The sequence below is a fragment of the Liolophura sinensis genome, chromosome 9 (assembly GCF_032854445.1).
Source record: "Liolophura sinensis isolate JHLJ2023 chromosome 9, CUHK_Ljap_v2, whole genome shotgun sequence".
In the NCBI taxonomy this organism is placed as follows: Eukaryota; Metazoa; Mollusca; class Polyplacophora; order Chitonida; family Chitonidae; genus Liolophura; species Liolophura sinensis.
Genome location: NC_088303.1, coordinates 25,144,801 through 25,284,202, shown reverse-complemented (window position 1 = coordinate 25,284,202; position 139,402 = coordinate 25,144,801). Strand labels below are relative to the sequence as shown.

Genomic DNA, 139,402 nt, shown 5'->3' with positions numbered 1-139,402 from the left:
TGAAAGAGAGAAATGGCCTACATGTAATATATGTATAAACAGGCCAACTTCAGGTGAAATAGCTGCTTTTAATACCTTATCCCTTTCACAAATTATGCGGCATCTATAGAGAAGCAAATTACACAGCTTTTTAATTGGCAAAAACATGCCCTCACAATACACATGTTCAAGCAGATTACATGGTTAGTAGTTCAGCATGGCATATATGTTCAACATGGCAAACTAAGTGGTAAATAACAATAAAATCTTTTAATACACCAGTGTACAGTACTTACACACTCTAATGCAGAGAAGACCATAGCACTGTGTACCAGGCCTGTGACAAAGCAGACGCCACCAAACACATGGAAGGCTATTTTTACTTCTCTTGGGACAGGGTCCATTAAGGTCAACAGAAATGTAAAACCTGAAAAATTACACAAAGTCTTCATTTACAATGTTCCACTACTGTTTCATTTCTTACAAAATCTGTTTCCACTTTTGTGGGGCTGGTGCATCCCATTCCCATTTCAAATATATGCAAAGACAGGAAGCCATGTACTGGCAAAAAATCATGTACTGGCAAAAGAAAAGATGTGACAATAAACGGATGAATGAAGCCAGAATGTCTCAGAAAAAGCTCTAGGTATTATTTATAAATATAAATATCAATACATGTAATGAATTATTTTCAAGTTCAAAAATCTACAAATAACTGTTACTTTCTAAGATAAAACTTTTCCAATCAATCATATATTAATATACATACTACTTTTAACTTCTTGATCTGAAGAGTTCAGAAATTATTATAGCTTGGGCCCATTTCACAAAAAAGTTAAAGGCTATAAATAGTCTAAGCCATAACACCGCGAAAACATTTCGCTTTTGCCTAAAGCTTTGAACTAACTGAACTTAAACAGCTATGAGAGTTTTTTGAAACAGGCCCCTGGTGGCCATACTTGACACTGTAAGGAACACCAAATAAAGTTATAAGTAAAAGAAAATGTTCCTTTTACAGAATTTAAACTTACCACACATTACAAAGGTAAGCACTATAGACACAACCAACATTTCATAAAGTGGCTGATCACAGTATCTGGTTGACTCTGGCTTAGCGAAGGCATAGAACTGGGGTACAAGAAGAAGTGCCGTTGTGATCCACACCAGAATCCGTCTGAAAGTTGAATAATAATACCATTTTATCTCAGACAGTCTTCACAATTGTATTCAATATGAACATCAGCATGCATGCATAGAAACAAGGCGATGTGTCTAATATGTCATCAGTAGACTTTATATGCACCATGCAAATGTAAGTATGCTTGGGGTTTAACATCGTACTTAACAATTTTTCAGTCATATAACGATGAGGAGTTATTAGGTGTGTGTACACATATCGTATCTTCTTGTGGCAGGGGGAGTTCTGGCCGCCAAAGCGCTGTCACCAATAAAATACCATGCTGAAGATACCAGACATGACACCCCAACCCTTCATTTTATACTGACACTGAGCCAACCATACATGTTTCCTTGCTCTAACTGCTCAGTGCTGAGCGCTAAGCAATACAGCAGCAAATAAAAAGTCTATGGTATGACTCAACTCGGGTTTGATCCCGGTGTGTCTGGGCTTCAAGGTGGACGCTCTCACCATTGGTCCACAGAAGTGGTACCATGCAAACGTAAAATAAGAGGAAAAAAAATATGCAATTATCATACCTCAGGTCAGCAATTTTGCTGATCTCTTGTCAATTTTAAAGTCTAGCTCTTTCGTCCCTTCTACCCCTTCCCTAAGCAGAAGATGTCTGTTAAAACTGTTAAAACTGAAGCAGTCTGTTAATCAAAATAACTGACCAATTAGTCACTGCAGTGTCTAAATACAGTTTTTATATGACCAAAAAATACAAAAAAGGTGTTCAGATTTCCCAATGTCTAGGAAGTATAGACCCTATGATTAATATGGATTTTATTTATTTATTTATTTGATTCGTGTTTTATGCCGTAATCAAGAATATTTCACTTATACGACGGCGACAAGCATTATGGTGGGAGGAAGCCGGGCAGTGCCCGGGGAAAACCCACGACCATCTGTAGGTTGCTGGCAAACCGATTAATATTGGAAAAAGACCAGCATATACATATAGCCACATGGTCTTAATTCATACAATTTTGCATGTGCGGTGCAACTAATTTTACTTTTTTTTTAGCAGCGTGTAGGGAAGGGTCAGAATTTTTCACAGATGAGGGCTAATTCGCAATCATTCATTTTGGACAAGGTTTCAAAAATGACAAGTGTGCCACATTATTGTTACACTAAAATTAACTCGTTTCTAGATGTCGTATGGTTTGATTTTTAAACTTACATAAAACCCAAATTTTTATTTGTTCCTTACATTTGTCGACTTAACCCGGGAAATACATCGATCGAGAAAGACTTGCGATTGGTCACGAAAATTGAGCTTCCGGTAAGCCTTACAGTGCTATCTCACAGAAAGAAAAAGGGATAAAACTTACATTATCTTCCTGTTATCTGGATGGAACCATTTAATAAGATGGTACACAATGTGGGTCCAGAAGTAGTAAAACATTTTCTTCCCAAAATTGTTTAATTCTTTGTACCAAACGGCTCTTAACAACACTTTCTGTATGAAGCTAGAGACCACGTGATCTCCTTAGTAACAAACGGCGTAGGTGGAGAAAGCTGTCCTCTCAACGTTATTGCATAGCAAAATGCCTTTGTTTGAATCACTGTCGGCGATCTTGTTTGCGTTGAAATGGTATAATTTCCAGATAGCCTGAGTATTTCTGCAGAGGTTTCGGGACGTTATTTTGTACAACTAGGCCTTACTGGTCACTAGCGAAGTGGCAAAAAATGACCTTTCCCCGAAGCATTAACATTGGTCGGCCATTTCGTTCATGTCCATTCAAAAGATCGACCTACATGTATCAACACGCACCTGACCCACACGGGCTTTGTGTTGCGACGGCTAGGTCTAGACAGGTACCAGTTGTTACAGACAACCTGAATGTTTCAAATTTGTCTGTCCGTAGTCACAGTCGTGTCAACTATCAATTCCAAGTAGGTGATCCATGCATGTGTCATTAGTTAGTAAATCCACACAAGCATGAAACTAAAGTGGAAAGTGAATGTATTCCAACTCCAACCACCATGTTTGAAACCATCTTATATGATGTGTGATGTTTACAATATATCAAGAGTATATAATATATACACTTTCAAAATGTCTGAAATTTTGAAATTTAGTAAACATTATAGTTTACGATGACAAATTAAGCTCCCAATCCTTTGTATAATATATTCTCATTACTATTGTAAAATTATCCAAGCTGAAAACATGTCATGAACAATACACCTAAATATAGAGTAGACGTACAGCAAAACATAATGTTTTACGAATCTTTTAAACATCGGACGCAGATATTCTAATCTTGCTTATATCTGACTTCTTATTATAAAATTTAAACTCTTTCAGATTCACTGCATGTAGACCTACTAAAATGAACAGCAAAGACTTAAGTGGAAAGCTAATAAACCTTGAAACAGTCCTTCACTCTATCTTACATTAGTGCATGACAAGTTGCTTAACCACGGCATGCACACAAACACATTTTATTTAACAAAAATCAGTACGGATAAAAGAAAATGAAAGAAATGGGACCGACATAAGTATTTGCAATATCTTCATTTAACAATTATAGAGTTTATACTGATCTAGGGTACGGTATATTGCAACCTTTGACCTTGTTGACCACGTGGTTCTTGTATGACCCATTTACAGCTGCATGTGGGTATTTACACATATATACTTGTATCAACGTTTTTTATTTTAAAAATGTATGTATAGTTTATAAAACAAAAGAAAAAGAACCATGTAGGAAGGGACTCATTAGGTTATTGAGTATTAAAAATATACTTTTTCTGGAAAATTGTGTTTATAATGAAATGCACCTTAATTCTTATATGGCGTCATTTACATAATAATTGTATGCATAAATTCAACTGAAAAAAAAGTGCTTTAGTGTGGTTGAAAAGGTTGAATATTAACAGTATATGAATATTAGGGGACCGAAAATTATATTAAAATTCAATCAGGGGCTTAGTATATATTTTACTTTCATTTTACTTTACATGTATATTCAAAATTAAAGCAAAAGCAAAACAGCTCTTTCCTTATACGGTAAAATCGAATATGTTTTATAGCTAAAATTCATCAGCTAATGAAATGTGAAAAAAATGTTATTGAAAAAAATTGTACATGGAAGTGAATAAATTAGTATTTGTGCCTTTTGTGCAGCTATCTGTAGATCATTCGTGGCTATGAATATACACGATATGTGTCACAAATCGTTTGTTTGACTCATTAAAACAAAAAGAATAAAGAGCGTAATAACAGTGCAGTAAAATGTCTATAATGGGGCAAACGGACCCCTAGGTCTTTTCTCGGGCGGACGTTTTTTTTTAACCTGCTGGCGGAACTGTCGACATGTCCTATGGCTATGTTTATAATGAAAGTTTACCGGCTACTATAACATGATCATTTGCACACTATCCATGGAACTAATGAGATTCGCACCTGAGCCTCCAAAGTCAGCTAGTCCCTTATGCCCCACTCTCTCCCATACTCCTATATTACACGTAGTAACTTAAGGCACAGACACACCTTGACAATTTCGCTAGGAAATTTGCGAGAAAAAAATTGAAAAAATTGGCAAATACGCCGGTGCACGTTGAGTAATATAAGGGTAAGTTCTGAACAAGTTGAGAGCAAACTGAAGCACGCTGGTATGCGTCGTAGTACGGCGAGGTCGTCGACAAATTTTGTGCATGCACAAAATGTTCGATGTATGTCAGCGTATAGCTCGTATGGGCTTATACATCCCGCATATACTCGAGCTATATGTTGTACCTAGGGACCTAGAAGTTATGCGATCGCTGGCACATGTTACGTCTAAGTTACTCATAAGTCGAAATACATCGACATAATGTTTAGCTAGCCTACCAAAAACTTATTTCTAACCTGAGTAACGTGCTTTGAGCCTATGTGTAACTTGTAACTTACACCGGTATCTAACTTATCCAGTCTAACTCATATTGACTTAGGCCCTATAAATAGACGTATTTGACGTATTCCAGACGACCACAGAACTTAGTGAATGTGTTTCTAGCATTCGAAACGTTCTATGTGATGTGTTATACATCCTTGTTACAATGAATACGTCATGTAGGCCTATATGCCCAAAATTGAAAAAAAAAAATAAAAAAAAATAATACTAATAATTTGGTAATTCAGCGTATGTCAGCGTTTTGGAGAAATTTGACATACGATGCCAAAATCGTAAAGGTGTGGCAGGGCCTTTACGTACACTCAAAAAACAAATGTGTCAATTTTAATAGAAAGTCTGTTATCTGAGTGATGATAGAATGAACTCTGCTATTGCAACAGATTATTCTGTTAGGTACAATACACATATTCTACCAATTCAACATAAAGACTTCAATAGACTAACAGGATATTTTGTTGAATGAGTCACTGTAGTATGCTATAATAACAGAATATATTTTAACATCTCTCAAACAACAAACTTTATGTTAAAATGAACAGATTAATTGTTTGAGTGTATAACATGGTGTAACAGATAAGCCTCACTCTGAGACGCGTTTCAATTTCAGTATGATCTTAATAGGGCAACCAAGTCGCAAAGAGCTTTGCTTAATAAATATTTTAGAAGGAAAAAAAAGTCCACACTCAAATTCCAGCACTGTCGCCAATGCCCTTGCAATCATGATACTATCACAAAATTTTGACACGATTGCCCGCAACAAAAATTTTCCATTTCTGTAATATTTCTTGCTTAAACTATCGGTGAGACAATCAAAGCGTATAGACAAAAAAGCGTAACTTTTTAGTGAAAACACACACACACACACACACACACACACACACACACACACACACACGGGAAAATATGTACCAGATTTACATTTTAAAATGTAGACCCTATATCGGAATCCTCACACGTATATATAGGGCCTATGTATATAGAAGACAACCGATATGGAAGAAAAAAAGTTTCCATACAGGCCTTGATCATTCCACACGGTAACCCTCACATGTCTACTGCGTTTAGAGTGCTTTTTAAGTGGCTTAGAAAGCCTTACCAACAGGCCAAAGACAACAGTTACCGTTAAGGAATGATACTTGCAGCCAAACCTTCTCAGAAACCTATGGCGAGTCTTCAAAACAAACAAGCCAGATACTATACAGGCATGGAAGTCCCTTTAATGAGAAATAAATGGTCACTCTTTTCTCTCAGTTTGTTCGAACAATCAGTATGAAAAATCATGTTAAATTTTGAGTATATTTCATATCACCGTCACCATTATACAGTTAATAGAAAACACGAAATAAAATGCATTTCAAGTGTAACGTATGCTGTGGTTTTACTTCATCTCTGAATGGATTCCTGCTAGTATAATACTCTAATTTGACATATAACCACAGTCACGCTAGAAACGTAGGTACTTCAGTGTAAGATAGGTATCTTATTTAATCTGAAATGCATTTTGAATTTTTTGAGTTTATGAGATACATTTTCTTCGCCATACATGTTAGGGTGACAGTGACGTTTACCGTAAATACTTATCTGCTTCTACTTCTTTAATTTCAGATATACTTCAACTTCAGTGTGACCGGGCCTTATATTTTGAGTGCCTTCTAAACACCATGATTATTCCACGGGCAGCTAAACGCAATATACTGTTTCCATCCTAAACATTTGGATTTACAGTGTAATTTCAATGAAGTAGGGGCCTCCGTGGCTCAGTCGGTTAGCGCGCTAGCGCAGCGTAGTGACCCAGAAGCCTCTCACCAATGCGGTCGCTGTGAGTTCAAGACCAGCTCATGCTGGCTTCCTCTCCGGCCGTACGCGGGAAGGTCTGTCAGCAACCTGCGGATGGTCGTGGGTTTCCTCCGGGTTCTGCCCGGTTTCCACCCACCATAATGCTGACCGCCGTCGTATAAGTGAAATATTCTTGAGTACGGCGTAAAACAACAATCAAAAAAAAAAAAAAAAAAAAATCAATGAAGTATTTCCCTTCTGGTAATAGTTCATAGACATCATGCTCACGTGACCTTATGACAAATACCATACACAGCTTTAGTTTACTCCAATGAAATACTTAACTACCTTTTGTACAGTAGTACTGTAATCCCATCGCGGAATCCGTGTCCTGTGACCGACAGTCAAATAAACTAAAATTATAATACACACATGTTTATTACCCTTGGATGCCAGGTAACAAAACAGGAATAAAATTTATCTGACGGGCGCGTGTTCAAGAATATTTCAGTTATACAACGGCAGGCAGCATTATGGTGAGAGGAAATCGGTCAGAGCCCAGGGAAAATTCACGGCAGTCTGCAAGTTGCTGGTAGACCTCCCAACTGACGATCGGAGAGGAAGCCAGCATGAGTTGGACATCAACTCACCGTGACTGCCTCGGTTCATGCGTGTCTCGTGAGTTATTGCGCTGAACTATCACGCTAACCTCAAGGCCAGGGAGGCCGGAGGTGTAAAATCTAGGTATACCTCCAAGTTTAGGCTTACGTGTAAGATTTATTTCAGAATTAAAGATTTGTTGTATTTGTCTTCTTGTTTTTTTGTAATGCAATAAAATGTGCCGAAAAATGAACGTCCTCAATGTTGCAGGACGAGACAGCAGGTGCTACTCAGACTCAAATCTCTGGTTGACTCCTGCAAGGTAGTACTCCACATCAGTCTCTCATTCATTACCGCTAAGGTAGTTCTTAAGCTCACGTCCAATGTTGCTAAAACAGTGCTCACCCTTAGTCTCTGGCTCACTGTCACTAAGGCGGTGTTCTGCCTGTCTCTGGTTCTCTGTCACTATTAAGGTAGTGCTTAGTCTATGATTCAATGCCGTTAAGGTAGTGCTCAGCCCCAGTCTCTGGTTCCCTGTAACTAAAACAGTGCTCACCCTTAGTCTCTGGCTCACTGTCATGAAGGTAATGCTCAGCCTCAGTCTCTGGTTCCCTATCACTAAGGTAGTGCTTAGTCTCTAGTTCAGTAACTAAGATGGTGCTCAGCCTCTGGTTCACTGTCACTTGGATAGTGCTCAGCCCCAGTCTCTGGTTCACTGTTACTTGGAGGCTGCTGGTTCACTGTCACTAGGATAGTGCTCAGACTCAGTTTTTGATTCACTGTCACTAAGATAGTGCTCAGTCTCAGTCTCTGATTCACTGTCACTAGGATAGTGCTCAGCCTACGTTTTTGGTTCATTGTCACTAGGATAGTGCTCAGCCTACGTTTTTGGTTCACTGTCAGTAGGATAGTGCTCAGCCTACGTTTTTGGTTCATTGTCACTAGGATAGTACTCAGCCTGTTTTTGGTTCACTGTCAGTAGGATAGTGCCCAGTCTACGTTTTTGGTTCATTGTCACTAGGATAGTGCTCAGCCTATGTTTTTGGTTCACTGTCACTAGGATAGTGCTCAGCCTCAGTCTTTCGTTCACTGTCACTAGGATTGGGCTCAGCCCCAGTCTCTGGTTCACTGTCACTAGGATAGGGCTCAGCCTCAGTCTCTGGTTCACTGTCACTAGGATAGTGCTCAGCCTCAGTTTCTGGTTCACTGTCACTAGGATAGTGCTCAGCCTGAGTTTCTTGTTCACTGTCACTAGGATAGGGCTCAGCCTCAGTATCTGGTTCACTGTCACTAGGATAGTGCTCAGTCTACGTTTTTGGTTCACTGTCACAAGGATAGTGCTCAGCCTCAGTTTTTGGTTCACTGTCACTAGGATATTGCTCAGCCTCAGTTTTTGGTTCACTGTCACTAGGATAGGGCTCAGCCTCAGTCTCTGGTTCACTGTCACTAGGATAGTGCTCAGCCTCAGTTTCTGGTTCACTGTCACTAGGATAGTGCTCAGCCTACATTTTTGGTTCACTGTCACTAGAATATTGCTCAGCCTACGTTTTTGGTTCACTGTCACTAGGGTAGTGATCAGCCTACGTTTTTGGTTCACTGTCACTAGGATAGTGATCAGCCTCAGTTTTTGGTTCACTCTCACTAGGATAGTGCTCAGCCTACGTTTTTGGTTCACTGTCACTAGGATAGTGCTCAGCCTACGTTTTTTGTTCACTGTCACTAGGATAGTGATCAGCCTCAGTTTTTTTTCACTGTCACTAGGATAATACTCAGCCTCAGTTTTTGGTTCACTGTCACTAGGATAGGGCTCAGCCTCAGTCTCTGGTTCACTGTCACTAGGATAGTGCTCAGCCTCAGTTTCTGGTTCACTGTCACTAGGATAGTGCTCAGCCTACATTTTTGGTTCACTGTCACTAGAATATTGCTCAGCCTACGTTTTTGGTTCACTGTCACTAGGATAGTGATCAGCCTACGTTTTTGGTTCACTGTCACTAGGATAGTGATCAGCCTCAGTTTTTGGTTCACTGTCACTAGGATAGTGCTCAGCCTCAGTTTCTTGTTCACTGTCACTAGGATAGTGATCAGCCTACGTTTTTGGTTCACTGTCACTAGGATAGTGATCAGCCTCAGTTTTTGGTTCACTGTCACTAGGATAGTGCTCAGCCTCAGTTTTTGGTTCACTGTCAGTATTACATGTATTCCTGCATAAACCAGAAGTCTGCTGGTGCACTAAACATCTGCCCGGAGGCCAGCTCCCTTTGCATTGTTTTATGCGTTTGTATACTTAATGTGAGGACAACACAGCATTTTGAGTACTTCCAGACCAGTGATGTTTAATACATGTATATGACAAATTTCATCACAGCATATATTTTTCAACCTTATTCTGCTTAAGCCAAGCTGCTAGTGATTTGTGTAACTTGCTATCATTTGAGCAATTACATGAACAGTTAAAATAAAACCCTAATTGAGGTAAATTAACAAAAGGCCGTATTTCACCGATTAAATGTGACCATTTGCCAACTGCCATACTGCTCCGGTTATACCCTCTATGCTGTAGTTTTTTTTTATGTTACATCTCACTGAACTTTACAGAAGTTTACATTCACATTTAATCAAATTTCTCATAACTTGACAGGATATCAGACGATGTGACAAGACAAGCGGACTTTCAAGGAGGTTTATCAGCAAAAATAATGCGATTACCAGGGTATGACAGTTCCCTAATGGTGGTACTTCCCAGGGCTGTCTCCTGATTGGGTAGGGCTGCCATATCTTACACCATAGGCGTCATTGTTTACATCACAAGCCAATCTGATTACACAAAACATGAACACTACAGCCTATCAAACCTAGATATACATGTCGCAACAAACTAAAACAAAACACACAAAATACTTTTTAATATTATATTTGTAGTTTCTCCGCATATGGATAATACTTAAGAGCAATTTAAATCGAACACTTACATTTTTCATCACATCTGTAAACTGATGCTGGCTGCTATAGAATTAAGACGTATAACCACAATTTAAATGGGTGGTAAATTAATATGAAGCACCTTTCATTTCCCAACCAGACCTCCAGATAATAAAGACTAATGGAATTATATACAGAAATGGGATGGGTTTCATTTACACAAATGTTACTAAACATACCAAAAGCTCTTGGAACAAACTTTGTCTGAAACAACTGACTTGCGCAAAAGTTATTTATCTTAATTTTGTGGTTAGGATAAGGCTGTGTCAGAGTTCATGAATTGGTTATACCCACATATCCTTGATGTATCACAACCCAATCACATGTATGAGATCTATATTAAAACCAAGTTAATGCTGAGTAACAGAAATGGGGATACATTATGTCAATTGTGAACTTTGTGCCTGATTCGTAAAATGTTTTGTGAACTCTAGTGAAAATTTCAAACTATGTGACCATGACAACCAGTATTTACTCTGCGTGAAAGTACAAAGGGAACATGTTGTCTGCGTGTTAGCCGGATGACAACTGCAATTTTAATTCTAATCCAAACAAAAAGTTGTAAAATCATTTCATTATGACATTTTGACATTATAAGCAATAGTTAACTGTGTAGAGATAGACAACTTTTAAGTGCAAGCATGCCACATTTCAGCTTATAGGTTGGTAAACATGTTTTGTCAAACGTTTACGCAAGGTTTGGCAGCAACCTACGAATGGTCGTGGGTTTCCCCCGGGCTCTGCTGGGTTTTCTTCCACCATAATGCTGGCCGCCGTTGTATAAGTGAACTATTCTTGAGTACGGCGTAAAACACCAATCAAATAAATAAATAAATAAGTCAAACGTTTACACTAAGTTTAACAAGTTAAAAGGGCCTTTGGGAGCGCACCATAGACATGAAGCACTTATTTGGTGTTATACACTCACAATGACAAGGGTCCACTTGCACACTAAAGCCCTGTAAGCACTACACATGTACAAAGCACAATGACCAGGGCCCACTTGCACACTGAAGCCCTGTAAGCACTACACATGTACAAAGAACAATGACCAGGGCCCACTTGCACATTGAAGCCCTGTAAGAACTACACATGTACAAAGCACAATGACCAGGGCCCACTTGCACACTGAAGCCCTGTAGGCAATACCCATGTACAAGACACAATGATCAGGGCCCACTTGCACACTGAAGCCCTGTAAGCACTACACATGTACATGGCACAATGACCTGAAGCCCTGTAAGCACTACACATGTACATGGCACAATGAAAGGGGCCCACCTGCATACTGATGCCCTGAAAGCACTACACAGAACATCCACAGGACTACACATACACAATAATGACCACCCCTTACTCTCACAAAGACCAGGGCCCACTTACACACTGAAGCAATGTAAGGACTACACATACATAACAACAATGACCGCCCCTTACACTCCCAAACACCAGGGCCCACTTGCACCAAGCACTACAATTGTGAAAAGCCAATCTCATTCTTAACCCCGCATGGTCCATTTAAATCATGCAATGAACTCCTATGCACTTAATTGCATAATTTAATATATACATCGACATATTTTGTCTAAAATAATTGGATGCAATGAAATGACCAGTCCAGCTTATAACAATAATTAATCTTCGACTAATATCAATCCAATGAAATGAACTAAAAAATACAGTCACACTTAAAATAAACACTTTCTATGATACCGATCCAATGTATAATACTTGTCAACATTTTGTCTCTCACTCAAAAATTAAACTTGGAATTGTAACTTGTCCACAACACAATTCATGCTAGAAGTCCACAGCATGCACAGAATTGCAAGAACGTTCATCCAACATTCTACAAAAAATGACTGTAATGAACAGGGATATGTTTAAAAGTCTACATGATCAAATGAATATATACATATATGTATATACCTGTCACCTTGAGATTATATACACCTGTAAATTACAACAGATTGAATAGTTATATACAGGTATGTACATATTCCAAAATCAACAAACATGATTTCAACATATGAAGTGATATCACAGGATCTTATTATATTAGAAAGTTGCAAAGGTCCCACACTTACAAAAAACATTGAAACACAACCTCTGAAAATATATTTTCTTTGACATATAGCAATGTTCTTAATTCTTATGAGCATTTAGTGTCACTAATAAATGCAGGAATTCAATACCTACAGCAGTCGGTCAAAGGGAGAGAAAATGTAAGTTGTGAAATAAGAAAGCTTTCCCACCTAAAGCAATCTGGGGCTAAGATGTGAAGATTTATTGTTCATTCATGCCTTAAAATTGTGATGGCGTTTTGTGAGTAAACAGGTAATACAGTACCCATTCAACCATGATTAATGCGGTTTGGACTTGAGTTGCAGGAAAACATCCATCAGCCGAACACATGTAGAGTTGTAACCATCACAAGAGCATGCAGTTTGAATGCATCTGGCAAAAACCACGCTAAAGTGTTCTCCCTTTTCTCATATTTGTAGTAATCAATGTACATTCATAAGTTATATGAGTTCTGTCTCGTGATCAAAATGGATGAAAGCATTCCCCACGGTCGGGACATATGCATAGAAAATGTAGGATAACGTCTGCTATAACAATACATTAAATGTGACTACGTCTGAAATTTTTGAAATAAACAAATATCTGAATAAGTTATACCTATCTGATTGTAACCAACAAGTACGCAACACCATTTTACCACAATGCAGCCATGGTAACATCTGAAACCATTTTACATAATTAAATTTCACAAAAATACCATCTACTCCCATTTTTCAAAAACTGACCAGCTGGTCTTATGTTCACTTTGTATCTGTGATATGCTTTCTGATCTTAGTAAACATAAAATTGTTTAGTTTAAAAAGGCAATGTGATTAACAGAAAAAGAAAAATAATAATAATCATGAATAACTGATAAACACAGCCACAGGGTGTAATTCTCCAAAATTCTTGTAGTCTTACGAACAACCATAGCATTAGGTACACAAAAAACCTTACAATTACACATGTAATGTTCAGTACATGTAAAGTCACATTTGTAGCATTAGGTTAATGTACACTAATCTTGAACTGGTAATGTAGGGTTAATCTACACATAATATTACACTGGTAATCTTAAATTAATGTTCATATAATCTTACACTTTTAGCTTCGGATGAGGTACACATAATCTCACATCTTATAGCTTCGGTTAAGGTACACATAATCTCACACTTACGGCTTCACTTAGGGTACATACATCTTACACTTGTACCTTACATTCACGTAAACCTATTCCTATACGTGTACCACTATGAACACAAAACTACTCTGGCAACATTATGTCATCTGTGCTGGTCACTGTGTCAGCTTCGTGAACATAAGGGGTGCTTAAGAACTTGCAATGATTCATTACCTTTTTAACCTCAAACAAAATGTAACAATCATAACTTATTTTATCAAATCATTTCCCTGTTTACATGATTAATGTTAAGCACATTTATCAGTGTTCATCCATGTTTTGATTTTTTTTTTTCAAATAAAATTATAAATAAATAATCTTGTGAAAAAAAACAAACAATGCAAGCAACTGTAATATAACATTTCAAAAGTTAGCTTTTCTTGAAAATGTCAAATCTGTGTGTGCAAATTTCATGATCTATGATGACAATAACAAAGGTCATAACATCTGACAAACACTACATGTAGGTCAAGTAATAACTGAATATTCATGAAATAATTTCCACATTGTTTAAAAAAAAAAACAATCCTTTCCAGGCAAGTGATCTGTATTGAACTAGTTAATGTAGGTTATGTATATGCTGCAAAGAACTGAAAATGTCATAATTGTGATACTCAGGCTTCGGCTAATGTTGCTTTGGTGAGGCCTGACAGCCAGTTGCTCGGCAGTGAGGACGGTCAAGCCTTGCTGCAAAACAAATGAATAATGACCAACAGAATCACATTCATGGTTTAGCAAATAGAATAATAACACGTGTGATTGTTTTGAATACTTGCATCCCAGTTTTAATAGTATAATGTCAGAGGAGGACATGCACAAAGTGACAGGTACTGAATGCACATGTATGGTGAAAGACCATGTGGTTAATATGAGCCTATTACAGTATGGAAAAGTTGGAAAAGTGTTTTATACAAATATAAAGAGATCTGTTTGAGCACAACAAATACATGTAAGGTTTTGCACAATACATAAACAATTATGTGTTGCTAATAATGAAGATGAAGAAACCAAGATGAGTCCTTTCTTTCCCTGGTTACTTCCCCTGATGCTCGGTGCAAATCTACTTCTAACAGGCGGAGTAATTATGTTGCATTCTAAAATTTGACACCATGTTTGAGGCTCGGATCTATTGAGATTTTAAAGGCACCTTTTAACATTTGATGTTAATAAAATAATTCGGAATCACCACATGATTTGTCTCTAAAAACAGATCTGTACAGGGGAGATAACCACAACTCTGGGCAACAATAAAACAAGGGCGGGCTGTGGAACGGGGCATTTGATTTACTGCTGGTATAGAATGGCATACTAGGGCATCCAATTAATCAGGATGCTCTGACCAGAATTATTTCTCTTTCTGAACACAAATGCCAAGGAAAAATAAAACAAGCTTTATAACTAACCAGAAGCTATAAATACATTTGAAGATATAAATGTTGCTATGTCACAATTGGTTGTTTTATGATTTGGCAAACATAGAGTAATTTCATTATTTCACTACAGTATTTTTGCAAAAACTGGAATGGCCCTTTGCACTACATCATGAGTGAAGATGTATCTTCTAGCAATCGGAGGTAGATAATCTCACTTCCTACATATACAGCATTTACCATGGCCATTTTGGAAATTCACACTGAACACAAACAATATTGAAACAGCATATTTCAGCAAAGCACTCTTACCTTCAGTAAGACATGAATACATGATGGTAATACATAAACAAGAAACGTATCCCTCTGAACCAAATATACAAGACTGATCAACGTGTAAACTACGAGGTGAGATTGAACAGAGCTGTAAGTTTCTGATCCACACAAAGAAAGTTTGTACAACAATTGTCATAAAAATGAGCATTCAGATGCAACTAGACACAATATGAAAGATGAAACTGGTCAAAAAAATGTACAATGGCAAACTGCTGCTGGATTCTACTTTAAGGTGGTGCACAACAACTACTAAATCATTTAAGCCAACTTACAGGATGGTAAAATGCTATCCAATACATTGTTCATCATTTTAAATGATTTTAAAATTTCCAAATACATCTTAAAAAATGAAGCTCTCAAGCTTTTTCATGATTATTAAGAAAATAAAATAAAGAAGAACAGTACTCCCAGATACCTGCCTAATATCCTTTACCCACCATGGCTGCATGTTCAGCGTGTGGCAAGCTGTCCGTCGTAGCCTGTCATATTTTTCCCGCACATCATGTCCATATAATTCGATCAGGATGTGCGTATAATAGTACCATCCTGGGTGTATGATCCAATCAGGATGTGCACGTGATAGTACCATTATGGCCGTATAATCTGATCAGAATGTGCGTATAATAGTACCATCGTGGGCGTACAATCCGATCAGGATGTGCGTATAATAGTACCATCGTGGGCCTATGATCTGGTCAGGATGTGTGTATAATAGTACCATTAAGGCCGTATAATCCGATCTGGATGTGCGTATCATAGTACCATTATGGCCATATAATCTGGTCAGGATGTGTGTATAATAGTACCATTATGGCCGTATAATCCAATCAGGATGTACGTATAATAGTACCATCGTGGGCCTATGATCTGGTCAGGATGTGTGTATAATCCGGTCAGGATGTGTGTATAATAGTACCATTATGGCCGTATAATCCGATCAGGATGTACGTATAATAGTACCATCCTAAGCGTATGATCAGGTCAGGATGTGTGTATAATAGTACCATACTGGGCGTATGATCCCGTCAGGATGTGCGCATAATAGTACCATTATGGCCGTATGATCCCGTCAGGATGTGCATATAATAGTACCATTATGGCCGTATGATCCCGTCAGGATGTGCGTATAATAGTACCATTATGGCCGTATAATCCAATCAGGATGTGCGTATAATAGTACCACCCTAGGCGTATGATTCGGTCAGGATGTGTGTATAATAGTACCATCAAGGGTGGTATGATCTGTGTACAACAGTATCATCATGTACATGTACGTACAATCGCCGCATGATTTTACAACACTGAAGTACATTTATGTATCTCGTGCATTTTGCTAAATGAACACCACATTTAATATGTTTGTACTTATAGCATAGTTCTAAAGTTATGTCACCATTTTCGTGCTAATCAAATGTTATTGCGTTATAGTAAAGCCCATTAAAAGCCTTTATCTACAGATTCTATCCCTGAACACAGGTCCAGTTTCAAGCTCTGCCCATGTACCCCGTATATCGTCAACACAAAAGACTGGCAATAATTTTACTACCTAGATGCTGGCAGTTTCATCTACAGTATTTGTTCAGTATAATGATGATATCAAAGCTTCACTAGCCCGTATGTTTCCATTCTGTAATAAAGTAAGTTTAAATCTACACTGTACTATATATGCTCAACATATACATGTTTTTATGTAAAGTCCCAAGCAGTGATACAACAGGCTCTAATTCTGAGGGAAATTTTTCTGGAGGAAAATGTACCAGCCAATATCTGAAGACAATGGATTTGTCGTATTAAATATGTTTGTAACATATTGGGCGTACACATGTAGCATGTTGTCAGGATGGCAAGTAGGGTGTGGACCAGGGTCCCAGTATGATGGCCCAATCAACGGTACATGACACAGCGAAGAGTGATGATGGCCCAATCAAAGGTGCATGACACAGCCAAGACTGATGATGGCCCAATCAACAGCACATGACACAACCAAGACTGATGATGGCCCAATCAACGGTGCATGACACAGCCAAGACTGATGATGGACCAATCAACGGTGCATTACACCGCCAAGACTGATGATGGCCCAACCAACAGTGCATGACACAGCCAAGACTGATGATGGCCCAACCAACAGTGCATGACACAGCCAAGACTGATGATGGCCCAATCAACGGTGCATGACACAGCCAAGACTGATGATGGCCCAATCAACGGTGCATGACACAGCCAAGACTGATGATGGCCCAACCAATGGTGCATGACACAGCCAAGACTGATGATGGCCCAACCAACAGTGCATGACGCAGCCAAGACTGATGATGGCCCAACCAACAGTGCATGACGCAGCCAAGACTGATGATGGCCCAATCAACGGTGCATGACGCAGCCAAGACTGATGATGGCCCAATCAACGGTGCATGACACAGCCAAGACTGATGATGAACCAATCAACGGCGCATTACACCGCCAAGACTGATGATGGCCCAACCAACGGTGCATGATACAGCCAAGACTGATGATGGCCCAACCAACGGTGCATGACACAGCCAAGACTGATGATGGCCCAACCAACAGTGCATGACGCAGCCAAGACTGATGATGGCCCAACCAATGGTGCATGTCGCAGCCAACACAGATGATGGCCAACCAAAGGTGCATGACGCAGCCAAGACTGATGATGGCCTAATCAACGGTGCATGACGCAGCCAAGACTGATGATGGCCCAATCAACGGTTTATGACGCAGCCAAAACTGATGATGGCCCAATCAACAGTGCATGACGCAGCCAAGACTGCTTTAGGATATTCAGCTAGAATCTGGCTGTACAGTAGAAGATCTGGTGAAATTGTAGTAAATTCAGATTATATCATAGCTAACAATGTGTACCTTAGATAAAATAGGACGGCAATTTTAAGAGAGAACCACTTAGCATTCTTAGTTCAGTTACATCTCTACCACATGCATATATGCAAATGCATTGATAAGTACGCATCCTAACAGAGTTAAAGTAATATACTTCCATTGCACCATCAGAAAACCACCATTTTATCAAGCGATTTCTGACACTGAAAAGTATGCCATGAACAAAGTATGGGGGCACATTTTCAAAACTCTTGCATATCATGTGTATAAATACCTATGGCTGTCTGTCACTCTGAAATCTCTTAAAGCCTTTCTTAACACAATGTACTTCAGAAAAAAAGAAAACCACGAGGCAGGGAAAGGAGGTACAGGGTTATAGAATAAAGTACCATTATGCAAACTACATGAGTAAACTGAAATATAAAGAAAATTTGAAAACGAACGAAAATGTGACCAACAAAACTGAGCAGCACTTGTTAATCAGTGTCACGAGATCTTAGCTGTGTTGGAGTCTATGACCATGGATGTGTCTGTATGTCCATCCGTCGGTGTCACCACTTGTAACTGAGCGGGGTCATCCAGCTCTATTTCATCTTCATCCATATTCTTTCCACCTTTTTTAGAATTTTCCTGTTCCTCCAATCGTCCTTGGATAGCATGTCGCAACTTTGATAAAAAACAGCAGCAATTAATAACTTCCAGGTTGGTGTTTGACGCCTTAGTCTATAATATTTCACTGCTAAGACAGTAGCTAAATTCAATGTTGAAGCGAACAACTGTCTACATGCTTGATGAATCTCTTCATGGGCATCTTTACGTAATCCAACTATTGTAAATGGCCCAATATTTGGGCCGTAAAAGTTCATTCTTAAAGATAAGTTATTGTCATAAAGATTACTTTTGGAGCTGAAGCATACATTTTTCCAGTACAATATCATGCCTACCTTTTAAACAAAGCAATGCATGGTTTAACCATGTCCCAAGCCTTTCATCTGCATTTTTATACAGGATGCAGAAAACAATGGGAAGAGACTACTCAAAAGAAGTCATCTTTTAACCTTTGTAGACAATTCAGAACTATCTGTCAATGGCTCCTTCACTATATTTTTATTACACTGTGTCATGCTTAAATTACTACACTTACTTCTTTCAGGGCTACAACTCCCACCAGCTTGCCGGTGTTAGTCACATAGGCATGATTCAGTCCCAGCAGAGAAAACAATGAATGGACCTACCGGTACATAAAAGGGTGAAAATGTTTACCATCGTTTAGAAGATTAAAAATAGCGCTGGGCAAATAAATATCAGTTTTGTTGCTAGTGACTAAACTTGACTTGGTATACCACATACTTCATGACCCGAATTTTCACCCACAAAAGTGCAATTTTTGATATCATAAATATCATTTTTGGTGCTGAAATGTACATTTTTCCAGCAGAATATCATGATGCCTTCCAAATTAACCAGCCGTAAAATATTTTTTCAGAATCATTAGCATTCTCAGAATACAGTAAATTGAGCAAGTTAGTCATGGACAAAATTTCAGGCGATTTTGCTACAAAGTGAATTATGACCATAATTTGGTGAAAAGTCCCTTAAACATGTAGAATTTCCAGATGAAATCTTTTATACCTTATGTAGAGAAGTCCTCTCCACTAACTGGAATGGGGCTGGGTCAATCTGACAGCCATCAAAGTTAATCCTCTGTTTTAACTGCTCCTCTTCCCAGGCCTCTTGCTGAAAAAAATTTTGTTATCACATGAAAGACAACTTTGTTTTGACCAGGAAATCTAAAAATGACTGTCATCATTGGGTCTTTATGTTTTACAATGCAGGCTCCCAGTGTTTATTTATTTACTTCTTTATTTATTTGTTGTAAGGGTACCACTATCAGAGAGTAAAGAGGAGAAATAACTGGCTTGTTTCAGAAACATGAAGATGTTTGAATACATTTAATACATATACTTGAACAAACTAGACAAATAATACAACTGACAATAATATAACAAGATAACAATACAACAAGAAAATTACAAATTTTCCATCTGTATTTGGATGCTGTAAGATTATATATATATATATATATATATATATCTTTGGCTGTACATAACCTGTCCCCAAAATGGGAAGCATATTCTAGTAAGTTTCCTTCTGTTTCTTGGTCCAAGATACGCTCCTTCATCAAAGCTTAAGGACCTCTAACCTCATGACCATATACCAACTCTAATGGCCTAAACCCAGTGGACTCATTAGGAGTGTCCCTAGTGACAAACAACACAAATGGAACCCCTTTGTCCCAATCTTCAGGGTATTCCATGCAATATGGTCGTAGAGCACACTTCATGGTTTGGTGGTATCGTCCCAAAGCCCCATGGGATTGATAGTCATAAGCTGTGAATTTAAGCTGTTTACTCCCCAGCCCATACATAACTTTGTGAAATAAGTTTGACATCAAATTTGACCACTGGTCAGATTGTATCTGCTTAAATAAAGCCATACTTGGTGAAAAACTGTAACAGATTATTAAGTATCTGAGGAGTCGTTATCTGTTTCAGTGGGGTAGCTTCCGGAAATCTCGTAGCTGTATCCATAATAGTCAGAAGATACTTGTATCCTGACTTAGTTCTGGGTAATCAATGTGTACTTTGGTAAAAGGTTCACCAAAAGCAGGAATGGGAATTCTTACACTATGCTGGGGATTTCCTACCAGTTGACAGGTATAACATGTCTCAAAGAAATTAACCACATCCTTGTGAATCTTAGACCAGTAAAAACGACGAGTGATTTTACTCTCTGTCTTTCTAATGCCTAAATGTCCACCTATTGGAATCTCATGAGCCATCCTAAGTACTCCCTGTCTATAACTTGGAGGTAAGACAACTTGATTAAAAATTGCCCAATCATCGTTACCTGATACATGTACATGAGAAGTCTATACTTTCTTCTCACCAGCTCATCCTCAATGTAATAACCTACAGGTACATCAGCCATTTCCTCCAGAGATAAAGCAGACTTACTTAATTCCCTTAATTCGGAATCTGACTGTTGTTGCTTAACCACATCAGATCAAGAGAGCACAAGTCTCTCTAACTCCTGACCATCCTATACCATCAATATCATGAAAGAACATTTCAGCCAAATTAATATTACCTGCTGAATACCCAATGGTAATAAAAGAATTGTATTCCATCTCCCTACCTCTTTCCTATGATCTGGTAACCACACAAGAGAGAAATGGAAACTCCTCCTGCAGGTCTTCTGTATTTCCGTCCACAATCGGAAAACCACAGACATGAGGACACGCCTTAACTTTTTGTCCTGCTAAGTCATTACCCAGCAAAATGGAAAATACTTTCCACAGGCAAAGTATCAACAAGCCCTATCGTTACTAAGCCAGTAACTAAATTAGAAAGTAGGGTAACCTCCAGTAATGGAACAGACATAAAATTTCCATTAATACCCTGGATGAAAACATGACTATTGGCCTTATCAGAATTTACAGGAATCACATCTACTAACATCAAAGGCTGACTAGCCCCAGTATCCCTAAGTATACAAACAGGGGAGGAAACTCCATTATCAGTAACCACACCATCCAGCACGAATCCCCAGTTTGTCCATGAAGTCTGCCCTACTTCCTAAACTTGTGGTTTATGATAGGACCAACAGTACCTATCTGTACCTGTGGCCTCACTGGTATACAAGTAAAGTTAACAATAGCTACCGACTTTTTCTCCTTTTTCCTTTCCAAGACTGGATAATAGATGTCTTGTGGTTTTACAATAACCACAAGAAGGTGGACTTACATCTTGGGGTTTGGACTGGAAGATGTTCTTGTCAGGAGAAAAACACAGATTTGACTTATGCTTCTCACCCGTCCACTTTTCAGTACTAAAATTTGAAGTCTTCTTATCAGAATACCACTTCTTCTGAAATTAGGCTGAAATTTTTGTCCATTAGTGTTATGAATGACCCCATATTCAGCTGCAAAACTTGGAGCGATCTTAACGTCCTTGACCTTCTGTTCACCTAAATAAACCTTGACCTCATTAGAAACACTATTCTCCCTTCATTGTTCAAAAGAATGATCTAACTCCATAGCCCTGTACCAGCTATCAAACAGTGTTTCTTTGCCCCTGGTAAATGCCACATAAGTTTCACCCGACTGTTTCCTTATCTATCTGAACTTCTGTCTGTAGGCCTCTGGCACAAGCTCATAAGCAGATAAGACCACTGCCTTAACTGTGTTGTAACCTGAAGACTAATCTACCGACAAAGCATCATGCACCTCTGTAGCTTTACCTTAAACAGAATTCTGCAGTAACATTGTCCCATACCTTTCAGGCCAGCAAAGCGAACAGCCACTTTCTCAAAGGACAAAAAAACCTTTCTGCATCCTTATCATTAAATCTGGGCAGTAATCATGTGTTTTAAGCCAAATCAAATCCTTGGTGACTATGACTAACAGCTTTATTATCACTACTTTCACCCTGGAGTTCCTTCAGTTTGAACTGTTTCTCTCTCTCTCTTCCTTTTCTAATTTTAAGTTCTCCAACTCTTTTTCTTCTCTTTCCCTTTCCCCTTATCTTTCTTTTTCCCTTTCTCTTTCTTTTCTTTCTTTTTCTTCCTTTTCTAACTTAAACCTTTCCATCTCAAACTGAAGTTTAATCAACTCAATATCACCGCTTTGGCCCTAATAGGTAAAGTATTACCTAAATTCATGTGTTTGCTAATCGCATCCACCATTTCACTTTTTCTGCCTTAAGACTCTGGCTTAAGTCTAATTCAAATTTGTCAGATATTTTCTTAAATCTGCCTTTTCTTAACTCAGACATCTGACCAATCCTCAATATCAAGGAATGAATCTACATTAAATTCCTCAGCCATAATGACAAAATATAGTGTGCAAAGAAACTATACAAATAGTTGTACAAAATGTGAATCTGTTTGATCCAAAACAGGAGCCAAAACACCACTAAACAAGTTGACAATCAATGTGCTATTATCTAGCACAAGCAGGTTTTAGTTTAGACAAGCCCCAGATATGTAAGGTTACCACTATCAGATAGTAACGACGAGAAATAACTAGCTAGTTTCGCCCTCAGATAAGCGATAGGCCTTACACAAGATCAAACAAAGAAACACAAAGACGTTCGAATAAGTTTTGAACAAAGAAGACAAAAAATACAACCGACAATAAAATACAAAACAATACAAATAATTACAAATATATCTACATAGTATTTTACAGCGTCCAAATCCGGATTGAATATTCTGGCTTCCAAAGGCAATCCATGTAAATATAGAATCCACAGTTAAGATGAATTCCTCAATCCACGGATGACAGTTCGATAAGTGGTTTATTCCCCAACTGCTTGAGAATGTGTAACTTCTCAGGGTGGACGATTTAACAGTAGCATCCGTGATGCCAAGCTGTACATTTACCCGGAAATATACACAAAGTCACTTTCAGGGTAAACTGGCATGAAATGCACCTAATGGCACAAAGAGACAATGAGCGATACAAGCTCCCAAATAACATCTCCAAAAATAGCAAGTGGTGAAACACAGCCTGACAAAGTGCTGCGCACAGAAAATGGTGTACGAATGTTGAATGGCGTTCAAGCCGATATCTCCAAACCCAGCAAAATCCTTCAAAGTGAATGACAGTAAATATGACCGCTCTCAAATGGACTCAAGAACATGCTCACAAGTTGATTTGAATGAATGACTGCGAGCTTCACAACTCCGTTGCTGATATTTATAGACTAATGTAAAAAAAAAATTCTGGATGGTTTGATTGTAAACGTGCTTACAACACCGATACATATTTCCAGAATGTACACTCTATTTACACTGACATTAATCTCATAAACACCGACGAATCAAGAACGCTTGACTGAATTACAGTTCATCCTATAACATACACAAAGGGGAAAAAGACAAAAAAAAATAATATATAATACAATGTTTAAAGACGGGGTTCATAACATTGTACATTGCTAAAAACATCAAAAACAAGGTAATCAGAGATGTTACACATTGCAACACATGTCACTTGAAAGTCAAGCCATAAGCACAACAACCGGTGGGAAATCTGTGCCACAGACTGTAATGACAGTAATTAAGACAAGCAGCACAGATTTCACACCGCTTGTTGTGCTTATGGCTTGACTTTCGACTTGAAACTATTATTCATATACATTCATGCAATTCAATTTGTTAAGAAAACAAAACTATTTATATCTTTTAATATATGATGGGTGTTTAGCTAGCTCTATGGTGGAAGGAAACAGCGAAGAGACAACAAAACTATATCAGTATTGAAATGTGGTTAAGTCTTCTCCTCTTGGGTTAAACTCTGTGATGTACAAAAATTGGAGTGTTTGTTAACCAGTTTTATCCCATACACATGAATAAATACCTTACCTCATGAGGAAGAAGGGTTTTCACTTTAACAGTTTCTGGTGGCTGGAAAAACACAACATATACACACATGTAATACAAATCAATCAGTGATCACTGTTTATTGATAATTTGATATTTGGTTAATATTTAGCGAAAAAAAACATGTCTTAATATGATTTCACAAGGCTAACCTGAATCAAACGCTCAAGCAAAGTTTTGCTAATGAAAAAATGATGAAGGTGTTTGGAAATAATTCCTGATAGCTATCTCTCACTCTTCAGTTGAAACCTCATAGAACAGGAATGTACAATTTATCTTGTTTAAGTACAGTTTAATAACATAGATGATTTCAGTACACCAATATGAAATTCTTCATCACACAGATTAGTTTTTTATTTCATTTGTGTTTTATGCAGAATATTTCACTTGTATAACAGTCACCAGCATTATAGTGGGAGGACATCAGGCACATCATGGTTGAAACCCATGCCAATTCTCACATTGATGGCAGATCTTCCTACGTACATCTACTACCAGAGAGGAGGCCAACATGAGCTGGACAACAATCTCACAACAATGCTCTAGCATCCTAGCCACCAGTTCACGGAGGACCACAAACATAGACTACATGTAGTTCATACAGCTCACACAATACATAATCAAACTATTACTGTTGTCAATACACAACATAGATAAAACAAAACTTCGGTATACATACCAACTGGACATGCTTCTTACAAGCAGCATCATTATTGCTCTGGAAAAGAAGGAAGAACAAGCGAAAATGAAACTGAAAAATTTTGGCCTACTACTACTTCGTATACTGTATTTATACTCTCCATGTTTTCTTTATTGCATAATGAAACATAAGCTGCATGTTTTTTTGTTTGATTTTGGTTAATACCTTTTTATTAATCTGAAGTCAATAAAAACTAAACTGCGATTTGTCATAATCCCTCACAGATTTAAAACTTCTGGAAAATTTTTCTTTGTATTCTTTCTAATCTCTTTGTCAAAATTTTTTTGATATCGTGGCCACATTTCACAGCAATAGTCCAGTCCACTATTAACAAATGTGAAAAACAAAAATACAAAAAAAAAAAAAACACATTTTGTTAGCTAATCAATGTGTTCGTTAAAGGTACAGTTTGCTTGTAACATGATGCCAAGATCAAGATATGCATATATCACAAACCAAAGGTGTCAAACTTGTCTGAATACCTGGTAATAGTAAGGTACATCTTCAACAATACCGGGTCTGCTTTGGTCAGAGAAACTCTTGTACAAGTTGGCTAAATCTGAGAGAAAATACCACAAACAAGACATTAATGGAGCCAGTGATCAAAAACAGAGGTTAGAATAATTAGTGGACATGTGTGGACTATCGTATTAAAATCATCACAGTAAATGGATCAAATTCATTGTCTGTATAGCCAGCTTGGCCAAATGCTTACACCATTGCAGGACGGGGACGAGCAGTATCTCTAAAACATGACACCTGAGTCTGCGAACATCGCCCTGACCGAGCGCCAAACTATAAGAAACACTGGCCCTTTGAACACAGAAGAGAACTGATACTCTTTGGTTGGGTATCAGGCGTTTTTGTCATTGTCACATTATTTAATACCTATGGTACTGGAGAGGTCATAAGTTTTGTTACATCATTATACATAGCTATAACATGGCAAAATGGCATCATCAAATGAGTAGCCAGGTATTGACGATTGTTGGCTATTTATTTGGTTGATAAGTGGTGTAGAATTTTTAAGATGTTTTTAGCACATTTCTGGAATACTACTTTCTGGAAATAAATCGGCTTTAGTGGCTGACTTTATGTTCACTTTAACACTGATTCTATTACACAAAACATAATATGTCTTGAATCTTCTAATTTAGTAATATGGGCATCCTCCTCATGTCATTGTGCTTAACCTGAGTGCAGTACGTTTTCAGATACCGAACATTTACCTCAACAGTGAGGACAGAGCGTGAATTTTGTAATTTATGGTAATTAACATTGCTTTCACTGTTACAGGAGGCCCAAGCTTGTGGCATGACACTGATAGCTAAACATTTATCCCTATGGAGACAGTAATTATGACGGTCAGAACATGCCTACTGTAATTCTTCGAACTTTTCATATGTTTGCAAGATGTTTATTAAAGCATATTCTGAGAGCAGTATTCTGTGTAGATTGATAAAGTAATACTGCTTGAGAAGCCCTGAAATTGGCTTACCCAACCGATGTGGTTTTATGTCTAAAATCAAATTAAAAAGGTGCTTCAATTCCACGAAAAGTGGCTCTTTCACATGCAAAATGGTTGAGGAATTAGGGTATATGTACCTAGTGTTGATTTGTTAGCCTTAATATCTGCACAATTCCTATACTGTTACACTCAATGCTTAACACCTCTCTTTATTCACCTCTCCATGTTGCTAAGCTAGACATTTTTACACAAATGAGTGTGGAGTATAAGTCTCTGCAGTGTTTGAAAATTTGCTCAACCTTTTATTCTTCTGCTTAGCAAATATTCTGACACATACACAGACCAACATTCTTTACAGTTCTCATGCAAATGTGTCGTCCTGACAAGCATCATTATTCCATCTTATTGTTCTATTATGTCAATGGAAACTACAGTATATCTACAAGAACATTTCTATCCAAGGGAGATAACTTCAGTCTGACCTTTTCTGTCTGGCGTTGGAGAAGACCTTGGTGTAGATCTGGGGGATTTCTTTAGAATTGACTTTAGCTTTTTCTTTGGTAGCCTCAAACTGCCGCTGTATGTGCTTTCGTAGTCTGATATTTCATCTCCCGATGTCTGCAAGTTTTTGAAAAACAAAGTCATATATTTATTCCTTTACTTGTTTAACTGCCATTCCAAGATGAAATTCAATTCTACAATAACTTTAAGTTTACAGGTGGAAGAATTCAGCCAGAGGTAACCAGACACTCCTCAAACCCATGTGACAAACCTGTAAATGAGCCAGAGCTAAACTGAATCACTTATCCTAGTCCACAGTGTCTTCAGAGCCGAGCGTATATGCTCTGCTTTCAATCACTACCCTTTGCTGGTAATGGGTAAGAGAGATTAAAGTATCCAAGGAAGAAACAGTAATGATTACCACTAAGACATGGTTCTAAACACTGTACTATGGAATGAGGCCTCATGCATCTAGCTGATTCCAAATAAAGTAGGCTTATATTTATTTATTTATTTATTTGATTGGTGTTTTACGCCTTACTCAAGAATATTTCACTTATATGACGGCGGCTAGCATTATGGTGCAAGGAAACCGGGCTGGGCCTGGGTAAAACCCACCACCATCCACAGGTTGCTAGCAGACATTTCCACTTACGACTGGAGAGGAAGCCAGCATGAGCTGGACTTGAATTCACTGCGATGGCATTGGTGAGAGGCTCCTGGGTCATTACACTGCGCTAGCGCTCTAACCAACTGAGCCAGGGGGCCTAAAGTAGGTTTATAAGACATATATAAATATCTTTATTCATCGATGGTCACACCATCAGTTTATAGTGAAACTATTCATCCCCTACGCCTTCATACAAAACCTTGTATAGTAACCAAAATTAAATGTACTTTAGTATCATATCAAAATTATTTTTATTATTTGATTGGTGTTTTAGGCCGAACTCAATGCTTACCGTTTGGCCACTGAGGCCATTGAGGCCCTGGAAAAGTTTATACTCTGATATTTAAAGTAGTCTGACTTACCATAATTCCATTATCACTGGCTGACGGCTGCTTTGGTATGGGCATTACTTTGTCTTCGTCTACTTTTTGCACCTGGAACCTGGCTAAGGGTCTCTGTTCTATCTTTATCTCTGGCTTAGGAGTTGGAGATGAAGCTGACAGAGCCACAGTCACGTCTTCTGGGGTGCTGACATTTCTGGCTTCAGGAGTCGGTGACTGGTCATCCTCAGACTCGCTTATCTCCCTTGTCTCGTTGCTGCGATCAATCCCATCGTGATCGGGGTCTGGGCTGGGTTCCTCCACTATCACCTTCTGTTCATGACTCAGATGAAGCATAAGCTGTCTCTCCAACTCAAATCTCTGGATAGAACCCAGCAGTATCATGGAATCTGTCAATATATTTGATATATCAATACAATGCACATGTAGCTGATGGTAGAGTATAGTCAGAGAACGACCTCTAGTACAGTATGGTGTTAACCAAGAATAAAATAAATAAATAACCTAGAATCTGGATGTTCGAAATAACCCCATCCATCCCCCAACATTTCCAAAAATAAAAGACAGAAAGCTACGAAAATCTTGAAAGAAAAAAAAAATGACAGGATGTCTTGTTGCTTCGTTTGGCCTCACAGATTGTTTCACGGGCATTTCAGTGTACAGTGACTGCACTACTGGTACATCCAGTTTGAATGGAAAAATGTAGCAATCAGAAGAGAATACAGAAAAAATCCATTATTGCACTAAGTATCTGAATGGAAGTAATTATGAAAATAATAATTGTAATTAAACTTAAGCATGAACAGGAGGAATGCTAAGTTTCGTGGAAATAGGTTCACTGTTTCAGGAAGTGTTGCATAGACAAAATCTGATCGTGGAAAAGCACCATAAGGCAAAGTCCTAAATGGCTATAATTATGATGATAGAGTACAGTCTTATGAAAATAATGACCCAGCAGTACTTAATTTCAAGTATGCACAGGTTCAGGTGAAAGGCAAGATGTATGGTAAGTTTCATCGATATCGGTGCAGTAGTTGGGGAGGAGATACATGGACAAAATCGCACCTACAAACACACAGACAGACAGAGGGTGATTCCAGTATAACGCCTCCTCTCAAACTTGGTTGAGTGGAGAACAATAAATCGATTAAAGGATTGGTGGCCAGCTTTAGCTCTTTCTCCTAGTTATAAAGATTATAACCTGTTTAACAGTATGTTACCAAGAGGGCCTCTGAGAATCGTAATTATGACTTTAAACCCACCAAAAAATAGATTTACCACCCCAGCTGATCTCAAGCCGGCTGCCTGGTAAAGAACAACAGATGACATCATAGATGGCCAACCCAAGTCTAGCTGGCCTATATAACCTGTGAATTCGCATCAAAATGATGTAATTTTCAAGATGGATTCTAGCTACAAAGAAGCACATATACTGCCGTACCAATTTGAACCCACAGTGGACGACACAGAAGTTCCTATTTACGACACAGACATCTCTGGCCAAACTTCACATTTCGAGTTTTCAAACTTTGAATCTGATCCTTGTCCAGGCATTTCCAACAGCACTAGCAATACCTACTGGTAAGCTATAGCCTTACCCAGTACTATGCCGTAGGTCTACACTTCATGTGTATATCAAATTTAATATTTTCTATTCTTTCCTTCTGTGTACTTCACAATAAATATCATTATATTCCCCAAGTGGATCACTTGAAAACTTGGTTCGCGGGAATTAATTTTTGTGCATCTAATCAAGGTAATACCGCAAAAAATATACCTACAACTGTTTACTTTTCCTAGTTTTATTACGACCAGAACTCTTCAAGCACGTCAATAAGCGTAATCTGGACAAGAGATTAAAACAACAAGTGGACAGATAATCACTATGTAAGATTGCTTTCGCACCTACTCTGAGCAGTATTCAAAGAGATATCACTTGTTTTCGCATCTTTGAGTAATTTTAAGCAACAACCAGTATTTCAGCTAGTCATTAATTCTTGATTAACACAGTCAAGCAACACGATTAGTTTTGGATTGTTTTCAGTTTTAATCTCCTCTGTCGGAGGTCAGAAACCGCTAGCATTGCTGCAGCTGTCAATTGGCCCTTGTGTTGTTGCACACAGTTCACAAATTGTTAGAAGCTCACCCATTGGTCCAAAGGATATACACAGCAAATGGGATAGCGTATATCAAAGCGACAGTCATTGGAAACCATCACATGTTTGTATCGACATTTCTTTCACTTTACCGACATACCAAAGATTGATCAAAAGATGAATGAACTTCCGCTTTGTTTTACACCCACCACGACCTACCACCAGAGTTTATATACATACATTTAAAGCCTAATTTTTTTCTCCCTGCTATTAAAATTTAGCTGACCGCTGGGATTTCCTATGCCTATTTTCTACCCGCTTGGGAAACATTTGGCTCCTTGGTGGGTAGGCCGTATAAAGCCATTCTGTCTTGTACTGTGAATCCACACCTTCCTGAGGGCCAAATCATCTGGAAACTTGAAAAACCTAACTCCAGGGTTCTTCCATGACCTGTTTTCAAAACCTTATGCAGAACAGCAAATCCTTTTGTGTCAACACTTTTGTGGCCTTTTAACACTGAACTAAATGGTGAAGCTCTGACACCTCGTAAAGGTTGGACTTGTATAACATCATTCAGCGGAAACTACTGACTGTTGGCGAAAAAGAGGCATAAACCCAGGCTCAATATCTAGTGATTATAATGCCATATTACTCAGATTAATGTATTTTTTTCAATATTTTTAACACTCAATTTAACAATACATACAGGGGTTGCTAATTATGAATAAATAACCAACCTGAATATTTAACCTGTAATACATGTATTACCAGGCATCATAAAACATCCTGATTAATAAACTTTTTCCAGATGACAGTGATCGAGGCAGCTGCTTTCCCGCAGTAACGATGGAATGATTTTAGCTTGAGGCTCTAAGGGGCTACACAAAAGGTCTATATCAATGTAACACACATCATCTTCTGCTGAGGCGCTATAGTGCTTGTCAACTGATTACAGGTTTTTTGAGAACACATATACTGAAAAGCGTGACGTGCTACATAAATGAACCAAACTTTGCTAAAACAAAAATAATTTCACTCAATTTCAATAATTTCCAAAAACTGATCCTAAAATGTACTTATTTGATTGGTGTTAAACGCCATAATCGAGAATATTTGATTTATATGATGGCAGCCAAGATAGGACCTGACGCACACTCACCTATGGAGTCCAGCACACAGTAGCCCCTGGAGCATGCTTCACCAGAGGGTAGAACCTGAAGTGTACTCACCTGTAGAGTCTACCAGAGGTTAGGGTTTGAAGCGTACTCACCTGTGGAGTCCACCAGGGGATAGGACCTGAAGAAGGACGACATGAGAAGATCTTGGAGCTCTGCGTACGTCGACACAAAGCTGATAAACTTCAGGTCCTTGATCATAATGTCCTCCACATAAACATTCCAGGCTCTGAAAGCAAACAGAAAAACACGGTCACATGAAAATGTTCTCATCATTATTATAATACTGTAACTTAAGTCACTTTCTAAACAACATCAGATATGCTCACATAATACAGTCTTACTGAAGATGACACCATTGTCAGATACAAACTAGCCTGATGTTTGTAGTTACATCTGTTATATCTAGACATATATCAGACAGAGGATTTTCACCTCTTCAATGGGAACACATTCAGCTATCAACAGTAGCAAGATATCTGGGCATGAATTTCTCCTTACCAACCTAATACAGAGCTGTTAAATAACTCCACCAATTTTGTATTATTATTTATTAATTTACATCATTTAGTCTTTAATGATACTCAAAACTATTCAGTGATATGGCAGTAGTCAGTCTTTTGTAGATGAAGGAAACTGTGCAGAGCCTTGAAAAACCACCACACCAGTTGTGTGTGACATATATTAAATCGCTGACAAATAGCCACAGCCAACTAAGGAAAAGCTTGTTTTTAATGAGTGAGCCAAAGAAAAGTAAATAAACAACTCAGACAGAAAGGAGCCTCTTGTCATGTATCAAAGAAATCTGTGAATATTTAGTTGAGACATGCATGTAGTACAAAGGCAGCGGCGACAAAACCTCCTTGGTAAAGCTACACATACAAGAAACTAAGGAATCCTGATTTCACAAATATACATGTACATGTAAACTGCAGTATTTGCCCTATAAATCTGTCCAATAAAGTGTCATTTTAGAGATAAATAAAGGTCATAAACATCACTTTTGGTGCTGAAACTTGTTTTCACCATACTTTGAAAATAAACCTGAAAACACAATTCTGAGATCAACAGATCTCTTAGAATGGAGCAATATGAGTAAGTTTGTCATAGGTTCATGAAATTGAACTTTCCAGTACAAGGTCATGTTACCCTAAGGTTAGAAAATTGAGGGTATAATTACACTGTGGGACCGGAATTGAGACATAAGTGAATGTATGGTGATGACTTGATCCAGTATTGTCAAGTTCCAAGTGAACATCGGAGTGTAATCCAGATAACCTGGTTTCTTCCATCTATAAACAAGGCCACTGTCATGTAAGTGAACATGCACAACATTTGCAAACATCCTGCATTAAATCTATGTCGTCTTACATGCAGGCCCCTTGTTATGTGAATGGACCATGTCAAGTAATACAAATTAACACACAACATCCTAGAGACTTGACAGACAGGATACAAGACAGAGTGAAATATTGTCACAGATAAATAATTCTTGATCAGTTTTAACACCAAACCAGTAAATAAATGTATGCAGCTTGACCCACCTGGACTTTGCTGACACAATATCTGGCAGATAAGGTAAACGCTTCAATTTGATGATGCTATCGTAGAAAGATGGTTGTAACTGGTGTGCTATTCCATTAGCTATTAACACAGCTATCTGTAAGACAAATCGATGTACAGATTTTGGTGATGAACAACAAAAGCTGAAACTTAACGGAGAGTTTATGATTCAAGCCTTGCCATTTTAAAAATCTAATAATTATAGATCAAAACAGGAACAGATCAATGAGACAAAAGTCGCTTTAATTTTCCATTAAACTGCTTGCAAATAAAAGACAATGTGTCAAAATGACTACTCAGTTTTTTCTTGCTTTTTATTTTCACTAAAAGAGTATGTAATTTTGTATACAAGTTGGCACCTGTAAACCGTATTGGGTTGGTCTTTAGGAACAAATTTAGAGCAATTTCCTCTTGATGGAAAATATACATGTACATCTTATAAGAAACACAATGCAGCTATCCAATGAGAAGGCTCCTACCACAGCTGGGAGGACATGGCTGATCTGACCAGTCAGCTCAAACACGATGACCGATGTAGAGATGGTCCGAGTCACACTTCCTGACAAAGCAGCTGCCCCTGGAACAGAGACAGAATGAGAACCTCTCAGAAATCAGGTTTTTCTTAATGGACACAAGAATCAAATGTAAAAACATATACATATATATGTATAATCACCAATTGTTTAGATTAAATATCCAAGGATTTGAATTAGAAGCACATAAATAGCAGGAAAAGCATGTAATCCACCAATTCAGAATATAATATCTCACTTACTTCACATTTTTCAGAGTGTTTCTACTCTTAGATGAATGCCTCACAAGAGTATTCGGTAGAACAGTACAGGAAAATGACTGACTGTGGCTTGCAAATGAAAACTTGTTTCCCCAAATTCTGCAGTATTGATTATCAATTTTTCGTAGCATCGCACTGGTTGCTAATTAGGCATGTGGTCTTACGTGGGAATGTCTGTCAGCAACCTGCAGATGGTAGTGGGTATCCCCCGGTCTGGCCCGGTTTTCTCCCACCTGGCCACAGTCGTAAGAGTGAATTATTCTTGTGTTCGGCGTAAAACACCAATCAAATAAACAAATAAATAAATAAATTAGGCATGTGCACAACCATAAAAACATACAGACATACTTATCCCATGGTACTTGTGTTGGTATTTAATGCCATACTGAAGTACCATGTGCTCAGGGAAGTTACATGTTAAACAACACTTGCTTCGGGAAGCTAGGAATACATTTGTCCCAAGCTGATGTTGTCGAGTTCACGACTACATGTATTTACAAACTTGACAGAAAAATTTCTGCTAATTGAGTCAAAAATATATTTATCTGACTGGTGATTGGCACCACTGAAGTCAAACTTGAAGTCCTGAATTAACTTACCGACCACAGCATATCCACCCGGCATTATCTTATGAACAGCACCACTGCTGCTACGGATTCCCACAGGAAACCAGGCAGCCATACTCTCTCCAACAAGGCGGCCAAACGCTGCTCCTAAATGGGGGAGCAAACAAAAAAGGTGAGAGAATTCATTCAAACAAAATCCCCACAGTTTAGGCTGGTTAAAAAATGTGTTTGAATGCAATAAAAGGAACTTCATGATTCATGATAAACTGATTCACTTCTTTTCAATTTCAGTTCAATGTGGCTTGAAACATTGAACGCAAAATGAAAAATCCACAAGTGGTATTTTCATAGGCTCACATTAGGATTGAGCCCATGCTCGGAGTGATTCGCAAATGGCGATATGTGATGTTTAGATGATGTCAGGAAGAATGCAACAATACTTACAATTACGATGTCAATGGGATGCCTTAATTATTTTTGCATAATGTGGCAATATCAAGACTGGAAACCTGTTTTCATCACATACAGCTTTGACGACAGTCCAGGCAAAGACAGGAAACCTGTTTTCATCACATACAGCTTTGACGCTTTGAGGTCAGTCCAGGCAAAGACAGGAAACCTGTTTTCATCACATACAGCTTTGACACTTTGAGGACAGTCCAGGCAAAGACAGGAAACCTGTTTTCATCACAAACAGCAAGGACAGTCCAGGCAAAGACAGGAAACCTGTTTTCATCATATACAGCTTTGACACTTTAAGGACAGTCCAGGCAAAGACAGGAAACCTGTTTTCATCATATACAGCTTTGACACTTTGTGGACATCCCAGGAAACAGGACAAAGTACCCAGATTTGTGAATGTAATAATTCAGAGCGGTTTGTGTAGAAGATGACATCAGTACACGGCCAACTGATGTCAGAACTACATCTATATATGCTTCGTTCATCAACATCAGATCTTCCCAAATACAGAATATCATCAGGTAAAAGCAACACAAAGAACATAATTATTATACATGTGTATCGACAACAAAAATGTGACACAGGCCAAGGAATACAATAATTTTTATTATTGAAAGGTAACAAGAGTATTTGAATTACATTTTACAAAAAAGAAAATTTACATTACACATATCTACATATACAAAACTCAACCGGCATATTTAATAAATGTAGTCAGGCTGCATCAAGAGAGCCAGATCATCTAAGACTGACTGGAGTGATGACCTGTCCGGGTCAAGGTAGATTAAGTGAACAATACGAATGCTTACCAACGGTGAAGACAGGAACAAATATGCCAGCAGGAACAGGCAAAGTGTTGGACATAGCCCCCATCCAAAACTAAAAGTGAAAGTATATGCCCTGTACTTGAGAAATGGGTCAATAATGAAAATATGTTTGTGATCTTGGGGCTGAATGTCACTTTCAAAATTATTTCACCGTTTCCTTACTTGCAGGCTGGTTTTCAAGTTAAGTTCATCATGCTGAATACAGCAGACATAATGCCCTGCCCTATCACAATATGCTGACACCAGGACAATCAGTAATGTCCAGTCCCTGGAAGCTGGTTGACAAGTCATGAAAGTACATGTACCAAAAAAGCTGTTTTTAAGACAATCCAAATGCATGTATGACCTGATTTGTCTTATGCGTACAGGTATATGAAGTGATAATAAACAAAAGCATGTACAGAGAAATTAATTAATAGCTGTGAAATAATCAAAATTTGCAAAATCTGCATAAATAAAGAATATAAAAGAAAAAAAAAAAAAAAACATGGTGATATTTTGCCCAAAATGTTTGGAGATCTTTCTCTTTGCCTGAATTTGAGAAATGCTAAAAGGTGGGATGAGGTGGGAACTCACAGTCATGATGATGAAGATTACAAGGTTGACATAGATGTTGGTGGCGGGATGTCGCCAATGACTGATAATCTGTTCATCTGCCAGGTCTTCTGCTTGTCCCGTAGACCAGGTGATGTTACTGAACAGTTCGTTGATGGCCTGCCGATGGGTCAGCTGAAATATTCGCAATTATCATCATTAGTAAACAGTATTAATTGTTACCCAGGATGTGCCTGGTTTCCTCCCACCATAATGCTGGCAGCCATTGTATAAATGAAATATTCTGGAGTACAGTGTACAACACCAGTTTTATTTATTTATTTGACTGGTGTTATACGCCATACAAAGCTGTACTCAAAAATACTGCACTTGTACAAAGGCAGCCAGCATTATGTTGCAGAGCCCTGGGTAAAGCAAAGACCATCTGCAGGTTGCTGTCACACCTACAACGTACCACCTAAAACACCAATCCATAAATAAATGTTAAGCACACTGTGTCAAGTAGAATCCCATCAGACTATCAGACAGAGCCAGTTTATGAAATTTAAAACAAAGATACAACATGAGAATTTTATTACAAACAAGCATTTCAGTCCAAGTATTTAACTGGATTACGGACAAGTTTTAAAGTGAAAAATCTTGACTATATGTCATCAATACATGTTGATATAAACTTTTTTTTATTTAATAATACTGAGACTAGGCACTAGATAAAACCAGTATAAAACTGCTTTTCAGATGCCTAAATGTAGACACTAAATGTAGAAATCACAGGTACAAAAGCATGGGGGGAGATAATGTGGTGACATACCTCCCCTGAGAAGAACTGACCCAAGCCCGGTGGGAAAGTGAGAGAAGAGATGATCAGGGCCACTAACCCTGGATATATAAAACGACTGAAATGGAAAAACAGTATTAAGGATGAAACATCACGGCACCGATGAAGCTGTTCCCTTCCGAAAACGTTAATTTTCCTTTGTAGTAATTGTCCATGTACTCTGAAGTCTGTCATAAAATCCCATCAATGAAATCAACACCTCCATACTATAATTTTAATCTGTTCATTAATCAGTCACAACTGGCAACATTTGAAAATAGCATATACTGCATGAAGATATAAGGCACAGTACTGCAATTCCATCCTTTGATATGGAATAGTACAAGACAAGTTACGTTTTCACACAATTGGCTAGTATTAATTAATAATGTAGGCCATCAGTATATGACACGCTTATTAAATCACTTACTTTTTCTGAAGAAATGAGGACATTCTTTTTCTCCTTCTTGTGAAGATAATAATTTTTTGATGCAGAAGAATAAATAGTGGACCAGCAAACCCACAAACAATCCTGTAATGAAGTTAATTTGAAATTGCTAATCATGTACAGATTAGTAAATTAACTCATTCATTTACAAGTACTTGAGTGCCATTTATGGCATCATGCTAATTTTCAGTGGTCTAATTACTTCATCTCCTGCTCTACTATTATTTATTTATTTATTTGATGGGTGTTTTACGCCGTACTCAAGAATATTTCACTTATACGACGGCGGCCAGCATTATGGTGGGAGGAAACCGGGCAGAGCCCGGGGGAAACCCACGACCATCAGCAGGTTGCTGAGAGACCTTCCCACTTACAGCCGGAGAGGAACTCCTGCTCTACAAAATAGGTGACAGCTACTTTTAAACAAGGGACTTACTTAATGAATGAAGTCGGCAAATGTGCAATATAATTTTCCAGTATAATATGAAGGTCTCATAAACGCATTTCAGTTACCAGTTCATATCTTTACAAGCTTCCTAACAGATTTCAGGTGATACATAGTCAAATGATTTATGCAAACTATAGTCATTGGATAATATTAAATCCAACTACATCACAATGAATATTTTGTGTAATTAACTATACTTGAGTTTAGTGAGCAAAAAGTTACACAATGCTACTGTAGTAAACATACGGTAATATCCTGTTACATATATGTTAATGCATACCCAATAGCAGCGAACGCTATAAGTTCTAGAGCATCGAATGGAAACTCAGTTCTTAGGTTTGTCCGGAATACAGCTGTTATGGTTTCTGACAAAATAGAACAGTTTTCATTGATGAAAGCGAAAAATTAACACAAAGAAGTCAGCAGTAACTTTTAAACCTAGCTAGTAAGAGCCGAACACAACAGAAGAAAACAGGGGACTGTGAATGCCAAAAAGTCAAGGAAAACCTTAACATGTCTCCCTTGACCAAAAGGTCAGCTCACAGCCCGGTCAAGTAGCTCTTCAGAAGTACAATACACAGTAACAAGCAGGTGATTATTTCAGTGGATTCTCACTTGATTTACGCTACAACACTCTCTCTGGCTTCACACTACAAATTAACGCATCTGTAGAACTCAACCAGCTCATCAAAATTCAATTTGAAATTTATTTCCCATTTGACAAGGATAACCCATCATACCTTCATCCTTAAACCAGAAGGCCAGCAGCCTGAAGACTAACGCTCCACAGACAGCCGCAAAGAAACCTCGCCAGTAGTTTCGCACAGCGAAGTACGTGGCTGTTACCTCAATACTGAATAATACACCTGCAACAACAAATGTTAATTTAGTCAACTTGTAGACAACACAGGAAAATAAAAGCTGAATTAACAAATTCCTGGATGTCCTCAAACTCCAAGCACAAACTGCAGTGATCAAAAATGTCCACCTAAAGCACAAAAGCCAGTCAACTATGACAAAGGTACCACTATCCAATATAACCCTTCTGAAAATCTTCCTTTACACAAAAGATCGTAAAAAAAAATAGTTTCTGGAATCCCAAATTTCTGGTTTCCTATGCTTAACCTTCAACAAATTATTCTGAAAGATACTCTTCTCAACCAAAGACAGTATCCGCAATGACTGATCAAGGGAGGTCACTATATGTAACTGGTTACTCTTAACATGATTCTTTGAGAGTGATTTCCCCTTACCTCCAATTGGAGCTGCAAATGTACATGCTACACCAACTGCACATGCTGCAGCCAGCATTTCTGACTTCCTCGACTCATTCTGTGAAAAGAAAACACTTACTACCATTCGTAATATCAACGTTAATAGAGCATAACATCAGACGGTACTGAGTTTTCTCCCCATGGTGGTGGATATGTCAGCTACATGCGATAGTCTTCTGGTTTACGCGGATGCCAAGGTTGCATTGTCATAGACACGCATCAGATTCTGATGCTAAATGGCCATGTGTACATGTACCAGCACACACAAAATGTTATTTTTTGGAAAAAAAAAATACTGAAACTTCAAAAATGGTCATATAAAGATCCCGTTTCTGACAAGCAGCATACAAGAGATTACAAAATACTTCAGTAGAATTTTTCTTCAATACCTACGGATTGTCCGTACCTAATTTCGGTGTTGTGAGAGGCAACCTTTTTTTCATCCCAAAGGGCACTTTAGAAAGTTGAAATAGCAAATTAGGGTACATGTTTGTCTAGTTTTGCCAAACCTCAGCACCTTTTGTCAACATATTAGAAGGGGAACATCAGTATCAGAGTCTGCATTAACCTAGAACATTGTGATAATTTTCCCTGATTGTGACACTTTGCACTCACCTCAAATATTCCCCTGAATGAGGTTATAAATTTACTCAGCAATGTAGCTACAATACTGGCAACATGGACAAATGGACCCTGAAAAAACAAACAAATGTGAAATAAAAAATGTGAATAAACAGTGCATTAAACAGAATCTAACCCCTTTTTTTCAATCTTAAATCTGAATTCAGTTAAATATACTTCAATGTTCACTAGAACAGTGTAAACCATATTTACTATTAAGTATACCATCCTCAGGTACTGCATTGATGATCATAAAATCACTAATTTACTCACTTCTTTCCCAAAGGGTAACGTGCTCCCCAATGATGAACATAACCCCATTATTTTACTCACCTCTTTCCCAATGGGTTACGTGCTCCCCGATGATGAACGTAACCCCTCTATTTTACTCACCTCTTTCCCAATGGGTTACGTGCTCCCCAATGATGAACATAACCCCACTATTTTACCCACCTCTTTCCCAAAGGGTAACGTGTTCCCCAATGATGAACATAACCCCACTATTTAACCCACCTCTTTCCCAATGGGTTACGTGCTCCCCAATGATGAACGTAACCCCACTATTTTACTCACCTCTTTCCCAATGGGTAACGTGCTCCCCAATGATGAACATAACCCCACTATTTTGGCCACAAGTGTACGGAATGTCAAATACTCTTTGAGTACAACTCCTCGCAATATTGTTTTCATTTCTGGAATTCCTGAACCTAAAAAGAGACAAGAAGTTTTGACCTAAGCTTTAAGGCAAAAGCTTCTTCATGTGACACAAATTCAATATCCACTCTAACACATGTTTACGGTGAATGACCTAACATTTTGCCCATGACTAAAGTTGCGCATTTTGCATGATTCCAAAAGTTCTATAGACCTAAGAAAGGTTTTTTTAAAAGTTTGTTGGGAGAGTAGCATGATATCCTGTTGGAAAATTGTAAATTTGATGACAGTTTAATATTTTCCCCCTAAAAATGCATATTTTGGGGGTGAATATTTAGGTCATTTACATGTACTGTATGTATTGACTGGAGTAAGAAAAAATGTTCTCTTCACAAACTATGGATTTCTACAAGAGTAAACAATTTATGACAAGGACAAAAGTGTAATTACAACAGAACAACTTCATTTCAATATCTCTATATTTACCATAGATGAAATATGATGGAAACAATATCAAACAACATGAACTTTAACCCACTTTTTATTAATTACTGTTACGGTAAAACTGTAAATAAAAGCAATAAAAGAATAAACTATATTAACAACAAAATTTCCAACTGAATAATTAGTTTCTTACTTAGACTAATCCTCCATACCTGATTTATCATCTTACACTTTTAATTATAATAATTATTTCAATTATTAACCCACTATAACCAGCCCCACATCACAACAGTGGGGTAATCTATGCCTCATAGATCGTGTTGTATCTAGAGGCGCTTACCTATAGCCTGTGGGGAGACGATATGAGTAAACCCAGTAGCAAAGAGGATGAAAACAATGGAGTATGACACCCAGGCCACAAACTGCAGCGGTAAGGAGAAAGACAGCTCTTTGTATAACCAGATTTTAGCTGAAACAAACCAGAATTATTAATCAGGTAGAGGAGTACACACATGGTAGAGATTTTCACTAAAACAAACTATTATCTGCTGTTTTACAGGTCTGTGAGCACATGTTTACTTGATACCAAACTTCTGGTGAAATACGTTATGTGACACACATCCACAGATATAGTCAATTACTTGCGTCTGATGGACACCTCCTCAATCAGCCATATATTATATGCGTGACACTATAATTTATCTAGAAGACAGAGATGTTATGTTTGGAACAACACTGTATATCATGCAAAAATCATACCTTCCTGACATTTCTCTATAACAAAATCCATGCCGAAGCTGAGCAGAGCCATTATAATGCCCAGCACAGCCAGGAAAATCCAGTCTTCTCCAAGACGAAAAAATACCACATCCCGCAGAGCAGCACAGTGTACTGAAAGAAACCATAGAAAATATTTTATATTTCATCTTTGAAGTTTCCCTATTCCTTTCACTAAAAATGACATTATGTGCACGCACAGGAGTGTTCTATTTCGACACAACCCATGCCATACTACGAATTATTTCAACAGAATTTCATGAAAAAACATGTAGCTTGGTTAAGACTTTTAAGTAGGTTTAAGCTTTAGAAAAAGCACTACTGACAAGATGCAGGAATGATCGATCATATATCTGGCCACCAATGGTTTTACAAAAAGCCACAAAAAATTGTAATGCCCTGTATAAATGATTTAATACCATTAAACTTTACAGACTTCTTCTCATAGATGAACCTGCCAATCAACAGTTTCAACAGAATCTTGGTTCATAGCTACATGTACTCTAATGCCCCACCATCCACTTCCTTTTCTGTTCAACCAGAGCTGTTTGCACAGTCTTACACACTTGTTGAAGAACACTTGCTTTCCACCTATAATGGCATTAAGTCTATATGCAACATGTGAGAAAGTGTGACAGTAACTTGCCATAGGTCAGTGGTTTACCCTGGGCTTTCAGGTGAGTTTCACCTACAAAACTAGCTGTTTATATAACTTAAGAGAAAAATTTGTAAGTATGGCATTAAACAATGAAATTAAACAATAAATAAATCTTTTTGAAGTTCTGCCTAGATGTAAACTTCTTTACATGTAAATGATTTTTTTTTGTTTTGTTTTGGTTTTTTGTCCCTTTTGAATACATGTGGATCATATCCAGTATTATGAAAACTTGAACGTTTGTCCTCCATCAAAGTCAGTCTAAAGATTAGTTGCTATGTACCATATGCATGTACATTTATGTAACAGTGAGTTAGGAATTCCAGAAGGCTTCAAGATTTAAAAGTAAATCCCAAACGGTAAGAAGAGACTGCGCACATAAGTATGACACACATTTTCCCATATACCGAAAGTAGTCAATTTTCAAAAACCTGTTTCAGAAAAATGAAAGATTATGGCTTAGTGCCATGTTTCATACAATACAGGCCACAAAACTAGGGCTTAGGAATAAGTTTTTAGTGAAATTCCAAGTAAACCAGATTTGATGAGAGATATTCCCACTTCTCTCAGCTCAATCTAGCTGCATGCCTTTTGACTGAATATCTTATGTAAGCAAGCCTTACCACTGCATTTCATGTATGTCACAGTTTACCTTAAACAATGAAAATGAATTATTTAAATGATCTTTTTTTTTTGTTCCATATACACAAATTTCTATGAAACTCATTCAGAAGAAAATATGTTAATGTCAAAGTACATAAGGTATATATTTCCTCCATCTACAACAATACATGTGTAGTACTGTAGTATACATACTAGTGTATGATTTGGCAAGCTTGTGTTGTTGTTGCTTTGTATATCTGTCACATTGTACACACACAAATAATATGCATTACTTTCCACTGGAAAGCTTATGTAATTTTATACCAACAACATCATACAATTTAGACTGGTAGAAGTGAATACAAGCACATGTTCTGTTTATGGTCAAATGATAAGACTTTCAGCCTAGCCCTCAAAAAATTTATAGTAAAAATCATGGGGAAGTAATTTTCAATGACAGTTGCCTTCATGCCAACATGCAAATGCAATACATTCCGTTACACAATATACAAGTAAGCTCAGGTATATATAAATATAGAGCCATTTTAGTTTTGGAAAACACTTAGGTTCTGTTAGACACTTAAACTAACCAAGCTGTATTCAAAATGACAAATAAATTGAACAAAATATGATGATTAACCAATAGAAAGTTTAGTTTTCATACAAATTCTTTCATTCACAAAGTTCTCACAAAGCATCAACTTTGTGTTCTTTGAAAATTCTTTTATGCAAGAGTCTCAGTATAAGCTTTAAAGTTCAGGTTCTGAACCTTAAAGTTTTTCTCTACATAAGGCTCTGGAGCTTTTTAAAATTCACCAGTGGAAATAAATCCCCAATTATGACACAAAAGTTTCAATACACCACAGTTCAATACTTAAAGTGTGTTAATATTCCATATAAATATTTATGATTGCACTGAAAATGATGTGGACTCGAAATGAACCCAGGCAGAATGCAACAATATGGCCTGCATTGCTGTTTTATTTGGGTGTATCAATGATTACATAACTGCAAAGAGCTAAATCTCAACCCCTCCCAGTATTCAACACCTCACATCTAGCCCCCAGTCATACACACAACCCCTCCCAGTATTCAACACTTCACATCTCTCCCCCAGTCACACACAATCCCTACCAGTATTCAACACCTCACGTCTAGCCCCCCAGTCATACACACAACCCCTCCCAGTATTCAACACCTCACATCTAGTCCTCCAGTCATACACACAACCCCTCCCAGTATTCAACACCTCACATCTAGTCCTCCAGTCATACACACAACCCCTCCCAGTATTCAACACCTCACATCTAGCCCCCAGTCATACACACAACCCCTCCCAGTATTCAACACCTCACATCTAGCCCCCAGTCATACACACAACCCCTCCCAGTATTCAACACCTCACATCTAGTCCTCCAGTCATACACACAATCCATGTTGCCAAATTTGTTAACCTATAACACTACAACAATTGATTATACAGGCATTAAGAGAAACCAACAATGCCATCATCAACAGAATTGTTAATTGTCTAAAACACAGCCAATGGCTGTAACAAAACATTAAATGTACACATGTACATATCAAAGCTATTAAGGCAGAAAGGCAATTACAAAACTCAACATCTTGTTACTTTTTTTTTGATACATCAGGAAAATGCTCAGCAGTCAATATATTGATTTATTTATTTATTTGATTGGTGTTTTACGCCGTACTCAAGAATATTTCACTTATATGACGGCGGCCAGCATTATGGTGGGTGGAAACCGGGCACAGCCCGGGGGAAACCCACGACCATCCGCAGGTTGCTGGCAGACCTTCCCACTTACGGCCGGAGAGGAAGCCAGCATGAGCTGGACTTGAACTCACAGCGATCACATTGGTGAGAGGCTCCTGGGTCATTACGCTGCGCTAGTGCGCTAACCAAATGAGCCACGGAGGCCCCTCAATATATTGAGAATTTAGAAGTATCTGCATTTCAGACTTTGAAAATTTTTTCCAAAAAATAAACACATACAGGGTTTACATATACATATGTACCTATACTTTTAGTCTCAATTGTAATTTTTTCATCCTTCTGCCATTAATGCTTACCCCAAATATTTGCCATTAAATATGTGGCATGACTACTGTCTTGCTGAGCATGTCTGGCCAAGATTACATCAGCTAAAAACAGAACCAAATCTACTGCTTGGAACTTTCCATGTTCCACTTTGAATTTATTCAAATGGAAAATGTAAAACATCAGAGATTAATAAACAAACAAAAAATGAAAATTAATGACAGAAATATAGAAAATATACTCTCTATATGAAATGTGTATGTAATGCTAAGAAAAGAATCTGCATAAAGGCAATAATATCAAGGAGTAATTAATTAAGGGCAGATTTAAATTGCGGCTTGTCATTTTCCTATGTCTAGCAGCGTGTATCAGTAATCCTGTGGTTAAGCAGTGTAGTCTGTCCAGCTGGGACAGAGGATCAGATAGAAGATTAGCATGCACTGTGAAGTTTAATAACCCTACCCCCGACCACTTATCAGAACTGTTCCAGGTCAGTGAGATGACAACTATCCTCAGGCTGGGCTTAGCTTCCCCACTTCCCCATGCCCACCCACTCTGACTTTGCTCACCCACTCCCATCAGTTCATCTTACACCGGATCTGGCTTGTGGCCTCAAACCAGGAAATACATCATTGCGACCAAATACATGTATCAATGATAGAGACAATGGTTGTGAAGTACACGCACATTTAATGCAAAATGTGTACATGTACAAACACAAAGCTTTAATCCCGCAACATTTAAACTTGAAGATACTTAAGGGCTTCACCAATAAGTATAATTTTACGAGTTTACACAAAATAATGCCTTCAGAATATGCTTGAATAAACACCTAGCAAATATGCGAAAAGGTTTAAGAATTACAATGCCTATAAATTTATCAACAAACCTATACATGTAGGTATATAAAAGTAAATAAAGAAAGAAATAATATAAAAAATAAAAAGATGAACAAAAAAAAAAAGCTGAAGCAAAGAATTTCAAGCTCAAAAGACAAATTAAAAGCAATTAGAGATCTCATGCGTGAATGCAGTCAACAGTCTGAAAACATGGAAATATTCTGAAGTCAATGCATAAAGTAATCTCTCGTATATATTAAAAATACTTAACTGGTTGATTACACACCTATTACTGAATAAATGTAATTATTATGACTTATATTTCCACTGGCAAGCAAATTTTAATACAGTATTTCCATGTGGCAATCATGCTAACGGGCTGTCAGGGTCTGATGCTCCTGCTACAGCCATTAAACACTACACAGCCATTAAATACTACACAGCCACTAAACACTACACAGCCACTAAACAATAAGCAAAATACACATGTCACAAAAACTGTATGATCTACAATTATGGAAAGACAATAATATGACATCTGCTGTCTACATATTGTGAACATCCGGATGTACATCAGATGACATTTCAGTGTACAGTAATGCCTTTAACAATGATCTGGGGTTTGGCAGTAGATTCGGTAGTTATGTAAACCTGATTTTGACACAGAGATCAAAAGTGTTTGAGTTATTTTTTTAGGCAGAGCAGAAATTAATTCTGTCTGATTTTAATTGTGTAGCCCTGGGATATCATATAATTTGAAAATGACAGCATTAGCAAACAAACTAAGCAGAATTCAATACTTTTGATCATGTTCTGTATCTTCTAAATATGCCATAAATCAATTTCTACAAATACATTACAAACAGCAACTCAAATAAATTGTCAACAAGACCCTCAGATTGACAATAACAAATCCCTCATGTGCAACTTGGGCAACGTCTAGAGAGCAGAAAATAAGGTAGAAAAAAAATGCACTATGAAATTCTGTAGTGAGACGCATTGTAAATATCTCTGATTAACACGCTGATGTGGATGAATTTAGATTTGAATAGAGATTCCGGGCTAAGTCGTGACAGACCCCTCATGGCTGGCGGACACTCACAAGACTGAAAAATGACCTTAGGTCTATGGCATTCCCAAAGAACATGGACACCAAGGCCAAGACAAGTCACTTTTCTGCTTACCTACAGAGTTCTAACCTAGAAAGTATCCAGGGAGCAAGCATTGCTTTCTGAATCTGAAAGACGGGTGTAAATATCCAAAATTTGTACTAACAGAACAGCAACGAATAAGATACATGCACTAACCAAACTTAGAGATACTACAGATAATTAAACTGAGATACGGTACTCAGAAAACCAGACTGGAAGGAAGGTAAATATACTCCAACATGTAGAATCAAAATGAATGAGACACATATACACCTATACAATTTCAAGACACACCTACCCAAATTGGATAAAATACATGCACTCACGGAATGTTACTGGATGAGATATATTCACAGAACCAAACTGCAAGTGATATATTCGCAGAACCAAACTGGAAGTGAAACTCAAAGAAACAAACTGGAGGTTTACCCATACATGTAGCATCAAACTGAAAGTGACAAATCATAGAACCAAAGCGGAAGTGATATATTCATAGAACCAAACTGGAAGTAATATACTCATAGGACCAAACTGAAAGTGATATATTCATAGAACCAAACAGAAAGTGATATATTCATAGAACCAAACTGGAAGTGATACTCATAGAACTAAACTGGAAGTGATAGTCACAAAACCCAACTGGAAGTGATAGTCACAGAACTGAACTGGATGAGATACTCATAGAACCTTACCAAATGAGAAACTCATAGAACCAAACTGGACATGACTGTCATTAAACCAAACTGGAAGTGAACCTCATAGAACCAAACTGCATGAGATATACTGTACATGTATTCATAGAACCATACTGCATGAGATATACTGTACATGCATTCACAGAACCAAACTGCGTGGGATATACTCCACATGTACTCACAGAACTAATATGCATGAGCTACTCATAAAATCGAACTGGAAGTGATACTCAATGAATCAAACTGCATGAGATATATTCACAGAAATAAACCTCAAAGAGGTACTCTATCGACAATAATTGATGACTTCTACCACAAAATAACAAAATCTGAAGAAACCATTATCTCATTTTCCAGTGCAGCTCAGAAATTTCCCCAACTGATGAGAATTACAAGCAAATTAACGTCCACCATTCATCCGATGAATATCTCATAATACATGTTGATGCTCAGATAAAAAATTCAAAATTTTTTCCAAAACTGCACACTTTTCTTCAGCAATTCATAACTGGAGCATTTACATGTATCTATGACAATTATATTTTTCTCATGACTGGGGCATTCCTGATACAAATCACATACAAACTGGAAGTGATATATTCATAGAACCAAATTGGAAGTGATACTCATAGAATTATATTTTTCTCATGACTGTGGCATTCCTGATAGATATATTCATAGAACCAAACTGAAACTCTGGTTAATGGATATAATGTAGGCTACTAACAGCTTTGGGAAATTTTGCTGTAATTTTGCTGTAGAAATAATGAAAGCCAAATTTTGACCACAATCGTGTACCACACACATGTACCTCTACAACAAGAGCACAGTATATCAGTACATGATGCAATCAATTATGCACGTGTATTTTGTGAATACTTTAAAAGCATTTCATTTCAGTGATCTATTTTTGACACATTGCTAACATTTTATATGTTACAGAATACAACCTATAGACGCATGCTGCTTGGGTTGCACAGTATCAGACAAAGAATTACTTGATCTAAAAGAAAGTATCTGTCGTGCAGATTCATCAACTGAGCCAGCTTAATGTAAAGAAGAAACATTAAGAAAGTCTGGCCTAACGTTTAATCTCACACAGCCTGTTTTGTTTGTCATTTAAAGAGAACTCCGTGAAGAGAGCCTATTTATAATCCAGTGTTATACCATATTGGTTGGATAACCGCAGTGTTAAGTAAAGAGGTGAGCAGACAGCATGACAGGCCAGATCTGCTGATGTTATTTCCGAACACAGCAATGGCACAGTGAACATTTCAAACATCACTGGATCAAACACTGACCTGCAGGCTTTTTCTTACACGATGCTGCGGGATGTCTTTCCACAATAAAGCCTGCCCTAACGTTTAACACAAACATTCTAGGCTGCCTTGTTTCAATTCATCATTGTTTACTAAGCTAAGCTTTAAAAAAAATCTGATTTATTTCATTACTGTTAAACACCATTCTGAAGAATTTTATACTTAGCTTAAAAAAGAATATTACGTAATAAAATGTAATATTCCTGAAATTGTTCTTCATATTCTAAATCTACCAAATTTAGGAAATGAGATCTTTACATTCATAAAATGTAAGAAATCAAGCCAAAAAAAGTTCAGCTAAGATACTAAACTACCCAAAAATAGGAGAAAGGGCAATTTAGGTACATTTCTAGGCACACCTGAATTTACTTCACTAAAACCGGTATTCAATACGAAGAGGACTGAGGTACACCAAGACCAAACAGCTACATAGAATTGCACAATAGCTGTCACACTGACTGCTCAGCGTAGACAAGCTAGGTATGTCCTTATTGATGCAGACAATGTAACTGAAAGCCTGAACTTCACATAACCTCAACACTATCGGAGTACAAATGTAGACGTATGGTCTGAGAGTTAACACCTGTATTAATATCTAGAGAAGACATTAGCTGAAAAAAAAATCAGACTGTCGAATTCTGAACATATGGTAAAACTGTCATTATGACTTACTTCAAACTCTTCAAGGCACTATGTAAATATACATTTTCAGCACAGCAAATCATTCCTTGACTCAGGACAAATATTTCATGCTTTTCCACCTTGCCCTAAATCAAACATTTTTGATTTATCAGAGACAAATCAGTGAAATCACACCATTTTGTTACATTTTACCTGGGTGCCCCACCTTAACTAATAATATCATACTTTTTGTGTATTAAAAAAAAAAACAAAGAAAAGAAAAAATAATCTTGAAATGACAACAGAAACAAGGTTCAAGCATAACAACAGATTATTACAGAGTGAAATTAAAATTCTGTTTCAGTTGGATTGTGCACATTGTATATACATGTGTATGTATTTAAATATATACGCACATTTACAAGCCCTTTGTAATGTTTAACATTTCACAGAATATTATCTCACACTCCATCTTACTTAATTGTTTCTACCAAATACTGTAAATGACCTAAAATTTTCTCCATTATGCTACGTTACATATTTTGCCTGAATTTGAAAGATCTAGTCATCTTAAAAAAGGTGTTTTGAGATTTGTTTGGAAGGTAAAAATCACATCCTAGTGGAAAATGTAAGCTTCAGCATCAAAGTAACATCTTATGAAATTTATTTGCCTCTAAAAAGATGTAATTTTCAGCAAAATTTTAGGTAATTAACTACCTAAGTGATCCCCACATACACTTTGCTGGTTGCTGCTTTTTTACAGTATTTTAATCATTGTTTTTACGATTGGTTTTTCATTGGTGAAATACATAAAGTTGGTAGCACAAGACATTAGATTTATCATTTAAAAAAATAACTATGAACAAAGCTTGATTTGAACTGAACTGAATGTGTTCCTAAACCTAGTAAGGAGATAAAAATTATGATTTAGAATAGAATGTTCAGTTAACTTGAAGAGATTCAGATATGGCATGAATTTGGTTCTATGAATTATCACTTCCAGTTTGATGCTACTATCACTGGATAATCATGTAAATATACTGCATGTAATGTACTTATATAATTTACATTACTATTAACTTTTCTGCCATAAAAACTTTAAGTTTACACTGAAAACCCAAAAACTTATCTTTCACTCTATTACAGAATTGCTTTCTACAGTGTACATGTAGTTTTCCCTGAAAGCTGTAAATGTTCTCTTCAGAAAATTCAAGTTCAGTTTACTGTAAATTTAATGTTAAATTCCACGCCCAAAAGTGCATTTTCATACATGTAGACAAATGAATGTCATGTAAGATTACTTTTGGTGCCAAAACTTCCATATTCTAGTAGCATATCATTGTACCCTCCAAACAAACCTCAAATAATCTTTCATAGAATAGAACTTTCAGAAATCTAGCAAAACATGCAACTTACATGTACTCATTGACAAAATTTTAGGTCATTTACCATATTTCTCAGTTTTTTTCCTTTCTTTTTTTCTTTTCAGTGCTTTTCGCAGATCAATCAATTTATTATGCCTGAGACAACATTTACATGTACACCCAAACCATGAATCCCTACACTTTATACATCACTGGGAGTACACCTACATATACCTCCTATAATTCTCAATAACTGATCGATCAATATATATCATTACCATGATGTTATTCTTGAGTATGGCATTTTCCACTGATAACCCAATCACAATTCAAAGGCAAAGTAAAACAAAAAAATACTCACACAAAAACCCTTGACATTTTCCTGATTTTTCTATAAAGGGTTTAGATGCAGACTGCTTTCTTTCTCTCTTTAATCTTTTTGCTTGAAACTTGGCAAATGTTCCGAGTTCTCTTGTATAACGACCATATAACTGAAAAATGGTTCAAGACATTAGGTACATGTAAGTACTTAACTAGACAAACATTCACCTGGGAAGTGATATGATCATTAAATACATGGAGATTAATATAAACATGTATTATATGTCATGTTACTATTATGCTATTGCATGCCAGCACAGCACAATGACCCAGGAGCCTCTCACCAATGTGGCCGCTGTGAGTTCTAGTCCACCTCATGCTGGCTTCCTCTCCGGCCATATGAGGGAAGGTCTGCCTGCAATCTGTGGATGGCCGTGGGTTTCTCCAGGGCTCTACTCGGTTTCCTCCCTCCATGATGCTGGCCTCCATCATATATGTGAAATATTCATGAATTTAGAGTAAAACACCAATGAAATATGCTTTTACATTAAAACAAAATTTTCTAAAAGAGTTTACATTAGCAAGATTATAATTTATGTGTGTATTTTATTACACACAATATCACATCACAGAGACAAATGTTAGAATAAACCCACATTGGAAATAAGCCCAATCAGTGTTTCAGGGTCCTCAGGGTGCTATCGCAAACTATTGTAGCTAAAAGATGTAATTTTATGTTAGGTGGCAACGGCGCCATCAAGTCGACAGACAGATATTCAATCTAGCAGCTACAGCGAAATAACTTCAGTTATCTTTCGTTAGTTTGCAAGTGCCCACATCTGTCTCGCCGATATCTGCGTGAACTTGCGGGACCCCTGAAATGCCTACTGGTCTCATATCTGAAATGCCCACTGGTCAAGCATTCCAAACTCCAATGGTGAAAACAAATTGATACAAACTTATCAAGAGTTTCTATATTCCAGTATCCAACTTGCAGTTCATGGTGTTATCATTCAATCAATTTCTGTTTAAACTTAGATAAAAAGTAACTGTATTAAGAGAAATTGAGCAATATTGCAGTCATGTCATGGCAAAGGAGAGACCGAGAAATGTTTGCTTAAAATAAGAAACAAAGTCAGCTATTAAGATACTGAACGGCAGAAAGATATATGGAACAGGGAAGATGGATTGTTGATCCTAATGACTAAAATCTTTTGTCCTTTGTCAACTGACGTTTTCATTTCATTTAGAATATAGTTTAGACACAGTCATCCCATCCTCCACTTTAATACGCGAGTATGATACACCTGAAGTGAACAGTCTTACCGGATCCGATCAGAGAATGAAATTTAAAACTTAAAAGTCACGCCTGTTAACTTGTGTAAGTGTAAAAAATTACTCATCACGACTCAAATCATAAAAGCACACGTATTATTGGCATGCCACGAGTTGGGACACCGTTATTTGTTTTCTTAGCATTAACATTTAAGTTAAAATGATGGTGATGACAGACAAATGAAGTACAAACACACTGGATAAGGCCAGGTCGCCAAAAAAGAAATCAGCGAGGAGCTGAACTATTAAAGAGAGGCCTTAATCGCCGCATTGTAAACACTAGTGAGATGAAACAGCTGACAGCGTGACCTATTAACGTTTCTACTGACAAAACTACTCTGTTTTGGACGACATGGCAGGTACTAGCAGAGACACAAATACTATACCTATTACCAAAACATCTGACATTAACATTTGTGAATGACCACCTCGTAAAATCAAAGTGAAACAACACCTACCAGAGTTTGCTCATAACCAAACTTCTGTCTGTCCGCCATTTTGACCTGGCATTGTTTCTTGGGCTCTGATTGGTTGAGTTCGACCTCAGGAAGTATGAAGGTATTGGGCGAATTCGTGAAAACTAACCTCTGCATTGTGAGCTTTAGCTGTCACCTGAATGAATGAAACAAAAACAACATACTTGGAACAATGCAGTTTTATCTAATTGTTCTTTTAATGTGAGTCATTCTAGGGGAATTATGTGTCAACTGCACATTTCCTTTGAGAAAAAGCAGATTCTGCTATCACTCGCAGTGAACTAAATGAGCTGCTTTCCTTGCAACAATAAACACAAAATGTATTTCTTTTTTTCTGTGAAATGACAAATGCTTTTAAGCTAATCTACAACTAGCGTTTACTCATTCTCTGAATGCACACAGCCATTGAAATCTACTTAAGAAACCGTAAGTCATCGACAGATATCTGACATGATTTTTTATCCAGTTGTAATACGACATCATTAATTACGGATGAAATAATCCAAATATATGTCGACGGGAAGCCTGACGGAGATCTATGTAGGTTTCACTAAAATTTTCATTAAACAAAAACTTTGTCAATCATGATCAGGATTAAACTTACAACTGAAAACATCCATGGATTGAAAGACCATATGTAGGCCCATATGTCATCGCCAAATGAATAAGTCGCTTGCAGCCCGACATATATACAGACACAGAGTGGAAAGCAAGCACTGGATTCGAGAACGTCAACTCCTTGGCATAGTTCTGAAGTGCCACCTCTACAAATCAAATCCATCACGATAAACACCCTAGCCACAAACACAACTTGTTAGCTTCTCTTTCACTCTTACACAAATTTATTGCTCCGATAATCTATAGCAGTGTACCTTAACAAATATTCAAATATAAAGGTTTAAGATGCGGCACAAGTAATATCCAAAGACAGATATTATCCACACAAGGACAAAAACTAGAAGCATATACATGTATTTGTAACCGGAAGGCATATGTGTTCAATTACGTGATATAACCTACCCTAAATGACCTAAAATTTCTCCCACAAAAGTGCAAAATAATGTCACAAAATATTATTTTTGGTGCTGAAACTTTTCCTGCAGGATATTATCACAAGCGAATAATATAATGTTCCAAGCAAACCTCAAAACACCTTTCTGAAATCAATAGAACTCTCAGAATCAGGAAAAATGTGCAAGTTAGTCATGGACGAAATTTATGGTCATTTAAGGTATGCATGTTACATGCATAGGTATGAAACTATCTCAAGGCCCATATTTCATCGGTCTAGCTGAACTTTCAGACAATAAATCAGTCGTGTAGGCAAAAGTTCAGTACTGCATGGATATATAGAACAGAATAACTCTATTCATGCGGGTCTTTAGGCTGTGTGCTGTTAGAAAACATCATGGGTGTCTTCAACTTTCGGGAATGTCTAGACGTTATATTTAGCAAGTTGATTCATGGTGTTTGAACATGGTATTTTGATGGTAATCTTGACATACATATATATGAATAACCCTTTCAAGGTCAGATTTATACACCTTCCATGAAATTTGGTTTCAAATTAAATTACAAGTATATGTATGTGACTTCAAAAAGTACCTTTTGGATCCGGTAAATTTGCATAATGCATACATTAGTAAAGTTTTTAGCTTGTATTTGTCTTTATCTTTGATAAAGCAAATGTAGGACGTATATTTTGCATACAGGGCTTATGAATGTTATACAAACTTATACACATATCAAGATGGATTCAGGACATTTGTGCTTCAGGTATTAGGGCATTGTGCCCTTGTCAGGCCAGTGTTTCAAGATTGCGTCCACATGGGCCGCTACTTACATGCAATAGTGTACCGGTACGCTGGGGGGGGGGGGGGGGGGGGTAGGGGGGTAGGGGGAGGAGATTGCAGCTCTGTTTTATATTGAAAAGCTATGCACATGCACAGAGGAAACTTGAAACCTTACAGCAAATGGATAGTGTATAACCATTAGAGATCAATTTACAGCACATTAACCTGGGCACGCCTATTCACAAAAAGTATCGATTTATGAATTTATGACGATGAGAACAACATGGTATGACTTCTATAGACGACGTCTTGTCACATAGTCCTTTACATCGCGTCTTTGAAGAAGATATAATTTAACCATAATTATTTCGGAAGAGGGATGGAAACATACCTAAACAGCCACGGTCATTTTGTTTTGACGTAACATTATCAATTTATTTATTTATTTGACTGGTGTTTTGAGCCGCACTCAAGAATGTAACTCACTTACGCGACGGCGACCAGCATTATGGTGAGCGGAAACCGAGCAGAGCCCGGGGGAAGCCCACAACCGTTGACAGACCTTCAAACGAACGGTCGGATAGGAAACCATGCCGCAAGAGCTGGACTTGAACTCACAGCGACCACATCTTTGTGGGAGGCTCCTGGGTCATTGTGCCGTGCTGGCGTGCTTACCCCCTCGGCTGCGGAGGTCCCGATAACTTGATAAATCAACGTTCACTCTGGTCAGAGAAAACAGGCGCCTTCTCCGATTTTCTCAATGTCCGTGATTTTGCTTATTTTGAACTGCGATATGTCTGTTTTGCAACTTCACAAAAATAAAAAGTTGTACTATTTAAAAAGTTGTGCACACACCTTTGAAGTTTCTATATGTCGTAGTCTGCGGGACAGTCAGTACTCAGGATGAAGACCACAGCTCGCCGGCCTTTGGCATTACATATATATGACGCGCATTCGGCCCAGGGCAAATTTCTGCTTTGGTTGCTTGCATGTTCTGTTGTCAGTGGAAATTTATCAGTCGGCATTGCCATTCATAGGTCTCTTCAACTCTGTATCCACCAGTTTTCATATTCACGAAGCCTCACTCAATCAGTTTTCATATTCTAGTATCACTTCCAATCATCAATTCTCAATCCGTCAGGTTCCATATTTATATATACCATGCACTCTCCAACCGTCAAGTTCACTTCATCAGTAAAATTCGTATACCACTCTCCAATGTCAACTCGATCTCGATCCGCCATTTTCCATGCTGTATCTTAATACTATGCTATGAAGAACACAATTCCCGGGTTTCCCCTCGTCGTAATTTTGAAGCCGCCGTACACATGTACGCACATAAAACTATAGGCTTTTTTAATTAAAAGTCACCGCCTCACAGGCAATGTATTAAACCTCACGATTTTTTCGCCACAAAAATGTTTTATAATGTTGTTTGTTGTTTGCACCTCGCATAATGACAAAATGACGACGTGCATGCTCACAAGTAAAAGCTTCCAAAGTAGGGTTAAAAAAACACAAAATCTATTTTTTCTGTGGGATTCGCCCTCTGCACCTACTACCAGGAATTGTCCCTGGTCCCTGGTCCTTTTTCTTTTCCGCTACTTTGGCCCAGTCTCGGTTGACAGCTCTGAAAAGACCAATCAATAAATAAATAATCAATACCAAAAGTACATTGTGTTGGAATAACGTAAGGTAATAATCTAAGTCTTATCTATTCTGTCATCGCTCAGAAAACATGATACATATATTCTGTCAATTTAACAAGTTTTAGATTGTGCAAATATACAGTCGTATGTATAAGGGCTCCTCTCCACAACCCTTCAGTTGTAGATCTAGTACAGTTAATGTCATGCATGTTCATTTATACCATTCCCCAAACATCGACTCGATCTCAGCTCACAAAATAAAATTCCGAATAAAACATTTACAAAATATGACGTTGACAAAATTATATCATTATCGCTGGCTCTTTGTAATAATTCCTTATATCCGCATTACCATTTCATTCGTCAGATCTTTCATCTTCCTTGCAAATGGCGGTAATTCCCCCCAGTTTCTTTAACCGCTCATAAACTTATATAAATGACAAACAACTTGCAGCGTTAAATAACAGTCAAGTAAATAAATATAAAGGGGCTGGAAAACAACTCCATAAATTATGTCTATAAAAGCACTAATATATGTGCACAATATTTCCTGACATTGATAACGATATTATATTTAGCTAAAGTGAAGAATGCGTATAGGCCTATCAGTTCCACTGCAACCCCATTATCATATTTCGGTATTTACTTGGACATCATGCATACGCTGTGAAATTAAACGGATCGGGCCCCAAATCTTATAATAAATATATCAAACACTAACACTGTCACTTTTATTTCTTTATTAAGGCAAATAAGATATATATGTACTATAAAAGGAGTATGAGACGAATTGTTCTCGCTATCATACCTCATATCGTCCTAAACTTAAAGTTCCTTATACTGAAACTATTAACGGTAACAATATGATTTATTCATTCATTTATTTGATTGGTGTTTACGCCGAAGCCAAGAATATTACACTTGTACGACGACTGACAGCATTATGGTTGGATGAAACCAGGTAGAGTCTGAGGGAAACCCAAGGCACATACAACCGCTTGAGCTGCTGTAACAACATGCGTGCAATATATAAATATCACTATTTATTCATATTATTCTGTACTCTGGGACTTTTGCCAGAACTGATTTATTGGCATCAAATCAAATTTTATTTGGTTGCCGAGTGCGAACGGACTTCCTGTTTGTCTGTATAAAACCCCATTCAAAGTGCAATTTGTCGTACCCATACACGCAAGGCATGTAAAGTGTTAAACGAGAACAGAATAATTTCAATTTAACACCCGGGGTTCAGCCAGTGCGATTTGTCGTATCGATTCGTCGAAATACAAATGCGACACGCTCCATTTCATAAGCCACGTTCACACTGTGCGTTATTAAATAGCTTTTTTCATATTTTTATTCCACAAGTCGACACGAAAAAATCGACAAAAACGAAATAGACTGAAAGCGTTAACACAACGGCCAAATTGCTCAATTTTCATTGAGTCTAATTTTCCTGTATAGTCTTAATTCAAAATCTACATTCCAAATGAGTTCTATACAATCCGTCCTGTACAGTTGTCTCGTCACGATATGGTTAATTACATATATATATAACTCCATATTCCTTTGGACAATCGTAACTTCTTCCTTAAGATCGTCTAAACTATCCATTTTAATAGGATTTTTGTTAAGCTTTACTCTAAAATACTATAATTTTCTAAAAGTTAACATCTGTCAGATGACAAGGGTTATAGATAAACACACCAGGGACAATGAACTGGCAGGTCACGGTTAAATATCAGGTCAGTCAACTCCTATATTCATATACGAACAGCCATAGGTAAATTTCCATGGCCAGACCGAACTAAACGTTGCCAGAAATTACGAATTCAATCCATGAACAAACAGGGATCTGTGTCGCAAAGCTTTATGCAAAATTATGCATGATTTTAAACCGTTGATCGTATACAAAAAACGTGGTTTTGAGTTTCAAGGTTTGCATTCAACACCAACCCGGCCAGACCACGGCGCTGTCTCCTTTTACAGCAAACTGCTAGCAATTCCAACAAATCTGCAATGACGTGTCACTGGAACACAAAGCGGAGATGAAATTGGCTCCCCTGATTTAAATGGAGCTTCTGATGTATACTGCAAAGTCTGACATCTCCATTCAAACAGGAATCATCCCTGAAAGCAGGGTTGTCCCAACCACTAAGATCACTTTTCTACATCTGTTTTAAAACCTTCACGGGGTTTGTCCACTTTAGCAATTTCAATTTCCAGGCCCACAGTTTCCATAAACATTGCAATACAAGCTGGAAGGTACATAATATTAAGCATCATGTATAATTGCAGAGAATTTTTCAAGAGGATCTCTGTGCATGTACATGAATAAAAGTGACTCCAGTTGGTTCTGTGCTCTATCTATGTTTCTGTTCACAGTGTGTGTCAACTGAGATGACACTCGAGCCTTTTTCGGGTATAACTATAAAAAAAAAAAAGAACAAGGCTTTCCTGGGTCTGAAAATGTTTTTTTTTTAATGCAGGCTTTTCGAGGTTTTCACAGCCCGTCCCATTCCTGCTTTCACAGCACTGCATGCCTGATGTTTTCTGACAATTTGAGGGCCATGCATGTCATCACTTCATGTCCATACATGCGGGATAGAGCGCATGGAAATTTCTCATAGACGTGTATACAGGTGCATGGACGTAAATCCTCTGTCAATTTGGCGAAGGCACTCCAAGAGCCCAAACCCTAACGGTTAAATGAACAAGTTCTAGTCCTACAAAGTGAGAATTCTCTTCAGTTTCGTCCATCTCGTAACATATCGTTTAAAATAGCCTTAAGTCCAGTTCCAAACCACCACAGAAATTCAGTGGATTGGTGTTTGACCGAAGATCAACCCAATCTTTGCACAACATTTCATCCACATTGATCTTTAGAGAACTGCCGACAGACCACGGCCACTAGGCGCCGGCAAAAGTATTCTCTTTGGCAGAGGTATATTTATTTATTTCATTGGTGTTTTACGCCGTACTCAAGAATATTTCACTCATACGACGGCGGCCAGCATTATGGTGGGAGAAAACCGGCAGAACTATAACTCATGTCTCAGTCATTCAAGGCGTCCCTCTCAATGGAAACTGGAACCAATGACGGAGGTTAAAACCATCGTTTAACAAACTTTGCCGTCGTCGCAAGAACTGTTCTCGGTGGTCGGTGTAAAATCACGTCCAAATCAATATAGAAATCGCACAAGTTTCTTCTAAAAATGTTAAGATACATATATATATACTTTTACACGATTTCTTCAGCATAACACAAAAGATACACAAATTACTTTGAAAAACATTCACTTTTATTACTGCGCAACAAACACATGATACACATCGTAATCCTCTATATAATGCGCTATATAAATTGCAAAGCTGAACAACCGGTTATTGAAATGATCATTTTATCATTGATCCTTTATCTCAATTTCTAAGTGATGCATAAACTTAGCTTCCACTCAAGACAAATCTGGTAATTACCATTTACAAAGAAAAGCCAGAGGAACTGAAAGCTTGTGCTTCCATACATGCACATCTGGTCAGTTTGAGCACATATATTACATACATGTCGGGTACACCGTATACAATGAACACAGAGGGTGAAAAAGAAAACAGCCAAGAAATAAGCTGAAAGTGTAATTTTGTAATGTAGGTAAGTCTACTTACAAATTAACTGTTCTCAAAGGTGTTTTGACGCACAAGGCGAGTATGACGAGATACCTTGGCGGGGATGAACAGTCACCATGTGTGCCGAGTTCAAATGTGACACTGTCATTAGGGTTAGCCAGTCCCAAATTCCTGATACTTTTTTGCCGAGAATTTGCACCTAAAACGACTGGACCCACAGTATATAGACCTATATTAAGACAGAACTTGCAGAGAAATGTGCATGACTGGTCTTGATTCGACTGATTAGCGTTTAACGCTGTATCCAAGAGCGTTCGAACTCTTTAGTATATATACATAACTGGCATTGATAATGCCAAAAGACCCCTACATTACACATGTATTCAAATCTTCCAAAAATGTCAGTATGAATTGGTCATAGAGCAAAAATTTCATTTGCAGCAATTTACACTGTAATTCGTCAGTTTATGTAGAGCAATGCTTGTGACGAAACAGGCTTTTTCTAGGTACATGTAATGGACAGTTTTTTCACACTTTTTCAGGAAAGGCCATACAATTAAGAAAATTATCTTTCAAGAAACCTGCTGACATGTTTCCCCTTTACGTGCGAAGGTACTGCTACTCTCGAGGATTCCGCTGAATTTGTGGCGTGTCTCGTTCGGAACAGCATTATTGTTTGTGGACTGCACGAGGACGCATACTACAGTTATTTTAGCGTCACACCAATGCATTGGGGGGGACCAACGCTTGCTCCAGCTATGTCCTGAAACTTCATGTAGCACAAAAGCTCTAAACGTCAAGGCCATTACAAATAACTGCACACAGTTTTTCACTTCGTGAGCTTAAAATGGACTTTTTCAGAAGGTGAATATCTTGCTGTTAAGGGACACACCTCAATATCTTCATGTATAACATAACATTGAAGTGTAAAAAAAAAAAAAAAAAAAAAAAATTAAATGGTACATGGACGGAATCTTTGAGTAATAAACGCGATGGAATTGTGATTTGATTGCAGCACCTTGTCTCACGTGACCTTTATAATATTTGGTCGCCATTTTGAAAAAAAAGTCTCCAACGTTTGACCAATATACCTGCAGTATGTGAATTCGTATGTACATGTATGTACTCCGGATGTCGTGAGCCCAATGAATATGATGATCGGGTGTGCATGATATCGGCAGTGCATGATACCGTGTATTCCCCTCCCAAATAACACACTTGCAAATACAAATTCTTACGATCATAACAGAAATCCTCTGCTCCGGTTCCAACACAATAACTCTCCGTGACAGCATATACCAGTGCTTCACTATTTGATGCAGTATGCAAATCCCTACTTGAACTAAGCGGCATCCTCTCTATTATTGGAACAAACCTCTAACACATTGCTAACCACCATAATGGGGCCCTAACACAACTGTTTAAATCATTGGGATGTGGAGGGCATTGCATTCTAGGTATAAATACCCTTTTGAACATGAGGAAAGCACCTGTCACTGCTAATAAACATTTATTTAAATCTAAACATTCAGCCCATAAACTAGAAAGTTGCCAAATGTGTTTCTTGGTCCAACATACATCGTGTACCGTTGATTTCCCTGATATTCATACAAATTAATCCAAAAAAACAAAAAAAAACAAAAAACAAATACAGTACATAAGGTACATGTACTTAACAAAATAAGGTCATTTCATCTCTTGTAAGTTTTAAGTCAGCACAGTTTTAATTTACTTCATCTAACCATCTCTTTTGGCATGAACCATTTATGTGGTAAAAGCTATGAACATAACACCTCACAGTGCTCTAAGTTTTAAGATTTTGAAAAGTTTTACAAAGGTAACAAAACAAAAATGTTGACATGTTACTAAGACATGCTTCTAACATGTCCCTTTAAGGCCACAACAAAACTAAAAGCCAAAACAATAAAACTTTGCTGTGAATTCCAACTGGAAAATACTGGTTATTTCTGAAAACAGCAGTGTTTTCTATATCTTCCATAAAAAGTATGTAAAATACTCAATAAAGAAAAAAATAAGAAACAAAACCCATGAAGATACATTAGATTTGGTGGCATTTTTGTCAACTCTATTTTTTCAATATTTACAAGCTATGCGGAATGTACTTGGATTGTTATATACTATATTTATATGGTGATACAGTAGGAAAAGTTAACAAATTAAAAAAAACAATGAAGATACACAGGAACAAATAAGTTGATCTCTATCTCTCTTTAAAGAGATGGACGGATTTCGCTTTTTGAATGGTAAGTTTACCATTGTTTGAACACATGGGGAAATGCAAAACTCTCTGTGTCATATTCATACTTACAATAAGGAAATACTTAAAACAGCGCATAAATACTTTGCGTATGTATCACACACACTTAACCAGGACAAATACACTTGAGTTTTCCTCAACAAACAAGCCACAATAGGGACCCAGACTATTTTTGTAAACTTAAAGATGGATTTGACTATATACATTAACCATTGCGCCTCAGAAGTTTATTATGGTATAACATTAGTAATTTGATACTCTCATTTTCGACTTGCTCACTTCATTACGACTTTATTAAGACAAAGAATGCATAAGTCGTGCAACCTAAAGGTTATTTCTCACAGGAAGTTGGTAAAGAAGGTGATTTCATGCTGGCTAGGCCCCTATAAAAATGATTTCATTCAACCACAACACAGTTATGGAAAAATTACTATGACAACTCTCATACAGGAGACATTCAAGATGGATGAATGCTGCTCATTAATGGCTCTTTCAGTCCAAAATATTGCAACAAAAATGGATGTTTCATTGGCCAAACATTCATGGTTTTGCACACTGGGGTCATAATGATCAGGGGTCATAATGATCAACGGTCTGAAGATCGGCGTTTCTTGCCCAGGCAGTAATCGTGATCCTCCTTTGTTAATGACACGGTGTGTTTGAAGGTGTATCGAGTGACCTCAAAGTATCCCGGGCAGTAAGTACTCGACTGCGAGTTCAGGCTGATAGTGGATGTAGAACTGGATGTCCTATCCATGGCCTGTGATTGGCTGTTGACAATGTCTGCTGTGCGGCGGAAATCCAACAACTCTTTCCAAATCTTATTTCGATGAGCTGTTCCGATTTTCATCTTAGACAAATCCTACAACAGCAAAAAGGCCAGAGTTACATCCCCTGGCAAAACAACTGATGCATTTCTTCATTTATTTTATTATGCTTTATGCCAAAGATAAAAGCATTTCAATTGCGTGACTCTGGTCAAGTTTACTGGTCAACGCTTCTTTCTTATAACCTGTTGTGTGATGAAGGACCATCACATGACCAAACTGGCTGGGCTAAACAGAGAAAAAGCTACCATAATTATAATAATGTTCAACATGTTTGTTCAAATTTTAAGTACATTTATTATTCGCCATTATTAGCTTCCAAACATGGCATCATACAAAAATGCTATAAATCTTCAACCTTTTCAAGCAGTACTGCAGTTTTTACAGTGGAATTTAAGATATAATTAGTATCAAAATGATGCTAAATGATTTGTTTGTCATGAAAGATGAAAGCATCACAAAACTGTGCAAATTAGTTGTCTGCACCCCATAGTTCTCTCAGAAAGTTTCAAAATATTGGTTGCCGAGGGAGGCGAAAAGGTTGAAGAATTACAGTAGTTAAATAAATGGAAATTAGTGAAAATATCTATGTTACCTCAAGCTGAAACTGATCCAACTGGAAAAGGTTGTACAAGCCAGCCTGATGGAAATTGTCAATGTAAGCTGACAGGCCAAGATTGGTCAACCATCTGAAAGAAAATACAAAAGTCTCATGTTAAATGATAAGTCTTCAGACTGACCCAAGAATACATGTATGTGATTTGAAGGGTCACAGGTGAAGCAAACTAGAGATATCTTCAAGTATGGTATGACAGACTAGTTACCAACATTTCTATTTTGACTAGAACTATTTCTATTTCTTCTGTGTACATGGGCTATGCTCCGCAACTAGGCCAACAAATCTACAGAGAATAAGTTAACATACAGCTTAATTAATAACAAGTAACCAGATTGGTAATTTGAACAGGACAATGGGGCTGGTAACTTCACTTCAAAACCTGCAAAGGTGGGAGGGTATCTGCGTTTTAATATCGCACAAGAAGAAAATGATTTACTTTGCAATGGTGGTGTCAACAGGTGGATTCAGAGTGTTGACAATAACTTTGACATCGCTGTTGTTCGGAGTCTGGTCTGGAGGCGTCAGTGTTGCTGAGCTGACAACCTGGTTGCCCGTGGTGAAGGGGAGACTACTCTGGCGCGACTCTACCGAGCCGTTCCCGCTGCTCTGGATAGAAACTAATTTAGCTGGAGGCACTCTGTAAACAGAAAAGGGAATAACTGAGACAACTGCCACCTTGTGCCTGGCACAAGGATGTATCATATAAAATCACAAAATATAAAAAGTGATATCAGCTACCATGTATATCCACTCTACATGTGATATCAGCTACCATGTAATCTATCCCACGTGACATGTGATATCAGCTACATTGTGCAATCTATCCACTCTACATGTGATATCATGTACAAGTGTGACAAAACATGACACTGGTTAATACCTGGTGTCTTGTGACACCGCAGAACAGACATCCACCCATTTATCACAAATCATATCAAACCAATGTTATCTGCCTGCTATTCATAAAACACCTATGAGAAGACATCAGCTATAATATATATGTATGCCTAAGTCAACTACATACATGCACAAAAAAATCAAGCCATATCTTAGATGTGATGTCAGCTACAAAGGCTGGATCCCACATACATGATGACCCACCACCACTTGTCATAATCTTACTTTATATTAGTCTCTCACCGAAGGCAAATGTGACACTGAAAACAAATGCGACATTGAAAGCAAATGTGACACTGAAAACAAATGCGACAATGTAAACAAATGTGGACACTGAAAACAAATGTGACATTGAAAGCAAATGTGACTTGACGTTATAAAAAGATCAAACAGTTCTGATCAATGTGCGGGACAATCTAATCGACCTATTTGAAATAATACTGTTTATGATTGGTCAAATGAGTGCTCTTGATGGACAGTTTGGAAAAGTCCAGCCATACCGGCGGGGAAGTTGGCCATGTAATCTTGTTTTTTCTTTTCTGTAATAATGTGTCACCATTACTGCATAGTTGTGCTTGTAAAGCAAAGAGTTAGTTTACAAGCACTGCAGCTTAGAAGCAGCCAGTGACCTTGAACTTGTTAATCCTAATTCATAGATTTGCTTTCATTATTTACATAAAGATGAAATATCAAAATTTACTTCAGTAATAAAAGTGCTATTTCATGTAGTTCATGGGTATCACTTTCGTTATTACATTTTTGTTTGGTATTCACACTTAGATGGTGTGATGTTGAAAAAGAACTGTTCTTTCATAACGTTACATTCTGAGCTCAGCGTTATGACATCATTACTCGTGCAGAGCATTCTGAGCTCAGCATTATGACATCATTACTCGTGCAGAGCATTCTGAGCTCAACGTTATGACATCATTACTCGTGCAGAGCATTCTGAGCTCAACGTTATGACATCATTACTCATGCAGAGCATTCTGAGCTCAGCGTTATGACATCATTATTCATGCAGTCAATTTTTACATTCCTATGTCACTCAAAAATATGACGTCATATACATGCAGCTTTGAAATATCTACGTCAACTGCAGTGGCCAATTCTTGCCAATAACTGGTCTGAATTTCATGGCCTATGGAGGATGAAATATACCAAGTTTCTCCATTTTGGCAATTTAGAATACACTTTACATATTCATCTTAGTGTTTATTGTGTAACCTGATACAAGTGAACCTTGTATTGAGTCAAATCTCAAGAATTCACACAGCATTCAAGGGAAATGATGAGGTATAAAACAAGGTTCGGTGACATCCAGTTACACAATAAACATCACACAAAAGGCGATTAACCCTTAATCCATTCCTCTAGGTGATCTCGGCTAGATAATCTGTGTAACCCACTCAGGATTATGATATCAGGCAAGAATGGGTATGATGCACCCGAGTTATGCGACGTTCTACCTACATGAATTACAGTATTTTTCTTAAAGTGCACGTGTGCGCACATGAACATGTATTTCTCAGGCTTGTGCAGTTGTGTACCTCACAACCTCTGCACACATTTATTTCTCAACCCTATCTCTATTTCTCAAGCCAGTACACAAGTTGTCTCTATTTGTCATGCCAATGCCTGTACTTCTCAGACATAGATGTACATGTACATGTAAGTATGTGTATGTACTTTACAAGCCTTCTGCACACATTTGCATGTCTCAGGCCTATGCAGATGTGCATACTTTCAGGTTTGCGAACAGGTAATTTTCAGGCTACACACATGCATTTCTCACGCTCAGGCAAATGTGTGTAATCTTCAGGCTTATGCTTATTTGTTAACTTCTTGGGCTTTTTTGAACATTCATGGGTATCTCAGGACTGTGTACGTAAGTGCATTTTAGGCGTATGTCTGTGTACAGGCTCAAGCATATAAGCTTTTCAGGCTTATGCTCAAGTGGTGTATTTCCCAGGCCCAGGCAAATATGTATACTTTCAGGCCTATGAAAATGTGGGTATTTCTTCAATCAACGCATGAATCAGTGTACTTCTCAGGCTTATGCACATTAGTGTATTTCTCAGGCACAGACAAATGTGTATACTTTGCACACTTATGTTCAGGCACATACTTTCCGGCTCAGGGCATGTATGGAATGTGTACCGTTTCAGACTTATGAACTGATGTGTATCTCTGTTTAAGCAGTTTATCACTTACTAACACGACTTCACTGCTGTGACAATACAACTTTTCACAGGGTCAAAACAGATCTATAAATATCCATTCTGTCATCATGTGAATAAACATATGCAGCCTATTTCTTCTGAGTATCAACTGTGACAAATGTTGCAATCCTATACCCGAGACAGGTACAACTGTCCCTTGGCTATTCAGATGTCAGTACTCATTTGTAATAACACCTAACCATAATAACCCTAAGAAAATGTTCAAGACATTTTATTACATCAAATGCAATGTAATCTTATTCTACCATTTGTCATATCAGCAAAAGTTCTTTCAATGTCAATGTATATGTTTTTACAATTTTTTGAAATTGTTAAAGCCATACAACAGGTATGGAATAGCTCTTGCAGATTACTGTAGGCACTACATTAAACTGTAGTTCAAGATAAACACAGCACCAGACTTGCCGTTACGGTTAAACAACAAAATATTATATATGGTTTAGTGAACATAATCCTGCTCTGTCTGCCGAGTACTCCTCATTAACACAAGCTCCAAGTGAATTATATGTACTGTCTAACAAAAGATTTCTTTAGTCTGTCACAGCTATGATTCGCAGTTCTTTGAGTCTTGCAAGGAATTTGGTCGCAATATTCCTTCTCAACAGATGTACAAAACTACTTTTAGTTACCATTACTTTTTTTTTTTGCCTCCCCCTTAGTTACCATTCCTGTCATTTAGTCCTGTATGTCTTTCATTCACCCAAATTCAACCATTTCGCATATCAAAGAACAGCTTTTGGAGTAATTTACGCACATTTGTAATTTTATTTTGGAGACAACACTACATTGGTTGGATTGGCTAGTTTCAGGGCTTCAACAAAGTTATAATTTTATCAGTCACCAGAGAATAATACTTTCACAATATGCTTGAACAATCAAGTTGCAAACATGTGAAAAGGCTGAAGAATTATGAATTACACTACCATTATTTCCTGTACTCCCTCACATTACCACAACTATCACCTACTTTGCAACTGAATTCCTTTCGTCAACATTACAATTACTCATTTAGTTCTGGTCTTCCATTAATCATCATTACTGGTATCACTTATTTAACTCCAGTGTTCTTCTTAGTTACCATTACTATCACTTAACTGAGGTATTCCACTTAGTTTATCATTACAGTCACTTAATTCCAGTCTTCGTCTTAGTTACCACTACTATCACTTAACTCCAGTCTTCGTCTTAGTTACCATTACTATCACTTTAGTCCTAATCTTCGTCTTAGCTACTATTACTATCACTTTCATCTTGATTTTCCTCCTCTTTACCATTATTATTACTTACTTAGTTCTGTTCTCTCTCTTAGTTATCCTTACTGGCACTTATTTCTGGCCTTCCTTTAATATGTCCAAGTAAAAAGGGGTTCAAAGAGATAGAGTAAAGCACAACAGAGAGAGAGATAAAACTGTGACAGATTTTGGTTTATTACATGCAATGATACGTGAGTAACAAATGTAAACAATGCAAAACTTGACACTACTGCACAGTTTCCAACTGCAGATAATCTGACTGCATCTTCAGGCAGCTATGGCAGATGAAATGTACCTTATTTGCACGTGTACTGTAACTGGTGCACTTTTTACAAAGCTCTTAATGTCCAGCGGAAATGACAGCAAAAGTAAAGTAAAACCAACGTGGCTTTTAGAACTATGTGTTCATGACAGACCATGCCTTAGCTAAACAGAATGAAGACAGCACTAGCTGTTATCAAGGATAACAGGTAGCCTTTGTCAAAGGAAACTATTCACTGATGGGTCCACAGGATGTCGGGTTTATCATTTTTTTCTCGGGGCGCGTTCCATTCACTGATCGAAGTGCCAATGGTAGCACCTGCAGTGGCTACCGTAAGACACTAAGTGATGTCCCAATATTCCGGAAATGTGAGTTAAGGCGTTACCAAATATGCCACGGGCTCCACCCACGTCAGGCTCGGCCACTGGACGAGACCAGTGGCCGATGGAACGACACATCTGTGGGCACTATTTCTTCCCGTGACCACAGGGGAGCAAGTGGGACACATCCTGGGGCTTATCCTTTTGAGTGATATCCAGCTGGGCCGTCTGAGAGTCCAATCTCCCAAATTAGTCAAAGGTCACAAAGGTTATTCTGGAATAAATCTTATTCGTACTACTGTATGTGTGCCAGTTACACAAATGCGCCAGTTACAAGCGCAAATATGGTAGGATCGAAATCTTACACCTTAAGCACTGACCATCATGTTATCAAAATAAATCTGCCTTTTTCACAAGAAATTCTTACAACAAGATATAAATACAAATATCTACAAAATTGTAAATAGATATATAACAAAAGCAACAATGTACAAATTGTATAAGAAGTGGAATGGACGGCTTCTTCAGGTGTAACATTTACACCTAACTGAGTGTAAATAAGGTTATATAAGACTTGCCTATTATAACAATATTTAAAAAAAAAACAACACAAAAAACAAACTAAAACAAGTCATACCTTGACCAGCAAATGTTCTCTTGCAGGTGTCTAAACACATAATAACCATTTCTACTAACTATATATAAATTACACAGAAAATGAATGCTGCACCAGTTTTGTTGTAACGTTTTGGAATTTTATGAATATAGATGTTATAAACTTGGAACAGTTTGCATTCATCAGAATGTATCCATCATTAGGTAACGAATATACCTACGACTTATCTCCTCAATAACTTTTTCATGAAATCTTTTGAACACTGAGCATCTAATAATATGCATATGTATGCAAGTCTTAAAATGATCATCATAAAAATTGGCTTGTGATGCCAGTAAAAAATCTGGCAGTTTAAAAGCGATTTTATTAAAAAAAAAAATGAAAACCATATATTAGTTTTTTTTTTTCGAGTAAAAGTGTGGACAACTTAACAAAAAATTAAAACATTGCAATTACAAAATTTGTCCACTTAATGCATGCACTATTGTGTATAGAAATGCATATAGAATTCACTTTTCTACTTCTTAAACATCTTACAACCACACATGTGGTTTTAACAGATGATTATCAAAGCTACCACTCATTTGGATAATGAAGGCAGTTATGCAAATTAGCTCCTTGGATGATAATCTTTTTTGTGGGATCACTTGAGATTGCTTCTACACACCTGTAAAAAGTTACAATTAACAATGTCATCCCTGCTGTAAAGTCAAAACAAGCACGACAACTATCATGAAAAACTTCAAAACCAACTGCTAACACTCGAACTATGGAGGGAGGTAAAAATGTGGAACAATGACAAATAACCACATCTACCATGAGCGTACCAAAAACTGTCACCATACAAACTTAACAGCACTTTCAGTTCCTATTACGAGTCCATGCCAGCAAGTAACAGCAATGTGTCATGGGATCTGATGAAATTTTGATACGAGAGAGGAAATGTAGGCGATTGAGGGATGGCACACTGGCTGTTTACTTTCCCTTCATTCTGTACGCCACTTTTGTTGGCTTTGGTGGGAGCTTTTTCTTCTTCTCGAGTGGTGACTTGTCAGTTTCCTCTGCCATCATTGCTGTCAGCCACCTGAAACGATTCAGCCAATCAGCACGGTTAAAACATCACCCCCAAAAAGTTTTGCTACATCCATTTCCATTGGCCGTATCGTATTCAGGTGGCTGGTGGCAGGTTGGCAACAGTTCCCATGATGCATCACACTGGCAAGAGGGCAAGGATAACAGAAAGCGCGAAGATATAAGGTGCAGACTACTGTGAGATTATGGGATAGGATGTTTGTAACGGTTTTGCAACGACTACCAGCAAACAGTCATGTGAGGACAAGTTCTGCTGTGCAATAAAGCTCAGCGACAACCACCAAAACAAACCCAATGGAAAGTGCATATGGTATTTGGCATAACTTCTGGCATCTATGATGATAAGGTGCCATGCTTCACATGTACCTCTATCATAACAAACTAGCATTTTTAGAAAAATGGGATTAGAATTTCCTGAAGTTTTTCACTTTCACCCTTATTTCGTAAAATGCCAATTGCTCTGGGATAACATTTAAAGATTTTGTTTAACAGTGTATGGTAATATTACTACTCCAGTAGTACTCATAACAAATAGACTATTTCATGTCACTCTATAGTAATCCAGTGGGAGAAAAATACTTCAGTATAATTAACTCCCTTCTCTACTAAATAAATAACGAAATGATACGGACAGTATTCCTGCGAGTGCAATACCAGGCTAACACTAAGTGACAAAAGAAGGGTTGATATACTACCAAATTATGAACACAGAAGCATGAAAACATTTGGGGGTTGACACAGCTGGTAGTCTTGGTAGTCGAGATAAAGAGAAAGGGAGAATAGTGCAACTATATCAGTCACACAGTCACTTCTGCAACAGATTTCTTCATATTTCAGCTAAAGAAAAGTTCTTTGCCTATCTTGTTCTTGAAATTTGATATACATATATCAACCCCATGGATTTATACATATAATGATCATTTAACTTACGTTTTTTGCAGTTCAACCTGTTTCTGTCGATACTGTTCAACTTGGGCTTGAGGAACCAATGAAGATAACTCCAACGAGTCTCGAAGTCGGCACAAAATTTCATAGTTCTCCTTCCCTCTGACCTGTTGGAACACAATATTAAGAAGTGATGCCACATTACCAAAGAATGGAAAGAAAACAGTGTCAAAAAAACAAAAACAAAACAATAAAACATTTCTTTCTTCAAATTTACACTTCAACAATCTTTCCAAAATACATACTTCTCAAATCTCAAACATCCTTAAATTGATGTACACTAAAGGGGAATAACTCACGGTTAAAGTGTAGGTATCCTCATCATTCAACTTCCTTTTTTTGGCTCCAATAGTTGTAATTTCTGTGCCAACTGTCATTTTCGATAATGCTGACAAGTAAAACAAAGATAATCATAATATCATAATGTCAGTACATAAGCAATGAGAAAACCCTATCTTCAATGACAAATTTATCTCAATTTCAGATGAAAATCATACAACAATCTATACCGCTTCACTTTGAACATGAAGCATTTTGGGTTTAAAATGAATACGTGACTAGATTTGAAAGAAACTTTAGATCACCAATGTGGGTGTTATCATAAACACAAAGAGTGCTGATAAACTAGTGTTATAGCAGACAGTACTTAATATTTGTCTTAATTTGAGCTGTTGCTGAGCAGTGGAAACCACCTTAGATTCATTCATTTTGCCCAACCCCTACAATACACAATGAGCCTACAGTGAAAGCTGAACACAAAACTAATGAAGAAAAACATTTAATTTTGAATTTAAGTCAAATACCTTTCTTTGGGGAAGGTTTGGCAGGGAGCACTGCCTTCTCGTCCGCCTTTCTATCTCTGCCAGGACATGCACATATCCTCACCTCCACCGCACGTCGCCCCAACACTTTCTGACTGCAAAACCAAACACGATCGCAACTTACAGATCAACTTTCATCCAAATCATGTGTTATGGTATAGGAAGTTTAGTACCTGGATAAGTCTGATTTAGTTGTTTAACCCTAGGATGTTACCTATTCGACCTGACTGGGGCTTCACGTACACAACAGTGGCCAGCACTGTGGTGGGATAATGTGGGAGCAACCTGGCAGAGCCTGGTGAAAAACCACGAACATCTGCAAGTTACTGATAGACTTTCTCGCATTTGACTGGAGAGGAAGCCAACAGGAGTTGGACTAGAACTCCTAGCCACGGCATTGAAAAGAGGCTCCCGGGTCATGGTACGCTAACCACTAAGCCACACAGTCTTACATATGTTACAAACTGTGAAAACTCTGAATGATGCATGACAAGAATAAACTTACTCTTTCTCCAAGGTGAAGACGATCTGGATGGGGCGACGGTTTGGGCCACCCACACATGACCCCAGGCACATGAACTGGAACAGGTTCACCACCCATTCAGATCCAGCTGCAACAATGAATAAATACTTGAGTAACTAGAAGCTGTGCTATCCTCATAAAACACACAAATGTATACCATCTTCAATTTTGGGCAACACGCTAAGTGCAAAATTTGTAAAATCATGAAAAACGAGAAATAATCATGCTGAAGACATCACACATGTCCAAAAAATACATTGTGGGCAGATCTTAATAGTAGAGAACTCACAACCACTGCAACTCAAAGAAGAAGGATCTGGCAATATACCCAGGTCAATGGAAATCTCCCATTGGTCTACTGGTAGGACACAGACTAAGGTTTCAGAGCTCATTGGTTCAAATTCCAACATGGCTGACCTATCACAATTAGTGCTGCGATCTAAGTTGCATATAGCAAGTACATTTTACCCTGTTACATTAATTTGACCCAGATTAACATAGAATCAAAGATGGCATAACTGTACAAGAATGTAAATCTCTCTCTCTCTCTCTCTTTGTTTTTCTTTCCCCATACCTTGTGTCGCTTCATTAGGTATGACGACACTCTGTCTGCCAGTGTAGTCATCCATCACGTACTGCGCGCACTTGTGCTCACAGCGGACTAAGTGAGTCGGGGCAGGATGATCTGAGAAACACGAACACCAAAGTTAACAATACTGGATTGAGCGAGTAAAGCAATTACACCCATGGGTAGAGGAATAATAAAACATCTACCACTGTTCTTCGCAATGTGCTCCAAAAATCATATTTTCCAAAAAGGGTGCAAGAAAGTCAGAAACTGGCAGAAATGTGGTAAGGTACTGTATCAACAGGGTCACAAGTTACAGTGAAATAAATCAGCACAGAGAAATGAAAGTTAATCCACAGATAACTGTTGCTGGAACATTTTATTTAACTGGAAACTAATGCAACAGATTTACTTTTCTGGAAAATAAATGATAATTTTTTCTTAATATTAATAAATCCTGTGGATCATCGGCCAGGCTGCACAGTGTATTAACAAATCAATAATGTACAGGTATCATTACGAGTGATTTAATTACACTTGCAGGTGAAACTGTTTAAATGCATTCTCACACACTCAGTTAAGCTCAGCATGAAGCACAATAATCAAGCACATATTTCCAATAGGCCAGGATTTTAATTAGGTTGCTAGGATATCCTCTTCCCTTCTCGCCCATCATTACTCATCAAAGTACTCTGTTTTAATTACATCTGTTTCAGCCATGCAAAACAGTAATTAGGCTTAAGTTGTAAACTCAATACTCTTCAGGTTAATAGCTTAACCAGACATCTGCTGCACCGATCTATGCATCACAATTTTCAGCCAATAAGCTACACTTTAGTACATAATTATCATTGGATAATTATCATGGACACCTGTGACTTTGATTTTAGAGCACCTGTGGATTGGTTTAACATGGATTATAATCAGGATGAAATTCCAGGTTAGCATGACCACACAGGCCTTTGTAAAGATTCAATCAAAATTGCACATTCACATAAAATGTAATTAAATGCCAAACACATGTTTCCTTCTTCATCTAACCTTTTTTCTTTTTTAATAAATATTTAGGATAAGTTTCTTTCAACTGAACAATAAAAAGTTATTACTGACAACAGTAGTTGAGTTTTTGACCTAAAATTTCATCCGAGAGTTTCCTTGATTCAGAGAGCTGCACTTATCTTGGACAGGCCAGGTATTTTAGGAAGATAAGATGATGTGCAGAAAAAATGGAAGTTTCAACACCAAAAATAATATATTTGATCTTTGCTGTCCAGTAAAAATACACTTTTTTCAGGCTAATTTTAAGGCAAATACTATAATATTTGTAACCTTGTGAATGTAAACCACCAGTTCAAGCAATGACTATCAAGCTTCTGTTTAAGTCAACAGCATTAAGACGCTCACTTTCGTTGTGCTCTTTACATGTGGCGTGATTCGGACATCGCTTGACCACCTCTTGAACATGTTCTGGCTTCATGAAGATGGGCATGGCACGTATGATGGTCCCATTAGGTGGTGTCCGTGCCGTTTTAAACCTCACAGGACAGGTGGTGGCCATACGCACGTACAACTTCTTCAACAAGTCAGAATACTGAAAGAGGAAACACAGAACATATTGCTTAATGATGTAAAGAATACGGAAATGTCACAAGGGCACAAACAACTTCTTCAACAAGTCAGGATAGTGAAAGAGGCAAACACAGAACACACTGCTTCATGAAGTAAAGAACACGGAAATGTCACAAGGGCACAAACAACTTCTTCAAAAAGTCAGAATACTAAAAGAGGAAAGCACAGAACACATTGCTTAATGATGTAAAGAACACGGAAATGCCACAAGGAAAGCAGAGAACCTCACAGTACAAGTATTCAGCAATAATAAATGCTACCATAAAACACCAATTCATTAACTGATTTTTCTTCATGTCTTACATCCTATTCAAGACTGTTACATATTTTTTTTTCTCATGATGAGTTATTCATTTGCCATGACATTGTTAGGTTAGTCAAATAAGGATACTCACTGTCCAAGTTGTTGACTTAGTTTCCTTCGATGGTTGTGAAAATGAGATCTCAAACCCATATTCCCCTGCATAATTTGTGCTGTGGAAAAAAAAGAAAAGAAACAGTGTAAATGAAATTAGAGACACAAAATGATAAACACCTCCTCTTTAAACCCCACACCTTACAAACAGCATAAATTACAAAGACAAATGAACAACACAAATTAATATGTCTGCACATTGCCTTAACACTGGTCTGTAAGAGCATCTGTGCTGAACGCATCTGTTTTATCATGCAATACACAAGTGGACACTGTGACTGACAACATAATGTTGTAAAACAGAAATGAACAAAACTGACAGCTGTAACAGACATCACTAAGAAAATTTAGTTTATTACACACAGAAAAATAATAGGCATGGATTTGAAGTAAGGTTTATGATGCTTAGATATGATTTATATGCAAATTATCAATTCCATATGTCATATGAAGTATAAAAATAATAATCTGAAAACAAATACCACATGTTATATCAATAATGTAAACAGGTGAAAGCTGTGGAGAATCACAGCAGACTGTAATGCATGTATACCTTTGTAACTAACTACATGTGAAATGTCTTCTCCAACCAGTGGTAAAATCTCACTTTCAGTTGCAATTACCTTCAGCAACAGCAATAAATCAGCATTAACCCTCTACACAAAGCAATATACAGAATTCAATTATTTAGATTCCAATCAACTGCCTGGGACTGGCATCCATGCTGAGATCAAGCCAGAGACAAAGGCCTGGGTCTAGGAATGATTACCCCCCTTTGATAATTCTCCAACTATTGGAGGAGAACAATGGCCATTGAAGAATTCCCTTCCGTCTCTTGATAGTAATTGGCTGAGTGAATGGATACTGAGTTGGACCCTGCACTAGAAGCGATCAATGGAGATCAATACGCAGACACAATAGAGCTAAAACTGGCCCCTAGGATAAGATAACTGGCCAAGTGAAATAAATAAGCCTGCCTTACATATCAACATTGAAAGACTGGTGACAAATATTGACTCCTTGCCAGTGCTGGCCAGGTAGTTACATGCCAATCATTCAGCAAAGAGGCGTGGCCTATTATACCCTCTCCTCCTTGTCCTCTAACTAGTACAGGTTCTATAGATTTATGACTCAGGAGTACAGGAAAATTTACATCACATGACACTCCTATGTCAACCAAAGGCTATTTTTATCCATTTTACTCTTCAGTTACTACGAAGACTTGATTGGCAGATGTGAAACATCATACAGCACAATGTATTCAGGTGTCCCATTTTCCCACATATTAAATCAACAAAGAATACAAGCTCAGGACATGCAGGTGTGACTTGAAAATGAACTGCAGGCCTGTCAAAGTCCATTAGTAACTGTTACCAGTCAAACACTTCCACTTCATAATCTTATTATCTCACTGACAGTGTAAAGATCACAGTGGCTTCAACACTGCTGTATCTGTTAATGTTTGATCTCAGTCTGTCATTGTTCTCAACACACCTACCACAGAGCTATTAAACAGCTACATGCATTTGGAAAAGTGAACACATTACATGACATCTGAATGTTCAAGATCAATCACCTTTGAAAAAAAAAATTAAAACACCCATGACTGGTCACTCCAAATCTGCTTTTTTTTTCTTTGCATCTAATGGCCATGTGCCAGTTATAGCACAAAATAAATTCTGACAATGTTTCAACCAATTATTGGTGTAGTGGAAAGCACTGACCCATTTACAAGGAGTAGGCATGATTGGTGGGGGGGGGGGGGATGACAAAGTTCCAATCAATACAAAACCTACTGCCATGACAACCAGTTTTACCACTCAAAGTGACGCTGTCCCTTATCGAGGAATGTGATGCTAAAATTAATATTCTCCAGACGACATGGCAAAATGAGGACACATTCCAAGAAAACATTTATTACACAATTAGATATTTCTCCACAGTGTATATAATCAGACAATGTACAAAATCTGTCTTCCTTAAAATCCTTAAAACGAGAAATATTTACTAGTGAATAGGACATTTTAACGGTGCCTTAGTGAAGCGTTTGAAAACAGTGCAAAGTGCAGTGCATCGTGACTTACTTGGAAGGCACTGCTGGTACTGGTGATTGAAGGCTGTTTGGTGAATATGGTGGTGGTGATGTGATAGGCTGAAACAAGTCAAAGAAAACAGTGAAGTACCAAAATGAATGAACAAAAGTAAGATTTACATAAAAACGTTACCGTGACCCAGTACAAAATTCTGTCAGGAAAATGCTTTTTACCAAATATTTGCTGACTAACTTCAGAACTGAGCCAGGCTTTACTGACTACCACAACTGAACACAACATTCACTGATAACAGTTTTTTCTTCTTTACAAGTTGTACATGTTGATGGACATCCACAAGAGAGCATCACATTGGTTTTCAAATTTTGAGGTTTGTTTTCTGTCCCATTCAACCAATTAAGTATTACGTTGCCACATGTGGAACAGGTTGAGGACAGTTATCAACTTACACCATCATGGTATGGGCTTGCTGAGCTGCTGATGATGTGTGACTTGGAATCTGGGGACACAGATGTCTGGGCGATGATGGGGTTCAGCTGAGAACAACCAATCAACACATAATTAATTAATTCATTAATCAAGGCTATACAGGTGCAACACAAGTAATTATCCTACACAGCCTGCTCCTAAAAAATTGTGGATCTGAGAAAAGGAATGTTTTGTAGCAGAGAATGAAAAGGGGAGAGGGAGTAACATTGTCCTGAAATTGCAATGGCTGCAGTCTGGGTTCTGCAGGGGTTTGGGGGGTGGGGGGAGAGAGCCGGGGGACATAACCCTGAACAAGGGTTAGTGATTCGGCTTCTCTCCTTTAAAACACTAGTTTACCACAATATCAGAATACATCTACCGTCTCCTATTTCATTTCAAATCACACGAACATGTAACAAATTCAGACAAAAAAAAAAAGGAAAAAAGTTATTTTCTTATCTTGGATTAGATGTAACTGAGCCATACGTTCGACACTACACCCTATGTGCATGTTACAGAGTTGTACAAAACCAAAGATGTATATTTTTTGAGCATTTAATGGGCTTGGACTAAAATCATTAGTTATTGTTTGTACTTCTCTGAACACTCGTAATGATTGCAAGAACAATTGTGTGCAGGTACAAAATGATTGATGATTGGTTAACAATTCATCACAAATTAAGCTGCAGTGTAAATTCCACGAATTAACAGCACCAACCCTGGCAGACACATGAGATAATATGAGAGGATGACCTGCTTGTGTACAACACTATCCTAATACAGATGACTGTCTAAATTCTTTTTTTTATTAATGTATGAAAAGTGAACACTGAATTCTAGGGACATGCCATAAGCATTTATTAGCCTACATGTCAACAAGAGATTTCTCACAAGCTGACAAGAAGCTTAACACATGGAGAATATGTACTTCCACATGTAAAATTTCTCTTTGAAGTAAAGAAAAAATTCTCTGACACCCTACTGTGTGAATGCTCAGAGGAAATTAATGACAAAAACTGATCAGATCAAAGACACTCAAGTACTTAATACCAGGGTTCAACAGCAGAAAACAATCCTTTAAGGCAGTTTGATATGAATGGAAAAGCACTATGGTGCATTCCTCGGGTAATATATGATCACCACATGGGATAAATTACAAGATATAACATCTCCTCCCCCCCCTCCCCGTTTCCAGTCACCCTAACCTGACCTGATGTTCCCAAGTGGGAGGGGGGGGGGCATGGTCAGTGATAATACCCCTCCCTGTATCACCTGATACTAGCTTTAATTCTTGTCACCACAATCAAGGTAATTCACAAAAGCATTATATTTCAAGGTGACATCAGTTCTATTTTAAGCTGTCTACACCACTATAAGGATGTAGAGAAAGATACTTTACAAAGTAAACATCTTATTCATGGTAACTACAGGAGAACAGAAACTCAAATTTTACGCTTTTTTTTTGGTTTAAATCAAGTGCGAGAATAACCATATTTGAAAACCAAATGATGAATGATCCTTAAATGTAGACTGTTTTTTTTCCCCCTCTTCTTCAGAAATAAAACTGGATAAATAACCATATTTATAGACTGATATTTTTCAAACTTCAAAATTTTTCAAACGGTCAATTTTCTGGAAAGAAGCCATTGCTTTTCAGCACATTGAAGAAACAATTTTTATCAGGCGGTAAAACATGTGACTTGTCACTTGATTTGTCACAACTATATCTGCATAATTACGCTAGAAAAGACGACCTTAAAGAAAAACTAATAAGTTAAAGCCTGGAGAATTTATTGCTAATAGATCACAGAAGGAGACTGAGTAGATGACAATGGACAATAACAATCCATTCCCCCTGGGCATCTTTGCCGCTTAGAGTGAACCCACAGGGAGCACATGTGAGCCAACTGTCAAACTGATCCATTGCCCCCTTTCCAAATAATGATGCCTCCCTGTACTCACCCGATAGGTCGTAAACCCAGTCCTCTCAAACTTCATCATTTTACACGTAAAAGTCCTCTTTTGTTTCCTATTTTAAAATTTAGCTGGTATCTCCAAATATTCCAAGTTAAAAACGCTGCAAAATTTTTTTTTTCCTACTCCGCTTTAGCGTTGGTTTGTTGAGTGTGGTCTGTAGAACCTATGAACTGTTTATCCCACATAAACATGTTCTGTCATGTTACTAAGGTGGTCTGCTGTTGACATGCCCAGACATGCTTCTGTCTGACATGGATCGACCTGTCACAGCCCACGTGGTCTAACATAAACACCCCTCATGAATTTATTATGTTAATCACCAATGCACTTCCCTGATGCAAAGAGCATGCGCTGGCCAGATCTCCAAAAGTAGGCCATGGCAAGCGGCAGAGACATAGCTTTACAACTGACCTGCAATGGCCCAGGGGCTTACAATGCGGTTACCATGGAGATGTAAGCAAGCCTACAGGCAGCCCCACAGGCCTGTGAATTAATGCTCTACATAAGGGTGATAAGACTCATACTATTACCTTTACAGTTAGAATTCTCATGTGTACCCCAGTGTTAATCAGTGAGATAATTCTCCTAATTGGTGTCAAACAGTTGATTATCTAATTGTTATCTTTTGACACATCACAACATTAACTCCACACCAACAGCAGAAATAAAAAGACTTAATCTGTCAATCAATAAATACACATATAATACTACTTTTCACTCCTACAATAATTGCATAAAATAGCATATGTTATTTTTTACTTTCTTACATGTATTCACTTACTGACTGACTGACTGACTGCAAATATTGTATCTCATCAACGTGATAATTTCCCAATGACCATCACCCACCCCCTCCATTTTCCTACAAAACCCCCACCAGCTTGAATGTGACCCGGGTAAAATTTTACGTGAGCACAGCATGAAACCCAAGCTGCCAGACATGTTATACAATCCCTCACATACTAATTATCCCTCATTACTACGGCTAATTGTTGAGGAATTTCTTACAATGAGCCAATGACAGGTGTTATATCTTGACTGTTGGATATAGAATTCGGCAACAAATCAGGCCGAGCGTGATCGCTAACACACATGCATGAGCAACAAAGGATGGTCTGAAGTTTAAGGGCCTTGCACATGTCTGCTAAATATCCTCAAAACAACATGAACACGAATCAAAGTCAAGCCAAAATTCTGTTTGGGATAACCAACTCAATTTTTTGTAGGTTAGTCAGCTTACTAACTTTTTTTCTTATTACTCATACTTGCTTTTTTCCCTAAATAATGGATTCTCTGGGTATACATATAGAAATGAAAGATTATTTAATAAAGTATTCCCTTCTGAAGTCCTTATTTAAGACTCAGATTGATTTTAAGTTAATTATACAAATATATATATATATATATATATATATAGTGTTAACCTTGAATAATATACTAACTACAGCAAGCTTTAGGTGAAAACAACATCAATCTTCTTTTCTTTAAAGCAAAAACACTGTCATTAGTATGAAAACATAATTTTGATATTTCAGAGGCTTACCCCCAAACACAGCTTTTTGGTTCCGGCCTCATGATCATCTATCACATCAGTAATTTGCTCGGCATTCTCACATGGCACTGATTATACTTCATATCACATTCAAGAAATAATAGACTAATAATCAAGACTATATTTCACTTCTATACCAGCAACCAACATGATGGTGGGAGGAAATCTCTGAGAATCGAAATACCTCTGAATACATTATATGTAATCGTAATTAATCCTTAGTATTGAAATATTCATTTGACTCTTGTTTTACACTATCCTTAGTCTTGAAATGTATGCAACTAAGCAATACTCATCAAACTGTGCATGTATGAAACTCACAATCTTCACATGTATGAACACATATACCTTGTACACACCATTCACTCTACCTAAGAAAGTGACTAGCTTGTACATGTATGTCACAACATGGTTCACAGTCTAGGCACAAAAGATGTTTTATCATGTTAAGTTCGTTTGTTTGTAAGCCTGAAATTTATTCCTGGAATTCCACCTTTAGTGGGTCACTAAAGATAAAAAGAGCAGCACACTTCCCTGTTCAAACATGTTCGATTCCGCACCTTCCAAATTGATTTCACTCTCCCCAGGCCTTCAGGTTATACGTGAACTTAGCTGACCTGCATTTTCTACAGTCTACCCTCACTCTGTGTGATCAGCTGGGTTTACATGCTTCCACAAAGCTAACATTGTATAGTATCAGCTAAGAGGTGCATTAGACTGTCCAATACATAAACAAACCTGAAAGCTTAGTTTAGTTGTTTACTGTGTGTGGGTGAGGAGAATGGACTTCTAGGAAATGGACATTTAGTATGGAGGGTCGAGTAATTGGGGGTGGGTTGCAGCATTTCTCGATTGAAATTGAAAAGCTGTTCAGTGTCAACAAATTGATCAGTATACAATTTTGAAATTCTACGCCAGCTTCTATTTTATTCAGAGATCTTGACAACACTTCACCAGAACAAGTTACTAAGAATGTCTGCACATTTGTCAGCGATTTAAATTATCTTGGGTGCCAAATTGAACTATGACTAAAATATTCTTCAGGAACAGCATTACACACTAAACAGATTAATAAAGTGAAAGTTCAGTGAATTTACTGTCTTCATATAAAACAAACTTACCAGTTCAGAAAAAGTATCTGGTGTATGAATTTGGTACTTTTCCACTTGGAGAGTGGTTTCCTCTTCCTCATTTGAGTAATCATATTCAATATCCCTTGTTATATGGGTGTAATCTCTGAAAAAAAAAAACATTATAAAAAATAAAATAAAATGCAACAGCAATTATATCTCACAGTGGTTACCCATCTTTAGTACAATCAATACAAAGGTCATAGAAACAATCATATATATGCATGCCACACTCTTTACTTTATCAGAAAAATTAATCATCATACATTTAGTCTATTTGATGTCATCAATGTAATTTAAAGTATCAACTCTAACAGTTTCTGACAAATGAAATTAACTGAAATCTCTAACAAGCTACCCACTGGAACACGTTTTTCTAACAGACTTTAATGAAGAGTAGGAAATGGACTCAATGATCAATACATTAACATCTATCTGCAACAAAACCATCTTCAGATTTTGCAGGCATTTGGAAGACGAACAAATATATCACAGAACAATTTCCTTTGACATTTTATCAATTTCCGGGACAGGTTTTAGTGCTTTGATATGCTCAGTGTTTTCCACTCTCATACTGATCAATGGTGGAGAGATTATGGGGATAAGCCATATAAAGCTTCAGGTGTATGTATCCCAGCTCTCATTGACTGGCACCTCCAATTGTCCAGCTGACAGGCACCATAAAGCATAACAATGAGTGGGCAGATAATAGCCCAAAGCAATTTGATTGGTCAATTTTTGGTTGAACAACAGACCAATGCTAACAATAGACACTATGCAGTGGTGTACACATCTACTGACAAGTCCAATACAATGCACAATGCTGCCAGGCAAACAAAAGTGGGCGGGCTGCTTTTTACACCTTTAAAACAGCTCTTTTAAGCAAGATATTTCTTGCTATATACATGACTTCAACTTTATTGACTTGCTCTTCTCACATTTCATGGCAAAAAAGTCAAATATCCTTTCTAATGTTGACATATGAGTAGCCATTCCCTAGTGGGAAATGTTTAGTATTTTATTTATAGCCTCTGTAGTTTTCATCTCAAACTGCTGAGAGTATGTCTGTTACCCTTTGTTACTGTGTTTATAGGTATAGTACATATATCTAAAATTAATGTCTTTTGTATCAAAGTTTAAACAGCAATAAAAATCTTAAGTCAGAAATTTGCATTAAGTTTAATTAAGGAGGGAAATGTTTTTACCAATTTACATTTTGTAGATCTCTTTACAAATACATTCCTTATACAAATTCTCCAAGACCAGAGAAGCAATGTACAACAGGTTAAGTAGGCTGATCCATGTTGCAGGGACCTACCCATGACTTGTGACATCTCCAAGAGCGTCCCAGAGATAATTGAAGGTTTCTTGAGACATGGGTGGGTTTGGTGGAGTTCCGCTTGATGAGAGAAGGAGTTGTTGGGACATCCTACGGGTCAGGAAATCAAATGATGGCGGGTATTTGGCAAATCTGAAACAAAAAGGAACCCAGTGATAAGGAGTGAATTAGCTAATACTATATGACCTGTAAATACCCTTGTCAGACAATGAGCATGTACATACTAGACCTACTAGAAGATAAGGTCATTTTCACTTTCGCATTTATCACCTTGTGTTCCACTTTAGAGGAATGTTGTTAATTTAGGACTAATGGCAAGTCAGAGCAGACAAATTTCATGTGAAGTACATATATCAGCTGCATCTATGACACAAGTATCAGGAAGAAAATACAGACAATTTTTTGAATTTAACAACCAGAGACATTCATATCAGCAACTACACCTGTTCTGCCCCAGATACCTGAACCTGTGCTTTCAATTATTCATGTGACCTGTTTAACACCTCTGATCAGATGAATTTTGCACTTTCAACTTTTTCAATAAGCAAATTTTTTGGACTTAGTTATGATATAATTTACTCATCTGTCAATGAACTGAAATAATATCAGACACTTCACATTTGGAAATTTCACTACTTTAAAATGCATGCTATAAATATCAACTTATTAAATTCTTAGTATCAAGTCGCCATGATGTGGCTGAAATACAGACAATGTGATGTTAAACTCCAATGATACATTCTTAGTACACCATAAACAATGACAAAACATACTAAGATACATGCTTCTGAGCTGTACTATAATCCGACCCAGATCAGAACACTGTCTTACCCTCTACCCAAAAGCTCATGACAGCTGCCCCAGCTGGTCTAACTATTTCATCACCTTTATCTTTACCCCTGCTTGGGTAGCTACTAACAGCATCAATCAACAAAATTTTATCCCTCTGGAATTCCAAAAAGACACCACAGGCAATGCTTGAGTTATAATACTAGACTGCATAACCTGATGCATGTAAATAAAGCATAATTAAAAGCACCTAACCAGCCTTGCATCTGATTTTTTTTTTCATATCTAATTTCTTTATATAATTACCCAGATCAGTTTCGATAACTTCTTTTTTCACTTGGACCCCAAATTATCCCATCTGCAGTGCCTAATCAGGGCAGGGTATTCCAGTAAACTGTACACCACAAACTAATAATGTCAATGTCAAGGCCAGAAGTATCAAGTAACAATAGATTGTACACATGAAAATGTTGCTGAAGGAATGAGAAACTTTATGCAAAAGTGGTAGAGACCTCAACTGTGTTTCTTGAAATTAATACAACCAATGGTCGAGCTAAACCAAGAAAAGTGCAAAAAATAAAGTAACACACACACACAAAAAAATAAATAAAAATTAACAAAAACTGAAGTCAACAACGTTCCCACCTTAAGTGTTTCATTCTTAAAAGCTTATGATAGCACCCAGAAGTTAAACGCGTCTACCATGAATCACATGTAGTCGGCCCTGCTTTGTATGTACATTTTCTTGAATGACAACAAGGAATTTTTTGACACCTGACAGCAGTGACAGGAGTTTCTTCAGTAAAATACGACGTATTGGCTTTGCCATCCACTTCCACTGAATGTAATAACGCTTGTAGCACATCGTCGAATCTCAATTTACCACAAAATAACCAGCACAACGTACAAAGATCACTCGATATTCTGTCTATTTCCGTGGAGACCTTTTCTCAGCTTACTCGAACCAGAGGTGGTCGCCATATTGGTTCGCGTCACTCTGTGGGTGAATGAACGGGTTGCAAATTCCCCGCGGGTAAGAGCTCCGTGAGCGGAATTAAAGTAAGAGGAATCGTTTGAAAACTGGTATAATACTTACGGATGAAAATGATGACATAGAGTACAGTGAGGCCGACAATGTGATAAAATGTTGTAGATGAAAGGCTGTCACTTAGTCCCTACAGCCCCTCTCGATCGGTCTACTCGCCACAAACTCAACAAGCGGCAAAACACTGCAGCAGTAGACCACGTGTTTATCCCAAAGCGAGGCCAGTGGCTTGGGAGGAGGGGGTATCGACTGAGAGTTATTTTCCCATACTAAATCAGTGTTTAACACGCAAAGGATTAATTTCATTACCCATGTAAAATATTAAGGAAAAGCATAGACGTTCCACTCACCCTCTTTTCACTAAGAATGATTGAAAACATCCACATCAATACACTTTATATTGTAAGACACCCGTGGCGATCCACACTCGCAGGGGACCTCAAAATAGGCCAGACACCTGTCTTTTGTCACATTCCGGCGCTATTTCAAAGCTGTCAATACATTCCAATCAAATTCCAGCCAATCTACTAATTGTCAGGCTAAAAAATCGCACAAACTTCGATTGGCATACAATTCCCTTGCTTGATCACGATGTCATGACCAAAGGCACGGCCAACGATTGGCACTGTTTTATCCTCGCAGTCAGACAAGGTGTTACCAGACAACCCAAATCATTTTCGCGGGAGAGAAGATTCACAGAACCGGGCGTTGTTTTAACCAAACAATCAAACATTTTTTGTCTGTCCGACCATTGCTCCAAACAAAGATGTTATGTTGGTGTCAAATGGAGATTTCAACTGACAATGCTGAACATATTAGTCGGCAGGGCACAGACAGATAAGCCTGGTCACGACATGCATGTCGGCGGGAAGAGCCTGTTAGCACTTGAACAGTTTGCACTGTCTTGATGTCGGTTGTCAAATTCTGTCAAAACATAAACAGTGAAACAAATCGTACACCTAGCATGACCCTGTTATTTGACGAATTGAAGATATGAATTTCTCGGAGCTTTTTAAACATACGGGACTGCTGTGCAGATTTTCTCCAGACGGGAAGTATTTGGTAAGAAAACGGCGAAAGGTTAAACCGATGTTTAGGCGTTGGTACTTAGTGTTAATGTTGTTGTTGTTGCTGGCAACCTAACCGTGTTAGGGCTGAGTAGCGGTTGTTCTCTGTACTTCACCGGTAAGTCAATGGAACATGTTAATTGAGGTTCGTAAATACCTATTCATGAAATATCCCGTTAGGACAAACATGGCCTCATTGTGTACCTACATGCCCATATTTTTCAAGACCATCTGTATGGACTAACTTTTTTTCTCTTTGGAGAATGACGCCATCCTCCTTCATGATGATATTGAATATTTCAGACTTGAGAGGCCACAAGCAATATTAACAAACATTTTACCTCGAACCTAATAGCCGCCATATACATGTACAGGTTAACTGTAGATGTTACTCCCACCCACACAAGTTTACAATTAAGATACAAGTACAATTACTACGCTAATGGTGCCATGGCAGTCATTATCACTGTCTGTGTATACCAACAACAGTTATGACAGCCATTCTTTGACTCTGGAGACTAATTCATGCTATTTGGGAAATGCAAAAAAAAAAAAAAAAATTGTCCAATATGGTGACTACATGTTTCTGTTACATGTACGTCAACAGTTTTAATTTTATTTGGCCTGTACTCTTAAATAAACAGTGTTCAGAATTTTAAGAATAATACAGCATTCCAAAAGGAATATATATACATGTATTCTCCAATTTTGTATCACAATAAAAAAAGAAAACTGTGTCCATATTTACCTCGTATGAAATTTGATGGAAGTCTCCAGTCACCTGATAAGTAGGTATTTCAGTGGCAATTTGAAGAACTTGCTACTTGGTAGCCCAACAGATACCTTGAAACAGACACTCTTTCCTCCTTTCTGAAGGAACAGACTCCTGTTATAAATGAGTTGATGCCTTTGTTGTTTTAAAGGAAGTACAGATTAAATTCAGAAGGAGGAAGTTATTTAATCTCTTTCATTGTTGTCCAGCATCTTTGAATTTGAGGTTTGTGGTACCTGCTGATGTTGTTCAGAGCTTTCTCCATGGGGGGTTAAGGGTCAGCCCCAGCGGCTATGGCCTGTAGAGGGAGGGTTACCCCAATGGGTTTTGCAGCCTTCTCTGCTTCCAGCTTCACTATCAGCTATTGTTTATTGGTTAAATGGCTGTTAAATATTGAATTCAGCTAACTGAGGTCACATTTCACATATGGTCACTGTTACTGATGTTTATTTTGATCTGTATTTTACAAACAGATGAAAAAAAAATATCCCATGAAAAAAAAAAAAAACAAAAAAAAAAAAAAACAAGAGAAACTGCTCTGTTTATTATTCCTTGGAATATTTGACCTAGTTTAATACGTCAACATTGGTCAGTAAAATGTGTATTTTATAGAATTTAAAAAAAATATCATTTTTTTATGTTTGTTAAGTTGTACCTGTACACTCTTCAGTGATGAAGGGCTGGCTTTCAAAACTAAGGTATGGAGTCTGCTTAGTCTTTTAGACTGCTCGCTCAGCATATGCTTCATTCATCCATAGCAGAATAAGTTAACACAATTTTAACCTTTTAAATTTCGTATTTAATTCTTTTTGCATGCATTCATGCATTGTCAGTCTCATGACAAAAGGCTGATACATGTGGTTGCACATATTGTAGCTGTTTCCTAGGGTGCAGATTATAGGGTTAGCACGTCTTACACTGCATACCATCAGGGTTCAGTAAGCTGTCGCTAAGGCTAATCAAGGTATTGTTCCTTTGGGAATGAGCACTTAGAAATCTTGACCTAATTGACTGTTTTTATTGTTTTAATTTGACAGTCCCTTAATTAATAGTGTCAAAAAGTGAATTACTCAAATGGCATGGCAAATGTGTAATGGCTTTCTTTGGACACTGTCCACCTGAACTGGGCTTTTACCTCTCAGGAAACGAATATTTCCTGAAATTACATGACGTCTTTGACATTCGATGTACACTTTTATGCTTAATTTGTTGAGATTCTCAAGAAAATGGACTCCTACAATTACATCAGTGGTAATCCTTGCGTGATATCATCCCATTGGATCTAATTAAGTGAAGCTGTGGACTATCCTTTGTTACTTAACATAATTACTAATTAATTGATCAACATGTAAATGCCAGTACACATACATTTATTTGCGTTAATCAGACTACATGCATGCATATGTTATTTATTTGATTTATTTAATAAGTGTTTTACACTGTGCTTTTAAATATTTCACTTTTACGACGGCGGCCAGCATAATGGGGGAAGAAACTGGGCAGAGCACTAGGGGAACCCACTACCATCCGCAGGTTGCTGGCATATATTCCCATGTTCAGCCACAGAGGAAGCCAGTATGAGCATGCATATGTTAGTTGGTTACAAGTAAACTTCTGTCTTCACTAATATTGCCATGAAATGGCTTGACTATTGCTAGAGTTTCAGAGATCGAATTGTTTTAGCATGAAAACGGCTACAATACTGCTGATGTCATTGGCAAACAGCCATAATCATCCCATTCATAATCGGTCTGCAGTTGGCCTAATATTTGTGTTTTGTTTGCAGGCCAGTGTGGTTCAGTACAGACTAGTGATTCGTGATGTGGAGACACTGCAAGTTCTCAACCTCTTCTCCTGTGTCGACACTATTCAGTACATTGAGGTACAGCCATTTGTAAACACATGGTTAAATGGCTACAATTTTTTTTTTTTTTAATATACAGCACTTGCAAAACAAGCCTAATAATATTAGGTAGGTGTGTCCGGTAGTTTTCTGTGAATTCCTCAAGATTTCTGCCTCTTGAAGTACTGGCAACTGTTTATATGATAACATGACTAAGTAACAAGTGTGACATTCTTGATTTTGATTTAAAACACCAGGCAGAGACAAGTAACATTCATCTCTTAGTGGAGAATTGAAAATTTATTTATTTATATATTTAGTTAGGGATTTATGCTCTATTCAAGAATATTTCACTTAAACAGTGAAGGCCAGGATTGTGGTGGGAGGAAACCTGGCAGAGCCTGGGTAAAGGAGCAGGACTTGAAGAGCTGACTTGAACTGACAGCAGTCTCATTGGTGAGAGGGTTCTCATTGTGCTGCTGTAGCATGTTAACCACTAGGCCACGGAGGCACTTTAAAAGTTTAAAAAGCTGAAGTGAATTCTCGCTCTAGTTTTCTAGGGAGTGATACTAGAGAGTGAGGCTAGTGAAGTGAGTAGGCTTTCCTGCTCCACCTATATAATCTGAGATTGCGGAATTCTTGTGACTGTTGCAGTGGTCAGTGGACTCACAGTTTGTGCTTTGTGGGATGTACAAGAGAGCTCTTGTCCAGGTGAGGGACATTGTGGGAGAATTATACCTGCTGATTAGAGCTTTGTCAAAGTTATTATTTATTGCATTTCAGCTGAAGTTTAACATTTTTCAAATGGTACACATTGCTTGATTCTGATTCACCCATGTCCTAGGGCAACTGAAGAGTTTTTAGTGAAGCCTGACTAATTTCATGTTTGGTGGCAGAGAAATTATCATTTTAAGACCTTTATATGCTTCTAAAAGTACATTTTTTACACACCAAAATTTAGGTGAAATATACAGTACTTCATTTCTGGCAGTGTCTCTTTGTAGCGGACTGGTACATGTGATGACAGATGCATGTTGTCACACCCTACCTACTGAAATTGAAAGAGACACTGGGCTGACCAGATCTATGTGGGCATATACATATCTTTACTGGAAAAACAGAGAGAAATGTAGTTTTTGCTTCCAGCTGTACTAACTACCTGTGCTAAAAATGAGAAGACTGACAGCAGGCCTTAAGTCTGAACATTTGAGTATATGTATTAATTAGTCTTTGGTGATCAACAGTCCAAATTTGATGTAGCACATACTTGTTTACTCTAACCATGGGCATGAACCTTGGCCTCTTTAGGAAGTGAAATAGTTTTGTGAATGGCATAAAATTGCATTCATATTGGAAGAGAAAATGACTTTTGTTCTTGTATCTGTAGGTTTGGTCTTTGGAGAATCCTGATTGGACGTGTAAGATAGACGAGGGGTCGGCAGGCCTGAGCGAGGTCAGGTGGGGGCCAGACGGCCGTCATATTCTTACTACAGCAGAGTTCCATGTAAGTACATGCAACTGAGACTTGATTAGTTCTCATGAACTCTGTTGAAAAACAGATGCACTAAAGTCATGTATTAGTAATTATCAAGTTAAAATCAAAAGTTGATTTATTTGATTGTTGCCTTAAGTGAATGTAAAGAAAAATTTTTTTAACATCCTTAAAAGGTATTTATCTATGTTTCATTAAATGATAGATGAGACATTGCCCTCAGAAATTCATGATTAATAGTTTGAAATGAAAGATTATTGTTTGTACCCTTTTTATGTTACAGTTGAGGATCACGGTCTGGTCTCTTCTGAACAAGACTGTGTCTTACATCAAATACCCCAAACAGTGTCAGAAAGGTAATATGGCCTAGTACGTAAAGTGTACTGTGATTTTTTTAAAAATATTTTATTATGCCTTACATGTTCAAAAATATTAAATTGAGAAGTAAGTTTGGTGCCCATTTCAAGTTGTAAAGTAAGAATACCCTTTTTGTTTTTTAGACTTTTGCTTTTTGGGCGTTTTGAAACAGTTTTATAAATATCATTTAACACATTCATTTTGGTAGATTTGAGTTTAAAACCCAATTTCCGTCTACATTTTTGTGTAATTTTTTTTTACACTTTTATCTTAGAAATATTGATGCTCATTGCACAGAAGTGTCCTGACTTATGATTACTGTCCTCTGCTCTTGCCATAGTGTGACTATTCCTATTCCAATTTCAGGTGTAGATTTTAGTACTGGGGGTAAATATATGGCCCTGGCTGAGAGGAGAGATTGCAAGGATTATGTGAGCGTGTTTGCATGTAGCACCTGGGAACTCGTCAAGGTGAGCATGTATTGTGAGCAGTCAGAAGAATTAAAAAATGGCTGAGGTGAAATGGCAGTGCTTTTAAACGGCTATAAGTGACCAGATAATAAGATAGTCTTCATGGCCTATGTTTTTCTCACTTCACTGTTTGTTTGGTCTTTTTTATATTTTTTTTGGTTATATTTCTGGGTAGTATTTCACTTGTATCATGAGTGTCAACTTGTCACATACAAATGCACTTTTTCATCTTTGAAATTTGATTAGTTTGAAAAGAGGAATATGCTTTGCTTTGATTTTAAAGAGTGCTGGTTGTTACCATCATCCAAGATGGTTGGTAACTTGATCCATTCACTAATTTAGTCTGCAAACATTACCAAGCATCTTTGTCTGGGAAAAAAGACCAGATCAGGGTTCGTCTTTCCTTCAATAACCATTTTAAATGTTTATGTGCAGTGCATTCACCAATTTTTCTGTTCATATAGTCCCTTGAATGAAAGAAGCCTGATAACAATATGGACACCATGCGTTATTAAATAGTTGTCCTTCTGGAGGAAAATAACATTAACATCTTTGTGGTAGTAATTTACAACTTGACCTGTATACATGTAATTTATCTTCCCTTGGAGCTGACAAAATTAGCATGCTTGGCAGCAGTGTCTTAATCCATATTTAATGAATTGTAAAGAGGAATGCGTTCTTGGCTTCTCAGGATGCAGCGTACGACTGGCAGATACATTTAATGTCTGTGCAAGTCATAGCTCTATTTGAACATGGTGTGAATGTGATACATCTGTTGTTATCTTGGGCAGTATGGACATGCTCTGCCACTAGAAAACATGATATATGCACACACCGAATGTCTCCTCATCATCCTGTGATTGAAACAAGATAAGCCCTCAAGCAAACATACATACACTCTATTTACATGTACCCGGCTAGTGCAGCACAGTGACTAAGGGGCCTGTCACCAGTGTGATTGCTATGAGTTGAAGTCAGCTTGTGCTCTTTGGCAGTGTGCGGAAAGGTGCGACAGTAACCTGTAAATGGTCGTGGGAATCCTCCAGGCTCTGTTTGGTTTGCTCCCATCATTATGCTGGCCACCATCATGTATTATGAAGTACAGTATTCTTCAGTACATGGTGGATAACACCACATGAATAAATAAATTCACATCAATCTGATACCATCGTTTTACTAGTTACATATGCTTGTATCTGTTTTTATGTGTTTTCATGAACCGTCATCTGTTTTCATCTGACCCCATCCACTTACTCAACTAAATAACTACATACATGTACGTCTCATTTCTGATACCATCATCTTTGCGTCATCTTTTTGGTTGCATTCAGTTGTATTTACTTTTGATAATACCTGTTCTCCTGTGCTAACTGGTACAAACAACTCCTGACCTTTGTGCTGCAGCACTTTGAGACCGCCACAGAGGATCTGGCAGGGTTGGAATGGTCACCGGATGGAAGAGTGCTGGCAGTCTGGGAATCTTTGTTACAGGTATGGACAGATTTTATACGCATTACTCGTTTGAGGTTTTATGTCAGTCTGAGGTCATTTCATTGCTTGAACTCTGGCTGCACTGGCCCCATTGGCAGCAATATTTTGTTTTAGAAGTTACCAAACTGATAAATACAGTCCAAGTTTTGAGCAGAATTAGTTGCCAGAATTCTCCAGCTTAAAATTTACACATATAATTGCCCACAACTTTTGAAAAGGCACTGTAAACAATTTGATGTGTTGTCATTGAATGAGTTGGTATATTTTCTCACAAACATGTAGTTAGAATTTCTCATATTCCTTCTGAGAAAGTTATCAATGATACAATGTTCATATTTTGCACGTGCATTAATAGCAATATAGTCAAGACCCAGTGCTGTTTTAAATATGCAGTGGACTGCTTTTAGAAATTTTACTCATTTTTAATCACTTAATCTTGTCTATCTGACTTTATCTGCTGCATTCTAATCCCAGGTTGTGCTGTCCGTTGGTTCAGGATAGTGTCTGCTAATTTATCTCCACTCGTAAATGTTTGTCAACATTTAAAGGGGGAGGGGCACTTGTATTTTATGAAAACACAAGCTACCGTGATGTTTGTTCAAGGTATACTAAGATCAGAGGGTGTGTATAGAGGAGTAACTCTGTTATGGTGTGTTACCCTATACTGGTATTCTTATGCCATTAATCCTTGGTATCTAAAGTAGACATACTGACATGGATAATGTAATACCATCTGTCAGTGACAACTGTACCTCTCACTACAGTCAATATATATTAATGCAAGAAGAGCAAAGAAGAACTTTAATCTTTGAACTTAAGTTCATAGTATATGGTTCATAAGATTTTCAGTATACAATAACAATGTTATCGATTTTATTCTCTTAATTTGTGACATTAGTGGTGGTGATATTGAAAATATTTTTAAGTATAAGGTAGGCCAAGGTAGGCCATACTTGTTGAAACTTCAAAACTGTCTTTTTTTTCTTTGTCCCCACCATTTTCTTGTTCTGTGTTTGATCTTAACTATCAGGTCCAGCTGTGGTCCGGCTTAGATTTTCATACACCTGGTGGAATTTGTCCCATATTTCTTCACACTTATCAGATTTTATCAACGATCACTCTCGTTAGATCTGCACTTTGACCCACTAGTACCTGTTAAATATGCCCAAATATTGACTCGTCAATCAACACCTTTTATACTGTGACCCATCAACCCGAAACCCCAAACCCCCACCCCACCCCACCCCCTCCTTTCCTTAACCTGTAGTTCCCCTTGAGTCTGTCCCATCCCTTAACATGGAATTACATATCAGCATTTTTGATATCAGACCAGAAAGAAATTAAGCTAGATGAAAGTGATAGAGTGCATTGTTCCAGTCGGCTAGAACCTCTGAGTGCTTGACAGTAAGCTGAGAAAGTTATTTTGCCGTGAAATAGTATTGTATGTTGATAAGAAGTGATTTATTAGGGTGGATGTAGTAGCTTATTAAAGGATTATGTTCTAGCTTTAGGTTTGGTAAGTCTTGGGAGGCACACTGATAACGGTACTGGAGGGTGTCGATGGGTGGGTATACGTGTAGTATTCAGCATGTTCAGTGTTGATTTCTCTGGAAAAAATTTTTTTTAGACATTTTTGTTTTTTAACACTTAGGTTACAGGGTCAAATCCAGCTCCTGTTTTGTCCATGGCTTTAAGTCAGGAAATTTGCCAAGAACCTGGCAAGAGGCTGTCATTTCACCTGTGCAAGCAATCATAGTGTCTCTGCCACCCCCTCTCAATAACACTGATCATCATTGTATAACTCACAAAATCTTTGCCATAGATGGACCTGTCATATGTTATGTATGTCATAGGTATATTGTATCACCAGTAATAGACTTGGGAATGGGGAACTTGTTAAATTCCTTCCCACCTATATCAAGACGGTCTCCCAATTGAATGGGAGAGACCCACCTTATGAACCCTCTCATTTAACAAGTAGAATTTGTCCAGACTAATTCCTACCTGTAAAGAACATCCATAAAAGCTGCATGATTTATGACCAAGAAACTTGAAATCTACCTGAGGTTATTAAGAACAGGTAGATTTCCTGGTGTGAATTCCCTGCACAAAGTGACTTTTATATGTGCCTTATACCTGGCCCTTGCTTGCTGAAGTCAGTGCATTGGCCTATAAGAGTTCACTGATCATTTCTTGTTTATATCTGAATTCTTGAAGGAAATAAACTTGGAGTGATCTTTTGTGACTCTTTTGATATCTTTTTTCACTGGTAGAGTAAAAAAAAAAAAAAAAAGAAACCCACCAGTTGATTCCTAGTGTCATATAACTTTGTTTTGTTTCTAAATGCTACTCATATTTGATTTAAGTTTGTACACATTCGTAACAGACTTGCATGAGCAATGCGTTTGCTGTGAGTTCAGCAAGGTCAAGGTTGTGGGTGTTCCACGGGCTCTGCTCAGTTTCTTCCACCCATAATGCTGGCGGAAGTTGTCTAAATGACATATTCTTGAATGCGGCGTAAAATACCAATCAAATAAGTAAATAAATTTGTGAGCATATGTGATTCATATGAACGTTCGTTACATCTTGTAGTTTAAACCCTTTCTTTCCCGCTTACCCCCAAATGTTTTTACCATTCTCCTGTGGCATGTCACAAAGAAGAGAACCTTACATGCTTAAAACAAACACAAGTGAAAAAAGAAAGACATACCTGCACTGTTGGTAGTCCATGATGATGGCAAAATGGAAATGAAACTAACTCTCTGATTGGCTATGGTAGGAGTAATGGGATGGTTGTGCTCTTTTCTTCCTTGGCAGTGAAGCTGATGGACGGACTTCTGATGTGTTTTCTGACAGAGACAAAAAAAAAACAAAAAAAAACATGAGTTCATAGCAATTGGTTACGTGGGAATAATTTCATATTTTGGTCACATCTGTCATGTCGGCCAAATGTTGGGGTATTTATCATATTTATAGTGCTGCCTCACTGGAATGCCTCTCTGAAGACACCAGACTAATAATCATTATTCTCACTGCCTGTGTCATGTCTGTAGTTAAATGAAAAGACAACAAATAATATAATCTGAGATATTTAGGAAGAGTGGTGAAAACAGACCCAAAACAGTTATGCCCATTTTTTTTCTAATGTGATTGGTAATTCTATTAATCAGCTTCATTAGGTGTGCCATGTTAAAGAAACGGGAAACACGATGTTGCTCCACTTCTACCCCACACCACGGTTAAAGAGCAAAACAGGGTTTGGGTGATGTAAGTGAAAACAATCGTGTCCTGAGATAATAAAATTAACTTGGACCTGATTGGATAAAACTGATAACATCGGGGTTCTTTTTATTGTCTCAGTATATATGATTTTCCTTACTTTGAATAGGAATATCCTGATTGTGCTACATAAAAAAAAAAGTTTGAACATATGAAACTTTGTGTGGTCTACTCTATTGAAGCACATGTAGATTTTGTGTAGTGTTGTCTTTTTATTTTGGACTACTTATGCGTGTAAGAAAAGTATGTTTGTCAGATTTAGCCCCGTGGTTCTGTGCTTAATTTTAGTGTATAAACCAGACAGGCTAATGACAGCCCTACATGTGAATATAGAATGCAGGAAATAAAGAAAGAAAATAAATTATACTTCTGGATTACTTTCATGTTCATATTATTTGTCCCATGTAGTTCGTGTTTCTTGCGTCATCTTTGTGTTCCATTTGAGAACAAGAAGGATTTCTTTGTTATCCATAAGTTATAAACATTAGAATTTCATGGAAGTCTTTCAGAACATTAGAATTTCATTGTAAGTCTTTCCTTTTATATCATTGTCCAGTTTAACCACATATCAGGTATTCTTTCAGCACTAAAACCACACCTGGGTGTATTTTGACTATATCAAAGAGCTATAGGGTATTATCTCAGTGTGTCTCTAATCTTGTGGATTAAACCAAGGCTTAATTTTTTGAATTAGAATAATCAGAGATTAACATAATCAGGTTTGGAAATTTTGTCTTTATCCATTGTTAGTGTGTAAGTAGCACATCCTGCCCTGTAGCCTACCAGTTAGGCCACACAGTGGCTTATATTTTCAAAGCCTTTCAGGTTACCCTAGGGTGTTGATCAAGCCATTAAGTCTTTAACATAACCCCTTAATGCAGTAGATCTGTCATTCTTTCGTTTATCATGAAGCAAGGCAAACAAGTTCAACTGTTTTCATACAAACTGCTGTGAACCAAAAAGTGAAGTGTGCCACAGTATGCTAGCCATTGCAGAACACAGACACCCCTTGTGGCTTTTTCTGGATTAAATTGTATATATAAAACCGACATAAGGCATGGTGTCAATTGATCAGTGTTTGTAAAGAATGGAAACCATTACTGATGTACTTAATTAACTTTCAAGCAAGTACTGTATATTCCAAGTGTTGGCCCCCCCTGGGAGGGTTTCTGTGTTTGACTGAAGCATGCCATGCAAAATACAGCTTGGTGTATTGTATATATATAGTTGTGAGCAAGAGTTACATGTTATAATTTGTGTGAAGCGTGCACTAAGTAATGGAAAATCTCACCGAAAAAGCATGTAATCTCTCTATTGTTATGGACAGAATATTATCTGTGTCATCTCAATTTCCTCAACCCATAATCCTGACCAGTGCCATCTAAGTATGGATATGATTGATCTCAGCTTTATACACCAATCAAATAAATGATTTCTCAGTGGATTTGCATTGGGAAAAAAGACTATTTTCTTTTTCGTTTGTGCAAGATTTTACATACATGTATGTCTTGACTGGTGAAATTAGGAGTGTGGGTGTTACAATTTATGAAGTATATTTATCTACAGTAGATTAGGTAATATTACGATAAGATGAGACAGTGGCTGCATGTACTGGGTATATCCAATTCAGTGTTTATACTGCTTGATAATATGTAAACATTTTGAGGTATCAATGTGGTTTAAGATATGAATGACTGAAAAGGTCATAGAGTTCAGAAGGAGAAACTAAATTGTCGTGTTAAAGCAGTATAATTGGGGGATTTGATATTTAGAGACTTATATATTTATTATGAATATTTTCAGATGCATTATAATGCCCTGGGTTTAAGTGCTGTGAAATTGCAAATACCACTTCTGACACTGAATTTGTTTTTTTTTTTTTTTTTTGGCTACACCATGCAGTAGTGCCAAATAACCCCAGGTTAAATGACTGTAAACTGATGCAGATTGTAACCGTTGTTTAAAAATATACTTGCTTGTTATGTAACTCCTAATAGGGGTGGTTTCAGATACAGGTATTTACCACTTTAATACTTGGACATAAACAGGTTGAGTGGAGGGGTCGAAATGTTTATTTTACCCCATGTACTCTTGATGCATTGTCTTTTAAATATTAGTTGGGGTGATTGACAGTTTGAGGTAGGGGAAGAAGGAGGGGAAGACCTTTCCATATTCATGTTCATACATTCATGAATGCATATACAAGTAGAGACTGTTTTTAAATGTGTAAAGTTTAGCTATTTGTTGTAAAGTTTGTAAAATGGTCAAATTTTTTGTCACCAAACTGAAACCTGCACTTATGATCTTTATATTTTACGGTTTACACAATACTGCATCCAAGGCTAAGGACACTTGATTCCTTGTTTGCAGTCATAATACTTTGGAAAATCATCGCAGGCTTCCGAACAAGTTTCATTTTTCATTACCATTATTTTGGCTATCTTCTTTGCTGACCTCACCTTTTGTGACAATTTCTGGCCAGGAATGAAATGAGTAATGAGTTTCCATGAGGGAAGAGGCTGGGGGTAAAACGTCATGCAGTTGGTGACAGGGACGTAGGAATCTAGCGAAATGGGTTCAAAGGAGAATTGTTTAGCATACTTGCATATTTTGGTCCAAATATTGATATCTTGACCGAAGAAGCTTTGTGTCATGTACTCTACCATACATGATGAAAAATTGATAGCAGCCCCTTGTGACACACGTGTGATAATGTGTTTACCTGCATAAGCCCAGGTGGCCTGGAACAAGTGTGCCTGACTGATCAACCTGTACAAGGGTCTCATATTACTTCAAGAAGAAAGCTTAAGGAAAGTTCAGTATAAAGGCATGAAATACAATTCCTGGCTGCTTGTCCAAGTGTGCCTAATCAGATATTCCATATTTACATGTATTTGTACATGTACCTGTGCGTAACTATGTTTACGATCAATGAGCCGTAGGTTCTTTTGAAGAGCCATTTCATTGGCAGTGGTTAAAATGTCAAAACATTGTCTCGCATGCTATGAGATGTAATATCATGTTATTAACATCAGAAATATTTATAGAAATAATATGTATAGATCTTAAGGATTAGCCATACACCATGTATCTAGTGAAGCCTTACATGTAAATAAAACATATAGGTATCACACTATTTGCTTACAGCCTTGTTTGATCAGTAATTATGTGAATTATGTGTAGAAATGCTTGCTAAATGTATTTTTAAGTAGTGAGAATAAATACATTATTTTTGGACACATTTCAACAGGTTGTCTGCACTGTTTTTCACTTTTTTTAAATTACATTTTTTAATTATGTTAAATAGATAATAATGATTGTAATGTTACACCCAGCTGTTCTAATATTTGAATAAGATTGTTCAAATTAGTGTATAGGCGTTTTCATACTCGAATCAGTGATATTACATATATTATTTACCTCACTGAGGAGCACAGTGTACAAGAGAATGTGTACTGTTGTAACTTTAACATGTAAGAGAAGTGCTTGTGTACAGATGAAGATTAAGGCCATTTCTGGCCCTGTATTCCACATCACCAGACATACCACTCTGAGTGAGAGGATGTGGGCTGAAATCCAACTTGTGCTACATTAGTCACTGTTTTTTTCTTCTTAGTTGTTTTCAGAAGTTTTCTGAGTTTGTCTGAATAAGGGTCTGGAGACGTTTTCTTTCTGGATAAACCTGATCAGACTCATATATACATGTAACTGAATTAAACACATCAAAGAACACAAATTAAAATAAAATAAAATTATTGCAGATTAACTGATCACTTAATGTGAATTGTCACATTTGCAGTGTTCTTGGACTTAGCAGTTTAGCTGTAACTCCATAGTGCTGGCAGCAAACAACTCCTAGTGCAATACTTTTCCTTTGTAAACCCAGCATTTGCTTTGTTGGTAGTGTGGATTGTACAAAAAAATAGCTACTTGTACTTCAGACTAATGGTTAACCAGTTTGTTTTTAGGATCTTTCTGTTGCTCAACGTATTGTTGAGGCAGTGAAACTATAATAATGGTGTTATCTCATTTCAAATTAAAACGTTATATCTAAATCTGTTTTGCTTGATTGGTTGCAAGTGAAGGTATATTCCTATTTTTATGTTGGGATGAAGTTAATAAAAGCTGGAAGGAAAGGAACCAGATATAGGGATATGGTTTCTTCAGCCTTTCAGGACAAGACTCCACTGAACCAAAATATGGTTCGTCTTCAACAATTGTTACAGCACAATTTCCCCAATGGGGTCAGATATCTACAGCAGCGTCAAAATGCCACTTGTCAATCACAAATGCATGTCTATTGTTATTTAACAGAACAAAAAAAATGTACGCCGTAAGACGGAATGAAAGTAGAGAAATACCTGTTGAAGAAAGTCTTTGAATCTCACTCAATCTGTGCATTTCTCAGGTCTGAGGTTTTCAAAAGGTTTTGCAGATGTGCAAGGTGGCACTGACTACAGAGTGAGTGAGACTACAGAGGGGGTGTACTTCTTACGCACAGAGATGTTTTTACTTTGACAATTAAGGTGTATAGTTTTCTTTTGCATTTAGTGCAGTTGTAATCAGTGATCTTTGTGTAAGACGGCAAAAATCTTGAATAAGTATTTTATTTTATGTTTTATTTTTTTCAGTTGTCTGTAGGTTCCATCCTGTGGAACCCCACAAATTACTCCTGGTCTTGAATTCATGTGATTTGACAATTTCAAGTAAAGCAGCCCAATGAGGAACATTGCTAAATTTAGAAACTTCGTGTCAAGGACACCTGTTGTTCAGAAAAAAATCTGCAGTTTAATGGATTAAAAACTTAGCAGTGGAATGGTCTGCAATAGGTCTTTGCGAAACCTAATGATGAGTGCTTGACAATGGTGCATCCAGACATTCTAAATATTGGTGAACAAAGAGCCACAAAGGCTAAACCACAAAGGGCAGCAGCAGTCTTTTGGGGTGCAGCGGTGTCCTTTGGGGGTGAACAAAGGGTGGTTTTCTACTGGTAGCTAGACAGCCTCATGCCCTTTTGGGAATTAGTGGGGCAATAAACCTTAGTTGAACACAATGGGATTCACGTATAATAGAGGTTTTGGATTGTCAAGTCAGATCCTCTGTAGCTACCTTAGGTTTGGATGTGACAACTAATTTGTATTGGCTTACAATTTGCTACTCTGTTAGAATCTCTGAGGTGTTTCTCAGTGTATTCTTTCTCTGTAATTTGAAGGCTATAGAAAAGGTTTCTCTTGTACAGAGTCTGAAGTAGAACCTGAGACAGTCTTAATTTAGCAATCAGTTTCATCAAGGTAAATTGCAAATATAGAACCAAGCTTTGTTGTCATTTTTTAGTACACAGAACAACTTATTCTTTTTTTGTTTGTGACAAGAACACCCTGGGTTTCACTCTGTAATAACATTTGGGTGTTCAAATACATCAGACGCTTTTGTTGTTCTGTACTACTGTATGTGTAAAGGTGACTTGTGCACAGTGGTGTTTAGGGTGCCAATTGGCTAACTATTTGAAAAGTAGAAATTCCCCATGTTAATTACATAATGTTGATGTACACAGATAATAGACACTAATAAAATAAAACACTAAAAAAATTGATAAATTCTCTTCTATTTTCTGACCACATGGAATCCAAAGCGTCAGTCAAATTTTTAAACATTTTCAGCAAAGCTGACACATACTTATAGACATGCGTGATTTCTTTGAATATCATTGTATGTTCAGGCTCCAAAACCAGCCTGATTGGCTCCCATGACCCAATTCGTAGAGCGCCGGCTTCTTAGGCAGTAGGCGGTAAGTCAGCAAAGCAGCACTAGATAAAAGAGTGATGGAAATCGGTCCGGCAACAGTGAGGCACATTACATGCTCATGAGCACTCACTCACTGTAAAGCCAGACGTACGTGAGAAGGCCTGCCTGCAATGGATGGTCAGTTCTGTGCCCTTTTTCCTCAAACCATAATGCTGACCATCATTGTACATGTATAAGTGAAATATTCTTGAGTACTGCATAAAAGACCAATCAAATAAATAAATAAATCCGAAGCCAGACAGCATGTTGATATAAGGTGGATGAAAGAACTGTGGTCGATGTGTCAATTTATGTGGAGTTATTTTTTATGTAAAGATGGACTGTTGGCAGGGTTGACAGAATAACTGGTTTTGAAGACCATGATAATACTGACCTTTGTTTTTAAATGAGGGAGGGAAAGATATAAAGTAAATGACACCAGGATGATGGCAGGGTCTCTCACAGACCCTCACCACTTCATACAATATTACTTTTTGACTACCAGATTTACAGTGGGGTGTCTTGGTATCTATGAGAAATGGGATATGAAACACCTTGATTTCAAATTCTTTGTGAATCTATGCATGGCAATATGTAATGTAATTCATAACAAGCTGATATCTTACCTTAGGCTGCCATTCAGGTACGTGTGGTTTTGAGTAGTTATGTTCAGGTGAGATCTGCAGTAAGGATTGGTAACGAGTATAGAGATAGCACCTGACAAGTTAATCTGACATATAAAGACTTTGATTCACAAATAAGGTACATAACCCAAGGTAACATTTCTAAAAATCAGAACACAATCCTTTAATAACATATCCACACTAGTCTTCCCTATTTTATACTTGTCAAACATATTTGGAAGTTCTTTAATTCTAGAAAAAATTTTATGTGGCATTTTCAGAGGTATTCCATTATTAATTGTTTGTTATTAAGAAGATGATAAATGTACTGCTTTTTGCACATGTACAGAGACCACAGATCTGACTGTGCCATATTAATGTTTATAACATTTGACCACATGCATATCGTAGCTGTACATCACAAAATTTTTCAAGAATGTTTGTGTTCACTGTTTCAGTATAATGTTTTTGAAAGGAAAAAGTATAAAGAAATCATAACCTAAACTTCAGATTTTAGGATCTGTAAGGTAAACCGTTACTTTTTTCTCTTCAATAAAAACCTTGACTTTCAATGTAACTGGGTCAGAGTGGGTGTGATTGGAGACTGAGGCTAGCTGTACACTTGTGGCCTTTGCCCTTTGCCTCTCCCCCTACTTACCTGTGATTGCCCGCACCCCAGCACACCTGGCCTTGATCTTACCAGAACTTCATACTTTACTCCCTAATTTTTTTTTAGCCCTTAAGTAGTGCTGTAAAATTATCTACCTTTGGCCTACATACATATATAAATATACTGCATGCTTTGACCAAACACATGATCTTGTGATTCGATTCTTGTGTCAGGTTCTCTGTCATTCAGTCTGTCCATCAGTTTGTACATATGAGCAATATAATTGCAATAAAAGGCAAAGGGCCTTAGATCATGACTTCATATTTGCTACGCAGATTCATATTGAGGTGAACTATGGTTTTTAAACTGAAATGTTTTGTCAGTTGAGTCAAATTTCTGGTTTTCATAACAATTTGGTAGTAGCAAATTTCAATATTGTGATTGGTATCCAAGTTTATGTTACGATGAATTAGGTTCCTGTTCAAATTAGAGCTGTTTCTATTACAGCCTATTAGAAAAATGGTCTATCAGCAACCTGTGCATGGCTGTGGCTTTCCCCTAGGCTCAACCCTTTTCCCTCCCATCGTATAAAATGAAATATTCTTTTAGTTTATGGTGTAAAATGTCAATAAAATAAATAAAATAGACAAATATTACCAGACGCAAATTTGAATGATTCTGTCTGACTGTTTCAGACAGGGAATTCACATTTGATATACATGTATGTACTTTTGGTTTGGGGTGAATGGCTTTCTTATGAAACTGGGAGTGACTGACAAGTTCAGCATCATCATTTTATTGCATTACTACAATTGTTTAGGGGGATTACATTTGCATGTAATATTGATTTATACAGCTTGTTTGCATCTCTGATCAAATTTATTTTTAAATTTTTGTATAACTCAGTAGATCTGCTAGGTCTGTTATTATAGCACATGTGGGCACGTAAACATTTTCTAAGTAGACCTCCATTGCTCTCACAGGTGGTCATTACTAGGCATGCTAGGGGGCTGTAATTTCCCTTCTCCTGGGCCCCCCTATAAGAGAGAGGAGAGGGGGAGACTTTTTAATCTAGGTCAGTTTGGTTTACTTTGCTCAATAGTCCTTGTTGCCTAGGTGGCAACGGGGTTAACCCGTCTCTCTTTTCTTGGTAAATGTTGTCATGCAAAAATCTCTTTTATGTTTTGACAGTACAAAATCTTGATATACTCTGTTGACGGGCGTTGCTTGGCAACCTACAGTGCTTACGATCATGCTCTGGGAGTAAAGAGTGTGGCCTGGGCACCCACCAGCCAGTTTCTAGCTATCGGTAGCTACGATCAGAAGGTACGTCAGAGGGCAAAGGTCAATTCAGGCATTCTGTAATAAACTGTATTTGAGTACTGCATATGAATATGAAATAAATATAACTCATACAGATTTGGAACAGGTGTATCATCATCATAAAGCTTTACCTGTGCTTTGTCTTTGACGCCAAAAGACAAAAGCATTTAAAGACATGTTACATATATTTACAGTTTAAGAGTCACTTTTTTTTTCTTTATGTGAGAGAAAAAACAACATATTTATTTGAGACTTAAAATATGTATTTTGTGTTTCATTGTTTGATATGATACAGTATTTTAGATACTGTAATTCTTCAACCTTTTCGCATGTTTGCAAGGTATTTATTCAAACATAATTATGAAGGTATTATTCTGTGGTGACTGAAACTGGCCAATCCGCAAAAATGTAGTTTTCTCTCCTGAAATTGTCAAATTAAAAATGTGCATGAATTGCCATGAAACTTTGCTTTTTCATATGTGAAAAGGTTGAGGAATTAGGGTAGATGAGTTGTGTTAGACTATCAGATTGAACATTGTGAAATGAATACAAGGATAACAGGTCATGTGAGGTGTTGATGTCTCGCTGACTTGTGTGGCAACTGTAAACCTGTTTTTCTGTCACGCGTGCAACAGGCTACAGGCATGGTATTGACGGTGTTATAAGAACAGCCGAGTAATGCTATCTTACTAGATGCTATCTAGAAGTCCTGCTCTGTATTCCCCAGCAGGCATTCCCCGTGTTACACAATCCACCGTCGTGACGATTAACACAAGATGATTGTTCCTCAAGTTATTTGTTTATTGGTTACCAATGGCAAGATGCAGAACAAATTCTTGAGAAAGGTATTTTTATGATCAAGTTCACAAGTTAAGGACAGAAAAAGAAAGTCATGGAAAAACACTTTTGTGTTTTGAAAATAGAGATTCTTAATATGTAATTATGTGTAGTTTTCTGACAGTTTTGTATATTCCTTTCAACAACTTAGCTGGTAGTGGAGAATAGCATCTTTCCTATCGGTCTTTATGTCTGGTCGCATGTCCGATAACATTTTTGTTAAGACCCAGTTATATGACAGTCTACTGACTCGGTCATTGTCAGACTTTGGATACACAACACACAATATCCAGGGAGGGAAGTATTGTAAATTCAGACGATTTGGTACATATTAATTACCTTAAAGAGGAGTTTGTGGGCAGTTAACGTTTTTGTTAAGATGCCTGTTGTCAAACTTAGTGTACACAATATCCTGGCTGAGAGTGTTGTGAATTCAGCGGATTTTGCACATATCACACATATAACGTTAACAAGAAGTTTGAAGTGAAAGACAGCACCTGACAGATGTGTTATGTCCACTGAAAGACTATTATTCAAAGTGTCTTAAATTGGCATGAAATATTTTTTAAGATTTTTTTCAACGCAGTAAAAGTTTAGCGAAACTTTGTCTTAACACAACTTCACCATGTTCCCATTATCGAGGACAAGGTGACGGAACGTTTACTCTAGCTCTCGAAGTTTTCCGTATGATAGTCTAAGCAGTAGCTTATGACAGATCAAAGCTGTGGACCTCTGAGCTGAAGGCCCAGGTGATAGAAGAATATTTCAGCAGGCCTTTTATATCATTCACAAGGAATTAAGTGCCCCTGGTAATTTTGACGCCACAAAATTACAAAAGGATTGTTGTACAACTAGATTGATGTTCAGTTCTGAAACAAATTGTGACACAATTTGTGATACGATTGTTGAATATTACATGGCTTGTAAATCAACTGATATTTTTGCTGTGGTTGTCCATAAGTGATACATATCTGTCCCACAACATTTTATGAAATAACACTTCGGCTACAGGTAAATAAATCGTTGTAAACAATCTCAAAATGATATCTTGTACAGTAGTTTTGTGTTATGATATGTCACTTCATGGAGTGAATGGATAAAGGCTACATCACAGCTTAGGCCACACAATCTGATAGCAACATGTTTGATTGGATAAAATTCTCAAGATGTCTCTCTCGATTCACACCAGCCATTTGCGCAGTATTGTCATTTTGTTCTACATGTTATTCGATGAAGTGTAATTAAAATAATAAAGTGTGACACTTTTTAGAACGCTTGAGTATCCTGCTTTTGATTGAAGTATGTTTTAGCCCGGTGCTGTCTTGTCCTTTAAATTAAAATTGTGCTAAGGGTATTTTTTTGATTTACTGGTGTAATAAATCTCTGGTATAGTACAAACATCACCCAACATCTGAAGAGAATTGAGAAGATTTCATGCTTACCTTCATTACCAGCTTGTCATATCCAATCGTCTTAATGTTGCTTTAATCAAACAAAGTAACTCTCCTATTTAAGTAATACTCACATAGAGAGGCCAGCTTCAGTGGGGTATGGTACATCTGTTAGAGGCTGTTTTGTGGTTTTTTTTGTTGTGAAATTGGTGATTTATATATTTATTTGATGGTTGCTTATTGTACTTTTATGGTGGTACTCAGGTTTATGGAACCTGACAAACTTCTTGACTTAAAACTGCGTTTGAAAGGACAAGATCTGGAATTGAACACATGATTTCATTGGTCATGGGCGTTACAGTTGCTTTAACCATCTGGGGCATCAAGACACGAATTAATAACTGAATGAGGTTAAATTCTCGAATGCGTTGTACATGTGTGAAACTATTTGTTGAGTTGTAGGAAATCTTCTAATGAAAATCACCAGTCAGACTATAGAAATGTAGATTTTCAGACATCCAGGTTAGTATACTATAAAAGATAACACTATAAAACTGTTCTACTGGACAATGTATATTATTTACTGACGTTGCGACGACAACCTATTGCCTTCAACATAGCAAGGTTGTCGCGGCAACGTAAGTAAATAATATACATTGTTCAGTAAACAGTTCTGTAGTGTTATATTTTACACCAGTCGGACTATTAATAAAATAAATGTCGCAAGGCAAACTCTGATCTGTGTCGTATATAATTCATTGGAGAAAATTTGTGGTTTCATAATGAAAACGCTTTGTAAAGGTTAATTAGATTGCAAAACGAACTGCAACTCCAAAGAAACAGGTGTTACAAAGTTGAGTCAAGTTTCATTCAGTGTTGTATCAACTTCTGGCAAGCTCACACTACACCAAATCATATTACACTTGTTTTTTCTCTTGATTCAGACTAGACTTCAAAGCTATTTAAAATGCATTGAATTTCACTGTTTGAACAAAACAGTTCTCATCCTGAAATTGTGCAATAAACTCACTTGGGGTGATGACTGCAATTGTCTCTTGAAACCTATCCATATTAAGAACAAGAGACCAAGAGGCTGTAAAAGTAATACTCATCTAAAATCATCTAAAAGATGTGAAATGGCTAAAGATTGAAGAAAGCATCTAATAGGGACAAATTAAAGAAGCAGCGTAAAGTGATCATTGAAGACCACAAGGGTCAAACACAATTAGTATCCAAGGTCAAGACGTCAGTGATGAGTTCTGGATGATTAAGTATAATTGCGATCAGTTCTATTCAGGCTTTTTGGGCAAGCTAAAACACTGTAGATTTTAGTGTGTGCAAGTCCAAGCCAAATCACAGTGTAAGGACTTGGGTCGTATCTAACTACCCGAAGAAATCCCCCAAACAAAGGTGCCATTGTCGTTGATCTAAGCTTGCTGAAGATATTTGTCTAAACAAGAATGCAGAAGTCTCTATAGGGTAATGTCACTTTTGCATCTAATATAATATTGAGAAAGTTTGAAGGTACTTACTTTTGGATGGTGTGACACTCACATGGAGGATTTCCTCATGTTTTTGATGTTCGACTCAGAACTCCAGTGCAAATAACGGAGTTGAAAACCTGCTTTTTGAAGGAAATGATGACAGGACATATGATACAGGACTAAGCTAACGTAGGTAGACATGTGATATTTTTCTTGGCCTGCTTACTCAGTCGTATCATTCATTTATTTTCAAAAGATTTGAAGATCAACAGCATCTGGATGGTTTTCATAGAGCTTTCAGCAGATTTGGTCATGCCTGACAAGTCAACATGTTTTGCTACTTTCGGTATTAAAAAAGTTTGGCTATGGAGAAAAGGGTCAGCTGAATCCAGGCCTGTTGGTCTTCATTACATTTTGGTGGACACTCCTGTCATTGGAGCATTTTGCATGTACATATAGGTACATGACTTTTAATTTTCAAATGTTTATTAAGTTGCATGTGTAGAAGCAGAAATTGCCAAAACGTTTTTGAAATTCTTTGTTCTCCTAATTTACTGACATTTATATGTGTTCTTCTTATGCAGTATGATTTCTTCTTTTCCAGCATAGCAAATTAAAATCTGTTGAAGGTAGTTGAGGTTAAACATTTAGCTGAATGCATAATGAATTTATACACTACTCTTGTGATTTTATAAACCAGCTTTACAATGTTCTTTATGGCCACTAGGGGAGGTGCAGTAGCTTATAATCTGAAGCTATAGAAAATTTATAGCTAGGTATTCAGTGGTCTGTTCTTTTTTTTTTTTTCTTTTTTTTTTTTGTATAGGAAACGAGCTGGGGTGTCGCCTTGCCTGACGCCTCCTCCTTTGTATCGGCAGCTCTTTTTGAACCACTGGAGGGAAGAAGAATGTTTTATTTATTCATTTGAATTGGTTAGACATGTAGTATTTGGAACATTCTGGATAGGGTTTATGCATCCAGAGACTGTTTGTGTATCCTGTTTGAAAGCTCTAGTCAACATCTTTGAAAAGAGTAACGGTTCATGGACTCGTGGGGGCATTCTTGGTGGGGCGGCCATCGGTTAATGTCTACAAATACCGTTAAAGCTTTGAGATTCTTTTGTTCTGCTTTTTTCTGGGGCACTTTGTGGTGCCTGCCACAGCAGGCTATTGTGAAAAGAATAAATTACCTATCATATAGAATTACAAGTAGAACGATAGCATCAAGTTAACTGTAAACTAGACTGACCCTACTTCAAAGCAAAAAGTGCTAAAACTGTTAAAATACAACTACTGCAGACTTAAAAAATTTCTGTATTACTCGCGTATGTGTATTGTCAGCATGTGTGTAACTGTATTTCTGCATGTCAGTATCGAAACTGAAACAATATTAGAATAAATATCCCAGGGTCTTTTCAAACCAGTTTTCAGATTCGTTCACAAGTACACATACCTCTTGCGATTAAATAAATTTACCTTTCTGGATAAGTTGGACATGTTCTGTGCAAATATAAATATACTGAAAGTGTCCACTCCAAGATCAATATTTCTGAAGAAATGGGATTTTCATTGGATACTGTTCGCATAGGACTTTGTATGTAATGAATCATGAAAACAATTAAAGAACTACACAAGTCCTTCTTTTTACAAACTGTTTAAAACGTTGCATCACTCTTGGCTGTTTCACGTTTTAGATGAATCGTTTTCTTCATTAAAATATACGCTTTGCCTATGGAAAGAGGTGTAGGTTAAACTGTGTATAGAATATATATGCCTGAACCATTTGATTATTTTTTTAGGCTTAACAACTGTAAGATTTATGGCCTAACAGAATATGTAAACAGGACACTGGTATAAAATATATACATATTATAAAAAATTTCTGATTTTTTTCTAGCAGTCCTTTGACTGGTTTCATTTTTTCAAATGAAGACAAATTTTGAACTCAAATCATGGATTTAATAACAGGCATCTACTCTACTTTTTGAGAGGCTCTCTTGACAAGAAAAATAATAGTCCAACTGCTGACTGTTGTAGAATGTAATGAAACATGATAAGTTGAAGAATTTTGTCTCCTCAAAACTGTGAAATTATTGTTTACAGAAAATAGCAAATTTCAGCAGTTCAGAGCTGTACATGGATTTTTGTAATGGGATATTGTTAAGCTAGTCTTTTGTGTCGATCATTTCTGTTAAATGTTCTTGCTGCGTCAACTTGATTTTGTATCAGGCGGTCAGTCAGTTAACCCGTCAGCCAGGCAGCCCATTGTATTACCTGTGATGGTCAGGCTCCAGGTACATGTCACCTGCCTGGATCACCGTGTACCTGATCACCCAGGTAACAATGATCAGACCCTGGGGGCCTATTGGAGCGTGGAATTCTTTACCTCAGTTTGAGCCCTTTACCGTTTGTCTAACAAGTATCACAAAGAGCTGCCATGGAAATAGTTGAAGATAATACAAAAAATCCCGTTACACAGCCATTCAGCTATATTCCAATTTAGGGCAATCTCAGCACCCATTAGGGTTACAGTGAGCACCCCAGAGCGGGGACATGCAAACAAATTATAGAGATAAGAAATGGGCTGCCCAGGCAACCATGGCCAACTCAACCACTTAATTTTCTGCCTTTCAGTCAATCAAACAACTTGATCCAGCAAGTTCTGTCATTTCTTTACATGTTTCTGCAGGACTAGACAGCTTTAGTACTTTTTTTTTTTTACAGTCTTGGGGGAAGTCAAAAACCAATAAATACCAAGAATGGGATACTAGCTGAAGGAAACTTTATAAGGCCCTTTGCCTGCATGAACCTGCTGAATGCTGTGTCATTGATTAACGACGTCAAAACTTCTACAAACAATATGGTTAACATGCACTAACTGCAGTAAATAGATGGAAGACATTTGCCTGAGCTTGTCACATGTTATGTATATGGGGTGAAAAAGTAGATTAAAATTAGAATAAATGGCTCTGCTGAATTTGGTGGGCTCTGAAGGAATTGATATGAACGCTTTGAAATTGAACATGCAAGTCGATGAGACTGGGATTGGTCAAGTGTGTCCTGGATTAGGAAATATGTGTGAAAGTTTCTGATTGCCAGAATTTGATAAGCCCTTTCCTTGTTGGTTTCGTGACAGGGATAAAATTTATGATCAGTTCTGTAACCAGTTAAAGACAGAAATGTAATAGAGCCTTCCTTGGCATATGGGTGACTGAGTTTTCTGCCAGTAAATTGTTCTAATAGCTATACTAGGATTGATGTTGGGGGAACTCAGGCTTTATGGAGCATGTTATTACAGTAGTTCCTACAACAGCTGTGTATTAAATGCTTACACAAATATACACTTGTTTGATTAAACGGTTTCAACTATTTCCCAGAATTATGCATTTAATTAGGGGTCCACGCGGGTAGTCCTGCAAGACACCCATTGTTTTTGTTCAGTTTATTAGTATTCCACCGATTTTGTGAGCAACATACAGCCTAGACCACTTGACCGATTGACTTGAAATTTTGCAGTAAAATTCACCAATACCTGAAGTTGTACACCACGGAGACTGATATTTTTTTTTCATGTGGTTTGGCACCATGTTGCATTTTATGTGAAATCGCTTAAACATGTTCTTCTTAAGAACTAGTGAACGGATTATTTTGAAAATTAATATGCAGGTAGACCGTTGGTAGTTATAATAAGTTTAAAGAATCGTTGACTTCTGGTAAAAACTGTGGAAAGCTCACCATTGGTTGAAGTTTTGAAGTTGTGACGTCACAACTAGTTAGTTGCACCAGTTTGGACCTCTTTGGAGCTCCCAACACATGCTCTTTCTGGAGTATGTCATCATATTTGAGCTACGATCAATAGTTTTCTCGCTAGAAGTGTTTAAATGACAACACCATTTTTTGTTTAGAAATACATGTTAATTCTATGGCTGTAACATTGAGTTAGACGGGATCTGGAACAATCTATAGTATGTTGACTTGTTTGCTTCTGCTGCACTGTCAAAGGCTTCCCAAAGGCAATGTGTGTTTAGATATAGTTCAGATAAACTTCCATTTGACAGTGTACAGTGAGAACTATACCAGAGCGAACGACGTGAACCCAGGCTGAAACTGCTTTGCACTTCTAGTTCGTTATTAAAATGATTACAGTCAGGTAGTTTCGAGTTGGAACTCTTTTGTTATCAAAGGTAAAAACAGACCTACTCTTAATGGTGAAAAATGACTAGTCACCTGTTTCATCCTTGTCCGGAGGCACAAATGGCACCTCTTTATCAAAACCAACTATATCAAATATAGTTACCTAACGTTTTCGATAGGTCGCATGATACGGTTGGATTTTTTCTACCTTCAGCAATAAGAGTTTGAACTCCAGACTTCTCTATTGGAAGAAAATCATAAAAATAGTGTTTCTTTTTCTGTCTGATTTTGGCAAGTTCTCATCTCATCTCTTCTCATACATGTAACTCCTCATAACATTAGGCTGATGTTCTTTTGTGGCATTACGTCATTGCTGTAAGGCGCAGGTAGGATCAGTGATACGATTGTGCTGTACGCACAATAATTTGTCAAATGAGGTCTCATGTTCATCTGTGGTCTTTGTGGTAAGTTCCTCATTTCAGGTGCCTTGAAATCAATAATCATAAAAAAATCCCCAGAGTAAAGTCGGAAAATGTTTTGTCCATTCTTGGTTTTGGATTTTGTAACCTTACCAAAATGAAGATATTCTGACAGTAATTTGCTGCGGTATTCAGCTGTCATGGTAAAGAGAATAGAAGTTGTCTTATCACTGCCCTGCTGATGAAACAGCCTGAATAATCACCATCAACTTTTATAGGTTCCAGTTATGAATTGACATGAATGGACTTGAATTTTGAGAAAGTGATGATCTTTTTTTTCTTTTCTCTGACCAGCTTTTATACTAATGTTGAAGTATCCATCACGTTAATGCTCGCCAGGGAAATTTTATGTCTTTATTTTTTCAATCCGATGGCGAAACATCTGGGCTATAATGTACTTGTACATCGTTTAATCATGTCATAGTGGTCTTCAGATGTTATCATTCTTTAGAAGTCCTCAATCATTGTCAGATTTTGTCGTGAATATTCAAGAATCTTTGTTTTGAATTATCTGTGTCAACCCAGAATGAGGCTGTTCACAGCACGATAAGAATTTTTTCTTATGGAATAGCTTAATCAAAAGTTCTAAGCTCTAAACAAAAGGTTAGTTAACGTTGTTAAGATTTCTCTTCTATTTCTCTACAGGTGAGAATACTGAATCATATCACTTGGAAAACTGTCACAGAGGAAGACCACCCAGCAACCATTGACACTAACAATGTGGTCAGTATAATGATGCTGGTTAGACCAAAGCTTGACCTTTTCTTACAGAGTTGACTAAACTAACACCTGGTTATCCTGGATGTTTTCCTTTGGGTGAAACTCAACCAGTTTCCTAATTGATGTAGTTCAACTGCTGAAGGGTTGCTCTGGGAAGTAGTGGGGTATCAGTAGTCTTCACGACTGACCATTCAGATCTATCGAAGGACGTCTGGATTTTTGATACGAGTGAAAGGTGATATAATCCTTGTTAGCCAGAGAACACTTCTTACTGAGTGGTTGAAGTGTAGGGAAATAAAAACTACCTCAGCAATACCTGGCATCACCAGTCGCCCACAAGTGGATCATAAATAGTCTCCGTACTTCAAACATGGTCTCTGTCAACAGGTGTGGTAAAATTTGGCCTGTATTCACATTCTTGCCTCAAGCATTCACAGGAGTTTTTCAACAACAACGTGTTACGGCTTACGATGTCATTGTTCATTTGGCATCACGTTACTTGGCTCTCTGTATGAGATTTGTGAACTCTTACAGCAGAGGTAGTAGACAACATGATGTGAATAGGAAGTAATTCATCTCAGAGCAATGTCTTTTTTACATTCTCTAGACTTTCTCAGTAAAGTTGTACGTCACAACATAGTGCCATTGGTTTCTGCTTGGCATGGTTATGATCAAGTATTTTATTCCATGGTTTTATCAGTGAAACAGTTCATCTCATGGTTGTGTCAGGTTACTTTTAATTTACTTTTGGTTAAGTTTAAAACAGTTTCATCTTAGTATTCACAGTTGGTAGAGCACCTGCTTCGGGAGTGGTAGATCCGGGATCAATCCTGGGTCGAGTCACACCACTGACTTTAAAAGAGGAAGTTGTAATTTCCTAGCTTGGCATTCAGCATGAAGGGGATAGTGCAACAACTGGTTGACCCGTATCAGTATAATGGCTCGGGCGGGCCGGCTTACTTGCCTGCAGTAAGTCGTCTCAGTGAAGCAGCACTAGATAAAAGAGCGGTGGAAATCCGACCTGCAACAAGGAGGCACATCACATACACCCTAGGGATTTCTTCGTCGTCATATGACTGAAAAATTGTTGAGCACGACGTTAAACGCCAAGCACTCATTCACTCACTTATCTTAGTATTCACTGGTTTTCTTCATTGAAGTGATAATGGTTTACCTACACTAGAGAGCCCAGGTTGTCTCACAAGGATGTAATCTAGGTTTTCTCAATGAAGCAATAAATCTCAAAATAGTTGATGGTAGCATTGTGGTGTTTCCAAGTTTCCTCAGGAAAGCTAAGGTTGTTCCCTCTTGGCGTTCTCAGTTTCTTCTGTTGAACTTGTTTCCTGTTGATCAGGTTCTCGTGGCAAAGTAATCCATCTTGAAATAAATGTTGGTTTCCTTGTGGTACTCTTTGGTTTGCCCAGAGAAAACGTCCTCTCGTAAGTTTATGAATTAAGTCAGGTTTTGCCCCCATCATTCAGCATAATGTTTGCACATTGCTGATTGTAATACATGTAGCTGATGCGTTCTCTTTACTTGTTAATTGTGTTCATTTGCCAGTTATAAATTGTGCACAATTACCTGTTGTAAGTTGTGCACAAATACCTGCTATAAATTGTGTATAATTATCTGTTATAAGGTATTTATGATTACAGTGACCTCACCTGTTATAAATTGTTGACAATTACCTGTTTTAAATTGTTAACAATTACCGGTTGTAAATTGGGTGGAATTATCTGTTATAAATTGTGTATAATTACCTGTTATAAATTGTGTACTGTCACCTGTTATGGATTGTGTCGAAAAACATGTAACATATTGTGCACAATTACCTGTATAACTTCTCTACAATTACCCATTGCAGATTGTGTACAAGGAGACAGAAAATCGGCCTCCAGTGTTGCAGGGAGAATCCACCCCACCCAGAAGCTCACTCTTCTCTACACACAGCAAATGTAAGGCCAACAAACTCAGGGTGTTAAACTGAAATAGGGGACTTTGATTGTGGTACATCAAATCTATCAATTCATTCAGTCAGTCAGAATTTAAAGTCACAGAACATGCATAACATAAACACATATTACCTTAAAACATATCTGTAAATGGTGACATGGTGTAAAGTGTCAGTTTTTATGGCACAAGCCATTATTATTGTGTGTTAAGCCAAGATTACAAGTGAGGCTTGACTTTTGTAGAATTGTTACCAGAGTTTATCAGGCTTGCATGTGGTTGCAAGATAGTGGCATGGCTTCTTTATTGATTCATTCCTTCCCTTGGCGTATAGATTTGATATGGATGCTCATGTGAATTATCAAGGAGCAGATATTTTTAATGCTTTTGAAAAATAATAAGAATTCTGGTAAAATGGCTGTTGGTAGTTTTTGAGGCAATTTACTGCTTCACCTGGTTGGTATTCATTCACATTTTACTACATATTGATCCGTGTTTAAAATGCCAGGCTAAACAGGCAAAGGGGGGTAACTGAAGATGCCATTGCCATATATTGTTAAAGGGAGACAATTACATCATTGCAACAGCCAACAGGATGCTAGGATGAACCAATAACTCCTTGTACTGCATCTGAGTGAACAGTTGCCATGAACATGGCATATTGCATGAATATGATTGGTTAAGATTCTTGTCTTTCCATCTGTATGACATGGGAGGTAATTGTTCATTCAGTCCCTGTAGCAAACATGGAATTATTGCCTCCCACCATATTGCCGCAGTTGTATAAGTGAAACGTTTTTGAGTACGGCGAAAAACATAAAACAGATAGATAAATAAATAAATGGAATTATTGAGATTCATCTGCTTCCATTGCTCCTGGGACTGAGGTAACAGTGAAAGTTTGCTGCCAGTGGTGTGACTGTCTTAGTTCGTTTTACCTAAAGTTCACTGAAGATTACTTTCCTTTACCCTGCCATCAGAAGACAGAGTGTATGTACACACACCTAATGACTCCTTGTGATCATGTCAAATTCAGAGATTTACTACTCGTACCTCAGTTTCTTCCACCAATAAGATAGGGCCATTGTGACATGTACGGAAGGAAACCCAAACCAAATAAATAAATCACAAATAAGGTGCTTAAACCAAATGAGCGTAAAATTCATAATAAGCTAGTTGTGGACATGTGTGTAATTATTTCATTTCAGATGAGATTGAGCCATTGCCTGCCTCAATCCCCGTGGTCAAGCCTGATCCCAAGAAGGCTAACCCCAAGATGGGAGTGGGGTCATTGTCATTTAGCTGTAACTGTCAGTACATGATTTCTAGAAATGGTCAGTTCCTCAGTTTCTTCCCCACATTTTATGTCAGTCTTTTAAAATAAAACACAAAATAAGAAGGTCATCTCTGAAAGTGAAAGCTAAAATGTTCTGGCTATTGCATTTATTAAACACTGGTAATAGACTGTTAATTACTGTTTACATTTTCCAATTGCGTGATTTGAAGATATCAAAATAATTTCCACATTAAAGTAAAGTTTGTAGGAAAAAAGAAAGAAAAATTTTGCGTAGCTGTAATGAGTTCTATCAATTTGGTTATGTCTGCCTGTATATATGGTTTACTCTTAAACTTACACGTGCATTGATTTGGCTAATGTATGACTTGATGATTACAGATAACATGCCCCATACACTGTGGGTGTGGGATGTACAGAGGCTCAGTCTGGCTGTTGTACTAGTCCAAGCTGCACCCATTAAATGTAAGTAGTAGAAAACATTTGTTTGTGTAAGAAATTTCTTGCCAGGGTTGCGCAGTAGTTTTACAGTATCTTGTGATGATTCCTTTAGCAGTGTAAATTCTTCTAAATATATTCTTAACTTTTATTTTCTTGTTTGTGTAATTTAAGAGCTTTTATTTAGACTGGTTCTTTTATGAGAATGATAATTTGTCTCTGGTGGGCTTTGGTGAAGTTGTAACATGTTCAACTTTACCGCTCATGGCCAGTGTGGAACATCATGAGAACTAAACATGGATCCCACTGCACCCCTGCCGGCCACCGAGATATGAGAACCAGGCTTTAAGAGGATTTAGTCAGTTGAGTTTGGAAGACCAGGAAGAATTCAGACATGTTTCTGTTTTACATGACATTAATCAATAAAGCTGTTGAGGTGTTAGGAAATTGATATGGGACATTAGAAGCTACTCTGGCCTTTATCCCATACCATCTCTCTCAATGTATATGTTTTAGTTGTGTGTAAAATACAAAAATTTGACAAATTCAGAAAATGCTTTTTTAGACCTTGTTATGTGTGAAAAGCTGCAGGAAAATTGTAGATTAAGTGAAGAATTTATTGTTTTGGCCAGGTATTGACTGGGATCCATGTCAGCCCCGACTAGCACTGTGTACTGGAACAAACAAACTGTACATGTGGTCTCCCGCAGGGTGTTTGTCTGTGGAAATTCCTGCTGAAGGTAAAGTAGAGCTTCCTGTTACACAATAAGGCCATTAATAAAAATATTATCGTTGGGCATAACCTGAAGGACCTTCCAGCAAGAGCCCTACTTTCAAAGTGTTTATTGGGATTTCATATAAGTTATTATTTTTCTCTTCATGTTAATTTCTGTAAAATTCCAATCTTTTTCATTCACCAGAATCAGAAAAAAAAGTGGGAATTCCTTGCTGATTGATTGGGTTACGGCTGACAGAATTTTATCAAGGGTGGCCTGGTGTGCAGGAAGACAATCAGTTGTCAGTTACTTGCCGAATCTTTTAAGACTTTTTCTCTTAGAAAAGAGACAGGGACAACTTTATGTTCAGCATTTCTCTTTCCTGAGCGGATGATTCTATAATGACTGTCAATCTGTACAGAGTGGAAACCTGAAAAAGACATGTTTCCCTTATTGTAACACATCTCATTTATGCAACAAGTGATTCAATTTAAAAAAATGGTTGCAGTTTTAAAATGAAATGTTTCCCCCAAATTCTTCACAAAACGTTAAGTGAAGAAAAGCTTCATATTTTGTAGATTCTTTGACCTCAGAAAGGTTGGTTAGCCTGTAGCTAACCTATGGAAAAACAGGATTTTGTCTTGATTTGGCTTATAGTTAAGATCCACCGTCATACTTTTCTGTTTCTACATTATATACAGGCTGTCAGTAGCTAGCAGACTTCATTCCATAGGCTTAAGTTATAGCGTGGTAGACAGATCTGTCCCCCAACAAGTGTTGTAATGAGGGAGATGTATGTCACTGTCAGGAAGTAGATGGGTTAGGCCAAGGGAGACAACTGAAGTTTGTTGCTTGTGTAAAGTAGGCTTTATCTGGCATCAACCACAAGTAAACATGATTACCAAGAGTAATGGGCTAAATCTTGGTGAGGTAGATAAATCAATATAGACAACACGGCTTCGTTACAGGTTCTGTTGATTAAAAAATAATTGTCTATTGGAATGTTCCAAATGTTTCAGTATAGTCTTGTGTATTTCATTGTAGTTAAAGTGAGACACGGATTGAAAACAAATTCTGAAGTGTGGATTTTAAAATCACATTGATATACATTAACACGGATGTGCTTTCCATCATTAACACATTGCTCATTATTTCAGTAATTCTCCAAAAATGGAATATCACATGTTTAATCCTTTATTTTAGACTTAAAGGTTATGTTGGATTTGTTTCATTTACAGCATCATTCCATATACAGTCTGTGAAATGGCATCCTGGTGGGGAAGCTCTGCTGCTGATAGGAAAGGATGAGATGTGTGTATGCTTCCTGTCCAACAGTTCACAAGAAACGCGCACCGAGGACAGCTGACACCCCTGTGTTCCAATAATAGGCCATTCCATTCACTTCCATGAGACACTTTCATTGGTGAAGAAGGTCTACAGCTTTGAGTGATCCAATCATTTGGAATGACAGGAGTTCAGAACACCCATTGAGGACAGCTCAGTGGATCATTCCAGTGACTTGCATGGGGTATGGGACTTTCAGTTGTGGAAGAAGGTTGCCAGCTTAATGAGAGATCTTGTTGTGTGGAAGGACATGAGTTCAGAACACACACAGAGGATAGCTAACATCCCTATGTGCCAGTAATAGACCATTTCATTGACTTCTACAAAGCACTGTTATTGCTATGGCTTTGAGCGATTCAGATGTGTAGGACAGGACAGAGCATTCAGAGAGGACAGCTAACACCCCTGTGGACCAGTAATATATCATTCGTTTCACTTTAACCTGGCATTTTCATAGGAAAAAATAGTCTACCTCATTATGAGTCTGATTGCATTGTGCCTTTTCATGAGTTCAGGAAATCGCTCACCTTTCACCAGTTGTCCTGTAAAGTTTAGTGACTGAAGTGAAAAGTAACATTTGTAGTTTGAGTTTGTTTAATACAGATCTGATGTACAGGGCCTCGCAATTTTTCCCGTAATGCACATCACCTAATATAATTGAGACAAGGTCATTTATGAAAAAAAAGTTACTAGAAATTTGATTTATGAAATTTCCTCCCAGGGTGAAAAATGTAACCTTTCCAACATTCCAATATTCCAATATTAATGGAGGCTCATATTATTTCTTGAAAGCATGTTGTCCGGATTCGTGAAAAGAAAATGTCACAGGCGTTCAAAAAAAGCATGTTGTCCGGATTCATGAAAAGAAAATGTCACAGGTGTTCAGAAAGTTACCAAAACTAAACATGACTCCCAGATATTCCCTCTGAGTAATCTTCTGATTGATATCTGATCTGCTTTAATAATATGATTATTTTAAGTCTTAAGAAATTTTCACAAATATCAAATGCAATTATTATACCATTTGGTATTATGTTATCAGTGCTTATGAATTTCATGGCATTTCCGTCCATTGATATCAATTTCAGTTTGTCTGTAACAAGAGTGTTGTATGTGAACAATATTGAACCAACATGTAGGTTTTATCCATGTGGGTCAGATCTAGTGCTTCAAAACTGTCCCCTTGTTTGTGTATGTAAGTTCTTTCTTCCACTGTATTATTAATGAATTAAAGAATTCCTGGGAACTATAAAGTTCAGGTTGCTATCACATGGTCGAGTGACATTCATTCATTGGTGAACCGGCTTTTCCCAATGAATGTCCATGAAGGGGCTCATTGACTAACACAAGGATCAACTTAGTCTTTACAACTGCTGATTTCCCATCTGTATACTAATAAATTCATTTCAACCTGAGGACTTGACAGAACTGAAATTGGTCCATACATTTGATTTATTCATCTGATTGGTGTCTCGGGCCATTGTTGAAATTTATATCTCTGGTATGATGGTTTGCGGGTGGGCAAGTGAAGGAAACCGGGACGAACAGTCTCAGTTCAAGCTCTAAACAATGCCCCTGACACAGATACAGTTGGTTAGAGCTATGGCCATGTCACAGATGTTGCTGGTTAGGGTTACAGCCATATGACAGATGCTGCTGGTAAGGGGTACCACCATGTCACAGATATAGCTGGTAAGGTGTACCACCATGTCCAGGGCACAATTGGTAAGGGGTGCTATCATGTCACAGATACAGCTGGTAAGGGGTACTATCATGTCACAGATACAGCTGGTAAGGGGTAAAACCATGTCCCTGACACACTTGGTAAGGGGTGCTACCATGTCACAAATACTGTTGGTAAGGGACACTACCATGTCACAGATACAGCTGTTAAGGGGTACAGCCATGTCACAGATACAGTTGGTTAGGGTTACAGCCATGTCACAGATACAGCTGGTTAGGGTTACAGTCATGTCACAGATAAAGCTGGATAGGGTTACAGCCATGTCACAGATACAGCTGGTTAGGGTTACAGCCATGTCACAGATAAAGCTGGATAGGGTTACAGCCATGTCACAGATACAGCCGGTAAGAGGTACTATCATGTCACAGATACTGCTGATTAGAGGTACTACCATGTCCCAGACACAGCTGGGGAAAGGGGTACTACCATGTCACATATACTGCTGGTAAAGTGTACTACCATGTCACAGATACAGTTGGTTAAGGATACCATCATGTCAGATAAAGCTGGATAGGGTTGCAGCCATGTGACAGATACAGCTGGTTAGGAATACATCCATGTCCCAGATAAAGCTGGTTAGGGCAGAGCCATGTGACAGATACAGCTGGTTAGGGGTACTACCATGTGACAGATACAGCGGGTTAGGGGTACTACCATGTGACAAATACAGCTGGTTAGGGGTACTATCATGTCACAGGTACAGCTGGTAAGGGTACAGCCATGTCACAGAGACAGCTGGTAAAGGGTACTACCATGTGACAGATACAGCTGGTTAGGGGTACTACCATGTGACAGATACAGCTGGTTAGGAATACTATCATGTCACAGATACAGCAGGTAAGGGTACAGCCATGTCACAGATACAGCTGGTTAGGGCACAGCCATGTGACAGATACAACTGGTTAGGGTACAGCCATGTCACATATACTGATGGTTAGGGTACAGCCATGTGACAGATACAGCTGGTAAGGGGCACTACCATGTGACAGATACAGCTGGTTAGGGGTACTATCATGTCACACATACAGCTGGTTAGGGTACAGCTATGTGACAGATGCAGCTGGTTAGGGGTACTACCATGTGACAGATACAGCTGGTTAGGAGTGCTATCATGTCACAGATACAGCTGGTAAGGTGTACTACCATGTCACAGATACAGCTGGTAAGGGGTACTACGATGTCACAGATACAGCTGGTAAGGGGTACTATCATGTCACACATACAGCTGGTTAGGGTACAGCTATGTGACAGATGCAGCTGGTTAGGGGTACTACCATGTGACATATACAGCTGGTAAGGGGTACTACGATGTCACAGACACTGCTGGTTAGGGATACTGCCATATCACACGGACTGTTGGTTAGAAATACTTCCATTTCACAGATACTGCTGGCTAAAAATACTGCCATGTCACAGATACTGTTAGTAAGAGATATAGCCATGTCAGAGATACAGCTGATTAGGGTTACAGCCATGTCACAGATACAGCTGGATAGGGTTACAGCCATGTCAGAGAAACAGGTGGTTAGGGTTACAGCCATGTCACAGATACTGCTGGTTAAGGTTACAGCCATGTCACAGATACAGCTGGTTAGGGTACAGCCATGTCACAGATACAGCTGGTTACGCTTACAGCCATGTCACAAACACAGCTGGTTAGGGTTACATCCAAGTCACAGATACAGCTGGTTAGAGTTACAGTCATGTCACGGATAAAGCTGGATAGGGTTACAGCCATGTCACAGATACTGCTGGTTAGGGTTACAGTCATGTCACGGATAAAGCTGGATAGGGTTACAGCCATGTCACAGATACTGCTGGTTAGGGTTACAGCCATGTCACAGATACAGCTGGTTAGGGTACAGCCATGTCACAGATACAGCTGGTTAGGCTTACAGCCATGTCACAGATACTGCTATTTAGGGTTACATCCATGTCACAGATACTGTTGGTTTAACAGGTGTACTGCAATGTCACAGACACAGCTGGTTAGAAATACTGTCATGTCACTGATCTGCCATGTCACATATACTGCTGGGTAAAACATACTGCTATGTTACTGATACTGTTGGTTAAGGATACAGCTATGTTCCAAACATTTTCATCTTTGAAGCATATTTTATATTTCTTACTGATGCCTCTGTTCTATGCATGCATAGTTTATCCCTGTGGTATGGAATATTCAAAAGTAACAGGATGAACATGGTGTGAAAACAGGACCAACTTCTACGCTCCTAATTCAGGCTCACCAGCCATAAAAGTTGTTGTCACAACTACCACCGTTGATGTCGATCACCATAGCTGGCTACTTAATTTCTGCATGGATCGCTTGAGACTTGGGAAATCTAGTTTAAAGCCATATTTACACTCCAAGAAGAACGCTGGAAAGCATTTTTTTGTACTTTCGTATGATACGCCACATCTTCACCTCCATACCAAAAAAATGAAAACCAAGCATTTCATGTATCTTTTAAGGGTAAGTGGACGTGTAGAATTTATTGACAACACTGAAGTTTAGACAATAACACATTGATTATATACCAGTATACATGTACATGTACACGTGCGTATGAACGTAGATCGGCTTTTTCTGTGACATTAATAAACAGGAATGACCACTTGTCATTGCATTCTTTCCAAAATTGTTGTTTGCCAGAAAGGTTCACTATGCATGCCCTCTGGTCTGGACATCTCCAATTTACTTCTTGCTGAGAAAATTTTCCCCATGATTCAGCTGTCACTTGGAAACCATTGTAAAGGTTGACATAGCATGGTCCGCATCGCATGGGCAGTACTGTACTTGTCACATAGTTACTTGACCAATGAATATGTGCAGCAGACTGAAATTAACATGACCTGACACTATGTAATACATGGACAGTTACTTCACCTATTACTGAGTGCATCGCATGGACAGTGAGTTCTCATACTGTTGAGTGCATCACATGGACAGTACTGTACTCGTCACATACAGTTACTTAACCAATGAATCTGTGCAGCACATGGACAGTATTAAACAGGACCTGACACCGTATACAGTTAGTTCATGTGGACTTAGTTTAGTCAGACATTTGGTTGATAACTATAATGTAGAACATCATATCCTCATACCTAAATAAAAAAACACAGGCCATTTTCTTCAGGCCACAAGATGCATTTATCAATGTTCACCAAAACATCCTGAACATAAGCAGTGACTTAGATGAGAATTTTTTAATGGGATACTCTTAATAAGCTATGACTAATTGGATCAAATTTTGATCAAACCCTCAAAAAGACTTTATTGTATTAAAATTAATTTCCTCAACTGGATGAATAATTTAATGACTTGAGTTTTTGAGCAACCACTTGGGTAGTAAAATTACAAGTACACTTGTGAAATAAGCATTCAACTTTGTGTAAATCAATAATCAAGCAAATTTAAGGGCATTTGTATGCACTAGGTAATTTATTGGATGAAAAAAAAACAAACCAAAATCCAAATGTGTAACTGTTAACACAACAGGGGACAGAATCCAAACTAATGACACTGTTTTCCAAATTAGGCAGCAATTGGCCAAGGTTTAACCAATCATGAAGTGTGTCAGAAGTTTCTTTTGAATACATATAAACATACATATCACAGTATATTAATGTTACCCAATGAAAATACATGTGCAGGGTAAAAAAAACAAAATGCTCTGGTACAGACACGTGAATTGCATTAAATCAGGTTAGTTGATGCATTACATAACTTTCTGTATTTGTTGCACTTTTCTTTTAAAAATGTATACATAAGTATGCTCAAAGAGAGAATATGTTGGTCAAAATAAGACACCCCCCCCCAAAAAAAAAAAAAAAAAATTGAAAATGAAATGTATCAAAATGTATAATATATTATACTGAAAAAGAACAATGGAGAATGCATGTATATACACATACCTTATCTTATAACCCTATTAACACAATACCATAAATCTCTATACAATGAACATGTAACATCAAATACAATACAAAAAGAGTGTTCCAAAATCTACCAATGCCCAGCTAAAATTTATATGTATATAAACAATACTTTATAATAAACAAGATCATGAACAGCAACTCAATTCTTTAAATTACATTAAAAGTCTCTCTTAAATATGTTATCTTCGGAAACTATGAATTCTTATTAAAAAAAAAAGGGTTATTTTCTTTAAATCAGAATATTTTGACAAATTTACCATCATAATCTTTTCACAAGAATAACAGTACATGCTGACATTCAAGATCACGGAGTTGTTTGCACAGTCCAATCTATCAGCCCTGTGCTCAATGAAAAACACCTTAGAGTAGAAAACACACTGAAAACAAATTGACATATTTCCCGAATACATTTAATTCACTAGCAAGTTTCTGAATGTCTCTTATAAAATTCACACACACATAGTATTGTGTGACCAATTTCCACAATGGAGATGATCAAATTATGTGAAATTTCTGACAACTGGATGCCAGAAAATAATTTCGTCATTTCATCCAAGTCAAGGTCAGTAGCACAATTAAGCTTTTCAGAATCATGATCTTATTTTTTATTTTAAAGGCAAACATCAGATCAAATGGAGGATGAATAAGTGTGAGAGCCACATCAACAGATGTACTGAGGCACAGCAGGTGATAGACTCCCTATAGTCTTTCTCTATAAATTGATTACTCGTCTGCGAAAGATGGATTTACTGATAGTCAGCGAAAAAACGACTTGAGCAGTATACCATCACATGAACATGATAATCAGGCCATGTGTCTGGATTAACTCAGCTTGTCATAAACCAGGACAACAGCCATTACACAACAGGCCCCTCACCATACTGGGAACAAAATGAACTTTTAATACAGCCAGTTCAAATGCAGTATATCCTTTGCAAATATGAATATAGCATGTTTATAAATGGTGTCATTAATGTCTGAAGCCAAAGTTTAGTCATGGTGAAAGATGTGTGTTAAAACCTTCTTGCTAAACAGAAATGAAATAGACAGTGGAGGTATTACCAGATGTTCAAGACTGTGTTCTGAAGGTCATGAAAAATCTATTAATACCGCTCAAACAGGAAGTACAAACCTATTAAATCCTTTACATGGAAAGCCTAGGCACTACAGAGCTTCTCACCTACGCCCACTGTCATGACAACCATGCAAACCATGGAATCCACTTACACAGTGTACAGCAAACCTTGCACTGCTCAACATTCAACCTCCTAGGTGAAGTGTAAAAGCAACTATGAAAAACCTGCCTGGACACAGCCTACAAGATATGGTCGAGTGGCATAGTGCCAACAGGTAACCCTGTGTATATTAGTACAAAGAAAGCACACAGTACTACGGAAATCACAAATTATTTGTCTCAGATCTTTATGTGCACCAGAGACATGTGCACCACCTAACCAGGTATCTGTGTCAAAAGAGAGGCACTGTCTCTCATTAATGTCTATCATTAATGTATGAAAATCCACATATGTTCAGAAGTATATTACTAAGGTAAGTATTTGAAATCAGTAGGTATAACTAATTATAGAGATGCTCCCACTCTCCCCAATGTTCCAATATTTGATAAACAGTAATGTATGAAAAAACGTCCCAGCGCTACTGCTTGAAATACATTTCAATCAAGTTCTTTCAAATGTGACGTCGAGCTGCATCATGAATTCATCTGACACATTATGTGCAGATATTTAACAATATGCTATTTTTTTCCATACACCAAAATTTTCATAGTGCAGGTTGAGGATATACTATATTATACATGTACATAGCATTTAGCAGTGACCACATGTGGTAAGGCAAAGAATTCTTGAACAAATGAGGTTATCACTATAACACACCAGTACAGCCAACCAAGAAAAGGTGTGGTCGGTCAACCAGACGTGATAATTCAGCAAAAACAAATCAAAACATCCCTCACCCTCCCAATTTTTTTTTGTTTTTTTGCGCACTTTTCCGCCAGAAATATACGACCTGCTAGATGACCAGTCACTTAAACACTTCTCACAGAATGGTAGGATTATGTCCTACAAGCTCAGTTTTACAACGACATTGTAAACAGCCTAAAAACTGACACCATTCCGATCTCGGAAGAAACCAAGATGGCTCTGGTTGAACACGAGAGATGAAACGCCCAGGTAGTTCTCAATGAGGATCGGCCCCTCAATTAGACGGACTTTCTCGCCTGGTTTCTTCTTCTGGAATGCCTTGGAGACAGCCTGGAGGAGAGACTCGTAGAAGTCATCAACGTTGTATGTGATGGTTTCGTTCTCTTTAGGGTTGTAGAGCACAGGGTGATGAGAGAAAGTAGTCCAGGGTATGCTGGAACACCAAGGATTCCACATCTGACCGAAGCTGGGCTGTTCCCCTTTGTTCCACAGAATGCGTACACCACCATGCTGCCGGTCGCTGGAAACATGACAATATTTGCGTGTATAGTGCGTCACTTTAATGTTGTTTTATACTGTAATGTTTATCTGGCTTATGCATTTGCACAAACTAGGCAAAACTAACCTGCACTTCATTCTCTGCTCTGCTAGGGTCGAGATGGACTGTCCTGTTCAATTTTACCCTCTCTTCATAACTGACGTTAACCTTACCTGATTTGCTACGCAGAGGAGCTAGGTTAGCCATCTGCTGCCAAGACAGACTATTCCGGAGTACGGCGTAAAGCACCAATCAAATCAAATAAAGTCAAGAGAGACAAAGGGTAACAAAAACTTTTTGGGGTGCGCTGGCTAAAGGGTGTGTGCATACGTACACCCATGTACTCTTAATTTCAAACACTGAAATGAGTGAAAGGGTCTGTGACACTAAAATCAGCAAAACAATTCCCCCTCTAAATGACCTGAAAATTTCACCCACAAAAGTGCATTTTTAGAGGCGAATAAATGTGACACAATATTATTTTCCCTGTTGAAACCTACAATTTTCCAGTAGAATATCATCCCATGTTCCAAGCAAACCTAAAAACATCTTTCTAAAATCAATAGATTGATTTATTGATTGGTGTTTTACCACATACTCAAAAATATTTCTCTCTAAAATCAGAACAACCCCGAGAATCAGGAAAAATGTGCAAGTTAATCATGGATGAAATTTATAGTCGTACAGGGTAATATGTTAAAAGGTCTAAGCAGCTAAACAGGGGAATATTGTGATAAGTTTTTGGTGTCAAACATCTGAGATTAGTATGACCTTCATGTTTACTTACGGCATCACAGATTCCTTGGGGTACGTAAGGTCGCCCACTTGTATGGTGTCGATCAGGTGCAGCATTACACGTTTGCTATCAAGGATCTTGCTGTTGATGAAGTTGTAGTTAACAATGAACAGGGAGCTGTCCGTTAAGAGCAGGATCTTCTCACGTTCGTTATCCCAGTGGTCAATTCTGAAATGGGTAGATTAGTCATCTTGAAAGGTTGCCAGTGATCCTTAAAATTCATCAGCATGAATACTTCAGTACTTTGAACATCAAAAAAAAAAATTAAATAAATAAACATCATGTGGAAATAGCACCATAGATTCTAGCAGAGATTGTATAACACTCTTTGAGGTGAGTTAAAATGAAGAAGATAAGAAATCCGGCTTTTGTCACCTAATATAATAATAAAGATTAGTTAATATTCAGACAATGTTTGACTCCAAAATTGAAAGCGATGACTTTCTTGTGGAGAAGAAGGTAAACAAGGCCCGACATGAGCTACAGGTAATCCAATGGCCAACAGAAAAGTCTCAACGCGATTTCATTCAAGCATTCAGAGATGAGATACAAATTTTCTTTGGTGATGGTTTCACCTCCGTGATCGGACTGTCACTTACTCTGTCAGAAGCCAAGCCCCCTGGAGACTTCCATCCAGTTCATTCTTCAGTAGAGATTTACAGTTTTCCACAGCATTGTCAAACGAACCATCCTGATAAAAAAGATCAAAACAAAACCCTTCAGGACATTTTTGAAGATTCAGAACTGGATTTTAATACAACATAGATTTTGTAGCCAGGCTGCCAAAGAGCTTGTCTGTAGAAGACACATGAATGCAAAACTTTAATTCATCACGAACATTTACATGTATGGATTCTAATACATAAATGAGAATTCAGGTGTGAATTTCAGAAATTTGGAAATTAATGGTAATCAACACACTTGTAGGGCATCAACAATACCTGCTCTTCCTCATGTTACTGTACTCTACACCTATATAAAACTTGAGCTCAATACATGCAGTACTTTGTGAGATAACAGCCCTTACATTTACCTTAACATTCTACTATACACAAAATACAAAATCAAGATTTTTTTTATTTTACAATAATTAACACACATGCAGGTCATCAACAATAGAACATCATTCTCTTGTCTTTGTGTTTTATATGTATTTAAAAAAAAACAACAAAAACCCTAACTTTATTTTGTACTATTAGAGGACGGTGAAGCCCATGCACGTGGCATGACATTCACTACAGTACTTATATACTTTGTAGAGGCAAGCTCATAAAAGTGAGCACACAAGTACATGCATGCATATATAAAGCTGTCAGCAAAAAGGCCCCACATGTGTACTTTACCACTTTATGTGGTACAGATATTTTTAAAATACATACATGTATGACCTTTACTTTATTACTGATCCAATGGTACACATCTTCTTTTTGCATTGAATATACAAGGCAAGTTATAAATGAAGTTTGTAGCAGTACACAGCTGTGAGCATATAAACAAGGTTATTTCAACAATGGCCTCATGGTGATGTAAAAAAAAATAATAATAAATAAAGGCATAACATAGAACAGTTTTTCTTCGGTTTAATCATTGTACCTTAGTATAAAAATTTTACAAAATTTCTGACAGGTGCACAGTATTAAGTAAACATTTTAGCAGACATCTGTGTTGGCCAGCCATCTGTGTCCAAATACTGGTATTCATATGGAAATTTAAAGATCATGTGTGGTAATGAGGGCTTGGGCAGCCATGCATGAATGTTTTTTGAAAACGTTGTATAACTTGTTCACTTTAACATGTAACACATATGGAAACCTGGCCCCAACTGGATGAAGTGCAAGCATTTTTAAAAACTGATGCAACTTTTGAAATTCTGTGTAGTTGCGAAGTCTGGGGCAACCACGCGTGACTGTTTATCTTATGGTGGTAACACAACATGTTCACCTTATATGAGTAACATGTGAAAACCCCCCCACTTTCAAATCTATTCAATTTTTTCTACACCTTAACATGTGACACTACTATGTCTTCAATTTTGATGTTCAAACCTGTCCTTCAAATGTCCACCTTTCCTGTCTATTAACCACGGTACCTTTACATGATATGTATAACCAGTAGTGAGTGATATCATTTTGTTTTCTTATATGATAATATGAGAAACTTTAGAATACAGACTGTGAAAGCAGGAAAATCAGTGCATCCTACAATGTAAATACTATGGGGAGAACTAAATAAATATTGTGTATCACTATGCAGACGAGGAAGTTTGCAGTAACAATAATGTGCTGAAATGTTTTGAACCTAAATGTTGAATTTCCATTTAGTGTCATTATGTTGTATGCTGCTTGTTGCCTGACCACATGTACCAAAACTTCCTGTACAATAATGTATGGTGCACTCAAGTTCCAAGATCATATTTATAAGTTTTGAATGTTTGCGGCCAAAAACTATATTTTCTACAAAGACATTTTTTGCAGATGATCACATCAAACTGCTGAGACCAAGTCAGCTATATTAACTAAAGCCAGGCGTAGACTGATCTTGCAAACTGGGAGCAACTAGGTTTCTGGCAACTAGAAGCATCTTGGACAAATTGGGAGCATCCGATTGAACGCTACTTTTAGTTATTCTATGCTGGTTTGCGATCACGGGCAACTGCAGACTCAGCAGTTACTTGCAGATGAACATGTTCTACTTTCAGTTAATAGCTGAAGTCTGGCACACACGGGAGGCTCTATCATGTTTGATATTTTCTGCTTCAAGAGTATGCCAAGGAACACGGTAGAATGTAAAAATAGATATCTAGTCCAGTTTGTTCAAAAAGATGCATTCCAGTGACGTAAGAACATGACATAAGTAAAAGCAACTCTTCTTCCTGTGTTTTGTCATCCGCCATTTCGAGCACTCACGTGGGATAGTTGAGGATCAGTATATTAGAGCAAAAATATGCTGCGGCAAATGTGCCCCTGTGAGAGTAAGTTGCTGCGCTGACCACCTCTCGTGGACGATAGCGCAGCAAGTTCCCCTCGCATGCGCCAGGTTTAAGAAGTGTACCATTTGGAAGAAGCTGGGAAGGCCAGTTATCAAACAATGGCAGTTAACCAAATGGATTGCATTTTCCAATCTTCTGAATTGTTTTCTTTTAAAGGATTACATGTTTCAGAAGTTCATACATGTAAATATAGAGAAGTATGCCACAGTGACCCTAAATTTATATGATTTCCTATCTAGGTACTCCCACTCTACATTGATCAATGCATAAGTCACAACAATAGCCGATCTGACATTTCTGTTTACAGATGATTGCATCACAATGCGTTGAGATGAAACGGACAGTACTTGCTGATCCTGACATGCAGACAACAATTTATTTACCTTTCGTAACGCCCAGCTCCAGTCATAAAGACTTCCATGTCTAGATCACTGTTGAAAGTCAGTTTAATAACTCTGGCTTTGACATATTACAATCCGAGCATCTTAGGGAATCAGTGGATAGCAAAAATAAGATGGGGTTCAAACCATTTTTTTTAAAGTGAAATTGTCCGCGTGGAAGTCTATATGACAGAAACTGGGCGTTTGGGGCTTTAGGATACCCGTTCAGCAAATACCAGCATGCTGTGTAACAGGCTTTATTATAGACTTCACAAAGTGGGAGGGAAAATAGAGATAGTAATGCGGGTCAAGGGCGATATCCGCTCATATTATTTAGTTCGTAATAAATCTGAACAAAGGACTCTTTCTAGAATATTTTTATCGCGATTATTTCGCAATATAACGTAAAGAAAAGCGGAAGCAGTGTGGGGAATTTTCTGGGTTTATGCGCGTCGTCTACAAAGTGCAACCACGCGTGTCAAAAGACAATTTGTAACAAATACAGAATAAATATGGTGTTCAAAACAAGTTACAGTTTCTTACCTTGTAACTGAAGTAACCTTTGGTAATTTCCACAGGTTCCACGTATCCGGGTCTCATTGACGTGCGACTCGTCGTACTTTTAATACTCTGCCGTCCATAAACCGAGCCTGGACGACCACGATCAAATGCCGACCCATCAGCAGCAGCGCCTCCGGCAATCGCCACGGACGGAACTGGAGGGTTAGGAGACCCTGATCCAATTTCCAAGGTGGCCCCAGTGAACTCTGCACTATCATCTCCCGTTCTGTCATCGTCAATTTTCATGTCTGTGGCTATGTTTTCCTCAACAGGGATCGTCGTCTTCTCTTTCGTTTCCGCCATCTTGATTTTGTGTGTACGGTAACCTGCGAACGTCACAGCTATAAATAGAACTCGTGCATGACGTCACAAATTTTTGCCCCTTTTTGTCGTTGAACAAGTATTACATTGTCTTGTGTGAGTTCATTAACGTTTTTAAATGATTGGTGTTTAAAAACTCGTAATAGTGACCAAGAAATGTTGGGGTGACTAAGAAATGTATGACCTTTAGTATTTTTCTTTTCCTATCACAGAGTACAATATAACTTGAAAAAATCTTGTTTAGTCTATGAAGTGATTGCCGACAACATAAGTTTTCTGTATGCTTACATATTTTAGACACGTGCTCTTCTGTATTGCTAGGTGCCATAAAAGCTGTTTCATAGAATTGAACTTTATTTTTCTTGATAGCCGGTTTCATTTAGGCCTGCCCATACGTTCTATCCAGCTCCAGACATAATTACATGATGGGATTGGGAGCGTTAATTGCAGTGCCACGACATACACGGATCACAAAAGACAACTATAAGCTAACCTTAAAACTAAACAAAAGTGTGTATAAAATGCAACTAGATAGCATTGATTGTTATAAAGCCGTATTCGTATCATGCAAATACGTTTCATTTTTTTTTTAATGTATACTGTTACTTTTTCGCACGACGGCTTTGTATCCTACTTATGAGGTTGATTAAATCATTTTCATAGTGCAGTACTGAGAAATTCGAGTCATGGACGGTAAGGGAAATTATCCGATTACCAAATGTCCGTCATACATTTCAACATCCTTTCGCATGCATGGCGTTAATAATCTAATTTTCTGTTTTCGATATGTTGCTCCCGTAGGAGCATCCAAAAATTGCGACCGGCGACCGTATTTCAGATCGCCAGCGCGGGGTATTGGGAATAGTTTTCAACTAGCAATAACCACGCCTCGGATAATCCTCATTGGCTATGGTACCGCCACTGCGCAAAGCTAACTTGCACTGGTGGCCATTATTGGTATTATAAAGTGTATCCGTGAACAAGTCAGGCGTTCTGCTTCGCCATTCACGTTACATGCAAAACCGCGCATGCGCCGATCCTGTCACTATTGATCGTATGGATGCAGGTAAACCCACCAGCGACTAGCGACAAACATAAGTTGCATTCATCAATGTACATTATAAGAGAAAAAAGAGTTCGTTGTGAATGTCGAATCCGATTATGTCTTAACTCATCTTGTTCACGCTGTTCTCATTTAAGCAAGCGTACACGCAACGTCATGACACAGCAAAGTTATCTCCCCTCCCAAGTTATCGCTCAACAGCTGACAAGACGTAGATAAAACACAGGAAGACTGCAGCAGAGTAAAACCAGAGCAACGATGCCAGTGTCAGTTGGCCAGTGGTCTAACCACTGCGAAATTCAGCCTCTTATCAATTTATCACATGCAGCTAGTGTTTTATTTAAACTCTCCATCTAAATGTTTATAAGTATATAAATGAGAAGTTGTACAGCCTAACACTCTGGCTTAATTAATTTATTTATCTGACTTTTGTTTGGCTGCAGACAATGGAGAGAAAGATAGCATCAGCTGGGCTTGAAATGCGACACTACTATGCTTTTTGGTCCTATGTATATCATGCCGTCAGTCTGTATATAACAAGATTGGGATACCATATGTATACCGGTATTTGTGTAACAACAAGCCTCAGTGAATTAATAGAAACGTTATGCCCCACGACGGATATGATTCATCTAAAGTCCGGAAGAAAATAATTGTATATATTTATTTGTTTATTTATTTGATTGGTGTTCTAAGCCGCACTCAAGAATATTTTACTTTTACGACAGCGGTCAGCATTATATGGTGGGAGGAAATCGGACAGAGTCATACAGGGTGTAAACATAGCTGTTCACAATACCATGCAGACATGTCGCGTTGATAGGAATTCGAATAGCCCAAGAAGCACTTCAGCTAATTTTTTCTAACTTTGTACGTTGGCATACATGGTGGCATTAACTACTCGGCTTTAAATCAAAATTCATCTGATCATTGAAATGATGTCCTTAATCAGTCCATTGATTTATGTTACTATAACAGTAGACCTGCTTTTCCTTGGTGCCTAGATTCCATCAGTTAAAGCCTTCTTAATAAAGCCCGAAGCACTGGTCTGTATCCGTAAAATTGGTAAAATGGGAGTCTGTCGTCAATTTTTGGTAGAGCGTCCGCTTCGGGACCGGTAGATCCAGGATCAATCCTTGATCGAGTCACACCTAAGACTTTAAAAGAGGAAGTTGTAACTTCCTCGCTTGGCGTTCAGCATGAAGGGGATAGTGCAACGACTGGTTGACCCGTATCAGTATAATGGCTCGGGCGGGGCGGCTTACTTGCCTTCGGTAAGTCGTCTCAGTGAAGCAGCACTAAATAAAAGAGCGGTGGAAATCCGTCCTGCAACAAGGAGGCACATTACACGTACATGCACCTTAATGATTCCTTCGTCGTCATATGACTGAAAAATTGTTGAGTACGACGTTAAACCCCAAGCACTCACTCACTCACTCAATTTTTGGCCCTAATCCATTGTTGTTGGCCAAGGTGGTATCCTTTCACCTACATTGTTTAGATTTATTTGGATTCTCTTGCATGACAGAGCATGATATATGTAAATTATACAGAGGATTGTGTAAGGTATATACCGGTATAACTGAATTGTGGACTGAAGTGTTTTTACGTATTGAAATTTATGATTTAAACAAATATTTTGCAGGAAAAATATACGTACGATTACTGCGTCAAACGTCTTTTGAATTTAAGTTTATATAAATTAGAATATATGTATGCTCTCGAGCGTTCTGACGGTCTAATGATAATATCTTAACTGTCCGTGCACTTAATCCAGGTCTAAATATAAGAGATTGTATAAACATCAGTGTTATCTGGATTGGCACATACATGTATAGTTCGGGAGTAGCAGAGGTTTATCGGTCAAGTCGCGCACAAAAGGTTTGACGCCTCGAACTCATAGAACTATACATGCAATCTCCAAAAATAGTGATTCTTATATGTGCGGGTTTTATAAATTACACCAAAAGTAATGTCATCCATTACGGCGGAGTACGAAGATGTAATTTTTTTTTGCAATACTTTCATCATGACAATCGTATCACTAAATGTCGATACTTATGCTCAACGCTAATGCGCACTGCCATTTAAAAGCGGCACGATTATTACGTTAATTAAGACTTTTATAGGTCGTGTACAAGGCTGATTTTTTTTTTACCGGAAAATACCTTGAGATAAACTGACGGCCAAAAGAAACTTCACAAAGAGTTCAAATCAATTTATTTTGCCAAAGCAAAAAACAGGATGACTAGATGATATTGAAAAGACCAATGACATTAGATATTGAAAGTCTTGAGTAAAAACAAACAGAGCAGAGGTAGAAAAATAGCCATTCCATCTTGGTTAACAATGGGCAGAGTATACAAAAAATTGATTATTTTTAAAATCAATCAATATCAAAACCAGTCAATATCGCGTGTGGCCACCCCTTGCTTCAATGCATGCAATAACTCTGCCACGCATACAAAAAGTCAGTCGTCTGATGAGATGACGTGAGATTCGTTGCCATTCATCTTGAAGAGCGAACGCCAGTTCTTGTCGGTTGGCTGCAAAGTGTGGCCGTTGTCTTACTCGACGACCCATGGTATCCCAAAGGTGTTCTATGGGGGACATATCTGGGGAAGGTTCAGGCCACGGCAAGACGTTGACGTCATTGGCGTCCAGGAAGTTCTGCAGAACTCGAGCTGAATAGGGTCTGGCGTTGTCACGCTGGTACAGAACACCACCTGGCTGCTGTTGAAGGAATGGAAGGACAACAGGATGTAGAATTTCATTCACGTAACTTTGAGCTGTTGAGGGTCCCGTAGATAATGATCAGTGGTGTCCGTTCGTCTCCACAAATCCCACCCCACACCATCACGCTGCCGCCACCAAACGGTACCACCTCCTGGACGCATGATGCAGCCTTTCGTTGGCCTCTTCGACGGTAAACTCGCTGTCTACCATCGGCTCAGAACAGTCAGGAGCGGCTTTCATCCCTGAAAACAACACGTTGCCAATCACGTTGCTGCCAACGGCGTACAGTTCGAGCCCATCGCAACCTCTGGCGACGATCTTCGTCTGTCAACAATTGCCCTCTGAATAGGCCCTAATTCCGTGAGCCATGAATCTCCTGGACACGCTCTGCCGACTGACCCGTTGACCTAAGGCATTGATTGACGATGACGTCACTGTCAGGAAGCGGTTCCTCAGATATAAGGTGCGCAGGTACCCGTCTTCTCTGGGCGTAGTTACCCTAGGCCTGCCTGTTCTTGGCCTGTCCAGTCTGTCTGTAACGTTGCATCGAGTCTGACACAGTTACATGAGAGCAGTTGAAGGTCCCTGCAATGTGGGCATCGGTGGCTCCCATGGACACCACACCCACGGTCCTCTCGAGTTCTGGAGTCAATCGAGGCATTACTTCGGTGGTTTTTAGTCAGTGTGCAAGTCCAGCACACTGTTTGTAACGTTTTTATACACTTATTACATGTACAATTACGGCCATCCATGGGTCACGTGATTTTTCAACTTTCTTCGGTGTCTCAAAACAAATTTGTGTGGGCGTATATGCCACTTATCACAAATGGGAATATACTTTGTACAATGTTTTCCCACAATAATTTGGTATTAACTTGCTGAAAAGGCTGGTTAAATTTAACTCGTAACTCTTTAAGTCGTAAAGTTTCTTTTAACCATCAGTTTATATACACATGAAATATTAACGTCGCATGAAACAAATTTATAAAAACACACGTATTACTATGAAAACATCGTCTCATTTCTGAGCGGAAATTTGATGTAACCGAACTTTGCCGTGACATTATTACTGCTTGTCTTGTTAACACGGGCAGGCAGTTTGCTATAACCCTCCTTTCTCGCGAGTAGTAGAGAATGTTGCAAACATGTTTTGAGGTGGCGCAATTGAGGTTCCGCAGGTGTGTCGTTGAGTCCGCGCTCTGCGCGTGACGTTACACATTCCATGTCGCGCCAAAACTGATGTCGCGCCAAAACCGACCAATGGGTGAGCTCCATTATCGCGCTAAAACTGGGTGAGCTCTATTTTCGCGCCAAAACTGATGTCACGCGCAAGAGCAGCTCCTTCAGCCCCGCCAAAACTTACCCATGGGTGATCTTGTGGTCTGTCTTGGCGCCTGAAATTTGCTGACAAATGCATGTACACTGGATAATATGTATCCACTGTCTGGGATAGGTTCACTCACTACAAACGGACACAAGGACTATGCCTCGCACGTCAGTGGTCAGGCAGCTCACCAGAGGGGATGGAAGCGAAGTCAGAGAACACTTGCGGGCAGAGACTCCAGCCCGGTCGATAAGGCTCTCAATGCACTATGACCTCAACAGTCCAGCGGCTTACGGCGGCGTTCAGCCCTTGCTCAAGGCAGCCCGGCAACATGGACTCAAAGTGAGTCGGGCCCGAGTGTCGGCAACGCTGGCCCAGCAGGACACGTACACGCTGCACCGTCCCGCTCGACGGCGCTACCCTCGTAACCGGGTTGTGAATGGGGGTATTGCCAGATGGTGGCAAGCGGACCTGGTCGACATGGCAACGTTTGCCAAAGAGAACGACGCCAACCATTACCTACTTACCTACTACTGCATCGATGTCCTCTCCAAGTACGCTTGGGTGGTTCCACTGCGCACCAAAACCGGTCTGATGGGGGCGTTTCAACGTATTTTCAAGACGAGACTTCGATCGTTGTACCTGCAAACGTACGAAGGCAAAGAGTTTCTGAACAGACTGTTCCAGGCATTTTCGAAGGACAACGGGGTGTTTTTCTTCCACACGACGAAACCAAAGCGCTCGTCGTACAACGGTTTAACCGTACTATAAAAGGACGCATGTACAAATATTTCACCGGCGTTGGTCCGCGGCTACAATCGAGCGTATCGCCGAAGTATACGGCGGGCCCACAACGAAGTCACCACTCAGGACCAGAAAGAAGTGCGTCAAGCCTTGTACGGTCCACCCACGTCCAAACGATCGGTGTCTCGTTATCGTGCCGTCGATCTCGTGCGTATAAGTAAAGTGAAAGGGAAATTGGAAAAATCGTACCTCCCGAATTGGAAAACGCAAATGTTCCGCATCATCCGCACCCACCCTCGTCAGCTTGTGGTGTACAGACTGGAGGACTTGAACTGGAAACGGCTGCTCGGGACTTTTTACGACACCGAAATGCAACAGGTGACGGC

At 37.9% G+C, this 139,402-nt stretch overlaps 5 protein-coding genes and 1 non-coding gene across 11 annotated transcripts in view; 1 reads left to right on the top strand and 5 right to left on the bottom strand.

The window, feature by feature from the left end:
* Nucleotides 1–2,884, bottom strand: part of LOC135475839 (uncharacterized) — a 4,274-nt gene extending 1,390 nt beyond the window's left edge. The window contains exons 1-3 of the mRNA XM_064755780.1: nt 2,491–2,884; nt 1,011–1,153; nt 276–406 (exon numbers count right to left, since the gene is read on the bottom strand). Of these exons, the coding sequence (XP_064611850.1) occupies nt 276–406; nt 1,011–1,153; nt 2,491–2,564 (348 nt within the window). The 5' untranslated portion in view covers nt 2,565–2,884. The remainder of the gene's footprint in view (nt 1–275; nt 407–1,010; nt 1,154–2,490) is intronic.
* A 15,058-nt stretch (nt 2,885–17,942) lies between these two features.
* On the bottom strand, nt 17,943–53,408 carry LOC135474991 (chloride channel protein 2-like). Of its 2 annotated transcripts, none has more exons than XM_064754712.1 (25): nt 53,296–53,408; nt 51,543–51,672; nt 41,855–41,986; nt 41,436–41,564; nt 40,571–40,704; nt 39,992–40,069; nt 39,356–39,434; nt 38,843–38,968; nt 38,383–38,467; nt 37,637–37,738; nt 37,201–37,285; nt 36,411–36,563; nt 35,817–35,886; nt 34,579–34,692; nt 33,666–33,763; nt 33,168–33,283; nt 31,719–31,852; nt 28,374–28,741; nt 27,323–27,458; nt 25,855–25,931; nt 25,352–25,390; nt 24,655–24,696; nt 19,858–19,962; nt 19,370–19,456; nt 17,943–18,891 (listed from the first exon to the last, which is right to left on the bottom strand). In XM_064754712.1, exons 1-25 carry the CDS (start codon nt 53,332–53,334, stop codon nt 18,712–18,714), a joined length of 2,838 nt encoding a protein of 945 aa, XP_064610782.1. In that variant the 5' UTR covers nt 53,335–53,408; the 3' UTR covers nt 17,943–18,711. The 2 variants fall into 2 exon arrangements, with proteins under 2 accessions (XP_064610782.1, XP_064610783.1); XM_064754713.1 differs by lacking the exon at nt 53,296–53,408 and adding an exon at nt 51,847–51,971.
* A 7,938-nt stretch (nt 53,409–61,346) lies between these two features.
* On the bottom strand, nt 61,347–103,234 carry LOC135475437 (tumor protein p73-like). 4 transcript variants are annotated; one of them, XM_064755333.1, is made up of 15 exons: nt 96,241–96,379; nt 84,184–84,336; nt 82,857–82,971; nt 78,188–78,274; nt 77,772–77,839; nt 75,668–75,746; nt 75,048–75,234; nt 73,650–73,760; nt 73,058–73,163; nt 72,535–72,647; nt 72,031–72,119; nt 71,717–71,838; nt 64,540–64,740; nt 64,080–64,173; nt 61,347–63,519 (listed from the first exon to the last, which is right to left on the bottom strand). In XM_064755333.1, the coding sequence occupies exons 1-15, from the start codon at nt 96,258–96,260 to the stop codon at nt 63,244–63,246; spliced, it is 1,821 nt and encodes a 606-aa protein (XP_064611403.1). In that variant the 5' UTR covers nt 96,261–96,379; the 3' UTR covers nt 61,347–63,243. The 4 variants fall into 4 exon arrangements, with proteins under 4 accessions (XP_064611403.1, XP_064611404.1, XP_064611405.1 ...); XM_064755334.1 differs by lacking the exon at nt 96,241–96,379 and adding an exon at nt 86,090–86,221; XM_064755336.1 differs by lacking the exons at nt 61,347–63,519; nt 64,080–64,173; nt 64,540–64,740 and adding exons at nt 70,385–70,778; nt 103,220–103,234.
* LOC135475439 (WD repeat-containing protein WRAP73-like) lies at nt 86,527–121,348 on the top strand. Of its 2 annotated transcripts, XM_064755337.1 has the most exons (14): nt 86,527–87,100; nt 89,664–89,759; nt 90,375–90,431; nt 91,108–91,224; nt 91,496–91,568; nt 91,936–92,039; nt 93,444–93,530; nt 105,018–105,152; nt 114,119–114,196; nt 116,058–116,148; nt 117,352–117,477; nt 117,819–117,902; nt 118,508–118,615; nt 119,830–121,348. In XM_064755337.1, exons 1-14 carry the CDS (start codon nt 87,032–87,034, stop codon nt 119,955–119,957), a joined length of 1,353 nt encoding a protein of 450 aa, XP_064611407.1. In that variant the 5' UTR covers nt 86,527–87,031; the 3' UTR covers nt 119,958–121,348. The 2 variants fall into 2 exon arrangements, with proteins under 2 accessions (XP_064611407.1, XP_064611409.1); XM_064755339.1 differs by lacking the exon at nt 105,018–105,152.
* Nucleotides 121,349–124,150: 2,802 nt separating this feature from the next.
* On the bottom strand, nt 124,151–133,146 carry LOC135474778 (tumor protein p63-regulated gene 1-like protein). Its single transcript, XM_064754373.1, has 4 exons — nt 132,811–133,146; nt 129,498–129,589; nt 128,890–129,066; nt 124,151–128,084 (listed from the first exon to the last, which is right to left on the bottom strand). The coding sequence occupies exons 1-4, from the start codon at nt 133,129–133,131 to the stop codon at nt 127,739–127,741; spliced, it is 936 nt and encodes a 311-aa protein (XP_064610443.1). The 5' UTR covers nt 133,132–133,146; the 3' UTR covers nt 124,151–127,738.
* Nucleotides 133,147–133,941: 795 nt separating this feature from the next.
* On the bottom strand, nt 133,942–134,082 carry LOC135475986 (U4 spliceosomal RNA). Its single transcript, XR_010445086.1, has one exon. It is a non-coding gene; the product is annotated as a U4 spliceosomal RNA (small nuclear RNA).
* Between the last annotated feature and the right edge of the window lie 5,320 nt (nt 134,083–139,402).

Excerpts from the sequence above, each read along its gene's own strand:
- LOC135474991 (XM_064754712.1), bottom strand. The coding sequence starts at position 53,334 with ATGGCGGACAGACAGAAGTTTGGTTATGAGCAAACTCTG. Across the intron at positions 38,468-38,842 it reads CTTCTGGTTTAAGGATGAAG|AAACCATAACAGCTGTATTC; the intron begins GTATGATGGGTT and ends CTATTTTGTCAG. Across the intron at positions 19,963-24,654 it reads AAACCCTTCTTCCTCATGAG|CAAGAGGCCTGGGAAGAGGA; the intron begins GTAAGGTATTTA and ends AATTTTTTTCAG.
- LOC135475439 (XM_064755337.1), top strand. The coding sequence starts at position 87,032 with ATGAATTTCTCGGAGCTTTTTAAACATACGGGACTGCTGTGCAGATTT. Across the intron at positions 87,101-89,663 it reads CTCCAGACGGGAAGTATTTG|GCCAGTGTGGTTCAGTACAG; the intron begins GTAAGAAAACGG and ends TTTTGTTTGCAG. Across the intron at positions 91,225-91,495 it reads TTACTACAGCAGAGTTCCAT|TTGAGGATCACGGTCTGGTC; the intron begins GTAAGTACATGC and ends TTTATGTTACAG.
- LOC135475437 (XM_064755333.1), bottom strand. The coding sequence starts at position 96,260 with ATGGACTACCAACAGTGCAG. Across the intron at positions 78,275-82,856 it reads CAGATACTTTTTCTGAACTG|CTGAACCCCATCATCGCCCA; the intron begins GTAAGTTTGTTT and ends GGTTGTTCTCAG. Across the intron at positions 64,174-64,539 it reads GTTGACACCACCATTGCAAA|ATGGTTGACCAATCTTGGCC; the intron begins GTAAATCATTTT and ends ATTTTCTTTCAG.
- LOC135474778 (XM_064754373.1), bottom strand. The coding sequence starts at position 133,131 with ATGGCGGAAACGAAAGAGAAGACGACGATCCCTGTTGAGGAAAACATA. Across the intron at positions 129,590-132,810 it reads AAGGTTACTTCAGTTACAAG|GATGGTTCGTTTGACAATGC; the intron begins GTAAGAAACTGT and ends CTTTTTTATCAG. Across the intron at positions 128,085-128,889 it reads CCCAAGGAATCTGTGATGCC|CGACCGGCAGCATGGTGGTG; the intron begins GTAAGTAAACAT and ends TCATGTTTCCAG.